Here is a 121896-nt window from a genome sequence, read left to right as displayed (position 1 = left end):
ACGATTTCACTAGGTGACTGGGAGCTGTTTACACAGCCAGGTGAGCCTGCAGCAGTGCCCCAGACTCTTGACAGCGAACACCCTCTGTCTACTGCCTTCTGCTAGCCCTGCTTTGAAACAATACATTTTTCTGAAAAAAAAAAAAAAAAAAAAACCCTAAATCATATCTACTTCTCTAGATTACAACCATTTTCTTTTCTTAAACGTTTTTAGGAATTAATAGAACTTTCTTGGAAAAATTTCCCTACTCGTTTCCACTGTGCTGAACGGACGATTTAAAAAGTAAATACTCAGAAGACACTAAGAAGATTCCGCTGGAGAGTCTCTTTTTATTGTGTTACGGAGTCTCCTAGCCCTCTCCTTTCTCCTACCCACGGCAGCCCATCTCTGTCCTCCAGGACCCCTTCTTTTTGGTATTTCCTGGAGTACGGATGAAAATGAATAGGTGAGCAGCCTCTGGGCTAGGCCAGGCACACAGGGGTCCTGAGGGCTGACCTTGGGAGACTTGCGGGCTTCTGGAAGGAAGACGCCGGAGGCCAAGCAGGAGTCGCCGCCGCGAGGAAGCGCCAGGGGGCGGCGGGGGCGACCCCGGGGGAAGGGCGGGCGGGGATGCGTCGATGTTTCCGTGACTTGGGACTGGTAGCCCCAAGGCGCATTCTAACTGTCGGCTCCCCGGCACCAGCGGCCAGAGAGAGAAAGGGGCGGATCCTCGCGTACCAGACACGCCCCTGTCGGGTATAAAATTCGCCAGGCGCTCTCTCCCCAGGCCACAGTCGCTCCCTCGCTCTGCCGGGGCCTCCGGACGCGGTCACCACGCGGCTCTCTGGAACACTCGGGCCGAACGCACGCCCGCTTGCACTCACACTGCGGTTCACACCCGCAGGCGCACTCGCACCCACACTGCCGCTCACGCGCGCTCACACTACCCCACGCGCGCTCCACTCCCGCTCCAGCCCCGCGCCCCGCGAAGGCGCAGGCACTGCCGCCGAGAGCGCCGAGGGGCCCCGCGGCCTTCCCATGGCGGACCTGAGCTTCATCGAAGATACCGTCGCCTTCCCCGAGAAGGAAGAGGATGAGGAGGAAGAAGATGAGGGTGTGGAGTGGGGCTACGAGGAAGGTAAGTGGCCGCGAGTCGGGGTGTCCGGAGTCCCGCGGCGGCGTCAGTGTCTCGCCGAGCGCGGGACTCGAGTCATGCTGCTGCCGCGCGCTCCGAGCACCCCCACGTCCCCACTTTCCCACGGGGGCCTCCCCCACTTTCCCACTCCCCTAGCGCGTTTCGGGCGGGAGGCGCTCCGGGGAGGCGTGCTCGCCGCCTGCGTTCTCCCGCCGCCTGCGCTGTCGCCCAGGAGCCTTCCGCAGGGCTGGCGTTCGCACCTGCTGCGGTCCGGAGGGCGGGCTAGCCTCCAAGCCGTGGCTGTATCTTTTATGTCTTCTGAGTAGTCAAGAAGATATATTTTACTCAACACCTGAGGAAGACAGTGTTAGCGTTAAGAATTCGTTTTTGGCTTGAAGACTTTGGGGAGAAAGTGTTTCTGCCTCTGGTCTTTTGGTGAAGCTTGCTAGCAACGCTCAAGTCTTTCTAAAACATGTCCTAAATTTCAGGACATTGGGTTTGGCGAGAAGCGGTTGACTTTCTGAAAAACTCGAGTTTCCTAGATTTATTCCTAAAGACCTAGGGCTCCTATTAGAGCCAACCAGTAGTGCTGATGTTTACTACGTATGTTGAAACCAATATAGAATATATAATTTTAATTATAAAAAATTTGGAAAGACGATGGGAATATGTATGTACACAGATATATACATATGCACACTTTAAAATACTACACTTGCATTTCTGATAAGGGGCGTCTATTCACTAGCATGAGTTAGGGTTCTGACTGTCAACTAAGTATGTTGAAAGTTACAGCTATTTCCCAGGTACTGAACGTAATTGAACTAATGAGCAGAAGAAATTGTTCTGGTATTCTTTTTTTCTAATCACTTAAAGATGACCCAAATTTCCTAGAGTCATAAATTATTATGTCTTTGTTGACAAATACAAATAGAATATTTTGCTAGTCCGGGATTTTGTATATGGTATTTGATAATATCAGATCATTCAAATAATGAATGCAAAAACAAGTAGAATTACCATATTTCATCTGTATAGTGATGGTATCATTACTGTCTTCATAATATCAAGGGTTCTAAGTGTTTAGTTTTTACATGTTAAATTTTACTGTAATTTATTTTTTCACCTGTTTTTAATTTATTTCATTTTGTTCTTAGGTGTTGAGTGGGGTCTGGTGTTTCCTGATGCTAATGGGGAATACCAGTCTCCTATAAACCTAAACTCAAGAGAGGCTAGGTATGACCCCTCGCTGTTGGATGTCCGCCTCTCCCCAAATTATGTGGTGTGCCGAGACTGTGAAGTCACCAATGATGGACATACCATTCAGGTTATCCTGAAGTCAAAATCAGGTATTTTAGAAAATATGTTTGTGTGGTCTTTTAAACTAGAAGTCAGCGTAGAGTTATTGAACTGTCATTTAACTTGCACAATTTAAAAAGTGCAACTGATGTATCTCTATTTTCAGGATACCTTTGTATTATAATATAAAGCATTTTTGGGAATTACCTTCTGAAACAATTTTGAAAGGATAAAAGAGTGAAATTATGAAGATTATCAGTCGGTTGTTCTGCTTCTTATGATGTTACTGGAAAAACCTTAGTTTGATCACCTTATACCTTGTGAAATATGAGGACAGGTACATGCAGGTGCAGTAATCTGCATTTTGTCCAAAATTGTTGATTAGCTTAAATCACTTAATCATAATTCTCTGTTTTGCTACTTTGTGAAACCAAAGATTAGAATTTATTGACGTAATGTGGCATTCAAGGTAGACTTCTCAGGTTAATTTTCTCTACTGTATTAGTTTGCCAAAAATAATTTTAACTAATAACAAAAGAAACACCCTCTAAACTCAGCCAGAGATTTAAATGGTAAACAAACCTCTTTTATTTATTTATTTATTTATTTATTTATTTAAGTTCCATCCCATGAAACTTTCCCTACCCCTTGCAAACCTATTTGAGATGGATCTGAAATGTTCTGTGGAAAAGGTGTTAGGTAATTACCAAGGAAATCAGTTTTTGGCTTTATCGTAGGAAAGAGGAAATCAGATTTTTAAAAAATGTAGCATTAATAGCATGCATTTCATAGTGGATAATAACTATCTTTTTCTTTTGGGAAAAATTAAAGTATGTTGAAATATTAGGACGTACTTGATAAATAGAGACTGTGCTCGAAAATTAATTCCAAGTCGATAAAGTTGATACCTCAAACCATAAAATCTTTAGGTTTGTTATTAATCAAGGCAGCTGTTGATTTCCAACTATGGATTTATTTTATTCATTGTGAATGTTTCTAAGCTTTAATTTAGAATCCGTGAGATAGTCACAGATTCATGTAGTCTCCTTCGCTGTTCTGAGTTTAGTCAGCATGTGAGCATTGCCCAAAAGAGTTGCTGGGCTTTATATGTACTTAGAGTCAGTTTAAGATGGAAATTTCAACTTGAACTACAATTTTTTGGGGGGTGTGGGTTTGGCTTTGATGGGACATTACGTATTATTTTTTAAAGGATATTGTAAAATTATTGAATGCTGACTGTTCTGACATATAAAAAGCAATTTAAAGAAGTACATGTGTGTTGATGTGTTGAGATGCTTTGAACTTCCGGAAATAAATGTTTATATATCCACAAAACAAAAATACATTTCATGTCAGGTGCCATGATGAATATTGGTTGCATATAAATGGATAAGATAGTTCTTGAGGATTCATAGCCTAGTGAAAACCCAGTTCTTTAAAGTACTAGTGTACACTTGATGTGGCAAGTGTTACAAAGTGTTGCGGGAGCAGAGAGGAATGACTAAGCATATATACTCCACTGCATCTGTGTGTGCCTAGTCCTGCTCTGACATAAAATTTACTTCATCAATTTGAATTTGCCATTTTCTTCTGCTACCTTCTCAAACACTCACAATTTTCTTTAATCTTCTGCCTCACTCTAAAACAGAGACTATGGACCAACATCTGGGTCCTCTCACCATGAAGTGTGTTTCTTCCTCACCTAGCATTTTGTGCTTTTCTCTTCCTCCTTCTTCCACCCCTGCCCACTGAAGAAGAAGTGTCTGCATTTCTGTCTAGGCCTGATTTGGATACTCATGATCCAGAACCCTTTTTTCCTGCCTCCCTGGAGACCTTCCTCCTTCATATTCCCGTTATCCTCTCTGTCATGGTAATAATTTCCTCCTTATTGTTCCTTCCCTTCCAATATTTCTGCAAACTCAAGAAAAGTAACTAAAATACCATGTCTTGAGTAGTTGTTTTTTCCCCTAGGATATTTAAGCTCCTCAGAGGAATCGTTTGTAAGCTCTATATACCCTGTCATTTGCTTATTTAAATAATGTTTTATCTTTATCAAAATAGAATAAATACAAAATAGTTGAATAGGCTGGGTGCGGTGGCTCACAACTGTAATCCCACCACTTTGGGAGGCTGAGGTGGGCGGATCAGTGGAGGTCAGGAGTTCGACACCAGCCTGACCAACATGGTGAAACCCCATCTCTACTAAAAAATCCAAAAATTAGCTGGGCATGGTGGCACATGCCTATAATCCCAGCTACTTGGGGGTCTGAGGCAGGAGAATCACTTGAACCTGGGAGGTGGAGGTTGCAGTGAGCCGAGATTGCACCATTGTACTCCAGCCTGGGCGACAAAAGCAAAACTCCGTCTCAAAAAAAAAAGGGTGAATAATACTCTTTCTGCCTGCGGTTCTTTCTGCCTGTGGTTATACCCTACTCTTCCCCACCTACGGCTGTTGTTCCCTAGTAACAACTACTTCGAAACTTTCTAGCTGTTTCTCCTGTGGTTACCTCCAAGAATGTAAGAATATAATAATGCTGTTATGCTTTGATATGTAAGCTATGTATGAGCTCTCTACTATTGAAGATGAGGCCAATTTTCTTTCCTTTTTTTTTTTTTCTTTTGAGACAGTCTCGCTCTGTCGCCTAGGCTGTAGTGCAATGGTGCGTCTTGACTCACTGCAATCTCCGCCTCCCAGGTTCAAGTGATTCTCTTGCCTCAGCCTCCCCAAGTAGCTGGGATTACAGGCGCCTGCCACCACACCGAGCTAATTTTTGTATTTTTAGTAGAGATGAGGTTTCACCATGTTGGTCAGGCTGGTCTCAAACTCCTGACCTCAGGTGACCCGCCCACCTCGGCCTCCCAAAGTGCTGGGATTACAGGTATGAGCCACAGCACCTGGACGAGGCCAGTTTTCTTATTGCCCTCTTTCTTATGATTTCACTCTCTTATTATCGCTGTATACTTAAATTAATTTTAAAAATCTGTATACATTTAGGGGATACAAGTGCAGTTTTGCTTCTTGGATATATTGCATAGTGGTGGAGTCTGGGCTTTTAGTGTAACTGTCACCCAAATAGTGTACCTTGTATCCATTATGTAATTTCTCATGCCTCATTCCCCTGGAGTCTACTTAAATTAATTTTTGTTTAAATTAATACTCATTATTTTTATTATTACAACTGCAACTGTTGTTTCCAGCTGAGATTATATTTTGTCTCACTTATTAAACAGTATTTTGTATTTTCCTGGAGTTAATGCATTTTTGTTAATTGAATTTCTTGTTTATCTGTGGGTAATTAATTTGCAAACTCTCTAACATATGACGCATCTTATCTTAGGACGTTTGCGTGCATCAGGTTGTCTTCTCTCCCTCACTTCTCCTCGTCCTTTCTTTTTCCCTGTGGAGGCTGCTTTTCCTTTCTGCTCTCCAGGCCTCTTTTACAGCCTCTTCTTGCAGCTCCTTGGACCTCATGCCTGGGAAGTCCCCTTGTTTGTCTCCTGTGTTAGATTGGATGTTTCCTGGATGCCGTGGAAGTCCCCTCGTTTGTCTCCTGTGTTAGATCGAATGTTTTCTGGATGCCGTGCCATCCTCTTTTTTGAGTTGCTCCCTCATCTCGGGGAATTTCTTGGTTTATTTGCTTCTGCAGTTCATGTTCCAGGAACTTCCTGAGAAAAGGGGCAAGTGAGGGCTACATGCTTGGATGCCTATGTGTCTGTAAGTGTCTTTATTATACTTCACACTTGATTGGAGTTAGCCTGGAGTAGCAGACTGGGTTGGGAGTATTCTTGACGTCGTTTGATGTTTGACATCATGATTACATTGCTTGAAGCTTCCAGCATTGCAGTTGAAAGATCTAGCGCCATTCTGCTTCTCAACCCCCTCTATGTGTCTCTTCTCTTTTTTCCTTTCTGGAACCTTTTACAGTGTTTTCTTTACTGCTGTTGTTTTGAAATGTTACAACCATATGCCTTGGTGGAATTGTTTCTGCACTATATGCTGGGCACTTGGTAGGTTTTTCCGGTCAAGATAATTGTGTCTTTTGTTTACCAGCAATTTTCTTATATTTCTTATATTATTTCATTGATAAATTTTGTATTTTTATTTTTTCCTCCTCTTTCAGTAACTCCCACTTTCTTCTTCCCTTTCTCTTCTACTTTCTAGTAGATTTCCGCAATTTTTAATCGTTTAGTCTTTTGATTGAACTCTTACTTTCGGCTTTCTTGTTTTTAATTTCTAAAACATTGAACTTACGCTGCAATTAAAAACCTTTTTTAAAAAAAATACAACATCCAGTATTTATTTCATGAATGTATGATCTTTCTTCATTCTTTTCTGTATTGCTTCTTTTCTGTCCCTACCTGTCTCTGTTTACTCTGGGTTTCTTTTTCTATTTATATTGGCATCTCTCTTTTATTTCAGAGGTTCTCCTCAAAAGTCCAGTGATCTTTGGCTCTTTGTTCCTATTTAAGAATGAGTCTAGGAAGCAGATCAGAAGCTCTTTGCACCTGGGCAGGAGTTGAGGGCTGTTGGGCTTCACAGTACCATGATCAAGAAAGGACCTGGCCATGTTGTTGGAGGAGTCTTTGTTGCTTATATCAGTTTATCTGGAATATGCTTGTTTCCTGTTTGTGTTTTTGTTTTGGCATTGGGGATGGCTCAAGTTGGCCACCAGCTTTCTGGTTGTTGGCACAGACAGGAGACTATCACCATTTAGCAAGTCCACATTTCCTTCATCTTCTGCCAGGGATCTCGTCATCATGCCTGACCATGCATGATGAGGTTTAACTGCTCCTTTTAAAAACTTTAAATCTGTTTTTCTGTTTTCAGTTTCCTGCTCTGCACTGCCACATTCAGAAGTATCTCTAATGCTTCCACCTCCTGAGTCTTTTCTGGTGTCTTAGTCTGTTTGGCTACTATAATAAAATACTGTGGAGTGGGTAATTTATAAATAATAGAAATTTATTTGTCCTAGTTCTGGAGACTCGGAAGTGCAAGATCAAGGTGCTGACAGATTTGGTGTCTGGTGAGGGCTTTTCCTCTGCTCTGTGCATGGTGCTTCGGTGCTATGTCCTCACATGGTGTGAGGCAGAAGGGTCAAACAGGCTCCCTGGAGCCCTTTTATAAGAGTCTCATCCCATTCTTAGAGCAGAGCCCTCATCCCATTTACCTGATCACCTCCTGGACATCTTATACTGTTGCATCGGGGATTCAGTTTCAACATGGATTTTGGAGGGGGATGCAGGCATTCAAACCATAGCATCTGGGTTCTGTGGTAGGAATTGCCTGCCCCTTGTGGCCTTCTTCCTGTAGTTACTTAGCTTTTAGCTTTCTCTGTTTTGCTGAATCACTCACTACCTTTCAGTCTGCTTTCCAGCACCACCCCCCTACCGCCGCCCATTATTTTGGGCATTTCTCTTTTGCCGCTGTTCTCCAGTCTTGTTCATGTTGCTCTGGCAAGTTGTGCCCTCTTCATTTAGTGAGAATTGAGGAGGGAGGGCAGATAAATGTTTGAGTACAATCTTCCTTGTCTAACTGGAGGTACCCCCTGCAAATACAGCGTGCTGTCTTCTTAAATTAAAAAAAAAAAAAATCCACACAAGGAGCACAGTTCTTTTTAGAAATTAAAGCTGACTTCACACCACCACTGTGCTAAAACCTCAGCCCTCCCTGAGGCTGTCTTTGGCCTGAGTTATTTTGTTTTATTTTTTATTTTTGCTCTGTTTATATTAACAAATCATAAAGAATTGCCAAAAAGGTTTAGAACAGTTGCAGTATAATTTAAATGCTTAGGCTTATCAAACTAAAACTTTTAACATAATCGTAATGATATTGTTCCTGTATGTATAATGCCATCTGGAGTTACTGCCTTAATATAAATTTGAGGGTTTTCAGGGGCATGAGCCCCTGCCCCCATCCCTCTCTGCTGGAACTTCTCAAGCCAAGGTCACTGATGAACTCATCATCCCCTAAATCCAATGGGCATTTTTATATTCTTACAGGACTTTAACTCTGCTGCACTGGAAATGGAATTTTTGGAAGTTCTCTCTCCTGTTGGTCTCTGGGCCACACAGTTCCTTGACACTTCTTCCTAATTTTGACTGCCTTTTCTCTGCTGGTGCTTCATCTTCCACTGTGCTTAAATAACAGGGTTTCTTAAGGTTTCCTTCTGAACCCTCTTCTCCTGCATGTACCCCATGAGCAGTGCATCTGCATAGACTGAGTGCTACTTTGTTCATCTTCTGTTTCCCCATAAGACAGCAAAGGAGCTTAGAAAAGGGGCCACAGTGATAGGCTTTCTGAGTGGCATGGGCCAGTGCGGCCTCCCTTCTCAGACCCCTGGCAGGTGGGTGGGCAGCTTGAATAGCTCAGGGAAGGAAATCCATTTCTCACAAGAAAACCCATTTTGCTTTTGAGAAATTCCAAAAGTTAAAAAGTTCTATGATCTCCGCCATTGTCTCTCTTTTAGGTCTCTGGACCTATTTAGAACAAATATAATTATACTTCCACTTTCAAATACTGCAGTCATAACATGCAGTTGCCATTTTTCTTTTCAGACATTCTTAGTTCTTTCAGCTGTTGCTCACATGACAGCCTTTCATCCCTCAATACTTACTTATTGATAATTTACTATGGGAGTTATAGACTCACTTGTCTTTTAGACCCAGGCAGATATAATACTATACGTGAGAGCAACCAGGAGAGCAAGAGATTGTAAATAGCTACTGACCCTCTGCTTCATCTGCAGTGTCAGTAGACAAGACAGTAGGGGCTGGTGGGGACTGCAGGAACTGGCAAGCTGCAGAGAGCAGGCCTACTTTGCCAGATGTTTAATGTGTCAGGAGAAACTGGAGATGTGCACCTGTGAACTAAACATACGTGTTCACTGGTTTCATCTGGCCTGCAGGGTGAGGTTGGCAATCTTTGTTTCATCTTTTGCAAACAGTTACATGCTTTGGATAAGGTGAGTATAAATCAGATCCAAAGCCTGCCCTCAAGGAGGATACAATGGTAGGTCATAGAATATATTATAGCTATACAGGGAGAGATTATTTTTGGTGGAAATTCTTAGGGAAGGATTTGTGGAGGAAAGAGCATTTGAAATAATCCTTGAAGGATGAATAGCATTTGGATATGGGGAGCCTGGGGTGTGTGGGAATGGAAAGTTCTAGAGGTTGTATGAGGAAAGGCTAATCCTTCAGTATGTCTGGAAGAGAAGATTTGTTCATGATAAAGGGGGTTAACAGGAAATAAAATAGAGAGGGTGTTTTGGAGCAAATTCATGAGGGACCCTGCACAGAGGCTAAAGAGTAGAACCTTTCTTTTTTTTTTTGTAGGATAAAGTCATAATTAGAACATTGCTTTAAGAAAATCAAGCTGGCAGCACTGAATGAGATGGGATCTGGGAGAGAGTGTGAGCCAGTTTGAAGGTTAGTACAAAAGACTCAACCAAAACCACAGGCATTGCAGTGTCAGTGGAAAAGGAGGGGAAGACACAGGAGTGATCTCTGCGATGCAATCTACAGAATGTCATGGGTCAGTTATGTGGAGCAGGGGAGTGGAGGAGATCAGTGGAGAGAGATGGCTCGGATGGAGCCCCCGGTTTCAGATCCTGTCACTATTCTACCTCTGCTCTGGGCGAATTTCAAGGTAGCAGAGTCCCTCCCTCCTAACATGGAGTCGAAGCAAGCATCACATTCCAGGGTGATCTGACCAGACTATTGGTCCTACTATCTCCTGGAGTATGGAGAATTTTATTAAGGCTGCCACATGTATCATTTAGCTTCTCAGCAGGACAAGTGGGTCACTGTCCCTCAGGAATCTTAACATTTAAGGTACACAGGCAAATTAAAATTAAACATCTTTGCAGTGGTATAAAGAGGATTGTAAGCATAAAAAATAATTACAGATTTCTAGCCTGAGTGGCTTGATACTTAAGTAGTGAGAAAACGTGTGAGACTGCCCACACTTGTGCAGTAGTGTCACTCCAGCTGACTACAAGCAATGTCTTAAGGGTAATGACATTTTTAATGGACCATCATTATGGGAGAAATTGCTAATCAAGATAGGTCATATGTGCCCTTCACTGTTACTTATTATAGAAACTTTAATTAGGATATTTTACTTCTGGGTCTCTTATAATTCTCAATACTAATTTTAGGATAGATGATGATGATTATTAATCCTACTTTTTCCCCCCAAACGTGACAACTTTTTAACAGTGTTTCTTAGCAACCTTGCTGATTTAAAGACGAAATTGTCAAAAATATCTTAAAAATTATTTTCACTGAAGAAGAGGCTCTGTTTTTTATTTATATGAAACGTCAGGGCTGAATTTCTTTTTCCTTCTTTCTTTTCTCTCTCTCTCTCCTTTTTTTTTTTTTCAGGCTCTCATTCTGTTGGCCACGCTGGAGTACAGTCATAGCTCACTGCAGCCTCCAAGTCCTGGGCTCAAGCAATCTGCCCACCTCAGCCTCTCTGGTAGCTGGGACTACAGGCCTGCCACCATGCCCAGCTAATTTTTAAATTTTTGGTAGAGACAGGGGTCTTGCTATGTTACCCAGGCTGGTCATGAACTCCTGGGCTCAAATGATCCTCCCGCCTTGGCTTCCCTTAGAACCAGGATTACAGGTGTGAGCCACTGTACCTGGCTGGATTAATGACTGTATTTATTATTGGCTAACTTTGGTGCATTTGAATTACCTGGTTAGTTGCTGTCATCTGCATCATTTTGCATGTGCTTCACTTTGCCCGGCCTGCTCTCCGTGCTATTGTTATGATCTTTACCCTTAAGAGCTGAAGATATTTAATAGAGCTATAGGTTAAAAGCCAAAGACAGTTTAAAAATATTGAAAAATTTTTGCTTTTCAGGCCTGAAATGTTAAAAAAAAGAACTAAATAATACTATTTTGGGGAAGTTTTAGAGACAAAATTGGAATTTCTTAAAAGTTACCCTGAGGTTATAAAGTCTTTAAATCCATTAAGAATGAACCCTTTGGGGCTGGGCATGGTGGCTCATGCCTGTAATCCAAGCACTTTGGGAGGCCAAGGCAGGTGACTCACTTGAGGTCAGGAGTTCAAGACCAGTCTGGCCAACATGGTGAAACCCCATCTCTAGTAAAAATACAAAAATTAGCCAGGCATGGTGGTGCACACCTATATTCTCTGCTACTAGGGAGACTGAGGCAGGAGAATCACTTGAACCCAGGAGGCGGAGGTTGCAGTGAGCCGAGATCACACCACTGCACTGCAGCCTGGATGACAGAGCAAGACTCCATCTCAAAAATACGTATATAAATAAATAAGTAGGTAAGTAAGTAAATAAAATAAGAATGAATCCTTTGGATCCTTCGGGTGGTGTACCAGGGACCCACTGGTGTGGGGTTTCCTTGTGTTGACGGTGTGGCTCTGCAGGCTCCATCTCCTGGCCTCACCATCTGTAACTGGGCATGATAGCAGCTTTCTAACTGGTTAGGCTTACCCTTTGTTATTCTGTCATCTGTGCAGATACTGCACGAATAATACTTTAAATTGCAGATGTGATCATGTTAGTCCCCTGATTAAAAGCCCTCGATGGTTCTGGACAGGAGAAACCCCAGCTTGTAAGCATAGGCTGCACCTCTTCTCCTCATGCCCACCTTGACTGTGGCTAACTTTTGATTTTATTCTCCTAGAACACACTTAAGCTGCTTCATGTCTCAGAATATTTCTCAGGCTCTTTGCTCTACTCTTCATGCACTTTTCACCTCTCAGCTTATTCAAGACTCAGCTGAGCTGGTATCTTCTTGGGAACATCTTCCCTGACTTTATGATTCATGCTTGTTATTGGCTTGTCCCTTGCTGGATGCCCTCCTGCTACCCTTCCTGCTCTTGATGTGTTCTATTTAAACTATTCAGTTTACTCTTTTAACCACTGAGACTGCCCAGTCAACACCAAGGCTGGATCTTTCTCGCTTTATATACTAAGTGGTCAGCACAGGGCCAGGTGTCGAGTTGATCTCAAAACTTAGCTTTGAAGTCAAATGAAAAGAGAAGGAATAAGGCTTGAGCACTAGCCTTTGAATTATCTGGTAAATTTGTTTTCAGCAAAGGATTGTAGAAGCTTAGATAGATTTAGATAAATGTATATACATCAAGTCTTTACAGGGTTTTCAGATCTTACAGAAGCTTCCTCAGGGAGCTCTTGTTTATGTCTTATAAATGCAATTGCCAAGCGTATTAAAGAGCATTAAAGAAAATGGAGGCTGTGGCAATGGCATCGTTTATTTTATATTCTTTTCACAAGTTCCTTTTCTAAAAAAAATTCAGCATGTCATCAGTAGGCGTTTCATGTTCTTTCATTGTAACTTTATTGAACCAGATGACATCATAACTAATAAACCTGCCATGTAGTGACCCAATATCACTCAGCAAAATTTGATTTTCATAAATGTAGGAAAAGGCTCCCCCTTCTGAGATGATTTTTTTTTTATTTAAAAAAATTTAAGCAGTAAAAAGGGAGAATAATGCTGGAAGAGGGTTACCAGATGGATAAAATAGAAGCTGCTATTTGTTTTTAGTCCATAAACGCAACCATTCTTGGGGGATGAACAGGTAGTGCTCTTACCTAGCACCTCATAAAACTCTGAATTGAGAATTTTGTCATTTTTTATGGCATTGTATGGCTATGTGACTTTAGTGTGGTATATTTTGGATTATTCATCTGCAGCAACAGTGAAAGGTACCCAGAGCCTGGTTCCTGGCTGACAGCCACCTCTTTGTCACCTCTCCCTGGAGAACCAGGCTGGGGCAAAACACTTCCCTTCTCAGTGTTCCTTTCATACCATAGAATATAATTACTTTATTGTAATTGTATTGACTGTCATGACATGACAGTTAATAAACCTGTGTAGTAACCAGATAGGACTCAGAAAAAATATGATCTTGATAAATATATGAATTTACACTTCAGGATAATAGAATGTAAGATCTACAAGGCCAGGGAATTTTGTCTGTTTTGTCAAAATCAATGTATTCTAAATACTTAATACAGTACCTGGTACAAGGTAGTAGATGATCAAAACAATATCTGTTGGAAGGATTAGTAAACTTCCCTGGATTTTGAAGTTCTCCCTATCAAAACATGGGTCTGTGCAGTTTGAATTTCCACAGTGTTTCACTTAAACTGTCTCCAAGTTTAAGTGAAAGACTTCATTGCTGTTAAGGAAGTTTTGAGCATTGGTCATGCGGCGAGTATATTTTTGAAGCATGGATCTCTTTATGGTTCCCTGAAATCACTGTCAAGACCAGCTACAAGCTGTATCATTCATTTCCATATGACAGTACTTAGTAGACTGCTGTTTACTAGTAGAACTAGTAAGCTGCTCTGTAACAGAGCAGTTTTAGAAATACTGTGTGCCTTTGTGTGTGTGTGTTCTGAGTGTATGTGATAAAGGGGTTTTGGGGAAGGAGTTTTAAGAATCCTCTTTCCCATTTCACATGTGCTTCATTTCATGACACTCTTGTCTTTTTCCTTAGCCACGTGGAGCTGAGCCTTTTCTAGGACAGTTTTATGGCTTTGTTTTAAAAGTGGTGTTATAGGGCTCACCTGTTGAGGCCTTGGGTTCCACTGTTGCTGGGGGTGGCGAGGGGTATATTTTCTCTCTCTCTTTTTTCATTTTGGTTTGGGAGGTCGGGTACACAGTGGGTAGACTCCTGGTCTCCTTCCTGGTTTTTCTTAAGACCAAATTTGGACAGCCAAGAGAAAGGAATGAGTTGTGAGGTTGTTTAGAAACGTTTCATACATTCTTAAATCCACAGAATGGATGTTTATTGAAGAGGAAGGTGAAGTGAGCTTGCACTGTGGTTCTGAATATCTACAAACCTTTCCGATCCATATATTAAAAGTTTTTTAGATTGTTCTGGGAAATAGGATGAAGTGCAGTTCTCCAAGGAGCAACTTCAGTTTATAAATCTAGGCTTAGATAATTCATTGTTTTTTAGTTCATGCTCACAGATACTGAAATTTGGGTTTCCCTATCCCTGCCTCACCTCTGGGATGTGGGTCAGAGGATTTGAGTTCCAGATCCTGTCCTGGAGCCTGCTAGGAGGCTGACTGTGGCAGGTCACATTCAGCCCTTCTTCATCCTGCTTTTCTGCCCTGTCTGTGGAGTTGATGATAAGACTATCCCCTTGGATTTGTTGTGTGACCTAAATCAGACCAAGCATGAGGGCAAACACTAAAATCTAAAATCATGCATGACAGTGTGATCCTAAGGGCCATGAATCTCACTTCCCTTTCCTGTTGATGTGAAGTGTATCCACTCAAAAAATTAAAGTTACTTCTTGCTCTGGATGTTCCTTGTCTTCGTTGTTTGAGCTGGTAGAAAGCTTGGGAGTAGATTTGTAGGGCACCTTTATCAAGGACTCCATGACGTCCATTGTGTCTAATAGCCTCATTTCTCCATCTATTTTCTGCCTCTTTCTTTGCGTCCCCTTGTTCTTCTTCCTAATTTATGCTGTCTGACTGTATTATATGTACCTTGACATAAGCAGCCTTAAATCCTTTTTGGAACAAGTCATTAGATGAAGAACCAACCAAACAAGTAAATATTGTTGCATGAATTTGCTTTCTTCTCCTTTGAGTTTTAGGGTAAGGATGAATGACAGAACTCTTCCTCGAGAGAGGTGTGGAATCTGTTATGTCCTCCTCAAAGGCAACCCAAGTGTGAAGGACAATGTTTCAAAAAGTCTACTTCTAGGAAAGGTGAAGGTGTTGAATTTTGTTAGCTAAATAACCTAAAATTCTTAGCTGATACTGTTCAGAATTGGGAGTTGCTAGAGGAAAAATGCCCTGAGTTAAACAACTTTTATTTGTGTTGAAATTGACCATTTGTTTGTAGGAAACTTTATTTCAAGTTTGTACATATGCTGTCAGGGAGTTTTTAACTAAACAATTTTATTGTTTTAAGACAGGTTCTCATGCAAATGTATTTTTCATTATCCTTCAGTGTGCTCTTGTTGGGGATAAAGGTCTTGATCATATCCAGCAATGAGAAAAAGAGACATGGTCCTGTGGGACTGATGTTAATATTTTGAGTATTGTTAATATTTTATTGCAGTTTTATTTTGTGTCATTTGTGGTAATGAATGTCTATCAGCTATTGAAGTGTGATTTCATTGTTGATTGACTTAATGCTAATCAATCCTCTTCATGGATAATTTTGTTAGTCCACACACCTGTTCTCTAAACTGGAAGTCTCCTAGTACAAGTGGATGATCTGCAAATGTGGTTTAATTTATTTAGACGTCTACAGAATATTATTGGTCAGTCAGAGAGTCAAACCATATTTTTGTCCCCTGATCAGTGCTAAGCTGAAATCTCTAAGGGAGGAATTTGTTTTTCTTGTCTACTTCTAGACTGCAAACACACAGGAAATTAAAATATGCATATCATTATGAGTTTTTCAGAGATTTTGAACTTCTGTGTGTGAATGGCCAATACAAGAATTTCAGCCAAGCCTAGATAGTTTAAATTCACCTCACAGTTGTGATAAATTTCTCATTTTGGCTTTGTGAATTTAATCTGTAGAGCCCATGAGAGCATTTTGGTGAAAAAAAAAAGTCTCTAATGTTTATAATGCTGAGGTAAATGTGTGATGTAATTCAGTAACATATATTTTCTTTTTCAGTTCTTTCGGGAGGACCATTGCCTCAAGGACATGAATTTGAACTGTACGAAGTGAGATTTCACTGGGGAAGAGAAAACCAGCGTGGTTCTGAGCACACGGTTAATTTCAAAGCTTTTCCCATGGAGGTAAGAATAACAAATCATCTTGTAAAAATCTTGTTTTCTGAATAAAGTATTCAGCAATTTACTGAAAATGATTTAGTTTAAAAGTAGATGCGTAGTTCTTGAATTTTATCAGTTTATACTAAAATTTAAAAAATGCTTAATGCAACGGAAGCCTAGAGCAGCACATGAAACCTCCCGTCTACTCTCGTGGCTGGGCGTGTGCACATGAGCACGTGGCCAGAAAGGCAATCTACAGTATTAAATTTCACCCTAGTGTTACTATTCTTGTAAAAATTCTGCCTCTGCAAATTCAGTAGGTCATTTTTGTGGATGCTTTGGATAGGTGACGAGCTGAAGACAAACAACCGCTGGAGAAACCTCAACAGTAATGAAAAGTGTAGGTTTGCTAGTTTAAAATTGGTGGGTTGGTTTTATTCACCCCAAGCCACTTGGGCAGGGAGGGAGAAAGAGAGATTTTTTGAGAGTAATTCTTTTGTCCAAAGAATTCCCTCCCCGACTTACGTTCTTAGTTAACTTCTGCTGTTTCTTTGATACCCAGTTGAAATCTCATGTCTTCTGTGGGACTTTTCTTTAGTTTTTTCCCTAGGCAGAATTCATCTCTGTCTCTCTGCTCCCTGTATGCTTGATAGGGCACTGCCACGGCGCTGGCCCCAGGGGTTGTACCATTTAGTCTCCACAGCGTCTTTCTTGCTGCCTGTGAGCTCCTGAGGACCGAAGCTCCCTCTCGCCCCCTTTTTACTCCCATCATTTGCCCACTGCCAGGCACAGTGGAGGCAGACAGTCCACACTGGTGAAAGTGAGGGGATGTTGGATTCAGTCCAGGTCTTGATGATATTTCTAGAAGGAACCTCAGTTTACCCCAGAAAATAGCCCTTTGGTGTCATGTAAGAGTATGTTCTGGGGGCTGGTCTTCCAGTCTTTTTTTTGACATTCACAACTGTGCATGTGTTTAATATTAAATATAAAATTGCTCTTGACCAGACACAATATCCAGTACCACTTCAGTGGCTGGAAATCATGGCTGTATAATTTTATGTCAGTGATACATGTATTTTAGAGGATTCTGTTGAAATGTTTGACAGCATTACTGTAATTATAATAAAAAAATCTCTGGAAGCTCAGGATATCTCTTTCATTAAAAATAAAAGACGTGAACCTTAGAAGTGAAACGTTCCATGTTTTAAGGCTGGAGAGAAAAAAACCAAACCAGCATGTTGAAGAGTGGAGGAGGTGTGCAGTGGTGTGGACAGTAAGGAAAAGCACTTTCTCAAAGGCCTTGATGGGGAAGGCCCCCAGAGCTTACCTGTCTAGGAGCTGTTTGCTCAGTGCCTATAGACATCCTCTCCTTTCTACTGCCTGTGACACTTCTGTGTCACCTCTCTCTCCTGTCCCATCCTCAGCCAACCTGACAAGGAAAAATTCACACCAGAATGCATCAAAAAGGAAAGAAGACACAAAACAATCCAAGACAGTTAACCCCATTGGGTCGTGGGTCACAAAGTGAGGGGCAGGACCACCCTGGACTGTCAACGCCTTTGCCCTGCCTCCCTCTTTGGGTTTGAAAGGCCATTTCATCATTTCATCTCAGCCCCCAAAGACAGACTCTAGTAACAAAAATTCTGGGGAAAGGTAGCTGTAAATGGGGAGGCGAGAACTTCTGGATGAGAATTCCATGGCTTTGCTTGTGACATGCAGAACTTAAAAGCTGTAGGAAGCATAATTAGCGAGCTGTGCTCTTTGCTCTGTACTCAGATAGCATTTCCGGACCGAATGTCCAGACTGGTCCAGTTACTTGGTGGCGTTTCAACAGCTCCGGTCCATTAAGCACAGGTAATGGTTTGTTTTGAATGAAGATTAAATCCTGGGAGTGAGGCTTTGTTTCTGCAGAAATATTTATATTTAGGATAATGAAATTGCTGACTATGATTTTTCCAAAATATGTGGCGAATAATATTTATATTCTTTTTTATCCAAGATTATCCCTGATCCAATTCCAGAGAAAATACTTGTATCAGTCATCCAGTGTTCGCTTAGTGCTCTATCCTGTTGAGTGCATTAATGCTATGGTTATGCAGAACTAGAAGGAGATCTCTGCAAGCCAGGATTGTTTATTGATTTATCTTTGTGGAGACTATGAAAACTGAGGTGGGTTCTGAGGAGGAGAGGGCTCTTGTGGTATGGTGAAAGAGAGGAGAGAGGGTTTCCATGTGGAAGAACGTCCTGGGACTGGGGATGAGTTGGCTCATACAGGGGACTACAGGTCCCGTGGTTCTGAACTGCCACCAAGGGCCACCTCAAGCACAGGGGCGTGGCCAGCAGCACAGTGTAGAGTAAGACCAGGTACCCTTTTGGGAACATGGTGTTTTTTCCAGTGTTGTTTGTTTTTTGTTTTTTTTGAGGTCACGTTCCGTATTTTACTTACATTTTAAGACTGACTGTTTTTTTTTTCTCAAAATCACATATCCATGCACCTTTTTCTTTTTTGTTGATTTCATTGAAAATTAAATGGCTGGCTTGTTAAACAGACAGATACTATAAGCAAATACTTACTCTGTCTGTTACATGGAACACACAGGAATTACCTTTTTTTTTTTTTTTCAAGACGGAGTCTTGCCCTGTCGCCCAGGCTAGAGTGCAGTGGCACAGTCTCGGCTCCCTGCAGCCTCCGCCTCCCAGTTTCAGGTGATTCTGTGCCTCAGCCTCCATGGTAGCTGGGATAATAGGTGTATGCCAGCACGCCAGGCTAAATTTTGTAATTCACCATGTTGACCAGGCTGGTCTCGAACTCCTGACCTCAGGTGATCCGCCAGTCTTGGCCTCCCAAATTGCTGGGATAGTAGGTGTATGCCAGCACGCCAGGCTAAATTTTGTAATTCACCATGTTGACCAGGCTGGTCTCGAACTCCTGACCTCAGGAGATCCGCCAGTCTTGGCCTCCCAAATTGCTGGGATTATAGGTGTGAGCCACCGTGCCAGGCCAGGAACAGCTTTTAATAGAAATCCATTGAGCTGTCTTCCCTCACCTTTTAGAAATTATAAATATAACAACAGCCCTAAAGAGATTATTGATACTCCCAGTAGTCAGCACTGACATGGTTTCAAAACTTAACACAATTTGGGACTTTAAATGGTTTAAACTGCTGCTGTACACTAAGCAAGATGTATTTGTGTTTTTCCTTCTTGATACCCGTAGGTTTCAGAAACACACATCTTTCCACAGCCATCTGACACTGCTTATCATGCTCTCATCTGGTAAATCTGAATTCTATTGTGAATACTCCAGGTTTATGCTTAAATGACAGTGCCTTAGCGAGAGAATGATATAATCATGCTGCATTTTTCCTCCTGTTACCTGAAAGGGTCTCACTATATTGCCCAGAGTACGTTTGAGCTGGTCTCAAGGGACCCTCCTGCCTCAGCTTCCTGAGTAGCTGGGACTATAGGTGTGCGCCACTGCACCCAGCACCAGCTGGAATCCTTTTCCATAATGTGTGGGTGTTTTGCATTGTGATATTCAGTCAAGACATTAATGTGAGTAGAAGATTATTGATTTAAGACAAGTTTGAGTTCAACTAAAATTAATTCTTGTGTGTTTGTTCTTCTGGTGGCTTTGGAAAGCTCCTTATTTTCTTTGAACTTTGTTGGATGTCTTAGCTTGTGAAGTCTAACTTTAATGCTATATGATTTTTTTTTTTTTGCCATTTTGCTAACATACTAGTACACTCCATGCATTCACCATTCCACTGGAACTGTTTATTCCCTTCGCATTAACTTCAGATTTAAGGCTCTTGGGTATTTAGGCTCACAGGTTCACATTCTACTTTCAGGCTGTATATTCTACGTGTGTCATTTGTCTGTGGACACTGCCATCTTTGCTGCTTCAAAGTAGCCTATCTCTGTGGTCTGTGTAATTTTTGGTAAATTAGGATGAATTTTTATACATGAATAGCTACTCTCATAATTCCAGGGAAGAGAGCTTCTCAGGCATTTAGATTTTTCTGGATCAGTGCAATTTACAAAAAAGTGGGGCTGGGCGCAGTGGCTCACACCTGTAATCCCAGCACTTGGGGAGGCCGAGGCGGGCAGATCACGAGGTCAGGAGATCGAGACCATCCTGGCTAACATGGTGGAACCCCGTCTCTACTAAAAATGCAAAAATTAGCCGGGTGTGGTGATGGGTGCCTGTAGTCCCAGCTACTCGGGAGGCTGAGGCAGGAGAATGGCATGAACCCGGGAAGTAGAGCTTGCAGTGAGCCAAGATCATGCCACTGCACTCCAGCCTGGGCAAAAGTGATGGGGAGACCAACAGTGTGTCAAGTTTTAATTTTTCCAATTAAGAACATTACTCTCTGCTGTCTTCATCATTTTATAGAGGATCTTTAATAGCCAAATGTAGGAAGGATGTGATCTCAAAATAAGGCATGGACCCATAAATTGGATAGATTTAGGTTTTTAAAAATGTACATTATTTCAATTTTTCTTGCATCACTACAGATGAATGATAATTTTGTCAGGGATAGGCACTGATCCTGCCCACAGACTAGCAGGAGATCATGTATGGTGAGCCTGACTTTCTTGCCTTTCGGGCCTAAAAGCCTATGATTGAAGAGTGAATTGCCAAGAAGGAGGTCTAGCCATATTGTATGTTGGACCCTTATCTTTCTTTATATTGTATTTAAAGAGCATCTGTTGCTCTGTGTACTCTGAAAGGACTTAGTGATGATTGTGCCACATACCAGCTGTTGATGGAAACTTGGGTGCATTAGGTAAATAGAAAAAAAATTCATTGTACAGAGCAAGATGCTTTAATTGTAAAGAGTCCAGGCCTTGGTTGTAAAATAGGCCAACAAAAATATTCTGAAGACTTTATCTCATAATATATTGCTAATCCTTAAACTATATTTGGCCCCTGTACCAGATCACCAGATATCCCACATTTCTTCTTCTCTTTCCAGGCAGCACATGGTAGCATCTAGTATTTAGTGTTCTCTTAGTAAAAGTGAATGGTCTTTAAGTTTGCTGCTCCCCAAGTCATTTGCATGTTCACCTCACAGAAAGATTTATTTTTATTCATGTATTTTACTATTCTAAGGAGATCCCAGGAAGAGTTTGCCTGGTTAATAGTGAAATTATGACCTTTCAAGTTATTTTACTTTCAGGAACATCTCAAATAGCGCTTCGTGTTTGTTGAACCTCTTCTAAAATAAGGGATTTCCATTGATTTTCCAAGGAAATGTAATGGGATGACTTTAGTTTGAGAGTGAACATTCTGAAGATTAGATACAAGATATATCACTAAAGAAATATAGATTTAAAAGGAACTTTCACGGTCATCTAGTCCAAACCCCTATATAGCAAAGAAGAAATCTAAGAGTTCAAAAGGTTAAATTGCACAGGATCGTTTATAGGAAACCATATGTATGGCCTGGATGAAGAAGAGTATCATCTGGTTACTTAAATATTTCATTTAAGGATTATCCTCTATGGTGCTCTTTTTGCTTATGGTTTAGTTGCAGAGAGACAACACAATGGGCTTTGTCCTTGCACCCCCTACCGGTATAAGGAATTTTGATGTCTGTAAGCACCCCACATTCAGAGGGGGACTGCTTTCACCTTCCACAGGAGGGTGGTAGTGAGGCTGTGGCACCCTGCCCCTGCCTTACAGGCTGTGAAGTTAGAGTGGCTTTGTGACAGCAGAGGAGGGGTGTGTGTTGCAAAGGTGGAATCCCTGCTACCTCCAAGAATGGGGTCGAAGGGGTGGTGGATTTAGTAGATAGCCTACTCCTGCCCACTTTACAGAGATGCTTACTGAGGTCTGGGGAGGAGGGAGGTTAGCTCAGGGCTGCAACCTCAGAAATGGCCCATGAACTGACTTCTGTTCTAGGCAGTGCTTTTTTTCACCTTCCACAGCCAGTTATTATCAGGAAAATCAACTCTAGTTTGAAATTTTATTTGCAGCTGTAGTTAATACTTTGGACTGAGATTGCTTTGGGAGTAAAAAGAAAGGTTTGTATTAAGAGGAGTTAGGACTGACACTAAAGGAAATGATTTGAAATTTAAATGTTTAGCTTTTCTGGCAAGTCTCGTTGTTTTGAACAGAAAAAAGGAACAACTTGTCTCTAAATGTAATAATTATTATGATGATGATTATTTGGTATCCTGGAATCTCCTATAGAGCTAGCAGATTGAGCCTGTGTATAAACAGATGAAGGCATTAGAGCCTTGTGCAGTGGCCTCTCCAGAAGTCATGATTGCAGAATCTCCCTCTCACATCTTGGCAAAAAAAAAAAAAAAAAAAAAAAAAAAAGCAAACAATTTTTATGTTTCCTGAATTCTAATGAACACTTGCATTTTTCCTTCATAAAAATCATGGTTTCTGCTTTGATTCAGCATATTTATTTTTACATTTCATGCAGAAACCTCACAGTTTACTGAGTAGAAAATAAATTACAATGTTGAACAAACAGAAATGTTCTTTTAGCTGTATTCCCGCTCAGAAGTGAATAAGGCCAACTTGACCTCTGAGAAGCCACTTTGAATGAAGCTACCTTTGATTTTATATTTGTTAGTATTTCTTTTAGTAGTTCATTCTTTGCCATTGTTTGAGGATATACAAAAGTTTGTTTTGGCAAACTAAATTTGCAAAAAAGCATTTATATTATACCTGATGTTATGATAGAAGGCAAATTTGTAGAAAAACTGAAAATTAGTTCCTATAATATGTAATTAATGTATGGATAAGGTTATAGATACTGCAGGTAGAAAATATTTTCAATTGGGTTCTGACAGATCTAAATTCTGCAGTAGAATACATTTCCTGTCAATATATTTTCAGATAATAAATAGCCTCTGATTTGGATATATAGTGCATAACTGGGTGGCCATCTAAATAACTCATATCCATCCATTCATTCTTTTATTTGTTCATCCATCCATCCATCCATCCATCCAAAGTATTTCATATTCAGGCCCTGGACTAAGTGCTAAGGAGACAGCTATGAGTACAATAGACAACTCAGGGAGTTTTTCATACAGTGGGGGAGTTCGAATGCAATTTGTGATTTTTCTCCTACTCACTTTTTTTCTAAATGGGCAAGTATTTAGAACAGGGGTCCTGAAGTCCTGGGCCATGGACTGGTACCTGGCCTGTTAGGAACCTGGCTGCACAGCACGAGGTGAGTGATGGGCCAGTGAGCATTACCTCCTGAGTTCGCCTCCTGTCGGATCAGCGATGGCATTAAATTTTCATAGGAGCATGAACCCTATTGTGAACTGCGCATGTGAGGGATCTACGTTGCACACTCCTGATGAGAATCTAATGCCTGATGATCTGTTACTGTCTCCCATCACCCCCAGATGGGACCATCTAGTTGCAGGAAAACAAGCTCAGGGCTCTCACTGATTCTACATTATGGTGAGATGTATAATTATTTCCTTATATATTACAATGTAATAATAGAAATAAAGTGCACAATAAATGTAATGCACTTGAATCATCCTGAAACCATCCCCTGCCCCCTGTCTGTGGAAAAATTGTCTTCCATGAAACTGGTCCCTGATGCCAAAAAGGTTGGGCACTGCTGCTTTAGAAGATACAGTAGTACCCCCTTAACTGTGGAGGATACATTTCAAGACTCCCAGTAGGTGCTTGAAACTGTAGCTAGTACCAAACCTATATATATTAATAGTTCGTTTTTTCCTATACATATGTATCTGTGATAAAGTTTAATTTATATATTAGGCACAGTAAGAGATTAACGAGAACCAATAATAAAACAGAACAATTATAACAATATGCCAACATCACTACTTTTACACTTTAGGACCGTTATTAAGTAAAATAAGGGTTACTTAAACATGAGCACTGCAGTACCATGACAGTGAATCTGATCTCTGAGAAGACTCTTAAGTGGCTGATGGGCAGGGAGCGTGCACAGTGTGGAGACACTGGGCAGAGGAAGGATTCACGCTCTGGGCTAGATGTAGCAGCATGGCATGCGATTTCATCAAACTACTCAGAATTTAAAACATATGAACTGTTTATTTCTGCAATTTTCCATTTAATATTTTTGGACCAGAGTTAACTGAAACCACAGAAAGCAAAACTGTGTTTCTGTAACACTGAAAAGACCTCACTCCCCTAACCTGCCTGTGCAGTATGCAGATTCAGGTCATCAGAAGCTAATTAGAGGAAGATTTTGAAGACATTTCTTAGAATGCAAATACATTGTTTGAGATGTGAATGACTGTCAACCACACAAAATATTTATCAACTACTATGTGAAAGACATTGTGCTAGATATAACCAGTCATGGGTCACTGTAGGCTAGACTAACTTAAGTAACCCAACAAAATGAGAATCAGTGAGACACAGGGTAGGAAAATTTTCTTGATGGGAAAGAGCTAAGAAGGGTGTAGGTTCTGAAGAGACTCTAGAGAACCTGGGACCCCTGTGGCATCCTCCCTGAGGACTCTGGCAGTGTGGGAGGAAGTCTGAATGATGTAGTTGGTGAATTTCGGCTCCAAAGTTGAATTTGGAGCCTATTGGAGTTAGATTTAACCTCTGCAATCTCAGGCAAGCTAGTAAACCTCTTCCAACCTGTCTATAAAACTCATCTATGAAAAAGGGCTAGACATTAGTTCAGAGGTCAGCGAAGAGTAAACCCTGCTGTGTTTCCTATTTTTAGGAGGAGATGGGGAACATCAAAGGTGGGATTGGGATTGTGATGTTAAAAATCTTGTCAAAACATCCTGAGGGGGATGCAAAAAGCTTTTTGGATTGGGCGCCAGTGGCTCACACTTTTAATCCCAGCACTTTGGGAGGCTGAGGCAGGCAGATCACCTGAGGTTAGGAGTTCGAGACCAGCCTGGCCAAAATGGCAAAATCCTGTCTCTACTAAAAATACAAAAATAGCTGGGCATGGTGGCAGGCCCCTGTAGTCCCAGCTACCAGAGACTAAGGCACGATATCGCTTGAACCTCGGAAGTGGAGGTTGCAGTGAGCCGAGATTGCACCACTGCACTCCAGCCTGGGTGACAGAGCAAGACTCTATGTCTCAAAAAAAAAATTAAAAATAAACAAATAAAACAAAAAACGTTTTATTACTATAAATAAGAAATGCAGAGAGTATGAATGGAGAAAATAATGTAAAGTCTTCTTTTTTCTTTAAAACTTCTTCCCTGTTTAGTTGAATATATTGTATTTTTATAAGTCTAATCAATATGACATTTCCAGGTCATTTTTTCTGACACACCTTTTTATTATGATGATTATGCATGCATATCCAGTAAAATTTGTTTTATCACTGTATTTTGCAAGGAAAATAAATATTGCCTTGAGAAAGATAATTGGGCAATAGTATGATAAAACTTCTGATTGAGTCGAATGATGATAGGAGATTTTAACTCTGTAAGTTTTTAACCTGTATAGAAACCATATGTTTTGTTTTGTTTTGTTTGTTTCTGGTATTTAAGATTGACAGTTTAAAATGGCACAGGGATGTTAGTAAGATATTTGCGCCCTTGCTACTGCTTTGCTGTGCTTGAATGCATTTTCTCTTTTAGCTTTGTACGGCTCTACACACCAAAAATTCCTGACAGAAGCCTAGAACAACATACCGTGAGTCCTCCGAGATGCTGGACCTTTTTGTGACATGGTTCCCTAGGCAACAGCCTGCTCTGGCAATGTAAATTCTTAGTCAGGGAGAGTGGCATTTTGCTTGCAGTTCACAATGACATTTGTTTTCTGTTTAACCTCAATTCCTTCATTAGTACATAAGGATAATAAAATTCTACCTACCCTTATACAACTCAGGAAGAGACTATAAAAATTAATCATTTAGGCCGAGTGTGGTGGCTCATGACTGTAATCCCAGCATTTTGGGAGGCTGAGGTGGGCAGATCACCTGAGGTCAGGAGTTCAAAACCAGCCTGACCAACATGGTGAAACACCATCTCTACTAAAAGATACAAAAAATTAGCCGGGCGTATAGGCACTTGCCTGTAATCCCAGCTACTACAGAAGCTGAAGCACGAGGATCGCTTGAACCCGGGAGGCGGAGGTTGCAGTGGCCCGAGATCGCATCATTGCACTCCAGCCTGGGCAACAAGAATGAAACTCTGTCTCAAAAAAAAAAAAAAAAAATTAATAGTGTAATGTTGGAAGCACCTTGCACTGAGTTTCTCATGTAATGGTGGAAAATGTTGTTAAACAAAAGCTGATATTCACTTGAAGTGCTTTCTAAAAACATTTTAAGAGCAGTATTAGGTATATTGGATGTAAATGTTGTACCATAGGGCGGTATAGTTTTGTTCTTTAAGAAACCTGAAATGAATAGAAGAACTTGAGTTTAAGTTGTTGAAATATAAACATTAAGTACAGAAGGAAGACATTTATTCTAAGACCTGACAAATGAAAGGTAGACCCTTTTTCATCAATTAATGTCTTCACTTGGGAACCCAAAGGCAAGTAAATTCTCTAAACTCAGCTTAATGAATCACTTAAACCTGTGGATAAGAGTTTATTCAGTGGAGCCAATTTATTTGGCTCCAGAGTTAATGCATTTTCCAGGAATATTCCTTGGGAACTATAAATTGGCGAGTTCTCAGAGGAGATCCAATGGAGAGATCCCTTCTCCCTAGCCTGAGTTCTGAACAGATTAGGAAAGAAGGTATTCTTAGAGTCATCAGATGGAGAACAAAACATCACCTCTATTGTGGCCAGAACGATACTGGAGACATAGCTTAATTCCAGAGAAGAGTGTCTGTACAGAATTAGGCAGGGGCAGGAAAGGTAGGGCGGTGGGGGGCTGGGGGTGTTCCAGGTAGGATTTATGAGTCTGCTCCCTAAGAGTAGCTCAGATTTCACAATAGTTGAAACAGAATACAGGAGGAGGAGTTGGTTGAAGGAGCAGAGAGGAAAGCCAGCTTTGTTCAGGGAAAACCCCTCCTTACAGAAACCAGGAATAGGGAAGCAGCGGTCCCATTAGTAAGATTGATGACTCTCTCAAATTCCCCACTTACCCGTTAAAGCTCATTGGCACTGGACACTAGCAAGAGGACAAAGCTCTGGGAATCAGTAAAGGGAATGTTTCCTTTCCTGCAGGTTTGTTCATTTTAGCCATCTGGGATTTTGTACATCCCTTTTTGTTTGCTCCATTGTATCTAAGAGTAACATAGTTTTCTACTTTCTAAAATAATTTAGGAGTAGGGTTTGGTAGACAGGGAGTTTGAATCATCCAGGGCTTGCTTATTCATTTTTTCTTTTCTAATTTACTTGGGTGGGTTTTTGTGCAATTTACCATCTTGGCCTGAGCTGATCACCATTTGAACCATGGATATAACTAAGGGTGGTTTATGGATGATTCACTTTTCAAAGACTGTGACCCTGGTCCAGGGCTTAACTCACTAATCCCCTTTCAAATTTGTGTTGTACAGCACTGGAAATATTTTGCAGTGATTTTTAAAAACAAATATCACTTATCCAACTTGTTATGGAGAACAAATATTACAGATTTTTATCAGTGGGCATTGTTCCTAATTAACTTACCAGCGCTGACGTGGTTTGTTTAACTGTGTTCCCAATCTTGCTGTTTTCTATTCTAGCTGATCTAGAGCCTGACTATATTAAAGGGGTCTGCATACAGGCAGTGGTGTGGGTCATAGTGGAATCAAGGCTGTACCATTGGCCATGGTCTGTCACCTTCTCCTCAGCTGAGCTGCAATGGGATGTTCTGTGGTTGCTCTTTCTCTTCCACAGGCTGTTTACTGAGTTTTGAGTCTGTTAGGGAGGGAGATGGTAGAGTGGCATATACCATTCAGCAAACAAGTTTTAAGTGTCTGTGTTTAAAGCCAAACCCTGTGAGAAATATAGAATGTAAAAAAACAACATTTGTGTTTAATGATTCTACAGTCTGGTTTAAAAAGGTGGAAGTAAGACAGAAACATGTGAAAAGATAACGATTAAAGGGTTAAGTGACAATGTAAATCAGTTCAAAACACACTCAGGAAGCCCCTGCTGTGTGTTTGCCACTGTGGCTGGTGCTGAGGGTATGACCGTGAGAGATAATCTAGGCCACAGTTCACATTCCCATGGTGTGGCAGGCCTATTCAAAAGCTACTGTGGCTACTATGTATGAAGAAAGCCCTAGGGAATGGGATATAAAGAACACAGATCAGAGAATAACTGATTTTTACTGGGCTCAGAGAATACTCTAGAAGGCAATGGATGTTGGAGCTGGGCCTTGATGACTGAGTAGGAGTTCGCTGGGTAAACAAGGCTGGGGAGACCATTTCAGGATGGGAAAGTAGCATGAGGCAGGGCAGAAATGCTGGTCTCCTCACGCTGTGTGGGAAAGGGCACTAGAGGTAACCCCAGAGGGTCCTGGAGTCAAGTTGAGGAGGGCCTAACTCCTTCCTGAGAATGAGATGCTACATTGATGAGGCAACCGAGAACTACTAGCACTTTTAAGCAGGTAGATGATGTCTGTGAGTGGACTAGGGTGGTGGAATGTGAATGGGAAAAAAAAGATGTGGATGGCAAAAGAAGAGGTGATGTGAGAGATGCAGTTGAGGGTAAATGGATTCGGCTTGAGGAGTGTTCAGAAAAAGCGAAAAGGATGCTGAGAAATGAAACTTGAGAAATGGAATATTATTGGAATGAAATTATTGGAATAATCGTGGTACACTTAATAGGAAAAAAAAGGGAGTTGGAAAGTGAGGTACCATTATGAAGGAAGCTGATGAATTTTAACTATTTTAACAATAGTGTCACTTTCATTACTATCCATATTGTTTTTATTTTTTTTTATTTTTTTGAGATAGGGTCTTACTCTGTCACTCAGACTGGAGTGCAGTGATCTTGGCTCACTGCAGCCTCTGCCTGTTGGGCTCAAGCCATCCTCCCACCTCAGTCTTCTGAGTAGCTGGGACTATAAGTGCGTGCCACTATGCATGGCTAATTTTTTTTTTTATTTTTGTGTAGAGATGGGGTTTTTCCATGTTGCCCAGGCTGGTCTCGAACTCCTGACCTCAAGTGGTCTGCCTGCCTCAGCCTCCCAAAGTGCTGGGATTACAGGCGTGAACCACCACCCTGGGCCATGTTGCTTTTAATTCCATTCGGTTTCAAATTAGTTAAAGAACAATGTAGGTTGAGTATCCCTTATCTGGAGTGCTTGGGACCAGAAGTATTTTGAATTTTGAATTTTTTTCACAGTTTGGAATATTTGCAATATATTCATGTATTTACTAGTTCAGCATCCCAAATCTGAAAATCTGAACTCTAGAAGCTCCCAAATCTGAAACATTTTAGTGCCAACATGATACTTAAAAGAAACGCTCACTGGAATATTTTGGAATAGAGATTTTTGGATTTGGGATGCTCAACCTGTAGTAGTTGGGGTCACGGTTGTTTGAAAAGTTATAAATATATCCTTAGCTCTAGGTAGGGTGAGGAGGTTAAAATATTTGAAGCTATACTACGCTTTATATAATTTGAGTCCTACTCAGAACAGTGCTGATCTCCCTCCCCACAACAGAAGAGTGAATTAAACTAAGGATTAGTAGATTTTAGCATTTATTTATTGCTAATTGGAGTTGCTTTGTATTCTCAAGGGAAAGAATTCAGCTTTGGAATTTCTATCCCCATTTAAAGTCCGATGGTCTTAATGTATTGATATTCACAGGGTAATATATGCCTCTGCCTGAGTTTCCGAGGCAACACCAGCAGAACCTCCCCTTTTGGGGGTGTCTTTGAGGGACTTTTTCTTGATATCTACACTCCTTGGAATCACCACACCTTGTTGTTGTCAATTGGTGGTCCTGGTTGTCCTGAAATCTCTCCCTTTCTGTCACACCCTTCTTATTGTTCATGCTGTTTTTCAGTGTAGATGTGCATATCCCATCAGTGCACCTGGGGGCTCTTATAACTTTCTGTATCTTTATAAATTTTTTAAAATAGAATATAAAGATAAGGAATATTGAGTATGAAACCCACAAATGAAGATGCATCAAATTACATGGATATTTTACATTTACCCATATCTAAATTTTAATAGAGACTTAACTTTGACATTGATGTGAAAGCCAGTATTGTGTAAGCACTACATAATTCTATTTTAGATTATTAGGATTTGTCCTACTGGCATTACTGATGTGAAAGGAGCTAAAAAGCCTTGGGACAACTAGACTTTTGTTTCTTGATTACATTTAAATTTGAGCCTTCTTTGTAGGAAAAATTATACTTGATTGCTCTACTCTAATTTCAGAAGCATTTTGAGTGCATTAGTGAATAAATTTTGAGTTTTATGGCGGGCGGCGGGGGATTAGGCAAAGATTTGAAAGAATGGCAGATGACTTTGGCCTTCTCTTCTAACCTTCTTATTTGGGGTATGGACAAAGATAGGAGGTATGAAATTGGGCTGACCAAATACGATGTTATTTTTCAGAATAATATTCAGTGAGCATGTACATAGTGTTATGCATGAACTGAGATTTTGAGCGTGAGGCTCAGGAGACCTGTATGTTGTTAAATGACATGGCAGTGCCGGGAGGGGAAGGGAATTGGGAGAAAGTTTTCAAGGTCAAATATGGTCATGCTGAATGCGTGAGTGGTTGAGGTTTTTATGTAATTAAACTCAAAGCTAAATTCTAGGAATTTTAAATTTGAAAGTTTGGCTTGACTTCTAATAGAATTATAGTTCCTGGCATATAGTGGGCTATACATAAGGTGGTCAAAAGAGTAGATGAGAAGGTTCTAGGCATAGTGACAGGTGTTGAGGATGTAAAGAGGACAGAGATGTCCTTCTCCCACCTAGGGGACTTTGCCTTTGCTATGTCCTGTGTCTAGAGGATTTCCTCCTCCCACTTTGCCCCCAGATAGCCACATGGCTTGCTTCTTTAGCATCTTTGAATCTGTGTTCAAATGCCAGATAATCTGTGAGGCCAACCTAAACTTTCCTTAATCTACTTGGAACCTGTGTCCACCTTCTCTAATTTGTTTTTCTCCATAGCATTTTATAGTAATTTAATGACATATAAATATATATATAGCTATTATTACATGTATACTATATATGTATAAAATTAAATATAACTGTTTTATAATAGTCTATTTTGGCTGGATTTGGAGGATCTAGAAATTAGTTAAGATAAATTTAGAATGGTAGGTTGGGGACAAAGAATGGAAGCCCTTGAATGGAGTTGTTCAGATGTGTGATATATTTGTGTTATTTGACCAAGAGCAGTGGAGCATCACTGTTCAACATTACACAGTTATGAAATTTATTTTATTCACTAAATATTTATTGAGTATCTTCTGTGTATGCTCTAGGCAGTTTTAGGTATTAAGATAACACATTAGTGAAAAGATATGCGGAAATCACTTCCCTTACAAACTTTTCCTTCTAATGAAGTGAAATGTAACCAATTACTTTGGTCATAAGAGGTGATGCCCTTTAGGAAATCATGGCTAAAAATCAGATCTGACGTTCAGATGACCTGAAATGGGATGATGGCCTTGACAAAAGGAAAAAGAATGAGTGTTAGAACCAGGTGGGGAGAGAAGAATGTGGAGAGCTTACTGAGCTTTGATTGTTTGGAGATCAGGGAAAAGAGGAGCTTTTGTTTCCTCTAAGATTTGAGTCTTGGTAACTGAAAGGATGGCAGAGCTCCTAAGGACTGTCAGAAACGGGAACTGTTTTGTTGCAAAACTGTGGTATGTAATTTGATATGTTTTGAATTTGACGGTTGCCATTTATCCTGTGGAAATGCCCAGGAAAGGGCTGGAAAAGTGTATCTGTAACTCAGAAGAGAGGTCAGAGAATGAGATTTATTGCAGCAGCTGATATTTACTTATTTATCTATTTAAAAATAGTCTAGCTCTAAGTAAACGAGTTAATATAAGAACACACAGTATCTGTTCTTTATCCAATGTCATGGGGTAACGGTTGCTATTTTAATTTGGTATCCTATCACTAATGCTTATTGGTATTACAGGAATATGTAATGTTTCTGAGCAAGTCTAATCATGCAGTACTTCACCAAAGGGAAATTTTATTTCTGATGCTAGGTAATGGCTATTATATGCCCCCACTTTGCGTATTATGATTGCCGCTAAAATAGTAGCATATGTTGTCCTTATCCACATCAGTAATCAATCCATTCTTGAAACTTATTAAGCTACTCACAATAATAAACTACTACTAATAAGATCTACTGCTTGATTATTAGGAAATGTTGATGCAAAAATAAGAGATTTGGGATTAGGTTTAGACTCTTAAAATTGCTTTAGCTGATAATACATTTTATGATCATTCATAGTTGGTTTATATTCTTCATGTCTTTATTTTTGGGGATACTGTAAAATGATGATACAGAAAATACATTTTAGATTTTTTTGTGTGAAAAATTTCTAGATCAGAGCAAAAAGCTCTAGATCAGAGCAAAAAGCTCAATTTATTTATCGTTAGACACAATTTTATTTTTAAGAAATATTACTTTTCTGTCAGAAGCCAGCATTTGGATTGTAATGAAAATACATAATGAAAATTTTATTTTATTTATGTTTGCTATGCATACATCTAAAGGATTTGATATAAGTAACCAGTGGAGTGTTTTTGCTCAGTATCCTATTTCTCCATTGTATGAGTGCATTGGTTTTAGGTAAACAGTGGAAGACACCACTAAGAAATAATAGGAAATATTTCCTCTCACATTATAGGAACTCCTGAAGGGTGGTGCCACTGTCGGTTTATGTGGCCACTCAGCCATATTTCCACGGGCCAATTTCTTTCTGTTTATCTGCTAAGCTATTTCGGCATTTTAGCTTTTCCTCTTTGCTTTGTTTACTCATGATTGCCAGATGGCTACGTTACCTTTAAGCATCAGATCCTCGCAAATTAATGGTTAAATGTAATGGAGGGATTTTACTCTCTTGCATTAAAAAAAAGCTTTGAGATATAATTTACCGTAACATTGACTTATTCAAAGTATGCTAGTCAATGGACCAAATCTTGAATAAACTCCCATTCACAATTGCTACAAAGGGAATAAAATAGCTGGGAATATAGCTAACAAGGGAAGTGAAGGGCCTCTTCAAGGAGAACTACAAACCACTGCTCAAGGAAATAAGAGAGGATACAAACAAATGGAAAAACATTCCATGCTGATGAATAGGAAGAATCAATATCGTGAAAATGGCCATACTGCCCAAAGTAATTTATATAGCATTATATATATAGTGCTATTCTCATTAAACTACCATTGACATTCTTCACAGAATTAGAAAAACTACTTTGAATTTCATATGGAACCAAAAAAGAGCCTGTATAGCCAAGACAATTCTAAGCAAAAAGAAAAAAGCTGGAGACATCATGCTACCTGACTTCAAACTATACTGCAAGACTACAGTAATCAAAACAGCATGGTACTGGTACCAAAAGAGGTGTATAGACATATGGAGTGGAATGGAGATCTCAGAAATAACATCACACATCTACAGCCACCTGACCTTTGACAAACCTGACAAAGACAAGCAATGGGGAAAAGATTCCCTGTTTAATAAATGGTGCTGGGAAAACTGGCTAGCCATGTGCAGAAAACTGAAACTGGACCCCTTCCTTACACTTTATACAAAAATTAACTCAAGATGGATTAAAGACTTAAATGTTAAACTGAAAACCATAAAATCCCTAGAAGAAAACCAAGGCAGTACCATTCAGGACATAGGCATGGGCAAAGATTTCATGACGAAAACACCAAAAGCAATTGCAACAAAAGCGAAAATTGACAAATGGTATCTAATTAAACTAAAGAACTTCTGTACAGCAAAAGAAAGTATCATCGGAGTGAACAGGCAGCCTACAGAATGGGAGAAAATTTGTGAAATCTACCCATCTGACAAGGTCTAATATCCAGAATCTAAAAGGAACTTAAACAAATCTACAAGGTAAAAAAAAAACATCAAAAAGTGGGCAAAGTATATGAACAGACACTTCTCAAAAGAAGACATTTGTGTGACCAACAAACATATGAAAAAAAGCTCAACAGCACTGATCATTAGAGAAATGCAAATCAAAACCATAATGAGATACCATCTCACACCAGTCAGAATGGCAATTATTAAAAAGTCAGGAAACAGTAGATGTTGGCGAGGCTGTGGAGAAACAAGAATGCTTTTATGCTGTTGGTGTGAATGTAAATTAGTTCAACCATTGTGGAAGACAGTGTGGTGATTCCTCAAGGATCTAGAACCAGAAATACCATTTGACACATAATCCCATTACTAGGTATATACCTAAAGGAATATAAATCATTTGACTATAAAGACACATGCACACGTGTGTTTATTACAGTGCAGTTCACAATGGCAAAGACATGGAACCAACCCAAATACCCATCAATGAAAGACTGGATAAAGAAAATGTGGTACATATATACCATGGAACACTATGCAGTCATAAAAAGGAACGAGAACATGTCCCCTGCAGGGACATGGATGAAGCTGGAAACCATCATTCTCAGCAAACTAACACCGGAACAGAAAACCAAACACTGCATGTTCTCACTCATAAGTGGAAGTTGAATGATGAGAACACATGGATACAGGGAGGGGAACAACACACACCATGGCCTGTTGGGGGTAGAGCGGAAGGGGAGGGAGAGTGTTAGGACAAATACCTAATGCATGTGGGGCTTAAAACCTAGATTATGGGTTGATAGGTGCAGCAAACCGCCATGGCATATATATACCTATGTAACAATCCTGCACATTCTGCATATGTATCCCGGAACTTAAAAAAAGAAAATATGCCATGAAGTGGTCACTGTAAAAGCGGTTATTGGCCGGGCGCGGTGGCTTATGCCTGTAATCCCAGCACCCTGGCTAACACGGTGAAACCCCGTCTCTACTAAAAATACAAAAAATTAGCTGGGCGTGTTGGCGGGCACCTGTAGTCCCAGCTACTTGGGAGGCTGAGGCAGGAGAATGGTGTGAACATGGGAGGTGGAGCTTGCATTGAGCCGAGATTGCGCCACTGCACTCCAGCCTGGGGGAACAGCGAGACTCCGTCTCAAAAAAAAAAAAAAAGTGGTTATTATTTTTCCCACAGAAACAATGTTTTTATTACACTTTCTGTCCTTTTAAAGGCTTAACAGGAAATTAGTTAAAAATATCAAATACTTTTATATAAAAGCAAAGATAATAACTGTACCCCTGTAATAACTTTACATAGTAAAATTTTCTTCTGAGTTACGTTATGTACAGCAAAGATGGTCCTTGGCATTTTTAAGGGGCTTTTCTCAGTAAGTACATATACATATACAAATAAAGTTTTTTAATTGATATTATTTCTATCACAAATGTGTGGCCAGCCACAGTGGCTCACATCTGCAATCCCAGCATTTTGGGAGGCCAAAGCAGGTGGATCACTTAAGGCCAGGAGTTTGAGACCAGCCTGAGCAACATGGCAAAACCCATCTCACTAAAACTACAAAAAAAAAAAAAAAAAAATTAGCCAGACATGGTGGAGCACACCTGTAATCCCAGCTACTCAGGTGCCTGAGGCACAAGAATTGCTTGAACCCGAGATGTGGAGGTTACAGTGAGCCGAGATCATGCCACTGCATTCTAGCCTGAGCAACAGAGTAAGACTGTCTCAAAACAAAGCAAAACAAACTCAAAACCCCCCAGAAATGCATTATTCATAATAAAAAATTTAGAAAAAATAATTTGGTTTTTATTTGAATTTACATAGGTTTCTGAGAATGCTTTGGATGGCTAGGATGATAAAGGCATTGAGCAGTACAGTGTATGTACTTGTTAGGCACTTGTGACTGTGCAGACCAGGGGAATGAGCAGTGCTGGGAAGTCGAGTCTCTAGTCAGTCCTGGAGAAAGAGGTTCACGGTTAGGTAAGATTGGGTGTAAGGGAAGTCTTCACTGCCTAACTGGAGCTCCCATATCTGCTCTCAACATTTAAAAGCACTTTGGCCATTGATGATTTGTTCACTTTGGATTATGTTCAAAATGTAATAATCTTGTTTTAAAAATCGCCCCCCACCCCGGCTGCACCCGGCCCAGTCAGTATGAGCTTTACTGAACTGAAGTGCATTGCCTTGTAAACACAGGTAAAATTTCCTTTCTGAATTGTTGCGCTTTTTTGGTTCACACCTATTGATGCCTTTCCTGTTCCTAATTGACCTTTTTAAAAACCTCACAAGCTGTTTTGGTACAAGTTCCACCTCAAAGAAAATGATACTTTACCTTGTTATAACATTGAAAGGGAACTTGGGCTCTGTATTTCAGGTCACTAGTGTGTTAAAAGTCAGTTTTCTAGAATGTCCTTTAAAATAAGTTGATTGCCTATAGCACTGTTATTGTATTAACAGGAGAGTCTTACACAAATCTCAGCGAAGCATAATTCCCTTTAATCAGCACTAGAAATAATGTGGTTTATGATGAGTTTGCTAAAGAGTGGTTCTTTGTGCAACTCCCTTGAGCAACAAGTGAGTTGGATTAGTTTGTTATGATTTTAAAGTAAAGTACAAAACTTATATAAATAAGGAAGTACTTTATGGGAAAAGCATAGGTGTAGATTTTCACAGGGCTATTTGTCTTTCAGATTAGGGCAGTTTCATTTAGTTGTAGAGCAAGAAAAATTCCTTCACTTAAGAGAATTTTTTTTTGTAGAATTCTGCTTACATGTGCCTCTATGTATATATTTGTTTTTTTAGCCTGTCAAAATTTACTTTTCTCACAATATTTTGAAGCTATATGGTGTTTATACTGTTGGAAAGTTTTGTGTTCTTTGCGTTGTCTCATGGCTGTGGAGTTAATACAAGATGCACTGTACCATAATCCCCAGGGGGTGGGAATGATTATGAAGACTATGTTTGCCAGACACATGCCATATCTTATTTCATCATTAAAATATTCCTTAAAGTAGATGTTATGTCTGTTTTTCAGCTGAATAATCAGGTCATGAGACATTAGTTGCCCAAGGCCACTTAGGTAATGGCTGAGACTTGGATCAACTACCGTTCTCATCCCTATACACTGTACGCCTTCCCCTATTTCTAATAAACAGGTTCTGATTTTTGCTTTAGATAATTGCAATTCAAAAAGTGAAAGACCCTGAGTAAGCAGTGTTAACAGACAAGTACCTTTCCAGGTGTAGTGGGAATTAAAATAGAGTGGTTTTTAAAAACATTTTCAGATAAATGCATTTTATTGTAAATTGTAATAGTTTGAATTGTAATTGGATTTAAAAAATACTCTTTCTAAAAACTGGGTTATTAGACAATCTATTAGATATGTAAAGTTGGAGTGCGAAAATTGACAGTGGTATTTCACAGGCAAATGAAAGAGAGATGAAATAGTGCTGCATTTTAAACCAATTAAAATTGCTCTATGTGCATGCTTATTACTAAAAAGAGCTTATTACTCTAATTGTTATCACCAACACACCTGAAATAGTTAATACATAATAAACCAAATTTGCCATACTTATCAAGATTGTAAAAAGATATATTCATTTAGTGAATGCATTGTGTGTGAAGGAGGTTGGACTGTACCTCGTGGACGGATAGGAGCACCTGATGAGCAGGCTTGCAGTATATAATTGCGGGGTAGAGAGTGAATCGAAGCCAGCTTTGGAGGCATGGAGACAGTTAAGAGACGGGCATAAGTCTATCGATAGATTATGGATCTTGAAACTAAGGCACTGGTGATGGGAATCAGCCAAGTGGATGCATTTGGGAGATTTTTGAGAGGTGGAAAGGGCAGGACATAGCTCTTTGTTGTTTGTAAGGGAAGAGGATGATGGAAGAGATTTCTGACTTGGGTTCCATCACCAGAGGTGGGAAATGAAGACAAAGACGCAGTCCGAGGGGCGGTGGAGGGAACTCAGCTGTTAAATGCTAACTTTAAAATATTCCACTGGAGATATTTCACTGGGCAGTTTAATAAAGGGATATGGTCTCGGGACAGAGATTTTGATTTAAAATGCTGGTTTTGGAGTCATGAGCATCCGGGTGAGGATTGAAGACATGTGAGTAGATAAGAACAGCCATCAAGAACATGTTCAGAGAGAAGAGGTGTTAGGGCGGAACCCTGTCAGGGGAAGAGAACCAGTAATGGAGCCTGCGATGGAACCGCTGTCGAAGAAGAAGGAGACCAGGAGAGTGTGGCACTGCGAAACCCAGGGGAAGGGGCAGTGTGAGAAGGACAGGCAAGGCTACCGGCTGCTGCAGAGCAGGTTATCTGGTCTCCCAGGCCAAAACATGATTTAGTGGGGAACATGGTGAGCAGTTTCACTAAACTGATGGGACAAGAGACAGATTTCAGAAGATAGCAGAGGAAATGGGCAAGGAGGAGGTGATGATGGGAGTGGAGATAATTTTTTAAACAGTTACCTGTGAAGAGAAAGTAGTAGGAGGGTATGTGAGGTCAAGGAAGTTTTTTTTTTTTTTTTTTTTTTAAAGAGGAGAAACATCTATGCATATTAAATGGTGTTGAGAAGGAGCTAAGGAGAGAGATGTTAAAAGCTCAGAAAAGAGCTGGTGGATGAAAGACCCTTGAGTGGTGTGGCAGAAAGGAGCAGATGTTTACTCCTGGAAAAGAGGAGGAGGGAAGAAAGACTGGCAGGAGGTCCCAGCAGGAAGCAGAGACAGTTCCTTCTGATGGTTTTATTTTCTCTGGGAGGCAGGTGACCTTGGTGTTAGAATATTAATGATGTGTATGTGGGGATGCTGACTGATGGGCCTTTGGGCTGGATTTAAGGACGGCTCCAGCTGGCACTGTGTTTCGTAAATTGTGGAGTTTAAACACTTGGAGGCATGGCCCCAATTCTTCAGTTTTTCACAGCTCTGCTGTCCTCACTTCTGTAGACATTTGACATTGGGGCACTATGGCGGTGATCTGGCTTTCTATAATGGAACGCATTATTAGTTATCTTTAAACTGTAAGAAAGTAAGTAGGTGAGTTCAGTGGCATAATGAGAAGATAGCCCTGCTGAAGGTAAGTGACCATACCTGTGTTTTCTAAAGTGGGGTGCTAGACCTTTCAGTGCTGCCGACCTTTCTGTTGCCAGAGAACCTCCCGCTTCTCTGACTTGGATTCTGCTCTAGCCAGCAATTGCTCTATATTTTCTAAAACCTTTCCAGAGACTATTCCTTGCCCTTGTAAGGGCATCACACAATAGACGGTCTGGTCTCCCTTTTACAAAGGAGACTCAGCTCAGGTAGCTTTCCCAGGAGCTGGAGTGAGAGTGCTCACTAACACCAGGTGTGTGGCTGGCATGCTAGCAGTGTCTTGGGTCGCACACTCTCTCTTCCTTTCCCTAGTTTTTCTTGTCTTTGCAGATAACCTTGCCATTCCTCCATGCTTTGTGTGAATACTCACACTGTGCAGTCTACCCCGCTCAGTCTTTTCCAACCCTCCCTCTTGGGATCAGAGGTGGCATAGGTGGTAGAGCCACACTCCCTGTGTCCACAGTCTGGCTCTGTCACTTGTTTGCTGTATAATCCTGGGCAGGTTACTTTACCTTCTGTGCCTCCATTTCCTTCTTGTTAAATTGGGGTGTTTGATGGTGGTCATAGAATCTATCATTATAAAGATGCTAATGAGGATGGAATGAAGTAATATTTGTAAAGAACAGTTCTTGGCAGAAAATGTAACATCAGTGCCTATTAAATCAATAAAAATACCCACAGCATCCTTTAACATTTTGATTGTGCACTAATCCTTTTCACTCATCCTTTTCTTCTATTGGGCTATAAATTTCTTATTTTTGTTTATTTATATCCTGGATTCTTTTAAAAAACAAGATTTGAGTCTTTGCATTTCTAGTGTCAGAAGCAGTGAACACTAAAACCCTAGATACTGTCGGTGCTCAATAAATGTTGAGATGAATGCTGCCATTATTTCAGAACTCTTTCATCATCGTGGCTCTCATTCATGGAGGGATGAGCAGGGAGAGGATTGCAGCCATTACTCACCAATTCACTGTATAGAATGAACAGATCCAATCTATAAATGACTTACATTCTATAACAAGACCCGTTGACAGTCTCTTTGCTTTCTTTATTTTACAAAATAATAAATGAAGTAGGGAAGTTATAGCAGTTTAATTGCAGCTATAGCCACAATTCAGGCTTTTTTTTTTTTTTTTTTTAGAAAATAAAATGTAGGATATTTCCTGGAAATCAAGAAACCAGTGTTGAAGAATCAGTTTTAATTGCTTCTGATTTTACATTAAATATAAAACATAAAAATGATGCAGTTTTTCTCTTCTTTGATATATGACTCCACCAACAAGCTTCTCCCAATCTTTTATAGTGAATTTCATAAAGGAAGCTTCATTTTTGGGAGAAGAGTCCAATGGTGTTATAATGCCCTGTTCCTAAGAAGGCAGGAAATCAGTCAGCATTTAAAGAGGCAGTCTTTCTGCTTTGAAATAAGATCTTCTTTTTATAAATTACATAGCACTAGTGCCTTTTAAATGGAAGATTCTGAATCCTAAGAACACTATAAATACCTTTTGGTATTAATATCTTCATGGGGGAAGTTGCTCTGAAGCCCTCTGTCACATTCCCCTATTTCTCTTCTACCTATCTGTATACAAGACATAGTTAGGTTTCGGCAGACATAACAAGTAGGTGATAGCTAGAGATAGAATTTTGAATAATTTATGTTCCGTTCCATGCTTTACAGTATTTTGTCACTGTTATATCTGTCTACACCTTGAACGTCCTTCTCTGAATAATAGCCGCATAATATATTGACAATGATGACTTAAAGCGTAGCAGCATCTGAGAATAATACCCACTAAATCTTGATTTATCTGCTGATGAATGGGCTGCTTCATACAATTATGAGTGGATCTGGAGAGAGATGGTGCTTTCTTTGTTAACTATTTTTCAGTTATTTAATGACCCATTTTGTGACTCAAATGTTTCACTTCCTGTTTCCTTTTCCCCCCTTTTTTCCTTCTTTTTCCAGGGCTTACTATCTTCTTTCTTTCAATTTCCAGTATCATAAGAACAGCGGAGATACAACCTTTTTTTTCTTTTTGAAAATTTTATAGCCCCCTCTGAGTGCTCTGAGAAGGGCTGTTTTGAGTGTGGTAGAGCCTGGGTGGGTGAGATACTTGGCTTCTGGAACTCAGAATCTATTGGGACCTGCTACAGTTTTCTATAGTTGGATTTTTTGGGGGCTGAGGAAGGCAATTAAGCAAAATCAGGACACAGAAATGAAGATCTGTTCTTGATGATTTTTTTCCCTCTATGAAGCTGTACTCTATAGTGTCCTAGCTTAGAGGACACTTAATGACTATACATTGGGTAGAAAGTGGTTTACAGGTCCAGTTACATCTGAGTTCACGGGCTGCATTGAATGTTTATTATTCATCAAAACTTAACAGCAGCCTGTTATTTCTCTCCAGTTTTACTTTTAACCATTAAGAAAATAGATAAGAATATTAAAAAGTCAAAGGTGAACTTTGCTCACTCTCAAACAGTGATTTCAGCTGACTTCTAATGTCTGTTTTCTGATAATCCTGCCCACCTTATAGGCTGATCGGCCTTACTCCACTTGTTTTATCCTGATATCTCTGTGTTCTGCCTCTGTGCCTTTCACTATCTTGAAACTGCCATCTCAGTAATCTAAAAAACAATAGGTCCAAAGTCTCTTTCTGTCCTCATTTTTCCTTGTTTCTTTGCAGCTGTCATAGCTTTGCTGCTAGTATCTCCTTGACAGTATTGATGCCCACACTGTCTTCTAGAAAGTCTGTTCTCTTTTAATGGCACTTTGGAATTTTCTGAGTTCCCTCTTGCATATTTGATAGTCCCTCTTTCGTTATCTCACCATTTTCCAAAGTGCAGTCTTTGGTCCCCCGTCAGTTTCTCTCAAGACTTGATCCATGTATTGGTCTGTTTTCATGCTGCTGATAAAGACATAACCAACACTGGGTAATTTATAAAGAAAAAGAGGTTTACTGGACTCACAGTTCCACGTGGCTGAGGAGGCCTCTCAATCATAGTGGAAGGTGAAAGGCACGTCTTACATGGTGGCAGGCAAGACACAGAGTGAGAGCCAAGTGAAGGAAGAAACTCCTTATGAAATCATCAGATCTCGTGAGATTTAGTCACTACCACGAGGACAGTATGGGGGGAACTGCCCCCAAGATTTATTATCTTCCACAGGGTCCCTCCCACAACATGTGAGAATTACGGGAGCTACAATTCAAGATGAGATTTGGGTGGGGACACAGCCAAACCGTATCAATCCATGAGTGAACCAACTCTACAAGGTCACATTTCTCTAGGGCAAGCTTGTCCAACCCATGGCCCATGGGCTACATGCAGCCCAGGATGGCTTTGAATGTGGCCCAACACAAATTTGTAAATTTTGTTAAAACATTATGAGATTTTCTTGCAATTGTTTTTTTCTCATCAGCTGTTTTTAGTGTTAGTATATTTTCTGTGTGGCCCAAGACAGTTCTTCTTCTTCCAGTGTGGCCCAGGGAAGCCAAAAGATTGAACACTCCTGCTCTAGGGGTATCTGCTCCCTGTACCTTTAGCCCTTTCTCAAGGCAGCAGGAGTTCTGCATCTCTCACTAATGGGGCACTAGTTTGATTGTTCTGATGTGGGTTTACACTCCTATCTAAAACTGAATTCAATTGTGGCTCACACCTGTAATTCCAGCTCCCCTGGAGGCTGAGGTGAGAGGATCACCTGAGCCCAGGAGTTCAAGGCTGCGGTGAGCTGTGATTTTGTCACTGCACTGCAGCCTGGATGACAGCAAGACCCCCCATCTCTTGCAAAAACCAAACTCTCAGAACACCCCTGAATTTATCTCCCTTTTGATAAAATGATTTTGGTAGAAATCCCAGTTCTCTCCCCTCTTTCTCTTCCTTTTTCTTCCTGTCTGTTGGTTGAAGTTCTCTGTCTCTGTCTCCCTTCCCACTGTACCCCCTCCTCCCTGGACCCTTTATTTCTGGCATCTCCAGCCTCCATCTTTCTGTCAAATGCCCATCAGTGCCTAGGAGGACAGGTAGGACTTGGGTGGGTATCAGGGCAGATTGGGGAAAGGCATTCCAGGTGAGTGGGCATAAGCAGAATGGGGAGGCTGTTGTGAGGAGTCAGGGTCACGCTTGGTTTGAGCATATGGGGAGAGTTAGGGTGGGGAAGAATGTGGTTTGAGAAATGTAAGCCTGATATGGATAGGAAATAAAGGAAATCAGAGATTTTCAACAGAGGAAATGTGGTGAAAGTTGTGTTAAAAAGAAATTAGTTGGGCTTCGTAATGTAAGTGCCAGGGCCCAGGAGAGGTCTAGATGAGCTCTGGAGATAAAGGTGCGGGGGTCCCAGGTCTCAAGCCTGGTAAGCGGGGCAGGAGGGGGAGTTCTATGAAGAGTGTGTGGGTGGGAAGCTCCTTTGAAGAGGGTTGATGTCAGTTGTAGAAATGTTCATCTTGAGGTGTCAAGAAGACATCTGAAAGGAAGGGTCCCTGCATTTGCAGTTAGGAGATGTCACAGAATTTGTATGAGTGCCCAGGGCTGGGGAAAAGGAAGTTTGTGAGTCATAAATGCCTTTTCAGTGTTTACTATTTTTTCCATTCCTCATGATTCATTCTTTGGTACTTTGCTGCCATCGTATTATTTATGTTAGTAATAAACCTCATTTGTCGTGAAGATAGCTTTCTGTTAAGCTGCCATGAAGTCTTCAAACTTATTTTTCTCAGTGACAAATGATGATAAGGCTGTGGCATGTCGCAATTTCTTAACTTTGGACAAATTTATCTATTCTGTGAGTTAAGTGCATTAAGATGAACATTTTGAACGTTTCACAGGTGCTGATGGTAAGGCAGCATAATCAGTTGCGGGAATATGAAGTTGTGAGTCCTGTAGCAAAAGCTCGGTCCAAGATTTTCCCTGAAGCTGTAAAAGGATGCATCATGGTTGTTTTCCTGTGGTCCGATTTTTTAACAGAAGACATAATGGTCATCATGCTGCCAGGGTAATAATGGATCTTGGCTGTTTTATGTCTTTGTAACACTTGCCTCCTGTTGGTGGGCTGGGGGGAAGAGTTATAAGGAGTGAGGAAGGACTCAGCTTTAATTGTTATAGAAAACCACTTTCTTCTACCCTGACGTGCCCAAGTGTAGGAGGAGGCCAAACCTTTTGCCTTTGGAGGAAGAATGGCTGAAGGGAGCCTGGAGGCAGATTCTTTCAGCAGGAGGGATTCTGCTATTGTTGTTAGCAGTCATAGTAGGCCTTGGGTTCAGGCTGCAAGAGGCAGCCCCTCAGCCACCTGCTGTGCAGTGTGTTTACCAGGCAGAGCAGGTCCAGGCTCTTGAAGGCCTGTGGGGCAGGGTCCTGCTTGGATCCATCTTTAGTCCAGTGGACCCTGGAGGAGTAAGTGACCCTATGCAGTGGCCCGTCTACTTCTAAACAGATGCAGTGCTAATGCCGCTGACCCTTGCTCTCCTTAGAAATGGTAAGTGGCATTTACATACTTGGTCTAAACTATAATCCAGTCGGCTGCTCTTCTTTGTCAAAATCCATCATCCTGCTTCCCTGCCTTTGCTGGCTATATATAACTAATGCTAATAACAGTAAAACGTGATAAGAATATAGGAAAAAGAGTACTATGGGAAGACAGAGAAAGGCGTGAATAATCCAAGCTTTTAAGATACAGTCTCCTGTGTTACAGAGAGACATGCTGAAAGAAGTTAGTGACTAGTGAAGTTCACAGAGCTAAAGTGTTGTAGAACTGAAACAAGAATCTAAGACGAGATTCCTAGCGGAGGTCTTTTATGAGAGCACATTGCCTCTCAGAATAATGGAGTTGGAGAAGTGCAAAGGGTTGCCGCCTCTGTATCCTGCCCTCTCCATAGACCAGACACACCCCAGAGCATATCTGGGCTGTTAGGCTTTGAAGTGAGTCTTGTGAGTCCTCTCTGCTGATAATAGCTGTCTACTTGGACCTTAATAAGCCAGTTCATAAGATGTACTGCAGGCCACTTCATCATTTCCTAAGCCATATCTGTAGTATCATATGCTTTTCCATTCAGACCTGTTTGTCTCCAGATGTCTTTAACCACTGCATTAGAACAAACTTTGGAGCATGTATCCATAATATATGTATTTGTTAATAAATTATATTCATGCACTAATATGTATTTATATTATGTATTTTATGAAGCATAGAAAAAGTTGAAATAAAAAGACATTTGATAAAAATAAATATAAGTAGAAGTTTTAATATGTTATTTCTGATCATCAGAGGATTGTTTTGTCACTTCATCCGCCCTCCCCAAAGGGATCATGTTTTGTCTTAGAAGAATAAATCCCAAATGTTGTCACTTTAATTGTTAGGGTCATTTTTCTTTATTCCCATTGGTATTAGTCATCATCAGATTTAAACTTCTATTGGTTGCCATACTTTTTTTTTGTTTGCATGATCTGTATTAGTCAGGGTTCTCCAGAGAAACAGAGAGAGGGAGAAAGAGAGAGAAACAGAGGGAGAAAGAAGAGATTGGGATTTAATTTAAGGGACTGGTTCATGTAGTTGTGGGGGCTGGCAAATCTGAAATCTGCAAGGTAGGCTGAAAGCTGGAAATTCATGCAAGAGTTGATGTTGCAGCTTGAGTTTCAAGGCTGGAAACGCAGGCTGATTTTTATCCAGAGTTCTGGAGGCAGAATTCCTTCTCCCTTGGGGGACCTCAGTCTGTGCTCTTAAACCCTTTAACTGATTGTATGAGGCCTACTCATATAGTGGAGGCATTCAGCTTTACTCAAAATCTGTTGATTTAAATGTTAATCACATCTAGAAAGCACCTTCGCTGCAACATCTAGACTGGTGTTTGATCAAACAATTGGGCACCATAGCCTAGCCAAGCTGACACATAAAATTAACTGTCCTGCACTCCTGTCATAATTTTTTAGCTGGGACTTTTGTGGTATCCTCCTAGCTTATATTCCAGCTTTCAATGTCTGCTACTTCCAATCCAGCCCCTGTACTGTCAAAAAGACCTTTGAAAGAAAGAGGTTATTATGGGGAGGTTTGATTCCAGACTGCGTACATAATAATAATAATATTCATTGCAATAATATATTGCTTTAGTGTTTTCTAGAACACAGCTATGGTAACATTTAAAGCTCTGTGCTGTCTGACCCCTCTAGCTCTCTAGCCTCACCTCTTGTCATTGCCAGACTTCTGTACCCTCTAGCTACCCACTAAGGTACTGTTAGTTCTTCAAAAGCGCTTATAATTTTCCTGCCTCTGTGGCTTTGCTTTGTGGAACAGAACCAGCGCTAATTAATATAAGGCACAATGTGATAAAATTATTGGAGTAAAGAAGGGGCAGTGGCAGAACAGATGTCAGTGTGAATAATTCAAGCTTTTCAGATTTGAAAAGACTTTCTTATGGCGAGCAGAAAGCAAAGGGTGAGATAGCTGGTGTCATGGGCAGAATTGTGTCCCTGCCAAATTCATGTTGAAGTGCCAGTTCCTAGCACATCAGACTGTGACTGTATTTGGACATAGGGTCATTACAGAGATAATTAGGTTAAAAGGAGGTCATTAGGCATGCCCTAGTCCACTGTGCCTGGTGTCCTTATAAGAAGAGGAAATTTGGGCACAGACTCCTAGAGAGTCAAGACTGTGTGAAGATAAAGGGAGAAGGTGGCCATCTATAAGCCAAGGAGACAGGGCTAAAAAGGAACCAGCCCTGCCCACACCTTGATCTCAGACTTCCACCCTCCAGAAATGTGAGAAAATAAATGTCTGTTGTTTAAGCCACCCAGTCAGTGCCACTTTGTGATGACAGCCCTAGCAGACTCATACAGATGGAGAGGAAAGGTGCATGGGGAGCAGAGTGAGCTAACTTGAGAGGCAGCGCAGGTGCAGAGTGCTGTGCCTGTGGGCCACGCACTTAGGTTACCACTACTAGGTTACAGCTGAAGGTTGGCCTAGTTCCAGAATGGGTTGGACATTTGCCTGGTACTTGAATTAGCCAACCTCTACTGGTGTAGAAAGGGGGTCTGTCATGATTTGTTTGGTCTGAAAATGAGAAAAAGGACCTTCAAGAGAAGAAGGTTTATCAGAAGCAGGACAGAGCTTTGTTTTTTAAAGCTTGGGTCCCTTGTTATTGTGAGGGGAGAATCTCTCTTGCCCTGGAACCGCCAAGACTCAGGTGATTATTGAAGACCCAGAAGGTAGAGTGAAGGATGCGTGGGAGAGCTGCTGTTGCTGCTTTCATTTCGTGTTATTTTGCTGGACATGCGGGGGTCATAGCAACCTTCTGTTATCCTTGTTAGCTTGGGTTGGCTGAAGTGCCAGTATTTCTCTTAATTTTTATCTTTTGTTAAAAAGAATATTTTTTAGAGCAGTTTAACATTTATAGAAAAATTATAAAGACAGTACAGAAAATTCCCATATACCCCAAACCCAGTTTCTTCTATTAGTAACATTTTACATTAGCATGGTTACATTTGTTACAATTAATGGACCAATACTGATATGTTACTAATCCACATTTTATTTGGATTTCCTTAGCATTTACCTAATGTTCTTCTTCCGTTCTGGGATCTCACCTATGGCACCATACACCATATTACATTTAGTTCTCATGTCTTCTTAGGCTTCTTTTGGCTGTGACATTTTTCTCAGGCTTTCCTTATTTCTGATGACCTTGACTGTTTTGAGGAGTACTTACTGGTGAGGTATTTTGTGGAGTGTCTCTCACTGAGATTTGTCTGATGTTTTTCTTGTGGCTAGATTGGGTTATGGGTCATTGAGAGAAAACACAGCAGTAAAGTGCTCATCACATATAGGGATACATACACCCTATCAACATGACTAATCAGTGTTGATGTTGACCTTGATCAGATAGTGTTTGTTAGGTTTATCCACTGTAAAGTCACTATTTTTATCCCTGTTCCATACTTTACTCTTTATAACAAAGTCACCACCCCAGTGCACACTTAAGGAGTGGGGACCCTCAGCTTTTTAAACACACAAAAAATGTGCAGCAGCTTTTGAAGGGCAGGTGTGAGTGATGATGTTGCTGAATTGTGGGGAGTAGGGAAAAAGAAAAACCCATGCTTTTGTGGTTTATTAATGTTTTGTTTAAAAAAAAGCCCCAAAATATTGCTGTGAGAAGTAAGAAAAATGCCAGTTGGAATTTTGTAATTTGTGGAATAAAAATTTATTTTAACCTTGGGCCTAGACCTTCTTTGTTGGTGGTTTAATTAAGGCAGTCAGTTCTTACCTCTACCACTAGGACTCCTATGCTGTTGTTGCAGTCGGAGAAGGGAAGATTAAAATTGTCTTTTATTATTGAGAGATTATAGAACATGGTTTTCTTAAAAGCAGTGCCTTTCAGTTGCATTTACTGGGTAGTCACAGTCTCTGTGAGTTTTTCACAGCCTCATAGCCTGACCTGGCTGAGTGGGCCATGGGTACAGTCTTTTCCTAGTTACCTATTCTATTATTGGTAGAGGACTTCATTACCTCCCCCTAGTGGTCAGTTTTACAATATCAGATTCTACCTGGGTAAATTCAGCAGTGGAAAAATCCAATTTGTGGCCATGCTTATGATAATTTTCCTGAATATTTTAATATAAATGCTAAAATAGTGGTTGAATTTTAGCTATGTCTTTTGGTGTTAGAACTAATTTTAAAATGAGGCAATGTTGTAAGGCGGTAAGTAATTATAACTTGATGAAAAGCTATAGTGATGAAGGTAATATTCTAGGCAGAAGGTTTACCTACCTACTATTATACTAAGAACCTCAGTGGACATTTGGTTTTTAATCAGGAATTGAGCTTGGCTTCTTGCAAGTGTTTTATCAGTACTGTAGGAGCAAGTGCATATTCTAGATAAACTTGAAAGCTGCAAAGCTTTATGAGGCTAGGAGTGAGGGAGGCCTCTGAGCATTGTTTGTCATTTCTTCACAGATAAAATTTTATCACCAGCGCAGGAAATCGCCTTCTTTTAGAGAGTCACATCAGCATTTATTATTTTACCATGGCTTTAAATATGCAGCTTTTTTTTTTCCAGGATGCTATCTCTGAATATTCTTAGAAAGTTGAAATAATTTACTAGGACTAGAAACTGGCTTTGTACATCTCCTGATGGAAATACTGGGTGATGCAGTATTTGATTATGCAGGTATTCATCCTTTGAATGAGTTCTAGTGTTTGTGCCCAGACCTGGAGTTTTGTTTCATGGAGATTCAAAAGGATGACATCCAAGGAAAGATAACTGAATCAATGTGAAGTCTGTGAGTCCCTCCAGTTGTCTTCCTCCTCATCAGGACTAAAACTGGACTTAAGCGGCAGCGATCCACTAAGCACTGCTTCTGTTCAGAAATAAGAAGGAAGGAATTCATACAGAGAACTCGTATTAAGCCAGTAGTTTGTGTCTACTTGTGATCCTCTTGTGGTATGTGATACCATATAGAAATAGTAAAGAAATGTCTATATCTTTGCTTTTATGACTAGAAGTAGCACATTAAATGATGTGGTCTGTCTGTTGCCACTCACCCAGCTCCATCTGATCCACTGGAACTCCACTCTGTTTGGCAGCATTGATGAGGCTGTGGGGAAGCCACACGGAATCGCCATCATTGCTCTGTTTGTTCAGGTAAACGGTCTGCTGTGATTATCGTATTGTTTAGAGATGCTAATTTCTAAATCATTTTGTAAAATTTTTTTATTTTCAATTTTATTGCTTAGAGATGAAATTACACACATACAGAGAACACCTGATAAAAACAGAAAACTTGATCCTTATGGTTTATTGGAGTTCAGCCATATTCATTGGTAGAAAATAGTTCCTTTATTTATTAGAAATTTTCTTCAGAGTAGCATTCAGGGTCTTTGGAGAAATGATTTAGAAAATGACTACTGAGGGTAGAGTTTATTTTATGAAAAAGGATTTCAGAAAATGTCTTTAGACCCTGGTTTACAGAAAAATCTACCAAAAAAAAATAACAATAATAGAAGTATGTAGTAGATTACTGTAGCCCTTCTTTATTAACAATTTTCACTCTGAGATGACTTGAAATGCCTTATAGGAAACACTGATAAAAATCAGACTGGCAAAGACCTTGGCAGATAAAGTCAATATAACATTTGGATTTGAGCTCTGTGGTAGGCAAAGGAGAGTATATAAATTTACCCAAACATATGAAAGCAGGCCACGTGCTTTCAGAGGTAAAAACTTAATTCAGTTTTTAAGGCGAATCTTCTAAATTTTGTCTTATTACCTATTTGACATCGTAAAAGATTTAGAGGTGAAAGAGTATCTGGAAATTTTAGCTTTAAAGCTGCCATCAGGACCAGAAACCAGAGTTCCAGCTCTGCGTGGCTCTGGGCTGCCTGTTGGATAACCTGGGATTAGAGCATGTTAGCACAGTGTTCTTCAGAAACTGAATTTTCCAAAGAGAGTTCGATAATGGGCCCTTTTAAACTTGTTTTTTTATGGCATATATGTCAAAAATTAATTGCAACAATTTTTAATACATATCTCCTAGATATGTCTTTATTGATGTTTGAAAGTAGCCATCCAGTTTAGGTTCTTAATATTTTAAAATCAGCATCTTGCAAATATGACATGTCATAGAAATTTAAAGGAAATCCTTACATTTTTCAGTGAGTCCTCTTACTATTTATTTCATGGTGTCACAGGTGGGGACCTGTATTCCTTGTATTTTATAATGGTGTTATATAAGTAGAAAGAAATCACAAAATATTAATAAAAAATTTTTTCATTATACAAATATATTTTGATAATTTTTGGTATTTTGAAGTAACAATTATGAAAGACTACTCTTATAACCCAGAAAAGTTAATAAAGTATCCAAATCAGAGAAACTGAGACAGTAGAAGGTACTATCTCATTATTAAAAGTAAGAATAAAAAATAGTAAAATAAAAATAAGAATACAAATAACCACATATTCATATATAGAAGGGAAAGGAACATGTCAGTTTCATCTTTGGAATTGGTACTCAATAAATATTTGTGGATGGAATTAGGTGTGATAACTTAGTATTTTCACTTCCTGATTCTTAGCATGTAACAGGTGACCTGGATTCGTAGAGCCCCGGACTGAAAACCCAGCCCCTTAGAACTACTGCGAGTATTTCCAAGAACAAGCTGCATTATTGCAGGCAAGGGAAAGCCTGGAGAGCAAGCACACTTTTTCTAACTTTTCATAAGTTTCTGTGATGAAAAATTCAGGTTATCTGTGTGCAAATTCTCAGGAGAGAGTGAAATCGCAGAACTGAGAGCAAAATTTCAAGAAGGAAGGAAGGAGGGAAGGAGGGAAAGAGAGGGGAAGGGAGGGATGGGCTGAAATCCATCCGGGGGGTCGGGTCCTCAGGCTGGAGGAGAGAAATTTGGAGGGAGGAAGTTGGAGACATTGAGTAGACTTTCCTTCCAAGAAGCTTGGCCAAAGGAAGGAAGGACAGATGGGGCAATAACTAGCGATGATGTCCAGTGGATCTTTTGAGATCTGAGATCTGCCTGTAGTATTTTTTTTTTCCCTGAGCAATAAGAGCTATTGCAGACATAGAGATTAAAAATACTGGAAAGAGAGGGTGTCACTGATGTGGAAAAGTCCTGGAGGAGGAGGCAAGAGGGCATGGGATGGAGAGCTTATGCAGGTGGACTAATCTCAGATAGGAGCAGACCCACCCCTTCTCCAAAACAGAGGGCCAGGAGGAAAGGGTGGGCACACATGGGGCCGATTTGTAGGTGGAGAAAGGCAGGACATTGAGGGAGTTCATGCCTGACAAACTTCATTATCTCTGAGACACACAAAGCAAAATTATTTATAGAGCAAAGAAAACGTGGGTGTGGGATTGAGTCTTGAAATAGATCAGAAGGGGATGATAACATATTTGGCAGTCACTGAGGGAAACCCCCTTGGGATTGGACGCCCCAGATCATACAGGACAGGGTATGGTGGGTTGTTCTTTATTCGGGTAAAGGAGCAGAGGGTTCTAGTAAGTTGTTTTGTTGATCCATCACAGAGCAGATGATTTAGGAGGTAAAAGGATTAAAGAATGGAGGGTGGTTGGAGAGATATCATTCTTTCTAGCCAGTCCCACACCATGTCTAGGCAGGAGGGGGAAGGAGAAGCCACAAGGACCTGCCAGCCGTGGCACCTGGTGATCAGTGAAGGGGAGAGAGGAAAGAGCAGGAGAGCTGGATGGCCTGGGGCATCTGGTCAGAGAGGCCAGTCTTTCAGAGTTAAAGTTTTCAGAATGAGAGCACGTACCAGGAGTGTCTTCAGGGTTGGTTTGCTCAGGTGGAATGGGCAGAAGGCCACGGACTGAGGGGTGAAGAGACTTAGGCCAGGGAGGGGATGGGTCACCCCCTGGATGCTGAAGTCGTCCAGGGTGGCAGCAGGAGGTGATGCCTGGGAGAGATTGACTAGTGGGTCAGTAAGGGAGAAAGAAGGAGGGCATGATAGCCTTAGAGGATGGTCCCCTTGGGAGGATGGCTTGAGCACGTGGGTCAGAGAGTTCCACCCTGAAGGGAGCAAGAGTGCACTGACCATGTACCCCAGTCTGTCTCCCTCGGGGACTGCATGGCGTCCACTTGAAAGGCCTGCAAAAGAGCTGTGCCCTTGGGCAGACTCGAAAGGTTCAGGCAGATCAGGAAGTGGTGGGAGATGTTGGCAGAAATGCAGAGTTGTTCTGTTCTAGACAGTGCAGTGGAAGTGCAGCGCTACTATATGGAGAAACTATATTTGATGCTGTAGGGCATCCAGATTAAGAATAATAATGGACATTAAGTGAATTATGATGACCCAAACCTGTTCCACAGTCTTTGTTTGATTTAATCTTATCTTCAACCCTATCATTTTTATCCTCCCCAGCAAACAGCTGAGGAAGCGGAAGGATGTAGAGGTTAGCTAGACTTGCTTAAGGCCACACAGCTAAGAGGTGGCAAAGTCAGGATTGGAATCCAGGCAGTCCAGTGCAAAGTGAGCCTGTTCCTGAGCTGCCACATTGAGTGGCCTTAGTGTTCATATGTGGACTCTTCAAAGAGTTTACAACCCGACAGGAGATGCCTGAGATGAAAACAGACCCCAAGTGCAGACGTAGGCCTCCCAGTGCTATAGCATGGTTAAACCAGTAAGACAAAAGAGAAGTCCATTTCTCCTGAAGAATGGGTAATGATTTCTGCCTAAAATTTCAGGCTGCTGCCACAGGTACATATGCGTTAGGTTTTAAATGTTTTTTTGTTTTTAACTTTAGAAAATTTATTTTCTGTTTCTAGAGCCTATCTCAGGAATAACTGTAGACTCTTGGAAAGTAGTTCACATCTTGATTGTTTAGAGCTGACTGGCCTATCTTAGGTAGAGCATTTCTTGTCTCTCTCCTGTCCCTTTGGATGCTCTTTCATCTGCATGTTTTGCAGTTAGTTAACATTGGGAGAAACAGAGAATGTGAACATATCGACAGCTACTCTGGCTTCTCTTAGGTCATTCTCCAAATATCTATGTGGAAGGAGAAAAACTGACAAAAGCAATGATTGTTTATTTAAGGTTCTTAAATGACCTCCATTACTCTCCTCCGTTATCATGGACCATTGGAAATTGGTCAGATTTCACTTAAAAGTTTTAAAAAATATTAACATTTAATATTCACTTAAAGAATATTAAATGTTAGAATTTTTTTGTCTCCATTTTTTGGGAGCATTTTATACACTAATGATATGTAGTGATATGTTTTTAAAAAGAAGGCTATAAAAAGCACATTATTATTTATTTAAGAATAGAAGGGCAGTTATAAAATTATGTCTACTAGTAATCAAGAAAGGTCTTGATTTTGGTGAATTTAACATACAAAATCGCACACCTGCTTTTCTAAGTTAATATAATTTTTCAGTATTGTTAAAATCTTTGTAGCAATGATCTATAAATGCCAGTGTTAAACATGGAAGGGTTTGAACATATATTGAGTAGTTTTAATTTAAAAATATCCTTGATATTTTTATATAACAGTATTTTATAATTTGATATACTACATATAGCAAAGTGAGTGATTCCTATACATAGTAAAAAGAATTTAGAATGAGTTCTTGGACATTTACATAACTAATACTTTATTATACTAGCTTTGTTACAACTTTAATTACCTTTAGTAGACATTGACCTAGTTATTAATAAAAGGCCATTTAATTATTCCTCAAAAAGGACATTCAGATGGACTAGAACCGAGTTCTGTTAGTTTTTTTTTTTTTTTTTTTTTTGAGAGAGAGTCTTGCTCTGTCACCCAGGCTGGAGTGCAGTGGCATGATCTTGGCTCACTGCAACCTCTCCGCCTCCTGGGTTCAAGCGATTCTTCTTCCTCACCCTCCTGAGTAGCTGGGACTTCAGGGGTGTGCCACATGCCCAGCTAATTTTTTGCATTTTTAGTAGAGACAGGGTTTCACTGTGTTAGCGAGGATGGCCTCGATCTCCTAACCTCGTGATCCACCCAACTCAGCCTCCCAAAGTGCTGGGATTACAGGCATGAGCCACCACACTCAGCCCTATTAGTTTTTTTTTAGTTAAAGCTAAACACTGAAAAATGTTGTGGTTGTGGTTTATGCTTTATATTTTTCAGATAGGAAAGGAACATGTTGGCTTGAAGGCTGTGACTGAAATCCTCCAAGATATTCAGTATAAGGTAAGTCATTATTTAAAATAATATAGAAATACTGGTTGTGTAGGAGGTCCCCGTGACCACCTGCGGGCTCGATGCGGTGTTAGAAGGACTCACAGATCTCAGAAAAGCTGCTGTCCTTGTGGTTATGGTTTATTACAGTGAAAAGAAACAGATCAAAAAGCAGAGGGAAAAGGTGCATGGAATGAAGTCCAGGGGAAACCAGGCACAAGCTTCCAGGTGTCCCCTCCCAGTGGAGTCACTTGAGGATGCCCCTAATTCTCCTAGCAATGATGTGTCACAACATGTGTGAAGTGTTGACAACTACGGAAGCTCACTCTAGCCTTAGTGTCCAGAGATTTATTAGGGGTCAATCATGCAAGCACTAAATGCATGCAACATAACTGGCCTCAGCTACTCACTCTCTAGCAGCAACCGTCTTCCCGCCCTCTTCGCCATAAGTCACATTGTCAGCATCAGCTTATCTGTTCCAATTGGTACAGTATGTCTCAAGGCCTCAGACATATAACAACAGGAGTTCACCATAAATACAGCATGGCCCAAAGCTGCAGGCACACAGAAACAGTCTTATCAGGTAGGATATTCCAAGCTCAGTGGTTATATCCCAGGAGCAAAGAGTTAGTCCTGAAGACAGGCCTTTATATGGGATGTGCAGGATTTGAGCAACTCAGGCCTGCTGAGTTAACCCTTTCCTACCTGCATGCTATAGGAAAGTTGTATAAATGAAACAAATAAAAATTTGGGGAATCATACTTCAAAGTATTTATGTTAAATAAATTTAAAAAAAGAAAACAAGTACACATATGTGGTAAGATAATATCCGAGAGAAGGTGATCCACATGACCCTGCCATGATATGGCCTAGCATTGCTAGGAAGCCAATGCTACCACCACACCCAGCTAATTTTTGTATTTTTAGTAGAGACAGGGTTTCACCATGTTGGCCAGGGTGGTCTTGATCTCTTGACCTCATGATCCACCCACCTCGGCCTTGCAAAGTGCTGGGATTACAGGCGTGAGCCACCATGCCCGGCCCAATGCCAGTCTCTCTTATAAGCAGTGCCTTCTTGGCTCACACTTAGTCAGCTGAATATGAGTGGCCTTGGAGAGGGGAAGTAGTCTAGTCTTGTAGGGCTGCTGGAGATACAGAGCAGAAATTGAACTTGTTTAATTACAGGAGATCCAGAGACCCAAAGCCAGTTTTAAGAAAGATCAATTTGGGAATCAAGTTTGATTAGCTTTATACTAGCACAGCCCAGGGTATCCTGAACCAGGCAGAACCTCCACTGAAGATCTCCTGAGTAGTTTTGGAAGGAACCCAGCTTCCAAGGGATGCCCAGTCCAGATAAAAAAAGCTGATAAAAAGACAATAAGGGCACATTTTGACTTATATTTGTACAGCTGCAGTGGACTGAGAAAATTTCCTTTATTTCATCATCTAACAGGACACCAGTCATTATGGAATTCAGGGGGATCGGGGAGGCAAGTAAGCTAGATTCTTTAATGTTTGAAATAGTCCCAGGGAGTCAGGAAGGGACTTGGAGGTTATGCAATAACTTTCCCTATTGCATCTGTATCAATAGAGAAAAATCTTTTAAGAAACATCTGATTCACATGACAGGACTATTTTCCTCTAAAGTCTAAGCAATTTAAATGACATGATTTAAAATGATGATCTTAAATGTGAATTGTTGAATAAGGGCACAAATGAGTCCCTTGAAATTTGTATCTAGCTTTGATAAACACTGATCGGAACAGAATATTTCCATCTGTTTTAGATCTCCCTTTCCAGATGAGGAGAGCATCTAGCATAGATCCCAGAGCTGAGTTACCAAATCCAAATAGGACAAAACAAGAAGTTGCAAGCCAGGTTGTAACGCTGAAAAGATTAGGAGCTGAAATGAAAGCAAGCAGGAGGAAAGGCATTTCGAAAATTCCCCCATCCAGGGTTCAGGCATTTTACAGTGAGAATTTAGCCCAAATCTCTGGTATGAATGTGCTCAGAGCAGAAAAGGTAACTGACATGGGGCAGATGGGGCACCAAGTGTAGGTTCCACACCAGGACTTACAGGGAGAATTGAACTGTGGTAGCAAAGAAAATAGACATAGAATTAGAGCAGGAACCAGACAATGTTACTCCAATGAGAAGGTGGAAGGAGACACCCACAAGTCTGTGGGACCTGATGAGGCCATTCAGAAAAGACTTCATTCTAATTTTTTAGTTCTAATAGATTTTTTATTCTAAAATCTAGAAATATTACATTAACATTGGGTAAATATTTTTTTCTTTTTCAGGGGAAGTCCAAAACAATACCTTGCTTTAATCCTAACACTTTATTACCAGGTGAGTATTTATCTGATTGCATAAAATGAATTTTAACTGTGGCTATAGTCACATTGTTTTCTTCAGACTATGTAAAACTATATATTGTTAATTAATAAAATTTATTTGCAATTTATATTCTGTTTAGCAGATACCATTTCCAGATTACTCTAAATATGGAAGTAAACCTTTTGAAATAATAAAGAGACACTTTGCCACTAGTTCCATTGATCCGTGAAGAGCTTTTGTAGGATTGTCATTTGTAAAAATTGCTACCTCTGTGTAAAGCACCAGTATAACAAAATAACTTTGGCTGGGTGTGGTGGCTAATGCCTGTAATCCCAGCTACTCAGGAGGCTGAAGCAGGAGAATCGCTTGAACCCAGGAGGTGGAGGTTGCAGTGAGCTGAGATCATGTGACTGCACTCCAGCCTGGGCAACAAAGTGAAACTCTGTCTCAAACAAACAAACGAACAAACAAAGAAAAAGCCTTCATGTACTTCTAAGATTGATCAGTGGAGTTCTTAATCTTTAGAGTAAAATAAACTTTGTATCTAATTTTATAAGGTTACCTCTCTGCAGTAATACTATTATTATATATTATTCCACTTGTATTTCTGTACAGATAACAATTATATATTAAATACTCAGAATATGATTTAAAGGTTGTTGTATATAAAATTTTGATTTTCACATTTCTCTGCCCAAATTATGTGCTGTCTCTTAGTGTTTTAAACAAAACCAGTTGATGCATTGTATCTTCCATTTTCTACGTTTAATTGCTCTACAACAAACCAATTTCTATCATATGTTAACCATTTATCCATCATATTAGTCATAAATTCCTCTAATGCAGAGCTAAAGGATTTCATAAGAATGACTCATTTTGTTCTATTGTAATATGATTTTAGTATTTTGCTGTTGCAGAAGCAGTATAATGGTAGCTAGAACTGAATGGTTAAAAATACAGGCTTTCAGACAGACATGCTCCTACCTATGTAATCCCAACACTTTGGGAGACTGATGCAAGAGGATTGCTTGAGGCCAAGAGTTTGAGACTAGCCATAGCCAGACCTCGCTCTCAAAAAAAGAAGAAATAATTGCTGGCTGTGGTGGTGTGCACCCATAGTCCCAGCTGCTTGGGAGGCTGAGGTGAGATGATCACTTGAGCCCAGGAGTTTGAGGCTACAGTGATTCATGATCACACCACCACACTCCAGCAGCCTGGGTGATAGAGCCAGACCCTGTCTCTTAAGACAAAAAAAATACAGGTTATGAAGCCAGATTGCCGGAATTCGAATCCTGGCTCTGCCAATGATTATTAGCTGAGTGACCTCAGGCAAACTACTACTCTTTTGAGATTCTGTTTCCCCATCTGAAATATAATAATATTACTGCCTATCTCACTGGTTTGTTGTGAAGGTTAAATGAATTAAAGTAAATTGCTGGCACGTCATAAGCATTCAATAAATATTAGATATGAAATAGGTAAATCCTTTAATAAAGTGAAGAAACCCAAAATATGGATACACTTCTAAAGTGATTAAACTTGACAGGTATCTATAGTAATCCATTGACAGAAATCACTGTAAATAATAGAGAATTCATCATGTTTTTTATCAATTATTTTCTCCACAATGAATAGTGTAAGACTGTGGGGCTCTAGTTTAAAAATGACATCCATCTTAGAAGCATCATTTGGACAGTTTGTAATTTTAAAAATTGTTGTTGGAGTCATCAGCATTGTTATTAATTCACTTGCTTTTTCCATGACATGTCCACGTGGCCATGCAGATCCTCTGCTGCGGGATTACTGGGTGTATGAAGGCTCTCTCACCATCCCACCTTGCAGTGAAGGTGTCACCTGGATATTATTCCGATACCCTTTAACTATATCTCAGCTACAGGTGAGTGTGCTACTTTGAATCTTTCAGAATGAAGTTCTGAGTTAAACATTGTTTCTGAGAAAGGAAAATGTCTGTTTTATGTTTTAGCTTCCTTTAGATCAGTCATACCTTTCCAGATGAAAGTTAAATGGCTTGAACTAGTGAAAGTGATTGAAAGGTCAAGGATGGACAGAATCCAACACTAATTTATGGTCTATATTTTAAAAGTTAGTTTTTAGAGAGTTAATAGAAATCGCTGAAAGAGCAAAACTTTTTATTAGTCTAGTTATTTCCTTATGTGAATTTCCCCAGGTGTGGAGAATAGAAAGTCTGGAAGTAAAGTGGGGATGCTGGTTATTTCTGTAAGTCACTCATAGGCTTTGAAATAGTTTTGCCTTGGTGTGTACAGGAAAATTCTGCATGTGCGGGGTGAAGGACCCAGAAGGAGTGCCCTAGAAAATTCTGGATTGTTTTCTAGCTTCGCTTTTGGTCGCCCACCCCTGGCCTTGGGCTCTTCATAGGTGCCCTAAATGCTACTGCACAGTGGGTGGGAGCATCCGAGTGAATTGTCACTGGGATGTTAGCTGGTGGAACATGAGGCAGCATCACTCAAATGTATTTAAACCATGATTTTGATATTATAGAAGGGGCTTTAAATATCTCCTGTCTTTCAGGGATCTGTGTAAGGGATGGGTATGTTCTGGAAAGCTGTATTGTTTCTTCCATGATCAACCTCAAAAGGCCTGGGAAATACTCTCAGCAAACCAAGTTTTCTTTGGTAGCTTTTAAATATTTGCCTTTAATTCTTGAAGTTAAAAAGCTCAAGTTCACTAACTTCTCAGTAAAGCTTGCTTTATTTTGTCCTTAAATCTTAAAAAAAAAATCCTTCTTCCAACATTTAATAATTTCTCTTTATTTCTGTTTTGCTAGGGATTAATTTAAAAATTTCCCCACTCAGCCTCTCCTCCCCATACCCTTCATTATTTTATGAACTTTGATCATATCACTTTTGAACCTTCATATTTTTATGACAAATCCTAATTCCTATATTTAGTCATTCATCTGTTTGTTCTTATAAGAGACTATTCCCCACATGATTAGACTAGGGGTATGGGTTTGAGAAAAACAACTGTGGAGGTGAAGGGCTCTTCTCATCACACTGAACAGGGGTATATGCTGCCAATACTCACTTATCACTGGTGATGTGTTCTGGTTTCTTAGTACCACTAAATGCACTTTGCTTTTAATTTAAAAATGAAGAACAAAAAGAAACCCTTCCTGAATGCCAACTGGACACAGAGGATAACAAGATTAAAACACAGTTTTTACTCTCAAAAATTTCACCATAGAGTTGGGGAGGCAGATGACTAAACAATTAACATGATAATAAGTAAGGTGCTCTGGAAACACATATGGAAGAAACCCAACCCAGTCCAAGAGGTTTAGGGAATAATTTCTGCAAAATATTAGAAGTTAGTCTGGTGAAGGACAGGAAAGAAGTTAGAAATTTGTGTCTAATATTAAGCCTAGAGTTTTGGACTCACGATATCTAGATTTGGGACTTAACAGCGAAGATGATGGCTGCTATAACAGATAAACCTCAAAATGTCTGTGGCTTAACACAGTAGAAATTTATTTCATGCTCACATAAAATCCAACATATGTGTTTCTGATTCGCAGTGAAGGCTTTTCTCTGTGTAGTCATTCACAGTCATTCTGTATAGAAAGAAACACTTCCGTCTTCACTGTCCTCCTCCCACAGTTGCCCTCAATGAAAATAGGGTGAAGGATCTCAACAGGGATCTTTTGAGGGCCAGTAGTAGAAACAGGGAGCTCCACTTGTACTTACTTTCTGTTAGCTAGAACTGGTCACGTAACTACCCTAACTGCAGGGGAAGCTGGGAAGTGCATTCTAGCTTCATGCCCAAGAAGAAGAAAAAAACAGATTCAGTGATCAGATGAGCTAGAATTCCTGGCACCATAGCTCAAGCTGAGTAGGAAGACAAGAAGATAGCCCCCACTGAGTGCAACACTGCAGTGGAGATGGGGGAGATGATGCCTTCTTAGGAACTAAGGACCAGGGGTCTTGAGAAGAACAGGGAAGGAGTGTTGCCAAGATGTGGAGGAGGATGGGGTTAATACTGAGAAATGCTGTGGACGAGTGCTGCCAACCCAAGCATCAAATAACTACAGCACCTTTTAAAAATGGGCCCAGGTGCTCGGAGTTCTGAACTTCTGGCTTCCATCTGGCTTAAATTCTGGATCTCAACTTGTTCATGTCCTCTGGTACCTAGTGTTTTCCCTGGCCAGGCATGCTCACTGCTTGATTCTGGTTTTAGTTTCCTCCTCTGTTGCTGAATGTTGGCTTCCCTTCTGCAATACCATTCGTCCTCCATCCCTTCCACTGTGCTATTTCTGGTTCCTCCAGGTAAGTAAACACCTTAGCCCATCTAAGCAGTTTGCCTTGAGGCCCCTACCATGATGAAAGCCTTCTTTTCTTTTCTGATTTGCCTCATCATTGCAAACAAGATTCATGAACAAGAGCTATAATCGCCGGTTAGGCCATTGTTAACCCAAAGGAGATATTTCTGTAGAATGTTGAGCTGAATGTAGAGGAACCAAGCATAAATATGGACCATATATAGACCATCTTTCTAGAAATTTTATGGGAAAGGCAAGGAGGGATTTAGGGACAACGTTTAGAGAATAGTCAAGTGTTTGTTTTGTATTGTTTTTTTAAGTTAAGATTTAGGAAATACTAGAGGTTTTGTAGGCATATTGAAAATAATCTGTGAATAGAACGGTTGATCCCTTGATATGGTGACTGCCGTTATCATTCCCAGGTTTTAGATGAGGTGATTGAGGCCCAGGGAGATTAAGAAACCTTTGCCTGGTTGACATAGGTAGTAAGGGTGGATTTGGGGATCCAGCCAGTCATGTGTGATGTCAGTGCTGGGTGCTTAACTACTGCCCCTTTTGGTGTGCCCTCTTCAACACTGCAGTTTGTTTGAGACCTTCTTTCTACATGAGGCCTTGTCAGGAAGGCCCCAGCAGTGTTAGAGGAGGTTTCTGCCTTTTCTGTTGTTATATTCTGTATCCCCAGTTGGAGGAGTTTTGTTTCTCTCAGACAGTTGGAAACACATAACAAGAACTTCAGAGGCAGAGGTCTAATGTGCAGATTTAGGGATCCTTAGCATCAAAAAAAGAGCAGAATAGGCCGGGCGCGGTGGCTTATGCCTGTAATCCCAGCACTTTGGGAGGCCCAGGTGGGCAGATCACAAGGTCCGGAGTTCGAGACCAGCCTGGCCAATATGGTGAAACCTCATCCCTACTAAAAATACAAAATTAGCCGGGTGTGGTGGCAGGCGCCTATAATCCCAGTCACTTAGGAGGCTGAGGCAGGAGAATTGCTTGAACCCGGGTGGTGGAGGTTACAGTGAGCCAAGATGTGCCACTGCACTCCAGGCTGGGCAACAGAGCGAGACTCTATCTCAAAAAAAAAAAAAAAAAGGCAGAATAACAAAAGAAATGAGACACCCAAGAAAAGAATATGGACAGAGAAGAGTCAAGTAGTGAGGATGGGAGGATACAGTCCCCTGAGGCTGATACTTCCTGAAGTATCCTTCCTAAGACTCTTCTAAACTGGTAGGACCCCATGCAATTCACTCATTTCTGTTTGCCATCTGGTTGCTCCAGGTCCCTTCTCTTGCTGACTTTGTATTTCTGAAGCAGAGAAGGGGTCTGGGGTTAGCAGGCATGTGAGGGCCATGCTCACTGCCGGCTGTCCCATCCAGGTCAGACTCAGGGACTGCAACCCGAACAGGGGCTGTGGGTCATATAGTCACTGTTGTTCTATGAATGATACATGTAAAACATCAAACTTTCCTCTGCATTTACTTTTTCTACAATTTGTCTCGAGGATACATACACATTTTTGTTGTTGTTGTTGTTGCAGATAGCCAAAATCTTAGATGCCCAAATTTCAAAGCCCCAAAGCTTAACATACAGCATATTTTATGATACTCGGATGCATTCATTTGCTTTTACTTGTCATTGACCCTGTTAATACAAGGAGTGTATTGTTATAGTAAGGAAATTATGTCATAGTCCTAGCTTCCTTTTCTTTATCCTTTTCATAGGCAGTTTTTAGCGTGTGAAATTGCTCCTTTGAGACTCATGTGGAGTCTGAAGGAATGCATGCATTCATTCCTTCATTTATTTGGCAATTATTCGACATTTGCTATGTGCCAGTTACTGTAATCAGTACTGACAAGGGGAGATAAAAAAGACACTCTCGAAGAATTCACCATCTAGGAGGAAAGGCCAGCTGATATAGGTGTATATTAAAACAAAAACAAAAACAAAAAACCCAGTCATTTGCTGTGTCCAGTGCTATGGGATGGTATGGACGTAGTCTTGAGGTAGCACATAGGAAAGGTGCCTGGATGAGAGTTAGTTATCTAGAAGGCCTTCCCCAAGCCAAGAGGTGTTGTCTGAGTATTCATGGAATTGCCAACAGGGGAAAAGTGTCTGTATGCTTGTGTCTGGCAGAGAGGCCAGAGAGCAGAGTGCATTTGGGAAACACTTGCGGTAAGTGTGGAGAGCCTGTGACATGGACATGAGGGGGTTGAGAGAGAAGCAGGAGACTTCCTCAGTGAGCCTCAGGGCTGTGCCATGGAGGTTGGGTTTTCTCCTGAAGGTGGCAAAGAATCACAGAAATGTTGTAAGGAGGAGAGAGATATGATCAAATTCGAATTCAAGAAACGTACTCTGTAGCTGCAGTATGAAGATGTGGGTCACATGTCAATGAGATGGAGGGAAGGGAGTAACTTTAGAAATAATAAAGAAGTAGAAGCAGAACCTGGTGGCTGATGACATAGGAAGGATTTTGGGAAGGAAAGACTGCCTTGTCACTGGACCTACCCTGGATTTGGCTTGGTTGACTGGCAAGGGTAAGGTGTTGCTTTCTACCATGATAGGGAATCAAGGAGGAAGAGCAGCCTTCATGGAGAAGATACCACGTTTATGGTTGCATATTGAGAGTTTGAGATGCCTTTAAGACATCCAAGAAAGGGGTATGGTATACAGGTGGTGGGTGAAGCTGTTAGTGTAGAAGAGGAAATCATTCGGGGAGAGAAAAGAAGTGATTCAGAGAATGAGGGATGTGTAACCAGGGGTGTGCACTGTAAGAGTGTCCCCAGGAAATGTCTTGAGAAGTGGAAAAAGTCAGGAGACTCATGTGATGGTTAGAGAAGCCATGGGAGAGGCAAGTTTCAAGAAGAAGTAGAGAGATCATGAGTGTCAGATTCTGCACACACCTTCAGTTAAGGACTAAAAGGTGTTAACTGGATTTAGCCACAAGGAGAGATTATAGACTTGAGAACAAAGTAGACGAGCTGGGTGTCTATAGTCACATTTGTTCAGCATTACTTTATTGAGGGTAATTTCCTAAAAGTAGATCAGATCTTTCAGTGAAACTTTTTTTTCTTGGCCAGGCATGGTGGCTCACACCTGTAATTCGAGCACTTCAGGAGGCTGAGGTGGACAGATCACCTGAGGTCAGGAGTTTGAGACCAGCCTGGCCAACATGGTGAAACCCCGTCTCTACTAAAGATACAAAAATTAGCCAGGTGTGGTGGCGGGCACCTGTAATCCCAGCTACTTGGGAGGCTGAGGCAGGAGAATCACTTGAACCTGGGAGGCGGAAGTTGCAGTGAACCGAGACTGTACCATTCCACTCCAGCCTGGGCAACAAGAACGAAACTCCATCTCAAAAACAAAAATGTTCTTTATAATCACAACAAATCTTAATTTATTGAAAGGTTTAGACTTGTTGAGTGCCCAACATTCCCATTTCCACCTAGAATTCCTTTAAGGATTCCCTTGCCAGCATTCACAATGTTAATGCTGAACTATATTGAGAATGTTAACTGATCCTGTAGATACGATACAATATTTTACTACTATACTGGCCAGTGTATTATGCTAAGATCCAGAGACAGACCATTGTGCCTTAGGCTCTCTGGCTTCAAAGGGAACCTAACTTTGTATTTTTCCTTGAAATAAGCCAGTGACAAAGTCTAACCCTAACCTACTAAAGTCATGCTCCCTGATTATTGGGAGATAAACCATATCTTACCACAGGGGAGCCGAAGCTGAATGAATGCATATTAGAAGGAATAATCTCAACTGCCCTTGAAAATAGATGACTTTTCAATTAGCTGTACTTCTTAAGGAAAAGACTTAGGTGCTATTAGCACAGAGCTCCATCATAGCATCTGTTCAGAGGGCAGCAGAGTTAAAATGTAGACACACACAGACACACATTTATGTATATTAAAATGCAATTTAGAGTGATTTAGAAAAAAATAATAATCTTAAGGGAATATAAATCAGTCTGTCCTTGAATGTTTTACTTGGTGCTGCTCATAGAACTTCACAGGAAGCAGAGCAAAAATGGAAAAGGTCCAAAGAAGGCAGCAAAAGTGAGAGGAATCAAAAGAAGAGGATGTGATTCTAGGAGTTAGACCAAGAAAAATTGAGAAGCCTCAAAAATTGAGAAGGGAAGGAGAGAGATGCTTGACATATAAAATAGCAAAAGGAACAATGAATGGCAGGCGGAGTTTCCACATAGCTGATTATATTGAGAAATTAAAAAATTTGCATTAAATTAAAGAACAGTGTTTTCTTCTATACCATAAGGTTTATGTATGTAATTAAGCTGCTGAATATTATTGTGGAAAGAATTGGTATCTTGACATGCATCACCTGCCATAGGATGATAGTATTGGCACTAGCAACATTGAAGAAGTTCTAAATCATAATGGTTTCCTATTAAATGCATAGTAGCTGTGATTCAGGGAGGTGTAGACTTCAGCTGAAGTGTAGTGTGGACTGTTAAGCTCATCATACATTGTCCTGAGTACTATTAATAGGAATTCTAGAATTGGAAGCCCCTTTTTAGTTGAATTTTTCATATTATTCCTGGTTAGCATGCCTTATGTAGGGAGAAAAAACACAATTGGACGGATCTGAATGAGTATATATTTCTTTTTTAAAAATTATCTCTAACCATTAAATAACTTTATTAAAATTTTTTTATTTCCATAGGTTTTTAGGGAACAGGTGGTATTTGGTTACATGAGTAAGTTCTTTAGTGGTGATCTGTGAGATTTTGGTGGACCCATCACCCGAGCAGTATACACTGAACCCAATTTGTAGTCTTTTATGCCTCACCCCCTTCCCACCCTTTCCCCCTGAGTCCCCAAAGTGGGGACTCATGCGTGTGTGTGTGTGTGTGTGTGTATATGTATATACACACACACCACAGTTTTTTAATCCACTCATTGATTATGGACATTTTAACCATTAAATAACTGTAATATAAACGGTCTAAGCATTCAGAAGCCAATCAGCTGGATTGTCGTGTTTGGAAATGAGACTCTGAGAACAGAATACAAATACCAAAACATTACCAAATCTAACAACAGAAATTTTAAGACATATTCTGATTTCACAGTCATTAAAATGTGAATACACATTAATCTTAGAATTGATAGAACAGGGTATTATGGTATAGTGCCATCTGTGCAAATATGTATGTACACATACAGAAATGAGTTAATAATTAAGTTTTGCTGTCCTTTTCCTGCCCTTTTCTTCCTCCTTTTTCTGCATTCCCTCCCTACTTATCTATTTCTTAGCTTATCTACATCTTCATATTAAATGTCTGGTTTTTTCCTTTCTCTTTCAACTTAAAATAACACCAGTGAAATGAAGGAATATGAATGTGTTTATTTTTTTTTCACCCTGTGGTTACATGATACGTCTTCTAGAATATTGAAAACTGCTTTAAATGTTCTTTTTCTTCAGTCTTTCCTCCTCTTCATTCCCTCTGCATTCCGTGTTTCCTGTGGGTTGGAGAGTAGGGCTGTTTACATCCTGACAGCCCGAGTTAGTGCCTGGCATATGCTCAGCCTGTGGGATCTAGAAGCACATCTGGCCCTGGATAATTGAGGAAGTCTGACCCCATTCACGAAGCAGCAAGTCTTTCTCAGGGGTCTTCATTCTCCATATGGAATTGAAGGGGCTGTTTCCCTAAAGTCCAGGTTGCCGTAGGGCCACAGCATGGTTATGTTTGACAATCACTTCACATGATTGGGAACATTTGTTGGAGATTTTCTTCTCTGCCCATCGCCATAGTTTGAATGGGTCACCTCCAAAATTCAGGTGTTGCCAATGTGATGTATTAAGACGTGGGAACCTTTAAGAGGTGTTCAGGCCATGAGGGTCCTTCCCTTGTTAATGGATTAAGTCCCTTAAGAAAGAGGCTTCACACAGCATTTTCTTGTTGGCTCGCTTGTCCTTCTGCCTTCTGCTACATGAGGATGAATGAAGAATGCCCTCACCAAATGCCAAATGTCTTGATCTTGGGCTTCCAGCCTCCAGAACTGTGAGAAAATACATTTCTGTTCTTTATATATCATCCAGTCTCAGGTATTCTAACAGCACAAAACAGACGAAGACATCCATGGTTCTCAGACTTGAGCATGTGTCAGATCCCCTGGAAGGCTTGCTGAAGCACAGATTGCTGGGTTCCACCCCTGTGTTGCTGATTCAGTAGGTCTGGGGTAGTTGCTGACAACTTACACATTTATTCTGGGAGGATACTTTGAGAACCACTGTTTCATATGTACCTGCATTCATCTTTACATGTAATTGAGATCAGCACTGTAACCCGAGAATGCCGAGGTCCTGAAGGTGCGTGTGAGGGGGCAGCGCTAGGCCAGCCCTGTCCAGTGGGAACATGATGTGATCCACATATTAAACTTTCTAGTAGCCATGGTAAAAAAAAAAAAGTCAAAAGAAACAGGTGAAATTAAGAAATTAATTCAAATAGCATATTTAACCCAATACGTGCAAAATACTATCATTTTAGCATGTAGTCAAGGTAAAAAGTTATTGATGAGATTTCTCTCCTTATTTTCATACTGAGTCTTTGGCTTGCAGTGTGTATTCTGCACTTCCAGCACATCTGATTGGACAAGCCAAATTTCAAGTGCTTGGTGGCTATGTGGGCCTGGTGGCTGCCATACTGGACAGTGCAAATCAAGGATCTTCTCTCTGGGGAGACTCTTTCTTCCCTTTCTTAAAATGTGTTATTTTTAATTGCTTGTAGAGATTTTTATATGTATTTTCTCAGTGTCTTAAGTGATAGGCAGCACTTTCCCTGTGGTTGTGAGCTCTCTAATCTGTAATTCTTTAGTATGTTTAAATCTGTGTGGCTCAGAAACTCTCTTGAGGTGATGAGGGCTGACAGTGGCCAAGGATGGGGCTCCTTTAGGCTGGGGATGGCATCAGGACCGTTGACGTCAGTGTTACCAGGGAGTGAATGTTCTTCCTACTCTCTTCCTCAAAAAAATTGAAAAGATCGATTAAGGAGTCATGACAGAGTGAGAGTTGGTTTATGAATGAGAGATCGGTAAGGAAGAGGGAGCATTGGTTTTAGATAGAACATTATATAATGGGGTAGAAGAGAAATGAGGCAAAAACAAGGTTGCAGTACATGAAAGGTGGAGAGTCCTCTCTCTCTCTGTTTGTCTATATCTGTCTCTGTATACATATATGGACTGTTTAAGTACAATTTGCTTTTGACTTTTTAATTTGATTAGTACCATTTGGAATTGTGTTATTCTGACTCTTGTTACTGATAATAAAAGAAAATGAGAGCACTAAATTTTATAAAGAACCATTTTATCAAGGTCGTAAAATATCTGTCACTTCCCAAAGTTTCCTCCCATGTCCTTTGTTGTTAAAATATTTTACTGGGTCAGAACGCTTAACATAAGATCTACCATCTTAGCAATTTAAAGTGTACAATGCAGTATTGTTAACTATAGGGACTGTGCTGTATAGGAGACCTCGGGGACTTATTTATCTTGCATAACTGAAATTTTGTACCCTTTAACCATTACATCCCCATTTCTGCTTCCTGCCAGCTCTTGGCAGCTGCCATTCTTCTCTCTGCTTCTAAGAGTTTGATTGTTTTAGATTCCACATACAAGTGAGTTCATACAATACTTGTGTTTCCATGTCTTGTTGATTTCCACTTCTGGATATAGATTGAAAGAAATTGAAGTCAGTATCTTGAAGAGATATCTGCACTCCCATGTTCATTAAGCCAAGACAGGGAAACCACATAAATGTCCATAGATGGGTTAATGGATAGAGCATACTGACTTTTATGTGTTGTATTTCTCTTTTAACATGATGACACATGAAATGCAGGTCAAAATAAATCTATTAGAACTTGGGAACTCCTGAAAGTTAAGTAGCACTAAACTGCAAACCCTGGAAATTAGCCCTTTGAATGCATTAATAAAGAAGCAGTTTTAAAGCTGAACTTGTAGTGGATAATTTGGTTTGTGAGGCAGTGAAGATTGGAATAAATGTCTTAGACCAATTGGAGTGCACCTGTAGTTCAAACAACAGTGGCTATTGAATCTAATACCTTCAGAAGATGGGGAGTTCTTCATGAAATGTTCAGTGTTGGTGCCCCGCATTCAGTTTTCTCTTAAGTTGGTTAAAAACAAATACCATGTTTAAGTGGAGTAGCATTAACAATAGATGCAGTCATACATTCAGATATATGTGATAATAATGGTCTCTGGAAGGCTTTGACATTTGAGTTTCATTAAAGATTTCTATCCTGAAATATTATTCTATTATTCTGTTCATTTATCACAATCTCTCATTTCAGTGTGGCTGATTCAGTATGCACTTGGAACCATTTGAAGTGACTAAAGGGTTTTGGGGGTGGTTGCTTTAGAAAAATTGGCATTTCAGAAAGACACATTTTCCCCTCCATCTCTGTTGATGTTCGAAGTCTTCAAAGTGTTGCTGTGATCAGAGAAAAACATTTCTTGGGAAATAGTTTTCTCTGAGAGTACAGTGATTTGAGACTGGCTGGCTGTTGATTCAGATCATCTCTTCTGGAAGAAGTTGTTTTCACAGAGTGTGCTTCAGGGTGAGGCCTGGGGCTTGTAAGGTTTATCTCCAGTTCAGAATACATAAATATAAAATTAACCCAGCTTTAAACTAATCTTCAAAGTCAATAAAAAATGGATTCTTTCATACGTTGAGGCAGTAAAGTTCCTAGCCCACATTGCTCCTCAGTGACCTGTGTGTGCTTCATAGGTTCAGGTTGCAGGTATTAAGTATGATTACATGGAAAGTGAATGCTAGGAGAGATGACTTTAAATTTCCTCAGTGAATTATTGGTTTATTATAAATACTTTCTGCGTATAAAACTGTAGCTAAATATTTATCTCAAAATGCTGAAGGTTTCACTTCAAAAGAAGTTGTGCAATAGAAGTGCTAGTATTTGTCAGACACTTCCTATGTGCTTGGAACTATGCTGAGTGATTTTCATGAATGTTCTTTCTTATTTCCTAGGCTATCCTTGTGAATACTGTTATTATTATTATCTCTGTTATACACATGTGGAAACTGAGGCTTGAAGAGGTGAAGTCATTTGATCGTTTGGGTCTTAGGTGGCAGAGCAGGACAAGAATTGGCCTTTGGGTACAGAGTCCACTGCCCTCACTGTGATATTCTTCTTAAGTTGGTGGGTGCAGCGCACCAGCATGGCACATGTATACATATGTAACTTACCTGCACATTGTGCACATGTACCATAAAACCTAAAGTATAATAATAATAATAATAATAATAAAAGAAAAAAAAAAAAAAAAAAAGAAAAAGCATAAGATTCTCTCACTGACCAGGTTCCTTTTCACTCTGTACTTAGGGAAAACTGTAAGGTGAAAGCAAATAATAAGGGATTCTCATGCAGCTTCATCTTTAGAAGTTTTTCAGATGCAACAAGCAATAGATGCTACTCGTATTTTCATTCTAATACCTGAAGAAGATCTAGCGAAAAACCATCAAGCAGATTAAATAGCTGATTGCTTATCTGACTGGCTCGTCTATGTAAATACAACATATAGGTATAATAAAAAACTAAACAGGACAATCCCAGTTGGGTCAGACTTAATCTCATTAAGGGAAATCAATCAGTATTCAGTGACATGGAAAAATAAGACATTCGAAGTGCGTGTAAGTACAGAGGAAAAAACAAAAACCCACAGAAAAGAAGCTGGCTTTCTGACCCGGATTCCAATCGAACTAGCCATTTAATTTTTTTCCACCTCTATGTATGAGTGTATTGAATTAGAATGTTGTGGGATTCAACTCTTGGAGTCAGGGAGCCTCTCCTGAGGAAAATGCACGTGTAAAAATTTGCATATCATTCAGGGCTTTCGTGGGCCCCCTAAAGTCTCTAGGTGTCTCTTGACTTTGTTGAAACCCCTGAATTAGTTATTGTCTTGTGTTTCATTTCTCTTTATGAATGGCAGAATTCTATAGCTATGTCATATTAAGGATCTTTGTGGATATAATCGCTTGATACACAGATGGTGAACTTTTGGTGGATTGATGCTGCCCAAATCACATTTGCTCAATATCCTGGGGTATGTGAAGGAGATAAATTATATTGAATTGACTAGAATTCCTAAAGAGATGGCTGTGGAGCTGAGAAAAGAGCAGGTAGACTTGGAATTGTCAGACTTACCCACTAGCTAATCTGGTAATTTTCAAAACTTCCAGCCTCAGTTCCCCCTTCTGTATATGGAATGAAGAATGTGTCATGTGACTATGTGGCACTTAAGTGAATTAACAGACAATGAACCCTGTAGTTGAATCGATAGATGGGAATAAGCCTGGGGAACGCTCATCACTTTTGCTTTTTGCTTAAACATTAATATTTCCCAGAGAGTCATGTCTGGCAGGCTCTGGGTTCTTAGAGAAACTGTAGGGCGGCTGATGGGCAAGGTCCCTGAGGACTCTGAGAACCTCTTCACTTACAGTGGGGAAGCCATGGGACCTGGAGAGCCCACCCAAGAAATGGAAATGAACTTGAAAATCAATATTGTAAAGACAGGAAGTTGGGCTCAGACTTTTGGAAAATCATTTTTTTGGACCTGTGCTCTCCAGAGGGCTAGAAAAGTGGCAAAAGTCTTTTGATGAAAGGAAACCTCGAATCTATCTGATAAATCTAAGATCTAATCAGTGTTTACATACAGTAACATAAGAATCCATTAATTAAAATGTACTTGGAAAGCATTTAAGAGCACATTCGTTTGTTCACTTTTTCTTATTATGCTATAGATAGGCATAAATCCTTTTTGGGACAGGTTTGTATCATTGTTTTTTTGAGATGGAGTCTGGCTCTGTCGCTCAGGCTGGAGTGCAATGGTGCGATCTCAGCTCACTGCAACCTCCGCCTCATGGGTTCAAGTGATTCTCCTGCCTCAGCCTCCTGAGTAGCTGGCATTACAGGTGTGCACCACCATGCCTGGCTAATTTTTGTATTTTTAGTAGAGATGGGGTTTCACCATGTTGGTCAGGCTGGTCTTGAACTCTTGACCTTGTGACCTGCCCACCTTAGCCACCCAAAGTGATGGGATTACAGGCATGAGCCACTGTGCCCGGCCTGTATCATTTTTGCATTAACAAATGGAGCAGATTTCTTTATCTATTTGAGTTGTTCAGAGACCTTGATATGTCTACTTCTGTTGTCATCTCTTGAAAGGGTCCTGTCTAATGTCTTAGGTCTGGAAGAATTAAGTCTGTTTTTTTTTTCTTTTTGAAGCTTAATTTTAATTTTCTCTTCAATAATTCTTGTAATTTATACATATTTTATGCATGTCATTTATGAAACTCCAATCTTGTTAATGTCCGATAATTGATTAATCTATTTTCTTCTGCTTTTATTTTCAGATAGAAGAATTTCGAAGGCTGAGGACACATGTTAAGGGGGCAGAACTTGTGGAAGGCTGTGATGGGATTTTGGGAGACAACTTTCGGCCCACTCAGCCTCTTAGTGACAGAGTCATTAGAGCTGCATTTCAGTAGCCAAAGAGGACAGGAACAAGTCTGTCTTCATGAGGGTATGTCCAGATTAAGTAAGGAAAATGACGTGCACAGCTACTTAAACCTAGCATACCAAAGGTACACTTATTGTGATCCTGGTAATTTAGTAATAAAAGCATATGTACTTCATCTTGATTAAATTTATGACACATTCTTGAGCTCTGTTAATTACAGGTCAAATAGTTATTTTAATTTTATGCAGTATTGAAGAAAAACTATGATTATATTTTCCTAGCAGAGTAGCCTTTAATTCCCAGTTTTGGTGGCTTTCATAAGGGCAGACACCCTCAGGCCCAGAAAAAGTGACATGCATACCTCTTTAGAAACTTACCATGTTGTCCCCTTGAAGCAGCACCAGTCATGTCCCAGTGACCAAGGGGCACATAGGAGGGGACTTGGGGAGCGTGTGAGCCTCAGTGTGGACCCTATTTGTCTCCTGCAGAATTGATCCTCTTGTTTCTCAGGGTAGGGAGCATATCTGGCATGCATTGAAATACTTCTTCTATGGAAGTGCCTTTTATATGATAAATTGAGAAGCACTTATTAATTATCTGAATATGATACACTATTGGTTGAAACATAATCTATGTATTTTAATATATTGAATTCAATGTATGTATTCCTTAGTCTTAAGGAACTAACAAAATAAAATGTCACAAACATGGAAGAGATAAAATATAAAAAACACTATATATTGGATTATTTATTTACCTTGTAAATTGCCTAAGTGCATAGGTCATTGTACATCACTGGCAAACTACAGCTTCCCAAGGGGAAGGCATCTGTTGGAATAGAACCTAGGGAAGCAGCGAAATCTCATCTCTATAAACAATTTAAAAATTAGCTGGGTGTGGTGGCATACACTTGTAGTCCCTGCTATTTAGGAGGCTGAGGTGGGAGGATCACTTGAGCCTGGGAGGTGGAAGCTGCAGTCAGCTGAGATCACACCACTGGTCTCCAGCCTGGGTGACAGATTGAGACCGTGTCTCTAACAAAATAAAACAAAACAAAAAAAACGAAGAAGTCTGCCAGGTAGCCAAGGTGATAGACGTGGAGGCTTGGACACTAGAATAGGAACAGTGGAAGTGGAGAGAAGTTGATGTATGTGAAATAGAAATCGCAGGTTATAGCTAGTGATGAATTGGATGAGGGGTGGAGGGAGATGGAAGTGTCAAAGATAACTTCTGGGGTTTTACACTTTGGAAACCCTGGATGGAGTGCCACTGAGTGGCAGTGGGAAAGCTGCAGGGAGGCCCTGTTTGGTTGAAGATAAAGAGTTGAGTTGCAGCACAGTGAGTGAGAGATGCCTGTCAACCACAAACTGCAATAGCGGACTCTGGTCATGAAGGTCATTAGCATTTCAAGAGTAGAGAACAGAAAACAAGTCTGGGTTGAAATAGGGACATATTGGGTGTAGACATTGTACATGTTCATATAGTGTTCTGATGGATCTAATGGGATTACTTAATTAAGTTTGCATAAAATCTTGTGGGAGGCTTTACAGACAAGTTAGCCAAGACACAGATAAGTTAAGTTACGGCCCAAAGTAATATAGTTATTGAGCAGTGGAGCCGAAGGAGATCCAGGCAGCTTGACTGGCAGAGCCCTTTTTCTTCACCACGACATGGGCAGAGGTTAAAGAGTTTTGCCACACTGGCGGTCGAGTGACACATCAAGGAAGGATGCAGTTGCAGCAGGCTGAAGGCCATAGGAAGGGAGGAGCTGGAGACTCCAGGTCGCAGCCACCTTGGTGGGCTGGGGTGGGGCAGGAGGCTGCAGCAACAGAGAGGGGGTGGGATTGAGGAAATCTTTTTTTTTTTTTCTTTTTTAAACAAAAGAAATAGAACTTGTCTATATGCTGGGGTGTGGGAAAGGAGCAAGTAGATGGAGAGAGGCTGAAGGTACTGCTTCTGGGAGGAGCCGGAGCAGTGAAGTCTGAAAAGTTGAAAGGGATGAAATCCTAAGCACACAGGGAGACTGGCTTTTGCTGAGAGGATGGGCACTCTGTGCTGCAATGGGAAGGAAGAAAGAAGGAGGTGGTGGTTTAGAGCTGCTGTGTACCCATGACTTGCTCTTACCATTTAATGATGAATGGGGCAGGAGCTAGGAGTGGGAGAGCAGCAGCGAAGATGGGATAGGAGCAGAGGAAAAGGGAAGGATGTGTTCACAGGAGAGGCCAAGAGGCAGCGGGGGTGGGGTAAGGGTTGCAAAGCGTGAATTTTTGCATTTCTCCAGTCTAGGTTTAGTTAGTATACTCCCTGTGAATGATACTTTTAATGAAGGGAGATTATTCCCTTGCATGTTTGGTTTGTATCTGGTCCTAGACCAGAGTTGCCGTTCTCTAAATATCTAAATGACTATTATTATTTCCTCTCTCCTTTACACACACGCACACACACACACAGAGAGAGAGAAACGTTGTTTATGAGATTTTGTATATTTCACATACTTCATATTCTTTATATGATAGATGAATAATGTGTAGTTTTTCAAAGTTTTGAGTTAATTACAATTTAGCTACTATTTCTAAAAGGAAGATATATTTGTGTTCTTACCTTGGTGGCTGAGATTACTTAAAGGGGATAATTTGCTCCCAAATTCCTAAGAATGGTACAGGAATTCTAAGGTGACTAATTCTTATTTCATTTTTTTATGAATAATTTTTTATCCTTTTATCTTGAAATGTGTAATACAAATCTAGTCAGAGTTCTATATAAAAATTATATTGGGAATCAGACTTATGTGTGTGTACTTTTTATTTGATATTTAATAATGCCCTAAGGCAGGTAATTCAAATTTTTATTAAAGTGAAATGATTTTGACAGTCAGACTTTGAATTTAATGCATGAATGTTTCATTTAAGCTCTTGGAACTAAAAAGGAAAAGACATTTCTCTGGTAGTTGTTCTCTAAAAAATGTTTAAAATAATTCAGATTTATTTTAGCTATGTTTTACTGAAATAACTTTAGTTTTTAGACTTAAAATGACAGATTTTTTTAAAAAATGACATGTCTGGGCACCTGGAAGACTTTGATAACCAAGCTTTATTATTCCCATGAGTAATCTGTGACTTTTTATATTACCGTTTAAGAAGTATGAACTATGATTTTGTATTATACTTGTTTAAAGAATTAGTATGTAAGTCATCCAGGTGCTGGAAATTCTTTGGTTCAGCGGTGCTAATTCAGATTTATGGGTGCCTATTGATATTAAATGATCCTTTACCCATTGAATTTTCTCTATGATGCAGGAGAACTAAATGTATTTTAATAACAATGAACAAATGATGTAACAAGTTTAAGGTCCAGTTTACTTGTTACTTTTGGTATCATGACATTGGTACTCATCTTCCAGCAAAATGATTATTTGATTATTTGCCTTTTTATTTCATAAAGTGTTAGCCTATTTTTAAAAGGCTATTCTGACTGCTCAAAAGACTGTCTCGCTTGTGACCTAAATATTGTTAAGCTGTATACATGTTTACAGTAACTGTAATGAATTATAATTATTTTCTGTAAAAAGCAATGTCACACGGCTCTTTAGTTTCTCTTTTTTTCCGCCTTAAATGTGGAAAAATAAGAATGCCCTAAATACGTTAAAAAAGAAACAAAGCCAGAAAAATGGGGTTATTCAGCAAGCATCTCCAAATAGTCCCATTGTCAAACTTGCCCTTATTTTTGTTTTGGAATCTTTGAAGTTATCCTTGACTGTTGAACTCTTCCCTACTTGTACTTTTGCGGTTAATAATATTGTCTTCTTAGCTTTAATAAAGCTATAGCAAGTATCAATTTCATATCAGTCTTCTTTGATAACCTAAAAGAGTTACAGGTTAGAAAAGGATAAGGCATTATAGAGAAGGGGGTGCCTGTGTGAGGAAAGTGAGAATGTTCACTCTGAATGACCAAGTAGGTGAAAGCTATTATCCTTCCAGATTAAATGGAAAGCTCAAAGCCGTATTTTCATTCAGTAGAACTTGGACTCTCCTCTGATAATTTAACATGGTGCACAGCATTAGGGTGAGAATTGAAGGCTCTGTAGATGTAGCTGTTATCTATTTATTATATCGCATAGAATTTCCTCCAACTGGAATGGATTTCCTACCAGATCTCAAAATGATTTCAGTAAAATGCCAAAACACCAAGGATGCTCAGAATACCTATTATGTTTTGATTATGTGGTATAAAAATTATTAACCCACCAATGAAAAATACAAGAGTTGTATGAGCTCTCTTCAAGATTACTAAACAAAGAGAATAATTCCTGCTTTAAAATATGTCTCTTCCTTTTTATGTTTTAGAAATGTTAATAATTTATCATGGATAAAAATTTCAGAATGATTTTTTCCTCTCACTATGAATTAAAACAAAATTGTGTTTGGGAGGAAGAATGTTTTGCAGTCATGGGCCAACTTGTATGTTGAATGTTAATATGTTCTGATACCCTAGATACAGTAGATTTCATGATTTTAAACCTAAAGAATATATTTTTCCATGAGGAAATCACTGTGACCAGTTTGTCATTTAAACATGTTCTTTCATGCCTTTTACCTCATGGATACTCAAAAGCGGACATAAAAAAATGGCTTTTAAGTATCAGCAAAAGGCTTTGAATTAGCTAAGGAAATAATTTATTTCTAGAGGCTACAAGAAAGACCTTTCCTATAAGTAGGTGGTTTAAATCTTGAGTGGGTTTTCGAGGAAGACTAAAGCATTAAATACTTGAGGTTCCTAGGTGGTTTAGGTGGGAACCTGCCTGGACGGGGATTGGGGAAATGTTCCAACAGACCTCACAAAGGCCCTTCGAGCACTGGTTATTATAGTTCCCTGGTTTATGAGGAATATGCTTTCCTGTGTCTCTATTAAATTTATCATGGAAAAGAGAAACCAAAGAGAACAGGAAGCAGGTAAATGAGGAGGAAAATGAAATGAATGTTTTTTTATGAATGAGGTTTTGTTAGTAAGTCTCCAACTGGAAACATAAAGCTTAAAAATTCATCTGAGGAAATTACTAAAATGCTAAAAAAACAAGTGCAGAGATCATTGGAAATCACCTATACTTTAATCAGGAGTATAAAGAGATACTTTTTTAAAAAAGCGTTGAATAAATTCGTTTTAATATTTTCTGTACCTCTTAAAAGAGGGTATTATAGAAGCAGTAGTATCAAATAAAGCTTTTATGTCAGCATTTCATTATGATTAAAAATCTTAAAAATAGAGGGAAAATAGAATCAAAATAGGATTTATACTAAGATTACTATTTTTTCAATTGGAAAAACAGAGCATTGCCTAAAAGTCTACCTCATTCAGATTAAAATAAGGGGTTAAGGAATTGAACCTCTATTAAAAACTAGATTGTTACTAGGCAGATACAAAGAGTTCATATTAGACTGTGTAAGAGTAGTGACAACCCAGGGAAGTTATCCTTTTTCTTTTAGTAAAGTTTTACCTGACCTTCAGCTTTCTGTTTGTAAGCATCTCATTTTTCTTTTTTGTATCTCTAATCTTAGCACCTTGACAATTTGTTTTAGCTGTCTGCCTTTTTTGGGTCACTCCTAGAAATCTACCAACCTAAAGTCTAGAATGTTCTCCTCTCTGTTCTCTATTTAAATGCTGTTGATATCTGAAGGACCAGGTTTTACCTCCATGAAGTCTTTTTCCCAAGTAAACTGGCCTTACTAATCTTTCTTTGCTTTCTGAGTTTAGTTAGTAGTTAGTACCATGTTAGTTTAGTTTTAAATTATTATTTTTTTTTGTTTTCTACTGCACTTAGCAGTTTTAGTTTTACTTACTCCACCAGACTATAAATGTCTATGTAGTAGAGTCAAACAAGTTTGTAACATACTTCATTAAGCAGGTTTTCTTCATGCAAGACTTCTGAGAACCTTTAATATGCCAGAGACCTATGTGAACTCCAAGAGGGTATGGTATAGTATACAGCATTTCACAAATTTATTTAACCAGAGAACAATACGAGACTGCAGAATATGTTTTGTTTGGAATGATCCAAAGCATTCGTTGTGATCTTGGAGGACCTAAAATAGGGAGTATGGTAGAGTCTATAGGTGGGGGCCAGAGCCCATAGATGTCCCAGCCTCTCCTCCACATGCCCTTTAGGGATGGAAGGTTGAATCCTGGATGTGTGCTGAGATCTTGTTAAGCTATCTTAGACACAGCATGAAGTAAGCATAAATTAAAAAATAGTTTTTAAATTTTATACTTGAGTTAAAGGCTAACAAACCCTTCATGGAAACCCTCCAGTAGTAATAATAATTTGTTTGTAATAAATTGTAGTGTGCCATAGTGTGCCAAGAACTATGAGAGGCGGTTCATGTATGTCTCATTTCACCTCAGAACAACTCTTCAAGATGGACATTGCTTTTTGAAAATTTTGTCAATAAAGAAACTGAGTCCTGGTCAGTCACGGTGGCTCATGCCTGTAATCCCAGCACTTTGGGAGGCCGAGGCAGGCGGATCATGAGGTCAGGAGATAAGACCATCCTGGCTAACATGGTGAAACCCTGTCTCTACTAAAAATACAAAAAAAAAAAAAAAAAAAAAATTAGCCGGGAATGGTGGCAGGCGCCTGTAGTCCCAGCTACTCAGGAGGCTGAGGCAGGAAAATGGCGTGAACCCTGGAGGTGGAGCTTGCAGTGATCCGAGATTGCGCCACTGCACTCCAACCTGGGTGACAGAGCGAGACTCCGTCTCAAAAAAAAAAAAAAAAGAAACTGAGTCCCAGAAAGTTTGTCTTCCCAAAGTACATAAAGCTATCAAACTATACAACCAATGAAACTGATGGAAACAGTCATTTAAAAATAATGCCCTTAAAAATTCAGATATTTATTTTGTTATATCGGTCAGTTCTGATTCTGAACAGCTTTCAGCTTTCAGCTTTCAAGGAGATGATTATAGTTGCATTAAAATACAACATGAAATTTAAAACTTCTAGGTTAGGAAATAATGAAGTAAACCTAGTTGACCAATCTAGAGCCTCATCTGGTACCTTACAAATAAATATTTGTCAATTAAATGAGAGTATTTACTTACTTCTGTGAACTTCATATTTATCTTGGAATTATTTGGAAATTATGAAAGTATGACTGTAGGTTGTCTTTTACATATTTTAGATATTTTATTGTTATATAGATGTGACAAAAGAAATGTTCATTTTTTTCTCACCAAAAAATGATAAATTTTTTAAGGGCAGTAACTTTTAAGGGGCATTTTTAGACCACATTTTACTGGATCTCTCAGCAGCTTCTGATACTGCCTGCCTTCTTGCCACGTTCTTATTTTGGTGTCCATATACCCAGTTTTCTTTCTACCTGCACCACCTTTCATCCTCTGCATGCTGCACGAATGTTCTTTTAGGAGGCTACTTAATGTTGGAGTCCTCACGGTTCAGCCTTTGGGGCTGTCTCTGTAGGTGAACTCATCCATTCTCACAGCTTGTCACCACTAACGACACGACTCATTTTCATTCCTAGACTAGGTCTCTTAATTAACTTCTAGAATTGAATGCCCAACTGTCTGCAGAACTTTTCTTTCAGATGTGTCAAAGACATCTCAAACTCAACATATACAATATTGAATGGTCTTCCTTCACAGACCTGCCTCTCTTCCAGTTTTCTTTGAAGCCTGAGTCGTGCATGATACCTCTTTTCTTTACCTTACCCCGTATTTCCAATTTATCATCAAGTTCTGCAGATTTGCCTTCTGATAGCTCTCAAAGCCATCTATGTGTTTCCATCTTTGTCCTCACAACCCATAAAGTTAGCATCATTCTCCTCATGACTGTTTCAAGAGCATCTCCCCTCTCTTCTACATAGGACTGTTATGGCAAGATTAAATACAAGATAATAAATACAAGATTAAATGCAAGATTAAATAAAAAATACATAAAATAATAAAAGACAAGAAGACGTATAGCACTCAAACTTGCATGCCAGCTCTGGTTGATTGGTACCAGCTATCTGGAGAGTGTTGAGAAGGATTCTGAATCCACATCTGAGCACAGTGGGAGTGATGGAATTGATGGGGAGGAGTATGGTGGTTTGTTATTGTCATCCACAAAATAAGGTAGTATTATTGGCATTTGATTTAAATATCTGAGCTATTTATATGAAGTCTTTTTAAAATGGGCCGTGGAAAACTGATCTACATTAGATCTACTGATATGTAGCTAGGTGTTAGCAATTATTGAGGAAACACAGAAACATGATAAAATTACTGACGTCTCTTGATTTACCTTCTTGTTATTATTTTTATCTCATTTATATATAGGTTATGGTTCTGATGCTTATGTATGGCAAATTGCTTACGTACGGCAAAAACTAGAGAATCTAAAATCTCAGCATGGAAATGAAATTACATAAGGGTGAGGAAAGGATTATGGTAGTGTGGAGTAATTTACCCAGATCCCCTTATTGGGGGTAGAAGCCATCTCCCAAAGAAGGGAAAGGGTTACATGTCTTCCATTTGGTCCTCTATAACAAAATACCATAAAGTAGCATCTAAGCAACACAAATTTATTTCTCACAGTTCTAGAGGCTAGGAAGTCCAAGATCAAGGCACCAGCAGGTTTGGTATCTGGTGAGGGCCCACTTCTTGTTTTGTAGAATGGTGCCTTCTCACTGTGTCCTCACATGGTAGAAGGGGCCTACTGGTTTTCTGGGGTCTCTTTTATAAGGGAAGTAATCCCAATCATGTGGGCTCTGCCCACATGATCAATATAATCACCTAAGGCCTCACCTCATCACCTTAGTGGTTAAGATTTTAACATAGGAGTTCTGGTTAGAGAAGAAACCACATAAGAGAAAGGTAAACACTGACAACCCTCAGAAGGGTGAGAAACATGCTGTTTAAAAATATTTTTAACAAGAATATACTAGAAACAAAAATTTTCATTTTAACTAAAAGTCTTTGAGATATTTTTATGTTGGTACATATAGATTGGCCTCATTCTTTGGGCTACTTCAGTTTTACTTAGACATTGCAGTTAAAACTTATTTTCATTACATACGAAGCTAAAATAATCTAGATAATGCCCAGTACTAGATAATGCCCAGATTATCTAAAATAATCTAGGTAATGCCCAGAATCTGAAATATTTATTGGATAATGTGGAGATTTCTCCAATCAAGAAGTTTGCCACCAGGTAGCACCAGGTAATAAATTAATTGTTAAAACTATAAAACCACATTGGTTTCAGATGGGTCTGTTCTCCATTTCAGTGCTTCTTAAAACCCCTTCAGAATCTCTGAGTTCTTACTGCTTTTATTGCTCTGAATTCTTATTGCTCATTCTTTTATGAATTTTATTAGGAACTCATAAATGTCTTTAGGGCTTGTCCAGAGAACATATTTTCAGAGACATCTTAGGAACATGGAGTGGAATTGTATCTCAAGAAGTTCTTTAATCTAGTTTTTGCCTGAAGAGGTCTTCAACTAAATTATTCCAGATGGTTACTCCGCATACCTAGAAAAAAACCAAAGCAATAAACCTTTGTTGTCTGATAATATCTCCTTCAGCATTTACTCCTGCCTAATGCCCAAAGGGAAAAAAAAATCTTTTATGAGATATTCTACCTGTAAAGTGTTAACTGAGTTGGAATACTATTTTGTTGGTAATATTTTTAGTTTTTTGTAAATAAACATTTTTTCATGAATATAACTGGTTGTATTTGAAGCATTCCAAGATTTTTGTTTTCCTTTTGTTAGCAGCCTGTGAAAATTCTTACAACCTTTATGTTGCAGAGAAACTTAACGCAGTTTTTTGCAGGTACGAATGTTCATTCGGATTTTAGTATAGATACAACCAATGTTTCCCTAATGGCATCTTTTCTTTAAACAATAATTATATTTAGCGGTTCTTAGCAATAAAATCATCGTAACGAGGAATAAAGGATGGTAAATAAGAATAACAATGTTATTAATCATCTAAATTAGTTGTGTATGGAACATTCCTGTACCTGAAATATTTCCATAGGAAATAAGGCTAAAACACACATTTACTTATAATTAGATATAATACAAACCTTTTCTCATTATAATAGTTGCCCAAATCCCAATTCAACTTAATTTCATTGACTTTGATTTCTGGACTAAAAACATTAAGCTTGAACTAGTGAAAAATGTATAATATGTGCATTCAATTAAGAAGTAATTAGATAGTCAATCACCCTTACAACACACCAGGGATTACAGGAGAAGGAAGAAAAATGTGACTCATTGTAGTGTGTAAAACAGTTTTTCTAATTAGTTTAGTGCTAATTGAGATGGAGAAAGTGTCAAAGTATCCTAACACAGGTTTTACTTCTGAATAACTGTAAAAGCTAAGTTTAGCATTTTATAATATTACCAATTTCTATGATTTATCCTTGAGTTTTGATCAAAGCTTATTTATTCATTGTAAGTTACACATATTAGTGAGTGATGGGAACAAAAAGAACAAATGCTTTTTTATATTTCAGACATGATGCAGTATTTTGTCTCATTTAATCCTCATAACAATCCTGTGAGGCGCGTATTTTTATTTTTCATTTTAGAGATAAAGAAACTGAGGCTGAGAGGCGTTGAGTAACTTGCTGAAGGTCACAGCCAGTAAAGTGCAGAGCAAGAATTCAGACCCAAGTGGGCCCCACTCCCAATGCTGAGCTCTTTTCACGACACCACATTTCACAACAGCAAAGTGCAGAACATTATGCACTGGGTTTATTTATCTTTGCCTTCTTATCTTTTGTAGATAAATTCCTAGGAATGACATTCCTGGGAAGAAAGAACACATATGTTTTCATTTTTTCATAACATATTTGCTGAAGTACCCTCTACAAGGGTTATGCTAATTTGTGCTTGCACTGTTGATTGGGTATTTTATAGAAGGCATTTTTGCCATTTTTTTTTTTACCAATCGTTCAATATACTCTACATCTCTTTCTCATCTTTTTACTCTTCAGTTTACATCTCCTACCTATTGAAATTGCTGTGGCAAAGGTCACCTTTGATTTCTCTGTTTGCTTTTTGCTTCCTTGTCTCCACATATAGCACATGTTCATAGTAGAATATTCAAACAGTACAGAATAAAATGGAGCAGCAGCAAACGTCTCTCAAACTCTCCTCTTAGTGATAGCATCCCCAGCACTGGGGGTTGTGATGGATATGGAGGCCCTGGAGCACAGCGGGGATGGCTCAGGTTCCATTCAGATTCCACCAGTAATTAGTTGTGTGACCTTGAAAACGTTAACTGATAACTGTCTCTTGTTTCATCACTTAAAAGAAGGCTATAGTGGTATTTACTTCGTAGGGTGGTTGCGAAGATAACAATGAGATAATGCAATTAAAGTGCTTAACATTTTTTTTGTCCACAGTGTAAGGATTCAAAAATGTTACCTTTATCATTATGATTGTCCATTGACCTCTCTTTATATATGTGTCTCATATGGGTACGTAGATATGTAATGTTCCTTATGAGATTATACTGTGCATGCTATTTTTCAATCAGCTTGATGATATATCTTTTCATGTCATTGAATAGTTATTTTTAAAATGGTTTTACATACATTGCTTTTAAGTATATGCCAAAATTTGATGAGCTGTCATCAATAATACTGTGGTTAACTTACCCATTTCCTTAAAAAATTCTTAGAAATGAGATTACTAGGTCAAAGAGTTTTATTGTAATCCATATGCAGATTGCTTTTCCCAAGAGTTCTATGTTTATGTTCCCAGTAACTATGTGTCAGATTACACTTTTCACCTTCACCAGTGTTGAATATTTTAAATTTTTCATCCTTGCCAATCTCATTAAAAATGGCTCCTTACATTATATCATGTCCTGTAAATACTTGGTTCTATTCTTGATTTCTCTATTCTGTTCCATTTATCTGTCTATTCATGGCATCGACCACAATGTATGTGGCGTTAGTGTATATTTCAGTGTTTGGCCAGACAAGACCCTCTTTACTAGTATCTTCTGCAGGATTTTTCTGGCTATTTTTACATGTTTAATTTTTTCAGATAAACCATAAAATCATTTTATCAGAAGGATAGAAATAAAGAGCAAAAGAAAGAGAGGTTGAGAAAAAGAAAATGAAAGACAAAAATAAAAGAGAAAAAGGAATCCTATTAGGATTTTTAATTTGCATTGTATTTATAGAGTGATTAAGGAGAATTAATACCTTACAACATTGAATCTTTATATCAAGGAAAAATGCATAGGTCTATGCTTATTAAAGTTTTTTATGTCTGTCGTGCATTTTATAATTCTCTGTTCTCACAATATTTACTCCAATTTGCATATTTGGGCTCTGGAGTCAGCTTGAGTATGGCTTTTTGGTGAACACAGCACCTCTATTTGCTGTTCCACAACTTGGGCAAACTATTGATTCTCTTTCAGCCCTAGTTTCCTCATCTATGAAGTGGATATAGTAAGAGTTATAACCTCCCAGGGATGTGAGGATTTCATGAGCTATGGTAAAATGCACATCACAGTGCTTTGTGAAGGATTAGCATTAAATGTGAGCAATTACTATTATTATCATTATAGATTTTGACTAGCTATAGATTCTTCCATTGGTTAATTTTTTTATTGAAAAAACAATGGATTAGATTTGTCCCTGGCTTGCTTATTAACCTTTATATAGTTTTCAGTAAGATTTCCACTGATTATTTTGAGTTTTCCAGATAGACACTGATAACACTCAACGATCATGACAGTTTTATCTCCTTCTTTCTGATTTTATTTCATTTCATTATCTAGTACTCCAGAATAATGTTAAATAATTAACAGTAATATCTGGCACCCTTTTAAAAATGTCTCATGTGCTTGGATTTCTGTTTCCAAATCCAGTGGCATGTTTCCCTCTTCTCTTTTGAATCTTCAAAAGTGTTTGACACTCCTGACCCCTTCCACTGTTTCCTTCTCTCACGACCTGATGCTGTCATGAGTGAGAATGTTGAAAAAGAAGGTGTCTATATGCCATTGCTTGTAATGGAAGGGCATTTATTTTTAACCTTCTGTTTGGTGTATGGCAGTATTCTAGGGGCTGAGTGAAAATATAAACATAACCAGAGATCAGCTCTCCCCTGACATAGCTCACAGCCTAGTGTCATGGGTAAATCAGACACACAGCTAACTCCAGGTCAGAGCAGCATGTACAAACTGCCTGAGGAAGTGTTCCACTAGTGTACAGGACAAAGAGCCCCCTCTGAAGAGGAGAGTTCTTATTTCTAGCATGTTGCTGTTTCTTAAAAGACTCTATTTCGGAGATGTTACACTGAATTACTGTACTTAAAGAGGGGTACTTTAGTTAGTTATCAATGAGCTGAGCCAAAATCACTGGAACTTAGATCAGTACTGTGACCTGCAGCAACCTCTGAGGAGTAAGATGTGTGTGAACACGTGATTTTTAAATTTTTGGTAGCTTTTCAGGAAATTCTCCAGTAGTAATTTGCTTTGCACTCATTCCCTTGGGCCTCTTCATAAAAGATAATTCAAGGTTAAGAAAAAGTCATGTGAAAGATGGCATCTGCTATAATTATATTGAAGTAGCTGATGATTTAGAAGACTCCTTAGGATGTGGCCATACTTTGAGGTCATCATTATGAACACTGATCATTGTATAATAGAAAATTTCTCTTTATGAGTAAGCTTCCTTATTATTTAGATATAGATAAATGAATATTTGGAGAAAATCCCAAAGGGAGGAGGTCAGCCTTAATTTTATATATTCAAAGGGTTACTTCTTTAGGTTGTTTTACCAAATAAATTTGTATTATGATTACTAATGTAGTTATTGTAGGAACTTTAGAAAATACACAAAGGCATAAAAATGAACTTCTATTTCAAATAACGACCATCAATTGAAGATAGGCAATTTTGTTTCCACCACAGACTGCATTAAAATAACAGGAAAGAGATTTTTTAAAGTGCATTGCCTCACAAGGATACAGAAAGCAAGAGAGGAGACAACAGCCACAATACTTTGGAAGCTGGAAGCAGATGGTCTTGTAACAGATTTAGCAGATGTGAGGAACAAACCCGTTCACATGATAGAATCTCTCAAATTCCCAGGAATTGGTGGCAACAGACATCATCTGGAAGCTGGAGTAAAAGGAGGCTAAAGACATCTGTATTGGTTGAAAGCTATTTAAGAAGCACTTAATCTCTCAGCCCCCTCCAAAGCCTTGGCGGACTAGAGATACTTGTCTTCTAGAGATGATTAAGAGAGAGACTCTGTACTTGGGGACACAGACACAATTGAGTGAGTAAATAACATCCTCAGACCTCATGTCATCCTCCCATACACTGGCAGAAAGGCCCCTACTCCCCAGATGAAGCTGGAAGTATCTTCTGGGGAGAATCTGACCAGCCCAGGTGACTTCTCTGCAGAAGTGGACCAACGGGCTTATCCAGTGGTGATGGTGTGATAAAGAGGCCTCCACTGTACCCTCCGCCTCCACTCTGGTTTTGCTGTAGTGGTTGTCTGCCAGTCTCAGATATGAACAGTTACAGATATTTGAAGAAGAACTGTAGATGATAGAACCCAAATCAGACAATAAAGTGAGTTAAAAGACATAAATACTTTGTAAGAAGAGAAAAACTGTCAAGAAGTTGTCACTCATATATTTGGAGAGGTAAGGAAAGAAATTGCATTCACAAAAAAAATGGTGCTATTAAGAAAATGAATATTTAGAAAACAGAGCTTTTGGAAACTGAAAGCATGATAGCAGAAACGAGAACTTCTACAGATGAATCAGAAGGCAGAATTGAAAATTCTCAGAAATTACAGCAAAAGGCAAAAAGATGAAAAATACAGTAATGTAAGCAAATTAGAGGACCAGTTTAAGAGGTCTGTCATCCACATAATAAGCTAGAGAGAGAACAGAGAAAGTGGAGGAGAGGAATCAGGCAACAAAATTATCCAAAGCATTTCCCCAGAACTCGTGAGCAAAAATTACAAATGGAAAGAATCCACCGAATTCCCAGCACAGTAGATCTAAAACACACTCACACCAAGACACCATCATTGTGAAACTTCAGAACATGGAGGGAGAAATTCCAGAATGGCAAAAACCAAAGAAACAAACGTCAAAATCAAGGAATCTGGAATTCGAATACCAGACTTCTCAAAAGCAACGCTGGAAGCTAAGGCAGTGAGCATGACCTTCAGAATTCTGAGGGAAAATTACAACCCACCAAATTTCTTACCTAGTCAAACTTTTAACCCAGTGTGTGGTTACAGTAGTCATTTTTAGATATCAAAGCCATCACAAATTTATTTCCCAGAAGCTACTTGATAATGCCACACCAAAATGGAGTAAGCTAAGGAAAAAGATGTGGGATCCAGGAAACAGGAGAGCCAGCAAAGGAGAAAAACCAAGGGGATGAATAAATGCCCAGAATGACAGTGGAATGAGATCATAGGCAAACCAGGCAGTCAGTCCAGATGTGAGCAGGTGAGAAGGTTCTAGATGAGCTTTCTTCAGGAATGGTGAAGTTGATACAATGCATGATATATCTTCACTTCTTGAGAGGAGAGTTAGGCAATGGGTAGGTATTTGTGCATTGAATCAATTATGAGCACATAGAACACTTAGGTGGAAAAACCCAAGGTATTTATCACTCCAGAGAAAACAAAATGTTGTGCAGGAAAGAAAAATTAACACATGTAGTTCACCTCTGAATACTTTTACATCATTACAATAATAGAAGTTGCATAATTGGTTCAACCAAATTTACTATATAGCTATATTTGGAGGATGGGGTGATGGGAAGATGGGAAGGGTTCATATGGGGTGGTGTGTGTGTGCGTGTGTGTGCGCGCATGATGTTGACAGGAGGAAAGGGTCAAATCTTCATTCTCCATAGGAAAAATTTATACATAATACTGAAACAAAATTGAACGGTAGCAATACAATCATGCCATTTAGCTCTCTAGTGTTAATCAGCTAAAAGAGTTAAGGAGAAGGAAATTGGTGACACATAGGACAAGGGACTGATAGTTTCATAACAAACATTTAAAAACTTTAAGTCTTTATATGCATGCCTAATTTTGATACAAATAAAATTATCAGTTACTACTGTCATTTTGTTGCACTTATTTATGCATGCACGCACACATTTTCTGAGTGCTTTGGGTCAGGTGTTGGGCTGGAGCTTGGGAATACAGAACAGATGAGACCAAGCATTACTTTATCCTATGAAAACTTTCTCTAAAACACTGAAAAGTAAACTTCCAACACATGGCATAAAAATAATTGGCCATACTTCACATTTATGTTGGAGCACAGTATTGTAGTTTAATTTTTAGCTAGTGAGATGATTTTAAAATCAACCAAAAATATTACTCATAGTACTATGCTCAGCACATGATATCTGCTGTCATTACAGACCCACACATTCCCTAAGAAATAGATATTATCTGAGTCTCAGAAGGGGCAAGTAAATTGCCTAAAATCTTACAGCAAATTGGATAGAAGAGCTGGGATTTGGACTTGGTTCTCCCTCATTCTAAATCCATACCCCAGATTGTGATTGATTGAAACATTTTTTCAGTTAATCTGGTATTTGCAGTAAACAAGATCAAGTGCACATTTTTGAGGCAGGTAAAGCTAATATAAAGATCATCCTCAGAGAGACTTGGCATAGGTAGGTGTCATTTCTTTGAAAAATATCTAAGTAAGAAAAGCTCAATAGCATAGGGTATTGAGTTTCCCCATGTGAGGGAGATTTTAACTAAGTGAGTGTGCAAATTCACCAGCAGATTCTACACATAGGTAAATTAGAATTCATTCAGCATTTACGAAGAACCTCCTGAATCATGCCCTGAGAGCTTCAAAAATGAATAGGACACCAACATGTATGTGCATCTGTTGCACTGTGGATGTATACTAAATGTTAAATTCCGCTTTGGCTTGAGACCTGACCTCGTATGATTAGAATGACTGTGTATTTACCTACCCCTATTTTATTTCATGTTTTGGGCCATGGTAGCTTAATATTTAGAAGGCTGGATATATTCTTTATAGTGAAATTTCATAAACTTAGGATACATGCTTCTCGACCAGCCTCTCCCAAATGAGTTCTGCAGTGCACTGGTCCTCCAAAATGTGTGTTAAATCAAGAGGTGACTGTTCACATATATCTGGAGAATCCTGGATGTAATAACGTCCTCCTTTTGGAGATTTGCAATGCACATCAGCATATTAGAGCCTCTGAAATGGCTTTGAATTAAAGAACCATATTTTAACAGAGTTGATACAGTATTTTTTAACATGGATTCGTTTTTTCAACCAGCTTGTAGTTTTTTTTTTTTGGAACATAGTTTGGGAAACACTGGACCCCAGGTTATTTCCTTTTGCAGGAAATTCATACATTGTGACCTTTAGGCCCCATTAACTCTGAATTGGTGTGATTTTACAGTTTGATAATCAGTTTCATGTCACTTTCTTGAAAAGTGCTAAAAGTATATTTTTAACTATGTGAGGTAATACACATGCTAATTAGCTTGATTTAGCCATTTCACAATGTGTATATATTTTAAAACATTTTGTTGACATGATAAATATCTACAATATTTTCTGTCAATTTCAAAAGATTAAAAAATTTAAAAAGATTTTATTGTGACTATCATATTTGAAATGTAGTTTGGTCCTGGTAGAATGGGAGCAGAAAAAAATATATAGTTTGGAAATACATAACCCAGCATTATAAATATTTTCTAATAAATTTTTCCAGACATTCTATATATTTGTATGTATCTATGTTTATATATGTAGGCATATGTAGAAATGTGTGTGTGTGTATATATATATATATATATATATATATATATATATATATAGTGTGTGTGTGCAGGTGTGTCCACAGATACATATATACTATATATGCATAATTCTGAAATGCTGCATAGTAATATAATTTATTAAGGAAAGGAGGCTATTTTGTTTTATTATTTTTTTCTTTTTTTCCAAAGAACATTGCCCAGAAGGAGGCCATTTAGTTTGTTTCCAGTTTCTTTTTGCAGTGAATATCCTTACACATAGACTCTTTGTGTGATTGGATAATTATATGTCTATTATAAGTTCCTAGAATTCCAAGTCCAAAAGTATATGCGTTCTAAATTTTAATAGAGATTTATTACCTATCTTAGGCAACTAATAAGACTGCAAGTTTCCCACTGCCATTGCTGGCAATGCTAGTTCAACATCAAAAAGTTCAGTATCATTGAACTAAAATCTTAGCTGATGTTGTTTTCCTATATGAGAAGCACATTATTTGTTATCTCAAACAAGTACTATTGTCATATATATATGTATTATATATATTCTGCATTTATTATTTATTTAATAGAATTGTAAGTCATTTGGGAATTAGGAATGAAGGGGTCTGTGTGCTCTTGAGTTACCATCCATCTGTGATTATTATATGTGAAATGAATGACAAGAACTTAAAGCTTTATTTTTATTATTTGACATGATATACATATTTTTTGTTTGTAAAATAGTTCAAGCATTATTTATTTTGGATGAAAGTATTTGTTTCTGTGAAATCCTGCATTAATAGGTCTGCCATAGAAATAAAATTATGGTAAACTTTGTGGAAAAATTGCAGAGATAACAAACTTGAGCACAAAGATATTTTTGAAATTTCCAGGTTTTCTTATGAAATTTTTAGTTTTTACTATCTCTTATACTGTAAAAAGACTTTTCAGTCTGCTGTGGAAGAATATCAGTAACATAATCGATTCTTTTTTTTTTTTTTTTTTTTGCCTAAAGGAGGAAGACAATGGTCCTATAATGCCCTTGGATAAGAAAAGGAAACTTTTGAGCTGCACCTTCAGTTTATCCTCAAAGCCTGCGTTGTTTGTCTTCATCTAATCCCGCTTTGATGGACGTCTGTGATGGTTGCCTGTACACTTACTGAAATGAAATATTAGAAATGGCTGTGTATTCCAAAGAAACCCTATATTATATATCCACATTACTGCTGCTAGGATTCATATTTGCACATACTGTTTATTGCTTATGTGTAGAAGGAATGAAACTAGTTTCCAGAGTTGTTATTAATATGAATATATATCATGTGTTAATATTGAGAAAGGAAAAATACATTCCCAGTGTTCGTAGTTCTTCATTTCCTGTCTCCAACAGAAAATTCGCTCATTTTAGAGCTAGTGTAATTCTTGATAATAAAATAAGAGTTTTGATTAGGAACAGCATAGAGCTTCAAAATGCAAACTGAATGATTAGTAAAATTATGTCTCATTTTATTTTTTCAGCACCCATACCACAATTAATGTTAGGCTGGATTGCCATGGGAAACATTTTTTGGCGTTAATGCAGCAACATAATACTCACTTTAGGTATTACTACATAGTTAAAGGATTTAACTGAATGTATGGATCAAATTATATTTATTTGACATATTCGAAGCTGTGGTTTAATAGGAATTTGAGAAAGGTGTAAGAAATAGGATAAAAAGAAGGTCAGCAGCATGTACCAGGAATAGCTTTACTTTCTATAAATAGAAATATAAATTTAATGGTGTCCTATATTACTTTAGTGTCGTACACTTTGTAAGACTTAAATATTTTATTCTATTGATTCCACTTCTTTGGTATGTCAAGACATTTCTTTAAAGATGACCAACAATATCCTTATTTTAGATGCCACTAGCAGATGTAAGTGTATACTTAGTTGCCGTTAGATGTGACAGAATGAGATAATTTATGTAAAGCAGTAGAGTGCCTGGCACAAAGCAAACAATAAATATTATTGTTATTGTTGTTATAATTGTAAAATGAATGACTTCAAAAACATAGTCCCAGTTTGGAGGGATTTTGTGATGCAGAATATCTAAGTTATAGAAATAGAAGACAGGTGGAATAAGTATATGTTCAGAGTTTTTAGATGTGTTGAGTAGAGATGGTAACAATGGAAGCATTAAATACAAATGAAAATCACACCAGATATCCCTGAAGTTGAAGCAAAGAAAGTTCATCATCTAGTCTTGGGCAGCAAGAGAAAGGACTAGGGTTATGGCAATGTGAGGAAAAGTTGGGGCTTGCTAAGTGTTGAGATCTGTTGGTAGCCCTGGATCACATGGGGTCAGCACTAGGCAGTGCCTCTGAAAGCAGAGAGAGATCCTGGACTTCCCTTGTGTATAACAGTACCTAGTGTCCAACAATGAGGAAATGGTGAAGCATGGTTACAAAACTGTGACAAAAATATTTACATCTACCACTGTTACCACTCACATGCCAAACATTGGCTGCACATGTGTAGCCTTATTTGTAATTAACATCAAAAGATTAGATCTGAAGCCTTCCATAAATGAGAGGCCATTCATATGGCATTGCTGGAACAAAACACTGCACAGGTACCAGCCTCTCCACTCCTGACCGGGTTGGTGCTGAACAGTCAGGGATTGTTCTTGAACTAGACTTCTGATGCTTCTTGCAGTCTCATGTCATCTTTCCCTGAAATACACAAAATAAAGAAATACAATAACAAATAGTAATTAAATGACTTTCAGGATAACATCTAGTTGTTCAGACTTCACTCTTCATAGGTGTGTGTGTGTGTGTGTATGTGTGTTTATGTCTGTATATTGAAGCAATTTGAATTTATTTACTGTATATTTTCTGAGTAAAAGACTGAAACGAACTACTTGGTTCAGATCATGGTGTCCATTGGTGAGATTGTTTGGAGGCTTAATATTCTTTATATGGAAAATCCTTTAATTCCACAGTTAGTTACCTCAGATTCAGAATATGAATACTGTTTATAATACACTTTTGTAGGAATGAATTTGAGAGGTAGTTTGTCAGTAAACAAAAGCACAACAACTAATCTCAAATCTGTTTTGATGGTGTGATAGGAAAGAAAAGTAAAACCTATGTGATGGACCCTGTAATTGGGGCAGGAATCTCCCAAAGAAAAAGTAGGGGAGAATTAATGACAAATGTCATAGATCTTGAAATTTAATTTAGGGTGCATTTTGTTTATGAAACAATTTAATAAGGCAACAAAGTTAAATGATTTTTCATGTAGCTTATACACAGGTAAGTGCCTCTGATTCATGGTAACTAACGTACCTGATGGTGTGTAAAGTAATACTGTTGTCAGAAGGTTTGCCAATTAAGATAATTTGAGTTTACTCTTTTTTTGTTGGTTAGTTTAGCTGAAGGCTTGTCAATTTTATTGATTTTTTCAAGGAGCCAAAGTGGATTTTGGGGTTTTCTCTATTGTGTTTCTATTCTCTATGTCATCAAACTCTGCTCAAATCTTACTATTTTCTAACTTCTGCTTGCTCTGTATTTAGTTTGTGTCTTTTCCAGTATTTTAAGGTGGAAGGTTAGGTTATTGATTTGAATTCTTTTTTGAATAAAGGCATTAACAGTTATAAATTTTCCTCTGAGCATTGCTTTAGCTGCATCCAATAAGTTTTGGTATGCCATGTTTTTGTTTTCATTCATCTCAAGGTATTAGAAAATACTTTGCCTTTTAATTTCTTTTTGATGCAATGGTTATTTAGGAGTACATTGTTTAATTTCCACATATTTATGAAGTCCCAAATTTGTTATTGATTTATAATTTTTTTCTGTTGTGGTCAGAAAACATACTTTATATGATCTCAGTCTTAAATTTATTGAGGTTTGCTTTCTGGCTTAGCATATGGTTTATCCTGCAGAATAATCCATGTGTACTTAAGAGTATATATTGTACTGTTGTTGGATGCTATGTTCTATAGATGGCTGTTAGGTCTATAGTGTTGGCCTGTTGTTCAAGTCTTCTATTTCCTTGTTGATATGCCTATTTCTGTCTATTATGAAAGTAGTGTATTGAATTCTCTGACTGTTGTTGAATAATGTCTTCCTTCAATTCTGTCAGTTTTTTTCTACGTTCATTTTGGGACTTTCGTCCTTCTTTATCTCTAGTAACATTTTTTATTTTAATATATACTTTGTCAGATATTAATATAGCTGCCCCAGCTTTCTTATAGTTGCTATTTGTATGATGTATCTTTTTTCATCTTTTCACTTTCAGCTTATTTATATTTTTGAATCTAAAATGTGTCTCCAACTTATAGTTGGATCTTGTTTTTGTTTTTTTGAAATCCAGTCTGACAGTCTCTCTGCCTTTTAATTGGATTATTTAACCCATTTGCATTTAATGTTGTTTATATAGTTGGATTTGTGTCTGCCATTTTACTTTTTGTTTTCTACATGTCTTGTGTCTTTTTGTTGTTGTTCCTTTATTCCTCCTCTATTACTTTTTTTTGAATTAGGTGAATATTTTCTAGTATATTTCAATTGCTTTAATGATTTTTTTCACTTTTTTGAGTATATTTTCGCAGTGGTTGCTAAAGGACACATCATATACTTGTTAATTTATCAGACTCTTTCAGATTTATAATAACTTTATTACAGTGAGTTATTTAGTTACTACTAAATAGCTCTGAACTCTCTTCTCCCTTTTTGTGCTATTATTGTTATACATATTACATCTATACATGCTGTAAACCCAACAATACATTGTTATAATTTTCTATAATTGTATGTATATTAAAGAAGCAAGCAAAGACATGAGAACAAATTATATTTATAGAGTTTCTTCTAGTAAGCTTTTCATTTACCATTTCAGGTTATGTTCATTTTGTCTTGTAAATTTGAGTTACCATCTGGTGTCATGTCTTACTCCAGTACTTCTTTGTTCTTATTTACCTCCTTTGTGTTGTCATTGTCAAATATGTCACATTTGTATATGTTCTGGGTCTAAAGCGTAATTACATGATATTTTATACAATTGCTTTTTAAGAGAAGGAAGAAATGCATTTATACCGTCTTTCATAATTACATAATTACATTTACCAGTGCCTTTGTTTTTTTTTTTGGAATGGATTCAAATTAGTATCTGGAGTCACTTCGTTCCAGGCAGAAGTCCTTTTTTTAGTATATTTTTATATAAGGCAAATCCGATAGGGACAAATCTTTAGTTTTTGTTTATATGGACTATCTTTATTTTACCTTCTTTGAGATAGTTTTGCTAAATATAAAACTCCTGGTGAAAAGTTTCTGTTTTTGTTTTCGTTTTCTCAGCATCTGCTGAGATGCCAGCTATAAAGCTTAATGAGGTTTCCTTCTACAAGACAAATCGTTTTTCTGTTTCTGCTTTCAAAAACAAATGGTTTCCCTCCTGCCCCAGATTTCGTACTATGATGTATCTGGGTGTGAGTCTGTATTTATTCTGCTTGGAATTTGTTGAGCTTCTTGGGTATGTAGATGAATGATTTTTTTTAGAAAAATATTAAATTTGGGATGTTCAAGCCATTATTTCCTTGAATATTCATTTCCACTTCTTTTTCTCTCTCCTTTTCTTCTGGTACTCCCATTATGCATGTATTAATGCACTTAGTAGAGTCTCCTGTTTCTCTGATCTTCTGTTCATTTTTGCCCCATCTTACACCACCCCTCTGGGGCTTTTGTTGTTTTTGATTGTTTATTTGTTCAGTGACTTGGCTGTACTATTTATTTATTTGTGTATTTTTGAGATGGAGTCTCACTTTGTTGCCCAGGCTGGAGTGCAGTGGCGGGATCTCGGCTCACTGCAACCTCCTCTACCTGGGTTTTCTCCTGCCTCAGCTTCCCAAGTAGCTGGCATTACAGGTGCCTACCATCGTGCCCAGCTAATATTTTTGTATTTTTAGTAGAGACGTGCTTTCACCATGTTGACCAGGCTGGTCTTGAACTCCTGACCTCGTGATCCACCCACCTCGGCCTCCCAAAGTGCTGGGATTGCAGGCCTGAGCCACCGCACCCAGCGGCTGTACTATTTTAATTGAGTCTGTTACTCTTGTAGTGTGAACCCTATAATGTGGTTTCTCAGAGAGCACTGCCCTGGGCATGTACACAGTCACTCTGGGATGACAGTAAGTTAGTAGGACTCTCTCTGTATCTTTCCTTGATTTCTCCGCCTAGCTCTTTGCTTCCATTGGTATTACAGCTACCTGTTAGGTTCCACTAATTGCTAGCTAATTATTCTATTGTTTTTGGCAATGCCATGGGACATAAATTGCTCTACATCTGATTCAGTTATATTTGGGCCCTTTTGCAGGATTAGAGATAGAACTTCTGCTCTGTTAGTGGGGATTGGGTAAAGGAAAAGGGCTCATGACCTCTGGGTCACAGCCCCAAGAGATTTAGCCTCTGCAACCTATTAGTATCCCTTGGCTGGGAGCTAAGGGAAGAGGGAGACCCATCTTCTTGATCATATTTCCCAAAGAGTGGAGTTTTAATCTTACTAAGCTGGGTAGAAGAAGGGAGGCAGTGAATTTGTGACTCAAATTTCAAATCAAATACTCTCACTTTTCCTACTGAGATTTAGTAGATTCTCTTGAGTAAATGTTTCTCCATTTGCTACATACCCTTAGGACAGTTTTCAGACACCTATTTATTTATTTATTTTAATTTCCACAGTTTTTTTCACTGGGGAGCAAGTCTGTGGAGATCCTCACACAGGATCTGGATGTAGTTTTCTGTCATTTAAGATAGTACGTTACTCAAAATGTCAGGCTATCAGTCCTTTTGGAATTTTCTCAAGTAAGCATATTTCTCAAAATTTTGTATCATATTATAATTAAGGGTGGGCTCATGCTTTTTGATAGCTTAAAGTTTAAAAGGGAATGCTTAATATGAAAATGAAGTTTACATAACCTAATATTAGTCATTAACTTATTGACTTAATTACTCTGAAATTTTATTTCTATATTTTAACTAAAGACAATTAATTAGAGTGCGCCAATTAATGATTTTTAAGTCTTCACAAACAACTCCAACATGGCACAGTTATAAAACAGACACCTAGAAAAACCTCATTTTCCGTAGAATGCTGTCCTCTTGTTTCTATTAAAACATATTAATATAGCAAATATTGATTGATGAAAAGCAGGCTATTAAATATAGTTTATAATCTTGGGTTGTAAATTATGAAGAAGATGAGGCATTATCCACCAATGATGTAATGCAGCCCTAAGGATATGTACAAGGAAATAGTCTTTTCTTTTTTTTATGTTTCCTTCCTTTGTGTGGAGCTGTTTTCCTGTAGCACTTTTGTATGAAACTCTTACCTGGCACTCACTGAGGATGTGAGGTGGTGAGACGTGACTGACCCTTCAAACACTTAGGAAACAACAACACAGAAGCAATGGTTTTTAATTGGAAATCTTGTGCTATATCAGATTTAGATCAAGTTTTGATAAAGCATACTAGAGGTTTTACACTTCAGGTTATACAGAATGCCCATTTAGAAATGATGCTATTGAATTTGAAGAAATTTTTCCATTTCTGAAACTTGAGTGGAGCCTGTGATACAGCTTTTTCCTGCACTGGAGCAGTGGCTGTAGTGAGTCAGTAAAACTTAAGAAAATTCTTAGAGCTGCTCCAAAGATCTAGACTGGTTTGTTTTACACTTTTTGGATCTGATTCATTTCCAGGATAACTGTATTGCCATTCCTTTGATGGACTTTAATTGCTTTCAAATTATACTGGAATTCAATCAGCCTCAATAGGAATTTTCCTGTGAAAATATAATAGAATCTGGCCCAAAGGGACTTTTCAAAAATGCAGATCGAAGTTTATACGTTGCATGAAAACATTTTATCTGTTATAACATGAAGATACTTCTTTATGGCATACAGGAAATCTATTGTATTATAGCACAAGACTGGGATGAAAGCTGACCCCTTGCAATTTTAGTCATATTAAATAAATTTTCTTGCAAATGCTTTTTGAACAAATCTCATTTGAATGAAATAATCTCTTAATATGAAACTATAATATACATGATTTCTTTTTCATTTTTTTACTCACTTATGGAAATTATCTTCATATGAAATAGTTCCAGATACTCAAGAAAAATATTTGGAACTCTATTTAAAAAATCACGCTCAAGTCTAGTGAAGTCTCTTATGATGGTTTTGCAGAAAGGGAACTGCCTCCACTCTTAGGCTCAGTAGTCATGATAGCCAAGCTCAGCCTTGTACATACTCAGAAACGGGAAGAAGTTTAAGAAAGACAGGGAGGAGGTAAGTATGAAGCCTGTAATTCCAAAGATTATTTTCTGAGTCCACAGAAAGGAAATGTGAGCACAGTTCTTGTGGGTAAATTGGTCTTCCCAGGAAGAGGAATTAATGCTTCTAGTGCACAAGGAGATTCTTTTCCCTTTTTTTAAAATTTTATTTTTAGAATTAGTATCTTGCTTTGTCTCCCACTCTGCAGTGTAGTGGTATGATCATAGCTCACTGTAGCCTTGAACTCCTGGGTTCAAGAGATTCTTCATGTTAGCTTCTTGAGTGGCTGGGACTATAGGCATGTGTTGCCACACCTGGCTACATTTTAAAAGTTATTTTTAGAAATGGGGTCTTGGTATGTTGCCCAGGCTGGTCTTGAACTCCTGGCCTCAAGCAATCCTTCCCCAGTCTTCCAAATTGCTGGGATTACAGGTGTGAGCCACCACCCTGGCTGACTTTCTCATTTATACAAGTATAAGGTAATGTCTAAGTGGCACTCTGCTGGAGAGATGAGTAGCAGGTGAGCAGTTAACTCCAAGGAACAGTACATCTCACCTAGGTTAGGATTGTTATTACTGTTAGTGCTTGCACAGAACTATGTATTTGAAGTATTTCATGGATATTGATTATACCTGCTATTTCTCAATGTAGTTCTGACCCTCGGGCTCCAGCCTTGTGTTCCTCTGTATCAGAGCCTCCCTGAGAAAGCTATTAAGTCCATTGCTAACTTACACATCTTTGGCAAGAGAACACATATTTTCAGTGCCACCCTGGGAGGCCTTACTTATGGTTACCATCACATGCATTTGTATTTGTCAAATACATGCTTATTATCAAATCATTATACTGTAGAAATGAGTACAAAGGAGACAGACAATGTTTGAGCCAGTAATGTTATTTTTCTTTCTAAATTGTCTTTTAAAAACTGGCCAGATAAGATGACAGAATTGATCAGGGTTTCTTTTCTTCAACTTTTAAGTTCAGGGGTACATGTGCAGGATGTGCAGGTTTGTTACATAGGTAAATGTGTGCCATGGTGGTTTGCTGCACAGAACATCCCATCACCTAGGTATAAAGCCCTGCATCCATTAGCTATTCTTTCTGATGGTCTCCCCACCTGCCCACAGGCCCCAGTGTGTGTTGTTTCCTGCCATTGTGCCCATGTGTTCTTATCCTTTAGCTCTAACTTGTAAGTAAGAACATGTGGTGTTTGGTTTTCTGCTCCTGTGTTAGTTTGCTGAGGATAATGGCTTCCAACTCCATCTGTGTCCCTGCAAAGGACATGATATCGTTCCTTTCTATGGCTGCATAATACTCCGTGGTGTATATGTACCACATTTTCTTTATCCAGTCTACCATTGATGGGCATTTAGGTTGATTCCATGTCTTTGCTATTGTGAATAGTGCTGCGAAGAACATACATACACATACATGTACCATTATAATAGAATGATTTATATTCCTTTGGGTATATACCCAGTAATGGGATTGCTGGGTCAAATGGTATTTCTACCTCTAGATCTTTGAGGAATCGCCACACTGTCTTCCACAATGGTTAAAGTACACTCCCACCAGCAGTGTAAAAGAATTCCTTTTTCTCCACAACCTCGTCAGTATCTGTTGTTTTTTGACTTTTTAATAATAGCCATTCTGACTGGTGTGAGATGGTTATCTCATTGTGGTTTTGATTTGCATTTCTCTAATGGATATATGGATTTCTTAATTCTGTACTCCAATTTAGCCAAAGGAAATCTTCTACTTCTTTTGACCAGAAAGAAAAGTGTGTTAAGTGTGCCTGTGGTCAAAGGACAATTATTTAGATTTTGAATTCATTTAGGATCTTTCCTATGACTTGCACAATACTGGTAAAAAAAAAAAAAAAATTCCCCAGCATCACCAGTTCCCCCATCACCTTGAGAGGCAGGAAAATCAGTAACAGGAAGCTGTGGCACATCTCCTCCAGCTGAAATGTGAAAGGGGTGCCTCAACACAACCAAGTGGAGGGCAAAGAGTGCCTGTAAGCAGGATCCGATGTATTACAAGAGAATGTGCCCGGGGTAGGTGCAGAAATGAAAGCGGCAAGAGCGATGAGAGATGTCACAAAAGGAGTAGCGGATTTCAATGCAGCCAGATCCCCAGTGGAGTAACAACTGGGGAAGACACAGGTCAGTACTTTAGATGAATCCAGTTGATACTTGTAACACCGTTCTCTGGACACAGTTTTGTGACTAACTCCAAGTAATGCAGTCATGTGGTCACATTTTGTCATATGGTCCTATGGGCAGGCAATATAGAGGTTCAGGGCATAGACTGGAGCCAGACTCCCTGTATTAAATCCTGGCTCTGAGTCCTCCCAGCAATATGTGCCTTGGGCAATGTACTTAATTTATTGGGCCTCAGTTTCTTCATCTTTAACCTCAAGACGTGAATTTTAAGATGTTTGTATTTTAGTACTCATGGGAATATATTTGAATAAGTGTTTGCCATTATTACTCCATCACCCGTAGGAATATCTAAAACATTAGAAAAGCCCTTTTATCCTACAGTTATGCTTTAGTAGTTTACAAAAATACTGATTCCACAACTGTTTATTGAGCATTTTTTAAAGTTCCAGGCACTGTGCTAGGAAAAAGTAACAGGGATGAATGGGACTGATGTAATCTCTACCCTCATGAGGTTGATAGACTTTAAGTGGGTAGGCTACCTGGACGACCTAGGCTCGCCAACCCATTCTGCACTCTTCCTGGAAACTTTACAACCTACATACTTCTGTGTTTAGCCTATCAGCACCCCAGGCTCCACTGCACCAAAGGGCCTGATCCCTTTTATCTTCCCAGATCTCGTTTCCTATCCAAGATGATTGACAAGGATGACATCCAGTTACAGCTTCTCATTCTTCAGTCAGAACAGCAAAATGTGGGTTTTCTCTGATATTTAATAGTAACATGATGAAACAGCAAACATGAAAAACTCATGACCTTAAGTAGGGCCTAAAGACTGAGGAACTTTGTGGTGCTTTCGTTACCTCACCTTCTATGACCTGTATTAATTCTGTCATGAGACTGGAAGGGACCAGCCTTGTGGTTCTGTGCTCTCCTAGTGATTGTTGGCAGGCCCACATGTTCAGAGATAGAGGAAGCACTGCCACATGCCAGTGGCTAAGAGCCCTGGGCTGCTGGAGCAAACTGCCCAAGGTCCCACTGATACAACCACTGTCTTGCTTCTCTTCTTTCTCACTCACTTTTTCTTTTTGGAAGGATAATCATTCCAGGGCCCATCGGCTCCACAAGAGCCCTCTGCACAGACAGTCGTGGATCGCTGTCTGCAGCCTATGCCTGTATTGATACATGCTCAGGTACCAGGAAAGGAATATCACACTCATCAAGGCAGAGACACCTGAGGTGCCGCTGATCCTTTTTTTTCCTTTCTGCACACTAGGCATCAAAAGTAACTGCATTGCTTAGGAAGGATCAACCTAAAATAGGTGCTGGACATCAGAATTCTTGAAGGAAGATGAAATAATTCATGAAGGATGAGTAAAACCTTGGGAGTTCACTATGTGGGAAGGGCATGACAAAGCAATGCACTCACAGGAAGGGGCAGGTCCTCTGGGGCAGAAGAGGGGACTGGGGACAGCTTGGGGAGAGAGACTCCCCAAGAGGGTGCTTAGGCCTCCTATTAATAAGAGCATGTGTGCCAGGCACATTGGCCCACACCTGTAATCCAGCACTTTGGGAGACTGAGGCAGGAGGATCACTTGAGGCCAGGATTTTGAGACCAGCCTGGGCAGCACAGGGAGACTCCATCTCTACATAAAATAAAATTAGTTGGGTATGGTGGCACATGCCTGTAGTCCTAGCTACTCGGGAGGATGAGGTGGGGGGATCACTTGAGCAAAGTTTGAGACTCCAGTGAGCTATGATGGAACCACTGCACTTCAGCATGGGTAACAGAGTGACTCTGTCTCTTAAATTTAAAAAGGGTATGTGGAGGTACAAGTGCTTCATTTAAAAAAAGTAAGAGCTGTGTGACCTTTTAATGCACAAGCTGGTAAAGGAAGTCATATCCATTATTTACACACAACAAACTGTAAAGAAGATGCAGTGGGTTTGGATGCACATCTGCAGCTCTTCCTCACGAAGGTCGTGTCACTGGCCCTGAGCCAAGTGACAAGGAGAACACATGCACCTCCTCTGGAGCCCTTCCTTGTGCTGCACATTGTTCTCTTCCAAGCCAACTCTTCTGATTTTTCCTCGTGATAATGTCTTTCTCATCACAGATAATTCTTCGGTCTCTTTTTATGTACTTGCCCCAAAGTGCAGTCTTGAAGTCCTGAGTCTTTTTCAAGAGATTTCTCCAGGAGATGTCTTTCCTCCAGAATGTTCTGTGAGGTGATGGTGCCTCATGGACTTGTTGATGAAAATGGCTGCAGGAGGCCCCACTCTCTGCCTCTCTGTCCTGTGGCTGCATCATTGTTCTCTATAGCAGCTTCTTTCTCTACAGTGACATCAGCCTTCTTTACAATGTAATGAAGATGATAAAACACTAATCACCTGTTTGATTAGAAAGAGTCATTTTCTGCTTGGATCTGACTGGAATAATCTCCCACATTTCCTCACAACACACTAGACTTCCTATGCAATAACATTAAATCTGGGTGGGTGATGTGGGCTTTCTTTTTTAATCAATTAATTCCAAGTGTTGTACATGTTACAGAATTATTGGGTTAAGTAAAAAAGAATGAAATCATGTTCTTTGCAGAAACATGGATGCAGCTGGAGTTCATTATCTTACGCAAATCGATGCAGAAACAGAAAACCAAATACTGTATGTTTCACTTATAAGCAGCAGCTCAAGGCTGGATATACACAGACATAAAGATGGGAACAAAAGACACTGGGGACTACAAGAAGTGGGAGGAAGGAAGGGGGGCAATGGTTGAAAAACTTCCTATTGGGTACTGTGCTCACCACTTAGGTGACAGGATCATTTGCACCCCAAACCTCAGCATCGTGCAGTACACTCATGTAACAAACCTGCATGTGTACCCCCAAATTTCAAAGCTGAAAAAATTTATTAGGTTAAGAATTCCTAGCTTTTCCTATCTTTAATGGGAATAGAGAGAATATTTAGTTCCCATGACACACTTAGATAAGGAATTGAAAAATCTGTGTAGATAAATGGAGTTGTTCCTATAGTCACCAAATATCAACACTCGTTGCTTTTACTTCCAATGTAGAGTTAGCATTTAGACCTCATCTGTGGCCTGTTCATTGCCCACAGCAAAGAGGCATCTCTTAGGGCCAGATGGCTGAATGAAAGGAAGCTCCTCAATTGCCCATCTACCTTTATAAATTTGTTGTTGTTGTTGTTTATATATAATAATGGATCTGCAAAGGCAAACAAAGATAATGCATGGACCACTTGCTTCATCTTGGTGTGTGCAAAAATCCTCTTCAACCCACACAGCCAGATTTTCAGCAGCCCTTCAGCCGCCAAACAAATATATGACATTAACAGAGCCTTCCACAGTTTCCGCCTGAAAACATTTGGTCTGTATGGTGAAAATAGGGAGATGATCAAGGTATGATATGATTTCATGAATCAAGTGGTATCTGGTCAAAGAGAAACTTTTTTCTTAGGTTCGTAATGCTTAAAGAGGAGGAGAATAACATGAATAAACCTCACCAGGAATACACTGGATAGATGAGGTGCATTAACCACATAGGTATGGGCTCCAAACTTTATAAAGTCAAGTTACTCAATTAGAATAGAAGCAGACTTCTGGGGAAAGTGAAGTCTAATTAGTGGTTCAGGGTCAATAACTCATATGTGGTGTCTGATAAGATCTGAAGTCATAGTCCTGAAGAGAAGGGGGAGTTCACTCCAAGTTCTCACATATGGGATCTGATAAGAGGTCACATTCTCAAAGGGAGGAAGGAATACACTCCAAGTTCTTATTACAGCAAAACATACATCATTCACGAAGCAATGTTAGTGTTTGGAATCACTTCATAGCAATGTAACAACACTCTAGCAAGAGAATCTCAAGCAGATAAATAAGTGGTCTTTTGATTCATATAAACGATAGACTAATGAATTTGATCTAGTTCTAGTATTAATACATTAAAATGCCAATAGTTTGATTTAAACTAGATTTTAGACAAGGTTCTTTCACTGCTTAAAAAATCAACAATTACTGCATGATTGAATTGCATAGTTAGGAAATGGGCAGGGTTCTTCTAGCGGCACATTGAGTACAGAACTGACAAGGAGACTTGAGAGTCACTCAGGGACTAAAACTCTCATTCACTTACACAATGGGCAGTCCTTTCTTGGACAGGATGTAGGTTTGTGGGAGGTGATCCAGAACATAAGTGTGAGTTAATAGTAGTCCCTTTAATTCTATTCCCCCACATTCCTAATTAATACCACTCTATTGAACTATTGCCTTATTTCATGTTCCTTTATTCACTTATGCCACAAAACACCAATTTAGTCACCATTGATGTTCTCTCAGTGTACACCTTCCATTTATTTCCATATCCAGCCTCCAGTCAGGACCAGTACAATTTTTTTGGTAGCAATGTATTCTTTGCCTTTCAATTTCAACCCATCAGAAATCCTCGACAAATGTCCCCATATAATAATTGAAACAATTCCTGAAGAAAGTATTTTTAAGAATGCATTGAATCAATGCATTGTCCTTTTTTAGAAATTCCGAGATTTCTGAAGAATAGTGCCACTGTCAGGTGTCCCTAAATGCAAGCATGTAAGCATTATTGCTTACTGAGATGCCTCCTGGAATGATGGCGAGCTCACTTAGAAGCAAAAAATAGAATAAAATCAGATTTGCAGGCTTCTTGGGATCAGAAAACCCATTAGGATGATTTCACTTAGTGCTTGCCATAAACTTTGTTGTTGTCTTTAATATGTGGCATATCCTGATGTGTATTTTATGTCTGGTGAGCAGGTGTCTGTATCTACCAGTGCAGGGGCTGTTGGACAGAGAAGGGTATGTGAGGGATGGCTGTGGATGGTATGGAAAAATGGGTAAAGCCAAGTGCAGTCATTAAGCTCCCCCATCTGACTTGTCTCTCTTCTTCCTTTTCTATTGTTGGAAGTTACACATGATTGCTAACATTGTGATATTTCTTTCTTGGCAGCAAGGGGGACAGGATGCTATGCTGTCATGTATTTCTTCAACAAATGCTTATTGAATTCTTATTATGTGTAATCACTGCATTGGGGCTAAGGAAAATGCAATCCTTGCCCTACACACACCTAATTATAATTCAGAGTATCTTGTACTCTGAATTATGTGAGTGGATGGCACACGCATGGGTTCAAAAAAGAACAAAGAATATGCTGAGGTGATCAGGGAAGGTGACATATGACTTTAAGGTTGGAGAGGGCAGGTGAGGAGAAGGGATTCAGGTGTGTAGACTAGCTGGAGGAAAGGTGTGAGGGGGAGACAGGAAACCCAACAGAGAGTTGGTGGATGGACTGAATCTAAACATATACAAGAAGGTGGAGAGAGGTGACAATAAAAGACAGGATGAAGGAATCAAACTGAGTGCTTTGAGAACCAAATTATGAAACTGGACTTTCACCTACCTATAGAAGATAATGGATCCATTTTACAAGTTAAAGACTGAGCGCTTAAGTAGCAGACATTATAATAGACACTGGAGATATTTAAGGATAAATAAGACCCCGACATTTAACCTCAAATAAAAGCACTGAGAAGACCTGGCAGAATTTTAACAGAATTGATGTTTTCTGGATGTTAGCCCCACACATTATTCATGGTGGACTGCAATGGGGAAAAATGGAAGGCAGGCAGTCCTAACTCCCAGAGGTGTGTGGGCAGGTGGAAGCGAAATGGAAGAAACAGACAAGGTAGGACGGTGCCTGCTTCACTTCCATGGCTGAGAGCTGTGTAGCATATGGTTCCCCCATACACCTTTGTTGCCTGACAGATTTCCTAATGAGATAAAAGATTCGGAACTTATTACCAGACGCAAACCAACCTCAGTAACAACTAAATAAAAATTTACTTATTTTGTGGAAATGTATACTATGACCTATCTCTGTGTGTACATTTTCCCATCTTTTCTCATCAGTCATTGCTGAATCCATGATTTCATAGTACAAATGCTTGTGATATGGAAAGTACTCAGCGGCTTCATGGCCTTTAATATGATCCTAAAGCCTTAGCACCCTTTTTCTTTCCAACTTGCTAACAACACAGCTGTTCAGGTCATACACTCAGGATGGGAGTGTCTTCTTGATAAAACCTAACGGATATGTGGTTGTCCTGTTAGCTTCTGAGCGTATTTCTGGTTTCTAAGCATTCTCTAAGAGGCTGCATGGGTCAGCTGCCCCACCCAGGGCCGTCCTCAGCTCTTCCTGGCATGCTGTAACCGTGTAGGGCTCCATTTTCTCCAGGCCCATGCAGTCTTATCCATGCAGTGTGAGACAAATTTAAAAGGACTTTGGAGAAAGGCATTTAGAGGGCAAAGGGGAGGGGGCAGCATGGGGCAAGCTGGCGAGAGCAGCTGGTTTAATAGAAGCGCGGGGACAGACACTGGGACGGTGGGACGGTGGGACTCTGTGAAGCAGGAGCCCATCCAGGGGCGGGGCGATGCTGGCACTCCAGTGAGACTCAGGGCAAGCCCAGCGTTAGCAAGCCCTCCCTGTGCACTGCCCCGGCCCACCCGCTGCCTCATCAATGTTGCAGTCTTTAACCCTTTCCTTTGTTTTTAAAACAGCTCTCCTATTGAATACTTGTATTCTTCTTAAAAAATTGATTTATTCTATCTGCTTTATGCCACATGAGTGATTTTTCATTTAATGTAAGCTAGCGCGCTATTTCTCATTTTGATGGGGATTTGTCTTCAGAATTAATTTCAATCATTTCTTCTTCTCTTCATATCTTTAGCTACAGACGGAACTTTGAAAGACAATTTAGATGATTCATTAGATCTTTAAAAATATTTCTTCCTGTTCCATAATTATTTTACTTAAAATTTATGAAGTTATATTTTTTCTTATTTGGAAGTGAACATAAAAAAATGTTATTCTGTTTATGTGTTAAATTCAGGATAAAAAATTGCCAAGATTAGTTTGTTGTGTCTACATGTTTCGGTAAGTTTTCTTCAGTCTTTGCAAATGCCAAGAGCAATACTATTATTATTCTTTTACTTTGAACCTATCCGAGAAAAGACAGAGCCCCAAGCAGTTTTTCAATTAGCTTAGCCTTTTTACAAAAAAGGTTGTAATGAGAGGGTTGCCCGAAAGCCTTCTCCCTTCATGTTGAAGAGATAAACCATGCCTGGTGCATTGCCCTGCTTTGTCATGCCATCTTTTTCTTCACAAGCATTCTGAAATGACTGGATGGATGAACTGTCTTAAAAGGACAGCCTACTGTGATTCATAATCCTAGTACTGCAACAGTGGGCATAGCTGCGTAAAACAAAAAAGCTTTTTTTCCGGCTTTGTGGGAATCTTTACTCAAGCATTTAAAAACATGGAGTCTGTTCTTTCAGTGGGAAGAACTCCCATTAATGTTAATGAAAGTCACACATTTACCTCAAAGCCAGAAAAGATGCCTCAGTCTTTCCCCAGGAATCCTACATTATTTTTTTAAGAATGAAAAGAGTGTCTGGGCTTCTTTACTTTTTGTAGTTGGGCAGGACGGAAAAATGGAGCTGAGGCAGAACCTGGCAACATTTAAAATAAAGCTCTCCATTTGTTGACACTAGAAAAATACCTTATTGTCAGAGCATAAATGCAAATGTCTCCATCTGTGCTTGATAATGTTCAGATTTGTCTCTCTCTTTTTCACTTTGAAGGGAAAGTAAAAGTCATTTTGACTTTAAAAAGATAAAACAGATTTTAAAAATATTTTACATACACTATCCACTACTTTTCTCACTAATTCAAATCAAGAGTCCTTATAGGATAGAATCTGAGGAACGAGAGGAGATGAAACACAATAGATGAAAGACACTGAAATAGTAGCAGCATAATGGTCCTGTTCCTCATCTCTTAAGGAAGCCTATTCTATCATTCTTATTGAGCCAAAATGTCTCTGATGTTGGTGGGCTGAGTGCACAGAAAATGCTTCATTTTCAAAGTATTAGCGATATCAATTACTAAATCCTTACAACCAAGAGTAATAGAAAGCGTCTGACAATAGGGAAGTATCATGGAACATTGCTCTTATAAGAATTATCATTTTATGTTTTAATGTTTTATGTCAATCCACCTGGTAAATCCCATTCACTTTGAGAATTTTGGGGTAGTTTAACATTTTGCTCAAATGGGGAGGCTGCACATGTAGCAGAAAGAGCGTGGGTTTTGGGATTCAGAACACAGACTCAAGTTTATTTTTTCAGCAAATATTTATGTGCTATGAACTCAAGTGTTCAACTTCCTGGTGGCTATGGAATTTTATGTTTGGAACTTAGCAAGGTTGTTAATATCTTACCTTGTGGCCAGTTGTGATGGCTCACACCTGTAATCCCGATGCTGTGGGAGGCTGAGAGCTCCCATAACAAGACTCTGTTTCTACAAAAATAAAAACGATTAGCTGGGCATGGTGGCACATGCCTATAGTTCAAGAATTTTGGGAGTCTGAGATGGGAGGATCACTCGAGCCCAGAAGTTCAAGGCTGCAGTGAGTTATGATTATGCCACTGCACTCCCACCTAGGTGACAGAGTGAGACCCTATCTCTAAAATGTGTGTATTTGTCTTAGTCTGCTTTGTGTTGCCAGAACAGAGTGCCACAGAATGGATAGTTTATAAAGAAAAGAAATTTAGTTTTCATGGTTCTGGAGACTTGGAAGTCCAATATCAAGGGGTCAGCATCTGGCAAGGGCCTTCATGCTGCATTATCCTATGGAAGAAGGCAGAGGGGCAAGAGAGTGTGACAGCCTGAGAGCAAGAGGGGGCCAAACTCGCTTTTGTAACGAGCTCACTCCCAGGATAACTAATGCACTTTTGTGATAACAACACTAATTCTTTCATGAGGGCAGAACCCTTATGGCCTATTCATCTCTTAAATATCCCATCTTTTAATACCACCACGTTGGCAATGACATTTCAATGTGGATTTTGGAGGGGATATTTGAATCATAGAATACCTCCTTCATAAAATGACTCAGGCAAGGCAATCTAAATACTCTATATACATAGTGGCCAAGTGGCCATAGTGATTAGTTTGGGATGGGCACATGACCCAAACTAGGCCAATCCAGGAATTTTGCTAAAGCTTCCTGAAATGAGGAGTTAGCAAGGATCTTGGTTGGGATAATGAAAAACCACCTTCTACCAGTATAATAATACATCAACATATATATACATATATATGTTGTATGCATATATGTTGTATATATATGTGTGTGTGTATGTGTATATATCTCTAACCTTCAAATTTTCTTCTGATACAGTTATCATGTCCACATATATTTAACTCAACCCAATTTCATTCATTCACTTGTCCCTAGAAAATAGAATCCATGAGAGTAATTTCGTGAATCCACATTTTAAACTGTGTATATTTGAATATGAATGGAGTCTCCAACTTTATATCACTTTTGAGAAAATAGTATCATACAGAGAGTAAGGGGAGCAAAAAAAATGCAATACATACATGTATACATATATAAATACATATATAAATAATCTGCCTCAGTAATATAAATGTATCCAAAGTTATGACTGTTTCAGAAAGAATTCATATCATCAGGACCTTAACAAACCATACTGTTTGAAAAAAGACTAAGAGTGAACATAAAATTAACCAAAATGTAGGGAAACTATCTTTTCTTGGTCTTCTATTTCTGTATTTCTCCTTTCCAGAATGTGCATTCTTCAAAATTAAGGGAGCAGCAAAAATATCATGTATCTCAAATTGAACTCCCTTCTAGAATAGTAAGAGTCAATTTAATATGTTATTAAGAAATAAAAACACTTCATGAAAGGTAAGCGTGAAAGCTAGGTGAATTATTGGATGAGGTGGTTAAAAGCATGAAAATAAATAAATTTGGCAAAATGGGAGGGGAGGTTTTACAGATGGCCTCAGGATCCATGACAGAGGCATCCACCAATGCAGAGACAGCAAGACAGATAAGAACATTGTGTGCTTAGCATTGCCCCCTGCTCATTGCCAGGTTGCCACATTAAATGCACTAGGTTGCTTCCCCTCATACTACCAGAAAGATGTTACTTGAAATAATGAAAAATAACCCTCTACCAACATAATGAATCAGCTGATTTAACTAAAGTTTAAATCTTTGCTTTAGGGCTTGTGTTGAGTTTGGCTTCAACCTGTTTTACTCATCCTAGCATTGTGTGGAGAATGTAGTGTTCAAAAAGCATGTGGTATGTTCAGTAGAAAAAGTGCAAGTTTTTGATCTAAACAGATTAATCTGAGTCCTTGCTCTACCACTTAGCATTTGGAAAATAAGCTTTATCTATTTTTATGTCTTTAGAAGACTTTCCTGAACTTATGCTACCAATTTCTGCAGGGTTATTGTTTTTCCATTTATTCTAGTCATCTTACACCCAAAGTCAAAAATTCTCTATTTTGCCATAACCTGATGGGAGGAGAGTGGGTCCACAGATTACTATAAAGCGTTCACAGAATTGGAGATATTTCAAATATTACCTATAAACTAACTAAATAATGCCTTATATATATATATGTGTATATATGTATAATATGTATATATACATGTATATATGTATATATGTATACATATATAAATGTATATATGTATATATGTGTGTATATATGTGTATATATATACACACACATTGTATGCTACATTATTTTTCAAATATGTATATATTTCTTTCTTTCAATAACTAAATAAAATTTTCATATGTATATGAAAATATGTATACATATGTATATGAAAATATGTATACATATGTATATATGTATATATGTGTGTATATATGTGTATATATATACACACACATTATATGCTACATTATTTTTCAAATATGTATATATTTCTTTCTTTCAATAACTAAATAAAATTTTCAATACCTAAATAAAACTCATTTAGAAATATCTCACTTTTTTGCAGTTTTTTTAAATCAATGGGTGATAAATATATAAATAATATCATGTAGTTTTTTTTAAACTTCAAAAGGAGATCTCTAAAAAGTTAATATTGTTAAAAGGATTTTTCCCTGTTTATTTGCTCTGATTATTTTAATATCCTTTTAAGTCCTTATTTTCTATTTTTTCCTTCTCACCTTTCTTTCTAAGTGAGGTTCACTATTTTCTATGTTCAAAGTCTCTATTAGTTAATACCAAAAAAATAGACTGAAGAAAATAGTTGGCCATTGCCTCTTCCCATGGCATTTTTTTTTTTTAAAGAATCCTGTTCAGGTATATAAATTGTGTGAGTGCCTCCATCCCATGCTACTGAGATTTAAAAATAAATAAACTTGTATTCCTTCAGCTGAGGTTCTCCTTGGTGTTTCATATATCTCAGTATACCATACATTTGTTATACATATATACGGATGTGTAAGAGCTTCACCTCTACAGCTTCCAGGGTGCACAACACATAGCAATCCCTCCCGGCCACAGCTGGAGAGGTAGATCATATAAAGTCACATTTACTCAACTCAAATCCAGTCCTCATCCCACTATCCTGTCTTCATTACCAGTTTAGACAAACTACTGAAAGTTGCTGCTAAGCTCTGTGTTTGAGCCCATTTTATTTTTTATTTTGAATAATAAATTTAATAGATTTAAAATTTACGGAAAGTTAAAATAATAATAATAGTAAATTAAGAACACTTATTTTTCCAACATGAAGAGTTAATGACTATAAAAAATTGTCATATTTGTTTAACCTGTTGTTAAAGGTGTGAAACGTAACAAAAAACTAAAGCCTTCTTTAACCGTTACCAGTTGCATCCCCCAATCCATTTTTCAGAGACAACTCCTATAGTGTGCAGCTTTCCAGTTCATTTAAATGTATAGATATGTGAATAAATGTTATTGCTTTGTATGTTTTTATTCAATTATTTCTTATTATATTTGTCATTTATCTTGCCTTTTTCACCCAATATTATTTTTCAATATCTATATGTGTTACACAGTATTTTATTTTATTTTAGATAAAGTTTGCTTTTTTATTTATATTTATATTTTTTAATTTTCCATAAGTTATTGGGGTACAGGTGGTATTTGGTTATGTGAGTAAGTTCTTTAGTGGTGATCGGTGAAATTTTCATGCACCCATCACCCGAGCAGCATACACTGCAGCATATGAGTAGTCTTCTATCCCTCGCCCCCCTCCCACTCTTCCCCCCAAGTTTCTGAAGTCCATTGCATCATTCTTATGCCTTTGCATTCTCATAGCTTAGCTCCCACATATCAGTGAGAACATATGATGTTCAGCTTTCCATTCCTGAGTTACTTTACTTAGAATAATGGTCTCCAGCTCATCCAGGTTACTGCAAATGCTGTTAATTCATTCCTTTTTATGGCTGCACAGTATTCCCTCATATATATATACCACAGTTTCTTTATCCACTCATTGATTGATGGACATTTGGGTTGCTTCCATGATTTTGCAATTGTGAATCATGCTGCTATAAACATGCATGTGCAAATATCTTTTCTGAATAATTACTTCTCTTCCTCTGGGTAGACACCCAGTAGTGGGATTGCTGGATCAAATGGTAATTATACTTTTGGTTCTTTAAGGAATCTCCACACTGTTTTCCATAGCAGTTGTACTAGTTTACATTCCCACCAGCAGTGTAGAAGTGTTCCCTGTTCACCGCATCCACACCAGCATCTACTGTTTTTTTGATTTTTTGATTATGGCCATTCTGCAGGAGTGACGTGATATTGCATTGTGGTTTTGATTTGCAATTCCCTGATCATTAGTGATGTTGAGCATTTTTTCATATGTTTGTTGGTCATTTGTATATCTTCTTTAGAGAATTCTCTATTTATGTCCTTAGCCCACTTTTGATGGAATTGTTTTGTTTTGTTTTGTTTTTTCTTACTGATTTGTTTGAGTTTGTTGTAGATTCTGGATATTAGTTTTTTGTCAGATGTGTAGATTGTGAAGATTTTCTCCCACTGTGTGGGTTCTCTGTTTACTCTGCCGACTGTTCCTTTTGCTGTGCAAAAGCTCTTTAGTTTAATTAGGTCCCAGCTATTTTTCTTTGTTTTAATTGCATTTGTGTTCTTGGTCATGAAATCCTTGCCTAAGCCAATGTCTAGAAGGGTTTTTCAAATGTTATCTTCTAGAATTTTTATACTTTCAGGTCTTAGGTTTAAGTCCTTAATCCATCTTGAGTTGATGTTTGTACAAGGTGAGAGATGAGGATCCAATTTCATTCTCCTACATGTGGCTTATCAATGATCCCAGCACCATTTTTGAAAAGGGTGTCCTTTCCCCACTTTATGTTTTGTTTGCTTTATCGAAGATCAGTTGGCTGTAAGTATTTGGGTTTATTTCTGGGTTCTTTATTCTGTTCCATTGGTCTATGTGCCTATTTTTGTACCAGTACCACGCTGTTTTGGTGACTATGGCCTTATAGTATAGTTTGAAATCAGGTAGTGTGATGCCTTCAGATTTATTCTTTTTGCTTAGTCTTGCTTTGGCTATGCGGGTTCTTTTTTGGTTCCATATGAATTTTAGAATTTTTTTTTCTAATTCTGTGAAGAATGATGGTGGTATTTTGATGGGGATTGCATAGAATTTGTAGATTGCTTTTGGCAGTATGGTCATTTCCACAATATTCATTCTACCCACCCATGAACATGGGATGTGTTTCCATTTGTTTGTGTCATTTATGATTTCTTTTAGCAGTGTTTTGTAGGTTTCCTTGTAGAGGTCTTTCACCTCCTTGGTTAGGTATATTCCTAAGTGTTTTATTTTATTTTTTTGCAGCTATTGTAAAAGGTGTTGAGCTCTTTATTTGATTCTCTGCTTGGTCGCTGTTGGTGTATAGAAGGGCTACTGATTTATGTACATTAATCTTGTATCTGGAAACTTTGTTGAATTCTTTTATCAGTTCTAGGAGCTTTCTTGGGGAGTCCTTAGGGTTTTTAAGGTAAACAATCATATCATCAGCAAACAGTGACAATTTGACTTCCTTTTTACCGATTTGGATGCCCTTTATTTCTTTCTCTTGTCTGATTGCTCTCACTGGGACTTCCAGTACTATGATGAAGAAGAATGGGCATCTTTGTCTTGTTTCAGTTCTCAGAGGGAGTGCTTTCAACTTTTCACCATTCAGTATTATGTTGGCTATGGGTTCATCATAGATGGCTTTTATTACATTAAGGTATGTCCCTTGTATGCTGATTTTGCTGAGAGTTTTAATCATAAAGCGATGCTGGATTTTGTTGAATGCTTTTTCTGCATCTATTGAAATGATCATGTGACTTTTGCTTTTTATCTGTTTATGTGGTGTATCACATTTATTGACTTGCCTGTGTTAAACCATCCCTGCATCCCTGGTATGAAACCCACTTGATCATGGTGGATTATCTTTTTGATATGTTGTTGGATTCTGTTAGCTATTATTTTGTTAAGGATTTTAGAATCTATATTCATCAAGGATATCGGTCTGTAGTTTTCTTTTTTGGTTATGTCCTTTTCTAGTTTTGGTATTTGGGTGATGCTGGCTTTGTAGAATGAATTAGGGAGGGTTATTTCTCTATCTTGTGGAACAGTGTCAAAAGGATTGGTACCAATTCTTTGAATGTCTGGTAGAATTCTGCTGTGAGTCTGCCTGGTCCTGGACTTTTTTGGTTGGTAATTTTTAAATTACAATTTCAATCTCACTGCTTGTTATTGGCCTATTCAGGGTATCTAATTCTTCCTGATTTAAGCTAGGAGGGTTGTATTTTTCCAGGAATTTATCATTCTCTTCTAGGTTTTCTAGTTTATGTGTGTAAAGTTTTTCACGGTAGCTTTGAATGATCTTTTGCATTTTAGTGGTGTCAATTGTAATATCTCCTGTTTTGTTTCTTAGTGAGGTTATTTGGATTTTCTCTCATCTTTTCTTGGTCAATCTTGCCAATGGTCTATCAACTGCATCTTTTCAAAGAACCAGCTTTTTGTTTCATTTGTCTTTTGTATTTTTTGTTTATTTATGTCAATTTCATTTAGTTCTGCTCTGATCTTGATTCTTTCCTTTCTTCTGCTGGGTTTGGGTTTGCTTTGTTCTTATTTCTCTAGTTCCTTGAGGTGTGACCTTAGAATGTCAGTTTGTGCTCTTTCAGTCTTTTTGATGTAGGCATTTAGGGCTATGAAATTTCCTCTTAGCACTGCCTTTGCTGTATCCCAGAGGTTTTGATAGGTTGTGTTATTGTTGTCATCAAGTTCGAAGAATTTTTAAATTTCCATCTTGATTTCATTTTTGACCCAGTGCTCATTCAGAGACAGGTTATTTAATTTCCATGTATTTGCATGGTTTTGAAGGTTCTTTTTGGAGTTGGTTTCAAATTTTATTCCACTGTGGTCTGAGAGAGTGCTTGACATAATTTCAATTTTCTTAAATTTATTGTGTGTTTTATGGCTTATCATATGGCTTATCATATCTCCATTTCTTGGAGATGTGCTGTTGAACAGAATGTGTATTCTGCAGTTGTTGGGTGAAATGTTCTGTATGTATCTGTTAAGTCCATTTGTTCCAAGTTATATTTTAAATCCATTGTATCTTTGTTGACTTCCTGTCTTGATGACTTCCTAGTCTTGATGACTTGTCTAGTGCTGTCAGTGGAGTATTGAAGTCCCCCACTATTAGTGTGTTGCTGTCTATCTCATTTCTTAGGTCTACTAGTAATTGTTTTATAAATTTGGGAGCTCCAGTGTTAGGTGCATGTATGTTTGGAATTGTGGTATTTTCCTGTTGGACAAGGCTTTACCATTATATACTGTCCCTCTTTGTCTCTTTTAACTGCTATTGCTTCAAAGTTTGTTTTGTTTGATAAAAAAATAGCTAGCCCTGCTTTCTTTTGGTGTCCATTTGCATGAATGCCTTTTTCCACACCTTTACTTTAAGTTTATGTGAGTCCTTATGTGCTAGGTGAGTCTCCTGAAGGCAGAAGATAGTTGGTTGGTGAGTTCTTATCCATTCTATGATTCTGTATCTTTCAAGTGGAGCATTTAGGCCATTTAAATTCAATGTTAGTATTGACATGTGAGGTACTATTGCTTTCATTGTACTCTTTGTTGCCTGGGTAGTTGGTTTTGTTCTTTGTTTTTGCTTTTTAACTTGTATTTTTGTTTTATGGCTCCTGTGTGATTTATACTTTAAAGAGGTTCTGTTTTGATGTGTTTCTAGGATTTGTTTCAAGATTTAGAGCTCCTTTCAGCAGTTCTTGTAGTGGTGGTTTTGTAATGGCAAATTCTCTCAGCATTTGTTTGTCTGAAAAAGACTGTATCTTCCCTTCATATATGATGCTTTGTTTTTCTGGATACAAAATTCTTGGCTAATAATTGTTTTGTTTGAGAAGGGTGAAGATAAGACACCAATCCCTTCTAACTTGTAGGGTTTCTGCTGAGAAATCTGCTATTAAGCTGATAGGTTTTCCTTTGTATGTTTCCTGGTGTTTCTGTCTCACAGCTCTTAAGATCCTTTCCTTTGTCTTATCGTTGGATAACCTGATGACAATGTGGTTGATGATGTGGTTTGTGATGAATTTCCTGGGTGTTCTTTGTGCTTCTTGTATTTGCATGTCTAGGTCTCTAGCAAGGCCAGGAAGTCTTCCTTGATCATTCCTCCAAATATGATTTCTAAGCTTTTAGAATTCGCTCCTTCCTCAGGAACACTGATTATTTTTAGGCTTGGTCATTTAACATAATCCCAGACTTCTTGGAGGCTTTGTTCATATTTTCTTATTCTTTTTTCTTTGTCTTTGTTGGATTGGGTTGATTTGAAGACCTTGTCTTTGAGCTCTGAATTTCTTTCTTCTACTTGTTCAATTCTATTGCTGAAACTTTCCAGAGCATTTGCATTTCTAAAAGTGTGTCCAAAGTTTCCTGAATTATTGTTGTTTCTTTAAGCTATCTATTTCCTTTAATATTTCTCCCATCACTTCTTCTATAATATTTTGGATTTCCTTGCATTGGGCATCTCCTTTCTCTGGTCCCTCTCTGATTAGCTTAATAACTAACCTCCTGAATTCTTTTTCAGTTAAATCAGGGATTTCTTCTTGGTTTGGATCCATTGCTGGTAAACTAGTGTGATTTTTGGGGGGTACTGAAGAGCCTTGTTTTATCATATTACTAGGGTTGGTTTTCTGGGTCCTTCTCATTTGGGTAGGCTCTGTCAGAGGGAAGGTCTAGGGCTGAAGGCTGTTGTTCAGATTATTTTTTCCCACAGTGTTCCCTCTTATGTAGTACTCTCCCCCTTTTCCTATGGATGCGGCTTCTTGTGAGCCGAACTGTAGTGATTGTTGTCTCTCTTCTGGGTCTAGCCACTCAGCGAGTCTACCCAGCTCTGGGCTGGTACTGGGGGTTGTCTGCACAGAGTCTTGTGATGTGAACCATCTATGGGTCTCTCAGCCGTGGATACCAGCACTTGTTCTGGTGGAGGTGGTGGGGGTGGTGGGGAGGGCAATGGACTCCATGAAGGTACTTAGCTTTGGTGGTTTGGTGGTTTAATATTCTGTTTTTGTGCTGGTGCTGGTTGGCCTCCTGCCAGGAGGTGGCGCTTTCCAGAAAGCATCAGTTGTGGTAGCATAGGGAGGAACTGGTGGTGGGCAGGGCCCTAGAACTCCCAGGATTATATGCCCTTTTTCTTTTGCTACCAGGGTGGATAGGGAAGGACCATCAGGTGGGGGCGGGGCTAGGTGTGTCTGAGCTCAGACTCTTCTTGGGTGGGTCCTGCTGTGGCTGCTGTGGGGGATGGGAGTGAGATTCCCAGGTCACTGGAGTTGTGTACCTAGGAGGATTATGGCTGCCTCTGCTGGGTCATGCAGATTGTCACGCAGGGAAGTGAAGGAAAGCTGGCAGTCACAGGCCTCAACCAGCTCCCATGCAAACAGAAGGGCTGGTCTCACTCTCACTGTGCCCCTCCCAATAGCCCCCAGACCATTTCCAGGTGGAGAGTGATATGGCCTTGAAAACCTGCCCCAGGCTACCCACCTCCCAGCTGTGAAAGAAAAGGGCTTGGTTCTTCCCCCCGCCTATGGAGTCTGTGGAGCTCTGGCTAGGAGGCTTCTTAACCTGTTCAAAATGTTACAGTGTTCAGCTATAGATTTCCTTCTTACTGTGGAGTTTCACCCCCAGCTCCTCTCCTCTTAAATCCGTGTGGTGCCAAGCAGGAATGGCCTGCTAGGGGACCCAGTGAGCTCCCAGAGAGCTTTCTGCTGCTTTCTTTACCCCTGTATTTAGCTCAGCTCTCTAAATTGACTCAGCTCCAGGTAAAGTCAGAAACTTCTCCCACAAAGAGACCTTCAGCTTCTCCAGTGGGGGGTGTGTGTTCGGGAGAGGAGGGTCTCCCTTTCCCACTTTCTCAGTTGGGGCACTCACAGTTTTAGGGGTGTCTCCTGGGTCCTGTAGGAGCAGTCTGCTTCCTTCAGAGAATCTCAGTATTTTATTGCCACAATTTGTTTATTCCTTAATTGAGGTCATTTAGATTGCCTGCCTCCAAACATGTCATAATATACATCTTTGCCCTTGTATGAAAAATTTCCTAACATATATAGTATTTCAAAATTTTGTATTATAGGAAGGATTATGACACAATGTTAAAAGTTTAGAATTCCTTCTGTGGTAGTGTTATATTGATGCTAAAATTCTCTTCAGTGTTTTGGCATTGATGGTATTTTGTTTTGCTAAGTTTTCAAAGTTTCTTTTGCAGTCTTTCCCCTCAATTCCCCCTACTCTTCCATGTGTCCCCTAACCCCTCCCACAATGGGTCTACTCATAGCTCACATCCCATTCCATTAGAGCCTTCACCAGAATGGTTATTCAGAAGATATACATACATATTGCTTTCCTGTGACGCTTTCCTCAAAAATAGCAGAAATAAATCTGATAGAAAAAATCACAGAGAAAGATCTGTTCTTTAAAATGTCAACTATCAGGCTGATATGAATGACTTTGATTCAGGAAGTGACAAGTAATGTATTGTCATTTGGAAACAGAATTGCTATTCTTTAACACCTGATCATCCAGACCATGGCAGATAAGATTTCCTAATTACTTCCTAAATGGGGTCAGCAGGCAGCCTACTGCATACAATACACATTCATTCCACCATGTGTCAGACCTCTCATTGAATATTTTATGATGGTAGCCAGGTAGTTAAGCAAATATTTGAAGGAGCAAAAGGGGTAATAGTGACGAGTGACAGGGTAGGGAGGTGGGAGAAAGCCTTGGATGCCTCAGTTTTTGTCATAGAATTTGATTGGATTAAAACTCTCAGACACAAATAAGCAAGGTATTTATATTTGTATCTCTACTTAACTTTTAAACTTCACTACTCTGTCTATATCTAGTGTGTGAAGAGGAAACCGAGGTATGCATGAGTCCACACAGATCTCACCAGTAGCAAGATGGTGTTTCAGTGCATGTCAGCTGCTCTCCCCATTGTATGACTCTGAGGGTCGATCATCAGTCAAAGAAGTAGTTGAGGCAGTGAAAACAAAGAATTTACTTTTCTATTCCTGTTGTACGTGCTAAATGTCATTGCAATGAGCAGTATAGGCAATATAGTGGCTTGAAGGATTTGAACTTGCAGTCAGAATCACAATGGCCTCTCATTAGTTATGAGACTTTGGCCAAGTACCCCTATGTTCCTATCAGTAAAGTTAGCTATTATTATACACATATGAAATCTACAGGGAAATCCTCACATTTTGCTACAGTCAAACATCAATTTCCTTTTTTCTATCTCTTTTTCCTTCCAGAACTTCAACAGGTAGCAAATATACTGATTGAAGTTTCAGACATAAAAGTTAATGCTATTTAGAAAGGCAGTGGTTGGGTGAATGAACACAAAGCCTTCTACTAGGATATTTGAAAAGAAAGTCAGACATATTAATTCCAAAGAGTACATTTGCACAAATAACACTGTACCGTTAATATCACTTGAAGAGATGCTTTGCTAAAATGAAAACAATTATTTGTGGCTATTACAGTCTTGGAAATAAATACTTGTTGGTATATGCTGTTTAAATAGTTTTAAACATAGAGAACACTTGCACTATTAATTACTAAGAAAACATTAGAAAAAGACATTGCAATACTTCCACTTCTGCCCACGAAGGAAGAAATACTTTGGAAATTGCTTTTCTTCCATAAAACCTAGAAAACCTAGGGACTGTGATCTCTGAGAGAAACAAAACAATGGAGTGAGTAGTATAATTGCCCCAGTTTACCACTGAGAGGCAGTTTCCAGTTTGCTGCACATGGAGAATCCAAATGGAGTCAGTGGGTTTGTGACTTGTAGAGACAGCAGTTGTAGTTTGAGGAGGCAGAAGCAGTCACTATTTGTGGCCAGAGTACCAGAGAGGAGGGACAGACAGCTGCAGAGACAGAAAGTTCTAGATATCTGCAGATGGTCCCCTTTTAGTCTTTGGCTAAATATTCATCTGCACAGACAGGGGATAAACCTTCTCAGGCTAGGGGAAACACTACTACAAATCAGTGAGCCAAACAATTCCCAGAACTCACATAGTGAAAGGTGACAGCGTGCTGGCAAACTCACATAGTGAA

General features: G+C 39.0%; 1 protein-coding gene across 3 annotated transcripts; it reads left to right on the top strand.

Moving 5' to 3' along the window:
* The first annotated feature begins 319 nt into the window (after positions 1-319).
* Positions 320-97736, top strand: CA8 (carbonic anhydrase 8). 3 transcript variants are annotated; one of them, XM_024251640.3, is made up of 9 exons: positions 320-1117; positions 2272-2463; positions 16082-16206; positions 49760-49855; positions 54837-54899; positions 57191-57239; positions 59012-59124; positions 72943-73112; positions 91871-97736. In XM_024251640.3, exons 1-8 carry the CDS (start codon positions 1018-1020, stop codon positions 73075-73077), a joined length of 873 nt encoding a protein of 290 aa, XP_024107408.1. In that variant the 5' UTR covers positions 320-1017; the 3' UTR covers positions 73078-73112; positions 91871-97736. The 3 variants fall into 3 exon arrangements, with proteins under 3 accessions (XP_024107408.1, XP_024107410.1, XP_024107409.1); XM_024251642.3 differs by lacking the exon at positions 49760-49855; XM_024251641.3 differs by lacking the exons at positions 72943-73112; positions 91871-97736 and adding an exon at positions 59416-70791.
* Positions 97737-121896: the final 24160 nt, after the last annotated feature.

Source organism: Pongo abelii, chromosome 7 (genome assembly GCF_028885655.2).
Source record: "Pongo abelii isolate AG06213 chromosome 7, NHGRI_mPonAbe1-v2.0_pri, whole genome shotgun sequence".
NCBI classification, from domain to species: domain Eukaryota; kingdom Metazoa; phylum Chordata; class Mammalia; order Primates; family Hominidae; genus Pongo; species Pongo abelii.
Note: the sequence above shows the minus strand (reverse complement) of the source record. Positions and strands in the feature narration are given on the sequence as shown.

Excerpts from the sequence above, each read along its gene's own strand:
- CA8 (XM_024251640.3), top strand. The coding sequence starts at position 1,018 with ATGGCGGACCTGAGCTTCATCGAAGATACCGTCGCCTTCCCCGAGAAG. Across the intron at positions 2,464-16,081 it reads TATCCTGAAGTCAAAATCAG|TTCTTTCGGGAGGACCATTG; the intron begins GTATTTTAGAAA and ends TTTCTTTTTCAG. Across the intron at positions 49,856-54,836 it reads TCATTGCTCTGTTTGTTCAG|ATAGGAAAGGAACATGTTGG; the intron begins GTAAACGGTCTG and ends TATATTTTTCAG.